The sequence below is a fragment of the Capricornis sumatraensis genome, chromosome 15, assembly GCF_032405125.1.
Source record: "Capricornis sumatraensis isolate serow.1 chromosome 15, serow.2, whole genome shotgun sequence".
In the NCBI taxonomy this organism is placed as follows: domain Eukaryota; kingdom Metazoa; phylum Chordata; class Mammalia; order Artiodactyla; family Bovidae; genus Capricornis; species Capricornis sumatraensis.
The window spans coordinates 80,975,329-81,119,507 of record NC_091083.1 but is presented as its reverse complement, the minus strand read 5'-3'; the positions used below and the strand labels follow the sequence as shown (position 1 = coordinate 81,119,507).

The 144,179-nt window shown below is 45.7% G+C and overlaps 1 protein-coding gene and 1 non-coding gene across 3 annotated transcripts; both read left to right on the top strand.

Annotated features, from left to right (window-relative positions):
- Nucleotides 1-45,757: 45,757 nt before the first annotated feature.
- On the top strand, nt 45,758-117,599 carry B4GALT5 (beta-1,4-galactosyltransferase 5). 2 transcript variants are annotated; one of them, XM_068987120.1, is made up of 9 exons: nt 45,758-45,872; nt 98,408-98,542; nt 108,059-108,172; nt 109,135-109,259; nt 110,351-110,467; nt 111,090-111,277; nt 112,214-112,336; nt 115,961-116,062; nt 116,954-117,599. In XM_068987120.1, exons 1-9 carry the CDS (start codon nt 45,758-45,760, stop codon nt 117,099-117,101), a joined length of 1,167 nt encoding a protein of 388 aa, XP_068843221.1. In that variant the 3' UTR covers nt 117,102-117,599. The 2 variants fall into 2 exon arrangements, with proteins under 2 accessions (XP_068843221.1, XP_068843222.1); XM_068987121.1 differs by lacking the exon at nt 98,408-98,542.
- Nucleotides 117,600-129,404: 11,805 nt separating this feature from the next.
- On the top strand, nt 129,405-129,511 carry LOC138091943 (U6 spliceosomal RNA). Its single transcript, XR_011145969.1, has one exon. It is a non-coding gene; the product is annotated as a U6 spliceosomal RNA (small nuclear RNA).
- Nucleotides 129,512-144,179: the final 14,668 nt, after the last annotated feature.

Sequence of the window (144,179 nt, the reverse complement as noted above, 5' to 3'; positions counted from 1 at the left end):
CTCAGTAAAAGATGAGGTGGCGTTAGTGGTAAAGAACCCCCCTGCCAATGCACGAAAGGTAAAAGACGCGGGTTCGATCCCTGAGATGGGAATATTCTCTGGAGGAGGACATGGCAACCCGCCCCAGTATTCTTGCCTGGAGAATCCCCATGCACAGAGGAGCCTGGCGGGCTACATAGCATCCAAGGAGTTAGACACAAGTGAAGCAACTTAGTACCTACTTAGAGTGTGATTCCCTCTTTCCAGCTGAGCAAAACTTGCCTGCACATCTGTGTACTATGCACCAAACTGTATCGTATGTATTAATGCTCCTTTGATTTAAATTCGGAATTCTTTCGCCTTGCGAAACCCTGGAAGACTCGCGACCTAATCTCTGGAGATCAGCTGACGTTAGGGAACACAGAGTGTTTCAGTGGGGTGACATGAACTGCTGATGAATGACACACTCCTTTGGATACAGAAACTGTGCTTGAAGCAGGAGAGTGTGAAAACCTCATGACTGGTGAGTGGGGTGGGGGTGGGGGTGTGGGGGAAGGGGCGGGGGAGGGCTGGATGCAATGGCAGTCCCCTGAAGGCATCCTGCCTTTCTCTCTGATCTCACCTCTCCCTCTCCTTCCTCCCACAGTGCCCATCAGTCAGAGGAGATCATTCACATTTTTCTGGAAGAAGCAACGCTCTCCAGACCTTCCTACACGCTGTCCCCTCTGCCAGAGAGCCCTTTCTGCTCCCTTCCTCCCTGCTACCTAGCGCAGTCCGGTTCATCCTTGAGTTTGCAAATTAGAGGTGAACTTCTCCAGGAAGCTTTCTGAAGTGGGGATCTTTTTCTTTTTTTTTTTTTTATAGCAAATTTTATGTTTACATATATTTTACCCCCAAAAATTTTAAAATAGGAGTATGATTGCTTTACAGTATTGTTAGTTTCTGCAGTATAATGAAGCTGTATAATATAACCATATGTATACATTTATCCCCTCCCTCTTGGACCTCCCATCACCCCTTACCATCCCACCTGCCCCTCTAGGTCATCACAGAGCACCCTGTGCTGGACAGCAGCTTCCCACTAGCTATCTATTTCACACGTGGTAGAGGATACATGTCAGTCCTCATTTTCCATTTCAGCCTACCCTCCTCTTCCCTTCCCGGGTCCACATGTTCGTCTCTATGTCTGGGTCTCTATTTCTGCTCTAGAGTCTAAATAGGCTAGAATCTACCATACACAGTGAAGTGAGTCAGAGAAAAGCAAACATCTTATATTAACATTATATATGTGGAATCTAAAAAAATGGTATGAATGAACCTTTTTCAGTGGGAATCTTTCATCTTGCCTATGCAACACTTATTTCCTCTGGGTCAGAAAACAGCATCTCAATTTCTCTTTGGGGAGCCATTGCCGCCCCGTCTCTTATGCATGGGGTTCAGATGTGAGACCCTGGCTCCATAGGTGAGCCTGGCCAATGAGCATATCCGATTCTCCTGGCCACAGTGATTGGCTCGGAGCTAATCGGGTGGGTGTATCATCCCAGTGAGGCCAATGAAACTCCTTCCCAGGAGTCTTGTTGGAAATGTTAGGAAAGACAACTGTTGGGGTTGCCAGTTACAAGAATTTAGCGAGCCTGGAGTTGCTGCTGGCTATCTCTGCCACTTACAGAAAGCCTCTCTGAGAGTAAATCCAAAGCAGAGGAAAGCAGAGCCGAAAAGAGAAGAGAGAGATGAAAGAAGAGACAGAGGTATATATTTTTTGACATCGTTTGAGTCCCTGGAGTCATGCCTCCAGGCAGTTTTGCAGCTTGATTTCTTATAAAATCCTCTCCCACTTTTATTTCACTAGTTTGGTGGGTATTCTTTCACTTACAACATAAATGCGTATGTCCGTGCTCAGTCACTTCAGTCATGTCTGACTCTTTGCGACCCCACGGACTGTAGCAGGCCAGGCTCCTCTGTTCATGAGTTTCTCCAGGCAAGGATACTGGAGTCAGTTGTTATGCCCTCCTCCAGGGATCTTTCTGACCCAGGGATTGAACTCATGTCCCCTTAGTCTCCTGCATTACAGACGGATTCTTTGCCCACTGAGCCACCTGGGAAGCCTTACAACACAGACACACCTGAATAATTCTCCCCAATTCCATATACACCCTTCAGCTGGGATACCCTTTCTGGGCTCTCACACAGCTCCGTGTCCTCCATTTTCTTTGCATTTATTAGATTGCATTCTAACGATCTCTTTGTTTGACTGTATCCCCCATGAGACTCAAAGAGACGCTGTGCCTGGTTTGCTGCTGGACTTGGAGCACCTAGCCAGGCCCAGCGCATGATAACACCTCAATAGATTCAATGTTCATTGCTTCTTAAAAAAAAAAAGAAAATCACAGACTGGGGATTTCACACAGTCACTTTACGCTAGAAGATGCTGGTCTCCGCACGCCGCACCCTACGAGCCAGTGGAACTAGACTAAGAACAAAAGAGAAAAAACGTGGCCTGTAACCGAGCCCTCAGTATCTTCTAAGTCTGTCTGTGTACAATTGGATGAGTCTGGGTATACGCAAACGGGGCTTCTCTTGCGGCTCGGCTGGTAAAGAATCTGCCTGCAATGTGGGAGACCTGGGTTCAGTCTCTGGGTTGGGAAGATCCCCTGGAGAAGGGAATGGCTACCCACTCCAGTAATCCGGCCTGGAGAATTCAGAGTTGGACATGACTGAGCGACTTTCACTGTCACTTTCACAGGCAAACAGTCGTGAAACCATCATGATGATCAATGTACTGCTGCAATTGCAGCCTGGGATGAAAAGGTAACACTCTAACACTAAAAAATGAGACAAAGGGAAACAGTCTTGAGAGCTTCCATCAAGATGATCGGATCTGCCCTCATCATTTCACGGAGGGGAAACCACGCCTTACAGAAGGCTCCACAGATGACTGAGCAGAGTCAGACAGCAAGCCACGCTAATGCCTTAGCTGAAGATCCCATGCCTGTTCCAGAGCCTTTTCAGGAAGTCCTTCACACCTGCTCACTTTTTCCTACCTCTGGTAGGTCTGGAAGAGTTCAGGGCACAGGACTCATCTCTACCCCCAGAAAGAAGGTTTATTGGACAAGTAAACACGATGGAATGGAATGCCTGCTGAGGACCTGGCCAACAATTTGACTTTCTGCTCCCTAGAAATTGATTTCTACTGAGCCATGACACTAGTCATCAGATGGGAATGACATTTCATCATCCTGGCCTTTGCTCTCCAGTAGCTCAGTCGTGTCCGACTCTTTGTGACCCCATGGACTGCAGCACACCAGGCCTTCCTGTCCTTCACCATCTCCTGGAGTTTGCTCAAACTCATGTCCGTTGAGTCGGTGATGCCATCCAACCATCTCATCCTCTGTCGCCCCCTTCTCCTCCTGCCCTCAGTCTTCCCCAGCATCAGGGTCTTTTCCAGTGAGTCAGCTCTTCACATCAGGTGGCCAAAGTGTTGGAGCTTCAGCTTCAACATCAGTCCTTCCAATGAATATCAGGGTTGATTGCTTTTAGGATGGACTGGTTGGATCTCCTTGCTGTTCAAGGGATTCTCAAGAGTCTTCTCCAAACCACATTTTGAAAGGTCACCAGAAACCCAGAGGTTAAAGTCTTTGGGACATAGTTCCCAGGCTAGACCATCCCGACATGTGAGTGTGGGAGAGGAATGCGTTATGGGGACCCAATGAACCAGTCCTGGAAGAGCACGACCTTGTATGTGAGAATGTGCAACCATGAACTCTGAGAACACTTCAGTCAAGGAAGATGTTGCGTGAAGGGCCGCCCAACGCCATCCACGTGACCCGGAGGGGACCGTCTGCAGAAGCTGCGAGGGGCTGCGTTGTTTGTAAACAGGAAGTGGGACCCCGTTTGTGTGTCTGTTCCTGAGGACAGAATGCAAATGAGTGGGCTTGGGTTTCCCTGGTGGCTCAGAAGTGGAGAATTTGCCTGCAGGTGCGGGAGACATGGGTTAGACCCCTGATCTGAGAGGATCTCGCGTGCTGCGGAGCAGCTGAGCCTGAGCACCCCAGCTACCGAGCCCGTGCTCTGAGCCCAGGAGCCGCAACTTCTGAAGCCACGTGCTGCAAATGCTGCAGCTGCGTGCCCTAGAGCCCGCGCTCCTCAACAAGAGAAGGCACGACCGCGAGAAGCGCATGGGCTGCAACTAGGGAAAAGCTCGTGCGGCAATGAGGACCCAACACAATCAGGAATGAATGAACAAATAGATGCATTTAAAAAAAATACCCGCCAAAAACAAATGGGCTTGAGAAGATCAGAAGGAAATACCAACCTGAGGGAGACTGTAGAACCTCTATCTCTCATTGTAGATTTTAAAAACATGACAGTTTTTTTTACCATTTTAGGAACTATTTGATTACGATCATTTTTGAAAGCAGAAGCCCAGTTCCCAGTTAGGGGATCAGGACCACTACGGCTAACATTACTTAATATGGTGCAGTCAAGAAGGGACAAAGCCAGGATGTTCATATTTATTGACTGTAATATGCTACTAAAAAAAAATCACAGACTAATTCATAGTAGCATATACACAGATACGCACAAAATGAATCTATAATTTTCTATAGGTCTCTATGGAAATGCACAGGTATCTTTGGAAAGATCCCACCCGTGCGTTAAGGTATAAGTTACCTCGCTCCATGATGGTCACAAGGAGAATGTACTGTGTATCACTTATTATCAAAAATGAAAAACGAAGCTTAACAAACAAAAGCAGCACATGTTCTTTGTAGTAACGATCGCAAACAATTCAAAAGCGTGTAGTTAAAAGTGCGAATTACCTTGCTCTTCCCAAGAAATATTTGTTGAATGGAGGAATAAATGTCTCAACCCAAAATAGTTTATGAACAAGTGATTAAATAAGAGAACAGTTTGGCCTAGAGAGATCTCCATTCAAGGTGACCTCCCCTCCCCCACCAGCCCCCAGGAGGCCAGCTGGCTTCCCTGAAAGTCTGGGCCTCGGGCCAAGGTTTTTCTTTCTTTCTAGACCAGGGCCCTGTCTGGGAGTCCTTTTCCCTCTGAGCCTCGTAGAATGACTCATGGGGATTTTTGTGGACAGAGTCCCGTGGTGACCAGAGCGTCACCTCCTGTTCTTCAAGCAGGTGGGTACTGAGTAGATGTCTCAGAAATGGCTGGTGAAGGACGGCGCTTCCTGAGTGCCTGTCCCCTAGCAATCAGCCTCCAGGGGACTGTCAATCCCTAGCTGTAACAGTACTTGAGGAGACACTGCCGGCCCAGGCAGTGAACCCAAGGTCCAGTCCTGCCAATTAACTTGCTGTGGGGTCTTTCCCATCCATAGAATGAGGGGCGGGTGTGGCAGATACTGGTGGTTGCCTGTCTAGTATCTGTCCTGTCCCTTTCTCCTTGCTTCCAAAACCTCAGTGGTGGGGGCTGGGGGGTGGGGGTGGGGAGTTGGATTGCCATGTGTTTAAGGGGATGATTGGACCTCTCTCCATTCCCAGTGTTTCTGTGTGCAAGTGAGTGTGCACACACACGTGTATCTTTGTGTACACACACAAATCTTATGTAGTCCAAGTGAATCATTTTATGTATTTATTGCAGTATAGCTGCTTTATAACGCTCTGTTAGTTTCCGCTGTAAGCAGAGTGAATCAGTCATACATATACATACATCCCCTCCTCTTGAACCTCGCTCCCATCCCATCCCCTGTATCACCCAGCTAGGTCATCACAGAGCACTAAGCTGAGCTTCTCGTGCTTCACAGAAGGCTCCTCCTAGCTATCTGACACACGGTAGTATATACACGTCAATCCTAATCTCCCAGTTTGTCCCACCCTCCCCTTCTCCCGTTGTGTTCACACGTCTGTTCTTTACTTCTGCAGCTGTATTCCTGCCCTGGAAATAAGTTCATCCATATCATTTTTCTAGATTCCACATATATGCGTTAATATACGATATCTGTTTTTCTCTTTCTGACTTACTTTACTCTGTATAAGAGACTCTAGGTCCATCCACATCTCTACAAATGACTGCACGTCTCATCTCCTTTTCATGGCTGAGTAATATTCCAGTGTGTGTGTGTGTGTGTGTGTGTGTGTGTGTGAATGTGTGTGTGTACCATATTTTCTTTATCCATTCATCTGTTGATGGACATTTAGATTGTTTTAGCAGTCCCACTACTGGGCATATACCCTGAGAAAAGCATAATTCAAAAGGACACACGTACCCCAGTGTTCATTGCAGCACCAAGAGAATCATTTTAACTCCATAATATCCCCTTGGTAGTAATGGGGTTAGGGTGTAATAACTCTTCTGTGTGGTTTTGGACAAGTCACTTAATCTCTTGGTGCCTCAGTCTGTTCTTTAAATTGGGAAGGGTCCTTCCATCCTAATGTTTGCTGTGGGCCTTAAAAGTAAGCCAGCTCAAGGGCTCAACATCCAGCAGGATTTAGAGTAACGGTTCTTAGACAAACCCTGTTGACTCAATCCCCTGTTTGAGGGTTTCTTTGTTCTTTTCACAAGAAACAGTGTGGCAATCAGTTTATTAACTCCATTTGCTAGTCCCACTTGGAATATGTATAAGTTATCATGTTATAAACACATTTTCTTCAATAAGCAAGTTCATCTCAAAATATTAGGGGTAGGTAGGAGGAGAAATGCTGTGGTTTTTCCAGTAGTCATGTATGCATGTGAGTTGGACTATAAAGAAAGTTGAGCACCAAAGAATTGATGTTTTTGAATTATGGTGTTGGAAAAGACTCTTGAGAGTCCCTTGGACAGCAAGGAGATCCAACCAGTCAATCCTAAAGGAAATCAATCCTGAATATTCATTGGAAGGACTGATGTTGAAGCTGAAACTCCAATACTTTGGCTACATGATCTGAAGAGCTGACTCATTGGAAAAGACCCTGATGCTGGGAAAGATTGAGGTCAGGAGGAGAAGGGGGTGACAGAGAATCAGATGGTTATATGGCATCACCACTTGATGAACATGAGTTTGGGTAAACTCCAGGAGTTGGTGATGGACAGGGAGGCCTGGTGTGCAGCAGTCCATGGGGTCACAAAGAGTTGGACACGACTGAGCAACTGAACCGAACTGAGGAGGAGAAAGACTCTTAAGGATGGAGGATGTGGGCTGTGAAATACGGAGATCTGCTGGGTGTCTGGAAATCGCCTGTGTCTGGAAAGCCAGCCTGTGGGAAATACAGAACGGCTGTTCCCTTCCCTATCAGTCCAGATGTGCTGGGGTCTGGGATGACGCTAGGGCCTCTGTTAACAAGAATTGAATCCGTTGAAGAATCTGGGGAACACCGATTCTAGAGATTCATTCTATTCTCTGATTTTACCCTTTACCATCAGGGGAAGGCATCCTACTTCCATAAGCCCTGGTTTTCTCATCTGTAAAATGGTAATGATATTACCAGCCTAAGTGGTTTGTAGAATGAGTTAACAGTGGCTCCCAAATGGATGTGACTTTGTCGCCCAGAGGCCATGTGGCTGTCTAGAGACATTTTTGGTTGTCATTCCTGAGGATGGGGTTGGTGAAAGGATGGTGCCACTGGTATCTAGTGGGCAGAGGCTAGGGATGGTGCTAACCATCTTACAGTGAGAGCACGGCCTCCACTGCAGAGACTTGTCTGGTCCCAAATGTCAACGGTGCTGAGGCTGAGAAGCTCCAGGGTACGTGTATTAACATGCCACAAGCTCTACAGACGGTGAAACCAAGGAGACTAGTTTTTTAATGGATGGATTGTAGTTTATTTTTAATGTGTATTTATTTATTTATTGGTCATGCCCCACAGCATGTGGGATCCTAGTTCCCTATCAGGAATTGAACCCACACCCCCTGCATTGGAATTCGAGACTTAACCACTGGATTGCCAGGGGAGTCTCCCGAGGAGACTTTTTAATTGTCTTAGAACAAGCAAGGCATCAACCCTGGTGGCTCAGAAGGTAAAGAAGCCACTTGGGTTCAATCCCTGGGTCGGGAAGATCTCCTGGAGAAGGGAATGGCAATCCATTCCAGTACTCTTGCCTGGAGAATCCCATGGATAGAGGAGCCTGGTGGGCTACAGTCCATGAGGTCACAAGAGTCTGACATGACTGAGCGACTAACACATATCAGCAAAGCTGCCCACAACATAAAGCCCGTCCCCAGTTCAGTGAAAAGCGAAAGTGAAAGTCGCTCAGTTGTGGCTGACTCTTTGCAACCCCATGGACTATACAGTCCATGGAATTCTCCAGGCCAGAATACTGGAGTGGGTAGCCTTTCCCTCCTCCAGGGGATCTTCCCAACCCAGGGACTGAACCCAGATCTCCCGAATTGCAGGTGGATTCTTTACCAGCTGAGTTATCAGGGAAGCCCTTCCCCAGTTTAGTAAAACAGAGTTAAGAGTGGGGTGTGGAGAAGGTCCAAGCGCTAGAGAGAGCTCTGTTATTCTGTGTAAAGGCTGGTGGGGAGATGGCAATGGTGCCAGCATCTCTGTGTGTGACCCACTGGGAGAAGCCTGCTGCCTGCCAGGGGTTGCCAAGGCCTTTACTCCTGGTTGTGTTGTGTGGCAAGCTTGAGGTTAATACATAGGTGGTATTACAGCTCAATGAAAGTGACTCTGTTTTCTGAAGTTGCTGGTTTACCCCTTAGTCATCATTCACCTAGACAGCACATTAAAAAGCAAAGATATCACTTTGCCGACAAAGGTCCGTACAGTCAAAGCCATGGTCCTCCCAGTAGTCACGTATGGATGTAAGAACTGGACCATAAAGAAGACTGAGCACCAAAGAACTGAGGCTTTCAAACTGTGGTGCTGGAGAAGACTGTTGAGAGCCCCTTGGACTGCAAGGAGATCAAACTAGTCAATCCTAAAGGAAATTAACCCTGAATATTCATTGGAAGGACTGATGCTGAAGCTGGAGCTCCAATACTTTGGCCACCTGATGCGAAGAGCTGACACATTGAAAAAGACCCTGATGCTGAGAAAGATTGAAGGCAGGAGGAGAAGGGGATGACAGAGGATAAGATGGTTGGATGGCATCACCGACTCAATGGACCTGAGTTTGAGCAGACTCTGGGGGATGGCAAAGAACAGGGAAACTTGGTGTGCTGCAGTCCATGGGGTCACAAAAAAGTTGGACATGACTTAGCAACTGAACAACAACATTGTTCACAATGTGAAGGATTCACCTCATGGCCCAAAATGTCTGCCTTAGCTCCAGCCATCATGTTTCCATTCCTGCTAGCAGTTAAAAAAAAAAAAAAAGGCTCACCGCCATCTATGAGGACATATTCTGAAAGTTACACACACTATCCTTACTTTCCTCTCATTGATCAGATCATGGTCACATGGTCACAGCTAGTTACTAAGGGAGTCTGGGAAATGTAGTCTGTATTCCAGTGTCCATATGCACAACTGAACCTGGGGTTTCTATTATTTTTAAAGAAGAAATAACATGAGTAATCAACTGCTTTTCATTTCTCCAACTCTAGGTTCACTGGGAAAGAATGAAAGGTATTTCCCCAACTCTTGACCCAGAAAGTAGCCAGGATTCTGTGATTGAAAGGTCTGGATATTTTTTAGCCCCTGGATGGAATTTACAGGCCATTCTTTCCCCAGGTCAGGGTCTCAGATTGTGGTGGGCAAAACCGCCTACACTGAGGGGCCTGGAGGAGCTTGTTCCAAACTGAAGTCTCAGGTCCCAGCCAAGGTGACCCACTCACAGTTGTGGGGAATCAGACCTTGGAATTCGCCTTTTGAACAAGTCTCTCCAAAGGCTGAGAAAGTTAGGATTCTTTTATTTTCAAATGACAGAAAACCATCTGATATTGGCTTATGGAAAAATGCAATTTATTGACTTAAGGACTGGCTTAAGTAATGGAAGAGTTCTGGCTTCAGGCCTGGCTGGATCATGAGCCCAGGTGAAGGTGCCGGATATAGCCTCTTGCCATCTCTCGGCTTTGCTCTTTGGTACACTGGCTCCCTTCTCAGTCACCACTTGACAAGATGGTAACCAGTAGCCTCATCTTGCCAGAAAAAGTCCAGTGGGAAAGGGGGTCATTTCCTGGAAACTCTACTGAAGTTCCAGCATTCACTCTGATTGCACTGATTTAGGTCATGGCCCATCTCAGAACTAATCCCTGTCACTCAAGGATGGCAGTGCTTTGATTGTCCAGGTCTGGTCACATGTCTGTGGGGATACAGACAGCCTCACCTGCTTTGCAGGGACTAGACATGGGGGAGGCGAGTTAACCAAAGAAATACTGGATGCTGTGAGCAAACAAGAGTTGAATGCTGGACAGGCAGGGCAATTGTTTTCTGTGTAGAATCACTGTCCTAGGTCCTGTATCTCCCCAACCTGCCCAGGGAGGGACTGTAGACTTCTCGGCACCCTCGTGGGTGGGTACAAGCTGCCCGTTGGTCCAGATCATGGAAGGAGAACTAAGGCACCCAGTCAGGAGGCCATCAGAGCATGAAGCAGGCTTTGTGGATCCCGTTATTCCACTTCTTCCTTGCCGACAGAACCTAATTTTTGCTGGGTCCAAGCCAGCCATGACTATTCTGTCTCCCGTTGTCTTAGTCTTGGCGTAAGCTTAGGACCCAGTCCTGCTAGTGAGGCAGGAGGGGAAGTCTGCTGAGGGCTTCTGGGAAGGATTTTCCTCCTTGTTAAAAGAAAGAGAAGCCCTGTCAATGCAGGAAACTCGGGTTCAATCCCTGGTCTGGGAAGATCCCACATGCCGAGGAGCTACTAGGCCCGTGTGCCACAGCTACTGAGACTGAGCTCTGGAGCCCAGGAGCTGCAACTACGGAGCCCACGTGCCCTAGAGACCATGCTCTGCAAGAAGGGAAGCCATCACAATGAGAAGCCTGGCACTGCAACCAGAGAGTGGCCCCTGCTCGCTGCAACTAAAGAAAAGTCTGAGCAGCAATGAAGACCCAACACAGTCAAAAATAAATAAATAGAACTAGTTTTAAAAAAAGAAAGAGAAGCTTTCTCCCCCAATCTCTTTTCTTTCACAGATGTCTTCTCATAGCTTTCAGATGTTGTTGTGACATTTGGAGCTGCAGCAGTCATTTTGAGATCATGAGGGAAAGATCAAGGGACTCCTCCAAAAGGTGACTCATTGTCCTAATACTGAGATGCTGAATTATCCAACCCTGAAACATCCTACTTGTTAGCTTATTGTTACCCAAGATAAAAAATATCTTATAATTTAAGGCCCTCTTAACAGAGTACATAGTATCTATAGCCCAAAGCACCCCAATAAATCTACCTCTGTGTTAAGTCACTTCAGTCATGTCCAGCTCTTTGCAACCCTGTGGACTGTAGTCCATCAGGCTCCTCTGTCCATGGGGTTCTCCAGGCAAGAATACTGGAGTGGGTTGTCATGCCTTCCTCCAGGGGATCTTCCCAACCCAGGCATATAGAACCTGGTTGTATTATCCTAAGCAAGTTATACTCCTCTTTGAGACTCAGCTTCCTCATATGTAACAAAAGAGGGTTGATTAGAACCCCCTCCTAGGATTCTACTATCATTTTTCATATGACACCAACCTTGTCAATTCTTTCCTTCTTTTCTTCTAACAGGGAAAAAAATGAATAAAAAGAATTAATAGTAGAAGTAAATAGTCGCTGACAATTTTGGAATCATTCATTCAATAAATATTTACTGTTCAGCCGTGTTGACCAGGACTCTCTCATTTGGAAGGAACTTTATTCATACTAGTCTGAACCACAAACAGAAAAAGTCCAGAGATAGGTTTAGCTTCAGGTAAAGTTGGGTGAAGATCCCCAGGTGATAACACGCGGAATCTATGCCTCTCGCTGTCTTCATCCTGCTTTCCTTTCTGTTGGCTTCATTTTCTGGGGGGGCCTTTCCACATTGTGGGGAGATGGTCGCCAGCAGCTCCAGATTTGCAAACAACCAGCTCAGTAACAGAAAAGGAAAGAGGGCTTCTACCTTCCAGTTCTAGCATAAATCCTGGTGCGGGCTCTCATTGGCCAGGATTGGGTCATGAGCTCATACCTGAACCAATTACTGCGGATAGAAAAGTAGAATTACCTGCATGGGGGCCTGGGTCATGACTCCACCCAAAAGCCAGAAGGTAGTGCCTGTCCTGGACTGTGTATCTATCGGGGGAACAGAGTCACTGTGAGTGACTATCCCATAGGATTAGAGATTAAGTATAGGACGTAAATCTTCTACAAGTGTGGGAGGAGTAGGAGGCCTAAAGGCTTAGAAGAGGACTCAGCGATTCAAATAGGAGTCATCAGTCAAATTGAGAGACCAGGGGAGTTCACTGAGAGATCTATGGGAAACAGTCGCCTCTGTGAGTCTGTAGCCGAGTCTGTAGCCGAGCCTGTAGCCAAGGGTCTGGCTATGGGCCCAGGCCTTTTGGTTAGCAGGGCCAGCAGTCAGGAAAAAGAGCTGGAAGCGTCATAGCGGAGAGCACGGACAAGTCCACCAGCCATAAAAATGACAGTTATAATCTAGTTTGAAAAGTGCTTTAACAGAGGAAAGCATAAGGTGCAATGGAGTCCTGAGGGCTTGCTGAATCCTCTCTAGAAATCAAGAAGGTCTTCCTGGAGGAGATAACATTTGAGCTGAGACCTGAAGAATGAAGAGAGGACCAGATAAAATGGGGCTGGGGCGAGGGGGGGGGGGGCGGGGAAGTAGAGGAATTAGTACATGCAAGAGCCTAGAGCCAAGATAAGATACAAGAGAGCTAAAAGTAACTTAATCTGGCTAGGACCGAAGTATGAAGTAAAAACGGTTAGGGGTCAGGCTTGAGGCCAGCAGGGGCCAGATTGCAAGTCCTTATAATGAGGAATTTAAACTCTGTCCTAAGAGCAAAGGTGAGTCATGGGAGATTTGTAGCAAGGGAAAGGTAAGTGTCATATTTCAGCGCTGGCAATTTGGAGACAGGAGAGTTTTCTAAATATCTCCTTTCTAGGAAAAGCCCAAATATTTCACTTGGAACTCAGCTCTTTACCTGCAAGGGTTTGCTAGCTGTGGTTTCCTTCCTTGCAATCTGGGCAGTGAGACATTGGGAAGGTGAGTGTTGGTAATGATACTTTCAACTTCAAGTTACAGCATGCCTGACTCATAGTGGCTTAAGTAAAGAAACAAATGTTACTATCTTTTATAACAAAACGTCCGGAGGTTGGCAGCTCCAAAGCTGTTGCAGTGGCTTGGTGGTGTTCTCAGGGACCCAGGCTCTTCTCATCTTTCTGCTCTGTCATCTCTAGCAGTTGGCTTTCATCCTCAGACCCATCGCCCGCAACAGCTGCTTCCAGCGCCCTGTGTCGTGTGATTGCCGGACACTGATCAAAACGGGAAGGAAGGGGCAGGGGCCAAAGACTCTCACCTCCCCAAATTCTGTGTTATTAATGAAGTTAACCCCCAGATTTCCCCTGACATTACACTGGCTAACAGTTGAATCGTGTGCCCATCCTGGACCAATCACTATTGAATGGGGAATGGGATTACTTAAGATGGATCATGATTTATCACCTGGGGCTGGAAAACCACCTATCTTTCAAAGATCAAGGGATTTCTGTCCCTTAGCTAAGCCCCAAATCAAGATTTCTGGGGAAGGAAAGATGTGGAAATGGAATGCAAATGCCTGTGAGGTAGCAAAGATAGGGCCAGATTGCAGGTCCTTCTAATGCGGGATTTGAACTCGGTCCTAAGAGCAAGGGTGAGTCATGGGAGGATTTGCATCTGCTCAGATCCTCTGTGGAGACCTCTGTGAAGCAGATGCGCAAGTGGAGTTAAGAAGGAAAGAGGTTGAGGGTGTTATTTTGTATTTTAAGTTAAAGGACACCCAGAGCCTCCTCTGAGGGGCTACGTTTCTTCGCATCATTGAGCCACAGAACGAGGGATCTGCTCCAGGAAGCCAGGAGGCAGTGAGATAGGAAAGGGGTAAGGCACGACCTTTAAAAGAATGACATAAGCTTTTCAATAACAAATATAAATGCTGCTACTGCTGCTAAGTCGCTTCAGTCTGTCTGACTCTGTGCGACCCCATAGATGGCAGCCTAACAGGCTCCTCCGTCCCTGGGATTCTCCAGGCAAGAACTCTGGAGTGGGTTGCTATTTCCTTCTCCAGTGAATGAAAGTGAAAAGTGAAAGTGAAGTGGCTCCGCCGTCGTGTCCGACTCTTAGTGACCCCGCAGACTGCAGCCCACCAGGCTCCTCCATCCATGGGAGTTTCCAGGCAAGAGTACTGGAGTGGGTTGCCATTGCCTTCTCCAAACAAACATAAATAGTATGTATAATATACACATATTTTAGAAAACTTATGGATTTTTGCCTAACTAAAAAATTCATCACATTTTGATTCCACTTGTTTGACTTAGTATGAATAGAATGTTATATTTCTAATTAAAAAATCGATATGCAATAAGCAACATAGATTTACTGTACAGCGCAGGGAACTATAGTCAATATCTTGTTATTACCTATAATGAGAAAATAATGTGAAAAATAATATATGTTTGTGTGTATAACTGAATCACCTTGCTATCCACCAGAAACATTTAAGTCAACCATACTTCAATAAAATATATAAAGAAAAAAATTTTTTAATAAGAGTAAGAAGGCAAGGGGTTTATAGTAAGTGGGAGGAGTGTTGTACTTATGAAAGATAGAATATGGGAGACAACAGAATTGATCAAGGGAGCTTCAGACTGCAATGCAGATCTGACAAAGTCTTCATCAACACCTTGAGGAGCTCCAGAGCAAAGACTGTTGATTAGAAAAGGCCCAGGTAGGACAGAAGTGGCCAGCCTGGGGACTCCCCTGGTGGCCCAGTGGTTAAGAATCCATTTTGCAATGCAGGGGATGCAGGTTCGATCCCTGGTGGGGAAACTAAGATCCCACACGTCACTGGGCAACTAAACCCAAGCACACCACAACTACGGAGCCCGCGTGTTGCAATGGAAGAGCCTACATGATGCGACTAAGACCCGAGGCAGCCAAATAGATAAATAAATAAATATTTTTTTAAAAAAGAGAGAGAGAGATGGCTAGCCCAAGTCCCCCACTGTACTCAATCATTGCCTGGGGGCTACTCAGGAAGAGACTGGTCTTGGCTTGAAGTTTAGATGGATCCCAAAGACACTGCAGCTGGAGGCTGTCCACTCACTGCTCTTCCTTGAAGCTGTGTCCCTCCAGGACTGCTCCAGGGCACCCGGGACCTGGTCTGGTTGTATCATAAGAAAGTCAACTTTGAGGTGAGAAATCTATTTTTGCCCAGATCGGCATCAGCCTTGACAGACGGAATCAGAACAATTGTGAGATTAAGCTCAATTCAGAAATTGAGTTTTTTAAGAAAAAAAATCTTTTCCCACACATAGACTATTTTCATTCTGGTGAAATTAGAATTAAACACATATGCACAAACTTTTTAAAAAATCAGTCATAATTCTTACACCATTGATGAGGATGAGATTAATAAGATAGCAACAGGTGACATTTACAAGGTGGTGATTATGTGCCAGGCAGTGTGATAACAATTCATATTCCTTACCTGTGTAATCCCAGCTATGCCACTTGAGTGTGTTACTTAGTGCCTCTATGCCTCAGTGAGAACATCTGCCTAATGGGTACATATGACAGTATCAACCTCACAGGGTTGTTCTGTGGATTCAATGACGTTAATTCATGTGAAGTGTTGGAATACGACCAGGCTCAATAAATGCTCAATAAATATTAGCTCTTCTTTTCACCACAAGTCCTCATTCTCTTAGCCACAATCCTGAAATTTTTTAAAAAAGCGATGAAAACCAACAGCTGCTTCCCAAAGTCTGGTTGGTGTCAAAGCTCATCTGAGAACAAACCCTCACATGATCTGAGGATATGTACAGGCTTGTTGAACCCGCTTGGTGTGAATATTCAGGTTCTATCAATAGGTTTGACTACTTTTCTGAAATGTAAAAATTTCCAAATTTTGAAACGCTGATCTCTGATAATGGTCTGTAGACTCGTGGTCTCGATCCCCATGACAAGTCTGTGAGGGTCAGCAGCCTCAGTTTATAGAGGAGGAACCTGAGGGTCAGAACAGCAATGTACATTGCCCCGCCCACCTGCCTAGGAAGTGAAAGAGTGAGGATCTGAACCCAGGCCAGCTGACTCCAGAGCTTCTGTTTGGGGAAATTTTTTTTTAAATAGAGAGTAGTTTACTTTACTGCAGGACTTTCCAGAAACTTTAACCTGCTAACATGCTCTGTAAGTCTCCAGGTGGGGCTTCTAGAAGAGGCGGCATTCCCCAAACTCATAGAATGTGGATGTCAAGGTCATTTTCGCATAGGGGATCTCCAGAATGCTAACACTGTGAACCAGGGAGTCCCCTCAGAAGAGATAAGAAACCTGTGCTGGCCAGGATCAGGAAGGGGCCAAATCACATGCACTCGGGCCAGCAGGGGAAGCCTTGGCAACTCCCACTCTATCACAAACTGACTGTGTTTGACCTTGACAAAAAAATTCCGTGTCCTGACTTGTACGACAGACGATGAAACCGTCTTGAGATTCCTCAGCCCACCAGAAGCATTTTGGTGGGGTGGATGGCGGGGGACTGGGCCATTCAGCATATGGGATCTTAGTTCCCGGACTAGGGATCAAACCCACGTCCACTGCAACCTGCATCAGAAGCGCACAGTCTTAGCCTCTGGACCGCCACAGAAGCCCTTTTTTCTTTTTTCACCAGCAGCATTTTGTACAGTCTTTAGAGTAGTTGACTCATTGGAAAAGACCCTGATGCTGGGAGGGATTGGGGGCAGGAGAAGGGGACGACAGATGGCTGGATGGCATCATCGACTCGATGGACATAAGTTTGGGTAAACTCCGGGAGTTGGTGATGGATAAGGAGGCCTGGCATGCTGCAATTCATGGGGTTGCGAAGAGTCGGACATGACTGAGCGACTGAACTGAACTGAACTGAAGAAGAGGAGGCAGGCTAACGCACTTGAAGTAGATATTCAAAAAGAACTTCAAAGGGTGCCACTGGTGCCCGGTTCCTGGAAACCCTCTGAAACATGGGGCAGGGCTGGCAGCGCTGCTCGGTGGCAGGAAGGCAGGCAGGAGACGTTCTGAACGCCCCTCAGGCTCTGCCATGTGGAGTCCCAGATCACCTTCCAGGCCTTCAATAGCTGAGTCTGTCAACGTCGCTTTTTTGGCTGTTCCACCATTTTCAGTAAGGACCGGGCTGGCCAGATTCAACTTATTTATTTCACTCCTTTAAAAGAAATGTAAAACTCAATTGTTCCCCTGGCTTTTGAATTTTTATTTTCCAGTTTTTGAAATGCTAAAAGCTGACCCCAGAGAAACAACATTCAAGCAGAATGAAAATATCCAGAAAAAGCAAGTCTTCCTTTCATCTTCTTCTCCCTGCCTGCCTCCTGGTCCCTTCCCCACAGTCATTCACGGTTACACTTATGGATCTCCTTCCAGGTAAACTTGAGACATATATCAGTTCAGTTTAGTCGCTCAGTCATGTCCGACTCTTTGCGACCCCATGAACCGCAGCACGCCAGGCCTCCCTGTTCATCACCAACTCCCGGAGTTCACTCAGACTCACGTCCATCGAGTCGGTGATGCCATCCAGCCATCTCATCCTCTGTCGTCCCCTTCTCCTCCTGCCCTCAATCCCTCCCAGCATCAGAGTCTTTTCCAATGAGTCAACTCTTCGCATGAGGTGGCCAAAGTACTGGAGTTTCAGCTTTAGCATCATTCCTTCCAAAGAAATCCCAGGGCTGATCTCCTTCAGAATGGACTGGTTGGATCTCCTTGCAGTCCAAGGGACTCTCAAGAGTCTTCTCCAACACCACAGTTCAAAAGCATCAGTTCTTCAGCACTCAGCCTTCTTCACAGTCCAACTCTCACATCCGTACATGACCACAGGAAAAACCATAGCCTTGACTAGACGGACCTTAGTCGGCAAAGTAATGTCTCTGCTTTTGAATATACTATCTAGGTTGGTCATAACTTTCCTTCCAAGGAGTAAGCGTCTTTTAATGTCATGGGTGCAGTCACCATCTGCAGTGATTTTGGAGCCCCCCAAAATAAAGTCTGGCACTGTTTCCACTGTTTCCCCATCTATTTCCCATGAAGTGATGGGACCGGATGCCATGATCTTCGTTTTCTGAATGTTGAGCTTTAAGCCAACTTTTTCACTCTTCTCTTTCACTTTCATCAAGAGGCTTTTTAGCTCCTCTTCACTTTCTGCCATAAGGGTGGTGTCATCTGCATATCTGAGGTTATTGATATTTCTCCCGGCAATCTGGATTCCAGCTTGCGTTTCTTCCAGTCCAGCGTTTCTCATGATGTACTCTGCATAGAAGGTAAATAAGCAGGGTGACAATATACAGCCTTGACGAACTCCTGTTCCTATTTGAAACCAGTCTGTTTTTCCATGTCCAGTTCTAACTGTTGCTTCCTGACCTGCATACAGGTTTCTCAAGAGGCAGGTTAGGTGGTCTGGGATTCCCATTTCTTTCAGAATTTTCCACAGTTGATTGTGATCCAAACAGTCAAAGGCTTTGGCATAGTCAATAAAGCAGAAATACACGTTTTTCTGGAACTCTCTTGCTTTTTCCATGATCCAGCAGATGTTGGCAATTTGATCTCTGGTTCCTCTGCCTTTTCTAAAACCAGCTTGAACATCAGGGAGTTCACGGTTCATGTATTGCTGAAGCGATATGTGATAAGACATATATAAGCATATATTATTGAACCTATTGAGATGCTTTGGGCTGCAAAACATGCAGCCTACAAGCATGCAGTTTACTTGGAAGACACGTGGACGTAGAACAGTTTTTAAGCTGGTTCTTTTAGGACTAGAATCCCCAACCTCCAGGTCCAGACCAGTACCTCCTTTCAGATCAGGCATTAGATTAGAAATAAAGCGCACAATAGATATAATGCTCTTGAATCCATTTCCGTCCTTCACCGATCCATGGAAAAATTGTCTTCCATGAAACTGGTCCCTGGTGCCAAAAATGGTGGGGACCACTGATTTAAGGGACCAATAATATATTGTCAAGAATTCAGGTTCTTTCCCTCTTTCTGCTCTGGCCTTGCAGTGTGACCTCTGGCCCTGTACTTTTGAGTCTAGATAGCGGATGAATCAGGAGTGTGGGCAATCGGAATATTCTAGAAGCCACTCCTATGCCAGGACAGCCAGCAGTACTTTCTCTCTGCAAGGAAGAGCTTTTGAACTCTGTGATCACATCCACTGGACCCTGACTGAATATGTCCCCAGTCCAGCTTCTAACTGCCCCTGCCCCCAAATGCCCATGTTCCCCAGTGCCAGCTGGTGCCAAGGCAGGGAGTGTGGAGGAGGTGGAGAGAGAGCCGTCTTGATGATTACAGTTAAAAGTCCTCACCTCGGGCTTCTCTGGTGGCTCCATGGTAAAGAACCCTCCTGCCACTGAAGCAGCAGGTGTAAATTGCTCATTTCGCTGCCTGCCTGAATCACGGGCGTCACTCCTGCCTCACCCACTCCCTCCCCCTACAGGGCCTTGGCACATACTGCTCCCTCTGCCCAGAATGCTTTGCCCTTTCCTCTTTGCCTAATTAATGGCTATCTGTCCTTCAGATCCTCCAACGTTTGACCGTAACTTTCATGAGGGCAGGATCGTTTTTGCCCTCCACTGTGATCCCGACACCCAGCACACACAAATCTGATATGCAATCAGCATTCATTAAATACGTGATCAGAGAGTGAGTGACTAAGGGAATAAGTGAGGTAAGCGGGCCGTTAATGCTAAACCATTCGACAAATGCTCTGTGAGTGAGGAAAATAAGTACCTAAGTCGCTGTATCACTGTGGGAATTAGATATGTCGTACGTTTAAAGTACCTCGAGTGATGCCTGGCTGCGGTGCTGAGTAAGGATTCCTCTTAGTGCTATTTTGTATTGTTGCCATGGTTATTATTTCCTGTAGGTGTTCTTGCAGCTTCCTGATGGGATTAAGCCCTCTTGGTCCTGCTCTGATTGGATGCTTCTCTGGGGACCCTGCAGAGCTCCACCCCGACAACTGGGTCCACTCGTCCATCCAAGCACTTTCATGCATTCCCCAGAGGCAAGGATTGGTCCCGTCCGGAGGGAACACATTCTTGGTGTCCTGCACTGCTTCTGGGTCTTGGCTTCAGAGTACCTCATCTGGATACAGAGTGTCATGAACACATTAAGTGGCACCTACCAGTCCCTGGTGACTTTTCTCTCTGAAACAGGGGTGGGCACCCCAGAAACCCGTGCTTACAACTGCACAACCCTGCCCTCAAGCCAGAATTGACTGGATAAAGGTGGGTACCTGATCTGATGAGCCAATCAGATCTTCTCTCCTGTGAATTTGGGATTATGACCTAGTGATTTTTGTGGGTAGTTCCTTAAAGAAAGAGGTCGTGCACTCAGGTGCTATGAGGCAGCCATATTTGGTCACAGGCTTAGAGAAGAAGAGGGGAGGAGGGAAGAGAAACAGGGGTGATGGAATCTGTGGGCAGGATGGCAGAGGAGCACAAAATACGCTGCCAAAATTCCTGGTGGTTTTTCAGATGTTAGTTCGAGAAATGGCTGAAGCCACTGCCCTTCCTATTCTCCTGTGTGATATAACACTGGTTTTCACATAAAGATAGCTGGGTGATTGAGTGGACACTTATCATCTGAGCTTTTGAGGTCTTGTTCATCCCTCTTCAAAAAATAGGACATTGATTTTCCCAGGGGAACTACCTCTGTTTTACTTTCTGCCCATGGTGTTCAGCAAAGCTGATTCTATCTTCACGTGGCTCTAAGCTGGCCAAATCACATTTTATCCCCTAAAGATAAGTAACTGGCTCAGAAATGAACATATAACGCAGCTGAGCCAATGAGACTCCGTTTTGGGACATTAGGCACAGTGAGAAGGCAGATTTGCTTGACCCTGCAGTTGGTGAGAGGGCTGGAGCCACTGGTACCAGGTTGGTCCCAGGAGGAGAGGCTCCCCTCTGAGATGGAGGGAATGTACCTGGGGCATCATTTTAGCCTTCGATCCAGCTGTGCCTGAAGCTGGTCTTTTCAATTAAGTGAACCAAATGACTTTTCTTTTTGCGTAACCCAATGTTTTGTTGGTTTCTTCTGTCACAAATGAAATGCTCCTCCTTTTCACTTAAGCTAGTGATGATTTGGAAGGACTGATGCTGAAGCTGAAGCTCCAATACTTTGGCCACCTGACGCGAAGAGCTGACTCATTTGAAAAGACCCTGATGCTGGGAAACATTGAAGGTGGGAGGAGAAGGGGATGACAGAGGATGAGATGGTTGGATGGCATCACTGACTCAATGGACATGAGTCTGAGTAAACTCCGGGAGTTGGTGATGGACCGGGAGGCCTGGTGTGCTGCAGTCCATGGGGTCGCAAAGAGTTGGACACAACTGAGCAACTGAACTGAAGTGAACAGTGATGATTAAAGATGTTGGGTTAGGATAAGAATTGAGTTTCTATTCTGATGACCATGCTTCCACTCCTTTCCCAAAGACTCTCCTTCTCCTCACTTTCTATTTTGAGAAACTGTCTGGGAAAAAGAGAGCTTGGAACTCTCCTTCATCAAATGATGACAATTTAAATTGTATCTCTGAGGAGGGGATTATAATCAGCCAGAAGTGAGGAGAGGATCAGTGACGGCAGGGTTGTACAGATGGGGAAACTGAGGCTCACACAGGTGAAGTGACTTGCCCCAAATTAACCACATAGTAGGTAGCCAATCTGGGATTTGAACCCTGATCTATATGACTTTGCAGCCTGGCCTTTAACCATCACCTGTCCTGCTCAGCAACAAGAACACGTCCATGCTCCACCACCTGCTAACATTATATACATGGAAAGGCTCCCAGTTGATGCTCTTTGACCTGCAAATCCCAGGTCAAAGGTTTATTTTAAGAACTGAAGGTGTGCTTCACAACACGGAAAGTTAGACCTGGAGATAACGTGAATGTCTCTGAAATGAGATTTGATCAATTATGATATCACAAATTGTGCTAGGAAAAGCGATATTTATATACATTACATGATGGTTGTTAAGATCACCGACTCTGGAATCAGACTTTCTTGAGCTCAAGTCCTGACTCTGCTTTTACTAACCGTAAATAGCATACGTGCATGCTCAATCGTGTCTGACTCTTTGCATCACCATGGGCTGGAGCCTGCCAAGTTCCTCTGTCCACTGGATTCCCCAGCCAAGAATACTGGAGTGGGTTGCTCTTTCCTTCTCCAGGGGATCTTCCTGACCCAGGGATCGAACCCTTGTTCCCTGTGTCTTCTGCATTGGTAGTTGAATTATTTTACCACTGAGCCACCTGGGAGGCCCCTTTCTAATCGTATACTCTTAAGTCAATTTACTTGACCGCTATGAGCTTCACTTTCCTCTTCTGTAAAATGGTTATAACAATGGTTCCCCACCCCAGAGCAGAGGGTGCCTAGAAATATCACTGGGTATAAGCAAATGTGGGCTCTGGAATTAGATTCTATGGAGAAGCTTCTAGCCTTGCTGTTTAATTTCTCTGCTTTCCCCATCTGTAAAATGGGCCTAAAAATAGGATTATAGTGATCAGTGAATACATGCATATAAGTACAGCGCTTTGGACAAGGCTTGGCACAGAGCAAGGACTTAATAAATGTTAGCTATGGACGGGGAAGGGTCCTGGTTCCTCCTCAAGGACATACTCACATGACAATCTGGTACGTATCTCTGAGTTCTTCTACACAAACTAAAGCCCCCATCTAAAGATGCAGAATGACAACTTCAGGCTGAGCGCAAGCCCTGGACCCCAGATTGGTTGGAACCAGAAAGCTGATGATTGAGATTCTTAGAACACCATCCTGTTACCTCACCACCAACCAATCAGAGGAACATCCTGCAGACCACCTCTCAAATTTTGCTTATAAACATTCTTCCCCCAAAACCACAGGGGAGTTCAGGCCTTTTGAGCATGGGCCACCTGTCTTCCTTGCACAGCTCTTGCAACAAACCTTTCTCAGCTCTGGAAAAAAAAATTTTTTTTTCTCAAATACTACTATTATTATACTTGCTAAAGTCTTATAGGGGCTTTCCAGGTGGCACCAGTGGTAAAGAACACGCTCACTAATGTAGGAGATATAAGAGAAAAGGGTTCGATTGCTGGGTCAGAATCCCATGGACAGAGAGCCTGGCAGGCTACAGTGCACAGGGTTGCAGAGAGTCGGACATGACTGAAACAACTTAGCATGCATGCGCGCACACAGTCTTACAGTCACCTGTATCGACTTTTTACATATTCTAAGTGTTCCCCTCGGTGTGATCATTGTTAATGTTCTGGAGCACTTACATGTGCCAGATACTGTGTTTAACTCTGTGCTGAGCCTGCTGCCTGTTTGCTTGTTTTCCTAGATGGGAGATTTATAGTTCGATTCTCCAGTGACATATTTATGGTTGAATATAAATTAAAAGCCTGCTTGCACACCAAAGCCGGGTCCTTTGGGAGGACATCACCTGTTTTTGTACACCTCTAGGGCTAAGATTTCCTTTTTTTTTTGAGCTAAGGTTTCTTTATACATTTTTTAATGGTTTACAAAACTCAAAAGCTGAAAGTTCCCTGGTGGCATAGTGGTTAGGATTCCAGGCTTTCACTGCTGTGACTCGGGGTTCAATCCCTGGTCGGGAAACTGAGATCCGACAAGCTGATGAGTGTGGTCAAAAAAAGTCAAAAGCCAAACAACATTTTGTGCCACATGAAAATGATATGAAATTCAAATTTCAGTATACAAAAATAAAGTTTTATTGGCACACAGCTGTATCTGTTTGTTTTCTTGCTGCCTATGGTTGCCTTAGCCTCCGATGGCAGAGTTGAGCAGTTATGGCAGAGACTGTGTGGCCCTCAGATATTTACCAAGTGATTTTTATCTAAAACGTTGGTGGACCTCAGTCGTATTTGGGTCTTATAACATTTTTATCTCCTTTGTAGCAATCCCATTTGAACCTGTTCTCCTGTTTTTATTTTCTTTCCAATAAGGAGAGGACTCAGAGGTTATGCCTGGCCCAGGGTCATTCCCCAGTTCATCCTGATACTCAGGTATCCTGGCTTCTGAGTTCAGGGGCTGCCCAACGTGCTAGAGTAGACCCTGATGCTGGGAAAGATGGAAGGTGGGAGGAGAAGGGGACGACAGAGGACGAGATGGTAGGATGGCATCACCGATTGAATGGTGAGTTTGAGCAAGCTCTGGGAGACGGTGAAGGACAGGGAAGCTGGGCGTGCTGCAGTCCATGGGGTCACAGAGAGTCAGACATGACTGAGTGACTGAACGACCACACTGGGCTAGAGCTCTGCTCCTTAGATGTGCCGGAGACTCGCCCTGGAAATCCCCCAGCCGCTGGCCCGGCAGATGGGTTTCAGCAAAGGCAGGACCAGCAGCGTCTGCTGGTCTAGAGAGTGCAGCGTCTCCTCAGATGGCCCCGCGGGGCGCCTCGCCAGGCCCTTTCTTCCTCTGGAGCCCGGCCTGGCTCACACAGGCTGCTCTGTGAGGCTGTGGGCAGGCGGCCTCTGTCTCCAGCAGTGTTCAGTTACCCCAGTGACATTCAATTGTTCCTGGGAGAGGAGGCCTGCGTTTGGCAGCTCCTAGACCTGGATTCCAGGAAACCTCTGCCTGACTCCTATTCTGTTTGTTTCCAATCAGCAAGTCGGCCTGTATCGCTTTCCGCCGGTTGCGTAAGTCTGCCTGCCGCGCTCGCCGCCTCTCTCTTGCTATCATCTTTATGTCATCCAGCTCACTGCTGGTCGGGGAGGAAGGCTTGGGACCTCTCAGGGAAGGGGGCAAGATGCGGGCGTGTCACCGGGAGCTCACTGCTGGGGACACACCCGCAGCCCAGATTACAGATCCGAACAGCCGCCTGGCCGAGCCCTTAAGTTTCCAGGGCTGCGTGTCTCACGCAGGCTCTCCGCTCTGAAAAGAGACCCCCGAGGCGGCAGTTCAGGCCTGCAGGTGCCTGGCCCACGCCTGTGTGTACACTGATGCATACCCTCCGCACAGCGGTTTGGCAGGAGCTTGGAAAACCGAAGTTGAACACACAACTCACCCAGGTTCAAATTCTGGCTGTGCCACTTATTGACCTGGTGCCTCTGGGCAAGCTGCTGAGCCTCTCTGTGCCTCAGTTTCTGTATCTGTACTATGGGGATAATAATAAAACCTCCCTTTTTAGATTGGAATAAGAATTGAATCATTTAACGCATGTACAGGGCTTAGCACAATGCCTTGTACATACTAAAGGCTCAATATGTGCAAGCGATTTTTACTATAATTACAGTGAAGTGAAGTCACTCAGTCGTGTCCGACTCTTTGCAACCCGTGGACTGTAGCCCACCAAGCTCCTCCGTCCATGGGATTCTCCAGGCAAGAATTCTGGAGTGGGTTGCCATTAACTATTATTATTTTAAAATGTTTTATTGGAGTATAGTTGCTTTACAATGCTGTGTTCATTTCTGCTGTACCACAAAGTGAAATCAGCCACATGTAAACATATTCCTCTCTTCTTTGGATTTCCTTCCCATTTAGGTTACCTGTGAGCAATGAGAGTCCTATGCTATACAGAAGGTTCTCATTAGTTACCTATTTTAAATAGCTATTATTATTGATATTCACCAGACAGCAAAGGTCACATTTGTGCCCAAGGTGATAGGAGCGATAGCATTTATTGAAGCACTATTTTTAATATTGGCAAATGGGAAGCCGTCTAAATATCTCTCAGTAGGGAATGACTAAACAAGTTATGGTAGACCCACACTGTGGATTTCTGAGCAGCAGTTCAAAAGAAAGGGGCAGATTTATACAGCCTGATGTGAAGAGACTTCCAAAATATAATCTTCAGTGACAAAAAGCAAGAAGCCAAAGGACACACAACCAGGAACATAGATGCAAAGCACAAATATGCAAGACAGTCTGTGAGTAACATAAATATGTAAATACACAGGGAAAACTGTCTGAGATAGCGCCGTCTGAGATGGTTGTCAGTAGCCACACGTAGCTATTTATATTTAAATATAAGTTCATTTTAAAAGTTTAATTAAAATTAAATAAACAATTCAGTGTCTCCATGGCACCAGCCACATACAGGTGCTTAGTAAGTCACCTGTGGCCAGTGGCTAATATGTTGGACACTGTGGACACAGACTAGCTCATCAGTGTAGAACGTTCTATTGGACGGTGCTGGTCTAGATGGGTGAAAAAGCCAAACTGATAATAGCGGTTGCCTTTTGAGGAGGAGGCAAGGGTCTCATTTGTTCTTCTGTTTATTTAGTTTGTTTTTTGACTGCGACACACCACGTGTGGGACCTCAGCTCCCTGACCAGGCATTGAACCTGCATCCGCTACACTGGAAGCAGGGAGTCTTAACTACAGGACCGACTGCCAGGGAACAGTGTTTATCGAGCACCGACTGTACCCGCACTACACCCAGACCACAGCTAGGAGTAGAACAGATCAAACTACTTGCCCTCTCGCTCTCCAGTGGGTGATATGTCAAGTGGAAACTGAGGCTTCGGTGAAAAATAGAGCAGGCGCCTGGATAAAGAATGTTGGCAGACGGCACGGGTTGTTAAGACACTTTTTACATTCACCTGAATTTTTTAAAAATGAGGAGACTGCCTTACTTGTGTAATTAAAAATTTATAAAAGGAAACCAAAGTACCTTAGCCCTGGAGAGAAGAAACCTGGGTACCTGCCCCAGTTCTGTCCCTAACCCTTTCACCGTGTGCCTAGTGGCTAAAGCTTTCTGGGCCCCCGTTTGTCTATCCTGATGTGCCTTAGATAAAACCTCCGAGGCCCCACCCCCAGCCCCTCCATCCTGTAGTTGATGTTTCCGCCAGTCTTTTCATCTGTCCAGGAAACCCATGGATCACTGGAGTCCTTTGGAAGTGTTAACACGTAAAGACTCTGCAGGAAACTGTTGCAAGAATCACAACAACCCAAGAAGGAAAAGGAGGAGGATAGGAAGGAGGGGGCGGAGGAGCAGGACTGGGGAGGTGGGGAGACCGCTTGCAGTCAGCAGAGGCTTGGACCTCCAGCAAACTTAGCCTGAGAGCTGCTTCAGCACACCCAGGTTAAATCCACACAGAGTTCTTGTTGGAGTCGTGCAGACAGACACTTCATAATCAAAGCTAATATCTACTGAGACTGACCATGCTGCAGGCAGGCTTTCCATGGATTAGCTCATTTCATTCTCACGATAGCTTTATTGAGGTCAGTGTAATTTATCAACCTCACTTTACAGATGAAAAAACTGAGGTTCCAACAAACTAAATAATACCCAATTGTTAGGCGGAGAGACTGGACTTTTCAACCCAGATGTGTTAACCACCATGTGTCAGCACCTGTGGCTTATAGTCAGCTAGAACACGAAGCAGAAGTGAAGGCTTTTGCTTTTTAAAAGCAGTCCGTGCATGTATCCTGGGCCCATAGACCAAGCAGAGGTTAATTCTGATTGAGGGTGTTGGGTCTTCTTGCTTCTGCCCTTGCCGGCCACTCCCCAGCAGCCAAAGGAATCCTCAGTCAGATGCTGACCCTCTGCACAAAGACTGTCCCGGCTGCCAGCTCACTCAGAGTAAAATGCTTTTCATGATCAGCAGGGCCTTCTGCGATGGCCCCCAGCCCACATTGCTTCTGGTAGCCGTCACTTGCTTCCCTCACTCCCCTCCAGCTACACAGGCTGCATCCTTGCTGTTCACACTGGCAGCTGGGTCCCTTCCCTGGGCTTCCTTGGGAGCTGTAACCTCCCAGGACTTCCCGGAGGAGGTGAGCTCTGAGCTGAGCCTGGCAGGGTGTGTGGGTGTATGTTAGCTTCAGAGAGTGGGAAAAGAGGGGAGGTTTTCAGAGAAAAGGGGGTGTGGTGGGGATGGAGAAAGAAAGAGAGAGAGAGAGAGGTTCATGCAAGAGACATAGAGAATACCGGTGAGGTCCACGTTCCTGAGAAAAGAAACTGAGTGGAAAGCGGTGAGGAGGACCGAGAGGCAGGCAGGGCCAGGCCATGCCGGATTTGTCAAAGAGTATTCAGATTCTCTCTCGAGGGTGCCTGGGAGTTATGGGAGAGTCTGAGCAGTGGAAGGACACATTCGAATTGGCTTTTCCACCACTCACTCAGTCCTTCCTGGGAGCTCTTTGCAGCTCAGGACTTACCATCTGGTGGGGTTCCAGGTGACTCTCTGTTCCCCCTCTGTCAGTAACTTTAACTATATATAGAGTTTAAAATTATGTCTTTTTCCCTCCTGAGGAATGCGTTTGGGTGCATATTAATTTTTATTTTGTTTTGTTTAAGTGCAGTTTTAGGTAAAGAACAGAATTGGAAGGGAGGTACAGAGTTACATAAACCCCCCCCACCCTACCCCCCGCCATTCGTAGGCTTGCACATTGTCAACATCACTGGCCAGAAAGGTGCATTTGTTTTTCTTTTTGATCAATGATGAACCTTCACGGCCACTTCATAATCACCCGAAGGCTACCTGAAGGTTTACCTTAGGCCTGTATGTTTGCTCTTATTGCAGATCCTATGGGTTGGGAGAAATGTACAATGACGTATGCATGCGTGCCAAGTCACTTCAGTCGTGACAGACTCTGTGCGACTCTAGGGACTGTAGCCCATCAGGCTCCTCTGACCAGGGGGATTCTCCAGGCAAGGATACTGGAGTGGGTTGCCATGTCCTCCTCCAGGGGATCTTCCTGACCCAGGGATGGAATCCGCGTCTCTTTCGTCTCCTGCCTTGCAGGCAGATTCATTCCTACTGAGTCATCGGGGAAACCCTCTTGTCTCCATAGCTTTGCCTTTTCCATAATGTCATATAGCTGACATCATACAGTATGTGGCCCTTTCAAATTCGTTCCTTTCACTGCGTAATGTGCATTTAAGGTTTCCACCCTTTGGCTCTTATGACCATTTATGTACAGGTTTTTGTGTGGACACATAGTTTCACATATTTTCTGAGTATACCTCAGAGTGAAACTTCTGGGTCGTGTGGTAACTCTATGTTGAACCAATTGAGGAACTACCAGATTGTTTTCTAATGTGGCTGTGCCATTTGCACTCCTACCAGGCTGTGTATGAGGGCTCTAACTGATAGCTTTTTATACTTTTTTTTTTCCAGTCACACAATTATATGATCATATACAGAGAAAGAGAAGAAAGGTGAGGATAGGGTGACCAGCGGGGGTCAGAGGGGAAGGCTGGTTGGTACCTGATCCTGCAGGGTCTATAGGCCTCAGGAAGGTGTTGAATTTTATTGTGACTTCAAGCGGTGGCTGCTGCTGCTAAGTCGCTTCAGTCGTGTCCAATTCTGTGCAACTCCAGAGATGGCAGCCCACCAGGCTCCCCCATCCCTGGGATTCTCCAGGCAAGAATAATGGTGTGGGTTGCCATTTCCTTCTCCAATGCATGAAAGTGAAAAGTTAAAGTGAAGTCACTCAGTGTCCGACTCCTAGCGACCCCATGGGCTGCAGCCCACCAGGCTCCTCCATCCATGGGATTTTCCAGGCAAGAGTACTGGAGTGGGGTGCCATTGCCTTCTCCGTCAAGGGGTGGCTATTGGAGGTTTTCAAGCAGGGAAAGAGCATGAACTGATTTGTATGTGTGTGTGTATGTGTGTGTTTTCATTATTTAGACATTTAATCCATTTTACCCATTTAATAAATGGGTAATGAATGATTTATATGGTCCCCCCCTCTGCAACAAGCTTTACTGTTTATTTTCATGCAAATACAAATATATAGTCTTGCTTTCCTACTGTGTTTATATACGGTAGATATCACCCTTATTTTTTCACATGACAATGTAGTTTAGAGATTTTTCCATATCAGTATATAGACAGCTTCATCATTTTCTTTTTTTTAGACCCTGCATCATATTCTGTTACTGCATGGATCACAGTTTATTTTAGGGTTTCCCAGGTGGTGCTAGTGGTAAAGAACCTGCCTGCCAATGCAGGAGACATAAGAACCCTGGGTTCAGTCCCTGGGTTGGGAGGATCCCCTGGAGGAGGGCATGGCAACCCACTCCAGTATTCTTGCCAGGAGAATCCCATGGACAGAGGACCCTGGTGGGCTACAGTCCATAGCGTCACAAACAGTCGGACACAACTGAAGCGACTTAGCAAGCATGCACACTCCTCTTAATAGATAATATTTTTTTGCCTTTATTTTGCTTTTGTGACTCATATTTTTTTAAAATAAATAATTCTATACAAATGTCATCTCACACATATGCAGGGTTATTTGTAGGACGAATTCCCAGAAATGAACTTGCTGGATCAAAATGTATATGCATTTACCATTTTGATAGATTTTGCCAAATTGCCCTTCAGAGAGGTTGAACCAGTTTATACCCCACCAGGAATTATGAAGGTTCCCGAGGCCTCAAACCCCTATCACTCAGTGCATTATCAAGCTTTTGGAACTTTGCCAGTGTGATAGATGGAACATGGTGGTTCCTGTAGTTCTAATTTGCACTACTTAGAAGGAGACAGGCTAAACAGCTTTCCAGATGTTTAACAGTCATTCGAATTCCCTTTTCTATGAACTGTTTACATCCTTTGTCCATTTTTCTTATCTGTCTCTATGAGCTCTTCTTACATGAGGGAGAGTAGTTCTTTGTGGGATGAGTTGCAAGAATTTTTTTCTGGCTTGTCATTTGTGTTTTGACTGCATCTGGTGGGGTTTTTTTTTTCTTTTTCTCTTTCTCTCTCCTTGCCATAAGTTTTTTTTTTTAATATAGTAAAATTTATCAATCTTTAAAAAAAAAATTTTTTTTTAGCCACACCGCACAGCATGCATGACCTTAGTTTCCCCAACCAAGAATTGAAACTGCACCCCCTGCAGTGGAACCCGGAGTCTCACCACTGGATGGCCAGGGAGGTCCTCAATCAATCTTTTCTTTTATGGCTTCTGGACATTGAATCATAGTTAGAAAGCCCTTTTCCATATATATATATATATATGTATATATAATATATATTAGTATTTATAGTTCCACTGTTTATATGTTTTAAATTCCTCCAAATGTTCTCCTGTATGTCTCATTTGCTGTTCTCTCTAGCAAAGCTTCATTCATTCATTTTAACTGTTGCATAGTATGTCATTATTGACCAATAAAACCACTTTTCCCCCTAGCTCCGCTAATAGCTAATTTAGGTTGCCAGTAATTTTTCATTATTATACTCCGTGCTACAATGAACACCTTTATATGTATCTCCTTACGCTTACTTGCCAGAATTTCTTTGGAGTGTGTATCTAGAAGCAGAACTTCTGTCAGTCTCTGGATGTAAAACGGTATCTGACTCTGGCTTTAGCTTGTATTTCACTGTGTTCTGTCTCTAGAGCAAGCATCTTTTCATGTTTACGGTCCCCTCGGATTACCTCTGCTTGCAGAAATGCTTTCCAAACCCTTTAGTCCTTTTTCATTGGGGTGATGGTCTTTTTTTTTTTTTTTTAACTTATCCATCTGTAAGAATTCTTTATAAATTCTGGATGTAATTTCTTTGTTAGATTGATTGTGAGTATTTTCTCTGGCTTGCCGCTCGTCTTTTTCCTTTGTGGGGTCCTTTGTCATAGAAGGATACTCAATTTTGATGTATTAATAGTACAATAGGCTAATCTTTTCCTTTATGCCTTTCATGCCTGGTTTAGGAACTCCCTTGCTCTCCAAGATCATAAAGATATTCTTTCATATGTTCTTTTAATCATTTTAGAGTTTGAGAGAAAAAAAATTCTTTTGAAATCTAAATGAAGCCCAAGGAGATGGAGGTGCTTTTATGTCCTCTGAAACTGGGCATGGGCTCAGAAAGTGGAGGGACTGCTCTCAGCTCTGACCATCCTGCAGCCTCTCACTCAGGGCAGTATTACACCTGCTGCCATACGGGCTGATTGACTACGGCCAGGCTCCAGGCTGTTTAGACCCCAGACTCAGATGATCTCTCACTGCCTTTGATCAAGATTCCTCATCCCTGCCTGTGACCATGGGGAGTAGCTGCAGCCACAGCGTCTCCCTCTGGCCCCCGTCGCTCTGCTCAGAGCACTGCTGCTGGTTCAGAGGATGCAATGGGGGAGAGGCAGACACAGCTGTTTTTCCTTTTTGAGACCGTGACAATTGTCTGATTGCTTCAGACACCTGCTGCAACATAATGCCGTTGGCTAATTGGCTTTCCCTGTTGCGGACATGGTGGCCTTTCCTCCAACCCCGGGGGTGATATTTGGAGCTGTGTCTGTCTCCTGGGAGTTGGGGTATTTTTGCATCTCAGCAGAGAATGAACTGAGCCCAGCTTTGGAATGTCAGCGCTCTGTTCAGGAGCTGGGCTGGCAGCGGGCAGCAAGTGGGTTGGACGTGAGAGTCCTCTGACCTTCCCACGGGAACTTTCCAGCGACTTTCCCATCTAGGGTCAGGTCATTTTAGGATTTTCCTGGGCCGCTGGCACTGTTACTTTGTAAGGCCCCATTCACATCCTGTTGCTGCTGCTGCTGCTAAGTCGCTTCAGTCGTGTCCGACTCTGTGTGACCCCATAGACGGCAGCCCACCAGGCTCCCCCGTCCCTGGGATTCTCCAGGCAAGAACACTGGAGTGGGTTGCCATTTCCTTCTCCAATGCATGAAAGTGAAAAGTGAAAGGGAAGTTGCTCAGTCGTGTCCGACTCTTCGTGACCCCATGGACTGCAGCCTACCAGGCTCCTCCGTCCATGGGATTTTCCAGGCAAGAGTACTGGAGTGGGGTGCCATCGCCTTCTCCGTCACATCCTGTTAAGCAGAACAAAATGCCTCCCCATGGCTCAGTAGATACAATCAGAGGCAACCATGAGAATTCAGAGGCCGATGACTAGTGGACCTAACATTATATGTATTTTTTTATGGTTATTTATTTCTAGCTGTGCTGGGTGTTTGTTGATGCGCTCAGGCTTGCTTTCCTCTAGTTGTGGTAAGCTGTGGCTCCTTTTTGTTGCAGTACGTGGACTTCTCACTGCCATGGTTTCTCTTGTGGAGCACAGGCTTTAGTACTTGGGGCAAACAGGCTTAGTTGCCCCAGGGCTTGTGGAATCTTCCTGAACCAGGGATCGAACCCGTGTCCCTTGCATTGCTAGGCGGATTCCTGTCCACTGTAGCAGCAGGGAAGTCCCTAATATTATATTTTGTAGATATTTTCATTAAATGTTAATTTCATTTTCTACTGTTTTCTTTTAATATTTTGGAGTCGGTATTGGCCTCAAACATCTTTATGCACCCTTGAAACACTTAGGGACTTTGGGCTTTGGCCTTTGGTGTTCTTTGATAAAACTGCCCATCCCCCAGCTTTCCTTCCTAAGATGAGATTTGCCAAGCCCACTGCCAAGCCCACAGAATCCCCAGACACTCACTGAGCACTCGCTTGTGTATTAAGTCACAAACTGCTTCCAAACCCTCCTGTGTGTAACATCAAGGGATATTTATAGAGATTCTTTGTCTTCTCAGCAGAATCAAGGAGCATTTGCTGGACTCCCTTCATCTGTGCAAAATTTGGAATGTGTTCTGAATCCCCTCCTACATATAAAATCAAGAGATATTTGCAGACTGCTCCCTCCTCTGTGTGAAATCAAGGAATATTTACCGAACACCCTCCTATCTGTAGCATCATTAACTGCACACAGTTTCCTGTGTTTGGTGCCATGCAATCTTTACAGAGCATCCCTGTTCTAGGTAGAATCTGGGAAATGAACACCTTTCTCCAAGTAGAATAATTAATTGGTTGCAGATCCCTCTCTGGGATAACCAACAGTTTGCAAAACACCTTGGAAAATCAAGGGAGAGTGACACTGTTCTTTTCTATTTATAGAATTATGTAATATTTGTAAGTCTCTTCCCAGGTATGAAATCATAAAATGTTTACAGAGCTCTTGCTGTGTATAGAATTTTAGGGTGTTTGATCAACTTTTCCTTCCTGTATATAGAATTATGGACTGTTTTTGAGGAACATTCCTATATATACAGAATCATGGAATGTTTGCAGAGCCCCTTTTTGTGGTTTGAATCTTGTACTGTTTGCAGAACACCTGCTTCTATAAAATCATTGGATGTTTGCAGAACCTCATTGCTTATCGTTATGGAATGTCTATAGACCTTACTCTGGAGAAGGCAATGGCACCCCACTCCAGTACTCTCGCCTGGAAAATCCCATGGATGGAGGAGCCTGGTAGGCTGCAGTCCATGGGGTCGCTAAGAGTCAGACATGACTGAGCAACTTCACTTTCATTCGTTGGAGAAGGAAATAGCAACCCACTCCAGTGTTCTTGCCTTGAGAATCCCAGGGACAGGGGAGCCTGGTGGGCTGCCGTCTATGGGGTTGCACAGAGTCAGACACGACTGAAGCGACTTAGCAGCAGCAGCAGCAGCATAGACCTTCCTCATCTGTATAAACTCAAGGAATGTTAGCTGAAACCCTGTCTCCTGTGTAGAGTCATGGAATGTTACCTAAGCACGCTCCTCAGTATAGAACTTGACCTATTTCCTCTCCATCCCCACTTACACCTTGGAGGGAGGAAAGAGATAAATGGCCAGGTCATGGTTGGGGGGGGGGGGTCTTGAAGGTCAAATGAAGATTATACTTTCTTCTATAAGCTAGAGAGAGCCACTAAAGTTTTTTTGATAAAAAGAGTGACATGATGAAAACTATGTTCCAGGAAGTTTAATATACTGAAGGAAATAAATGGGATAAACTTAAAGGTGGTAGCTTAAAAAACATTTTTCAAAGCAAAGTAAAAATTAAAGTACTGATGCATTTCTACTAAGTGTGATAATCTGTAGTAAACACTTTGATATATTAAAAACTCATCCTCTGTTGTAGGGGTTAGCAAACTACAACTCATGGGCCAAATCTGGCCCACTGCCTATCTTTGAAAATAAAGTTTTATTGGAACACAGCCACATACCTATGGCTGCATCCGTGCTACAACAGCAGAATTAGGTGGCTGTGATGGAGACTGAATGTGCTGCGAAACTAATAATATTTGTTACCTGGCCCTTTACAAAAGAAGTTTGCTTATCCATGCTTTACAGGGAAAAGAAATACCTTGAAACACTTTAAAAATGATTAAATGAAAGGGGTAATTGTTTGTTTTCTTACAGCAGAGTCAGTTGAGTTCATAAACAGTTTTATTCGTTTAACCGATAGTTGCTAAAAATCTACCATGTGCCAGGCCCAGTTTTAGGCACAAAGAATGCAAAGATGAAAAAGAGACATTTTCTTGTCCTCAAGGAAATGTATAATCTAGCCGTAACCATCACATAACTCATACAAAACCAGCTGCGAGACCTTGGGCAAGTTCCTTAATCCTTCTGGACTGAAGTTTCTTCTGTGAATGAGGGTGATAATATCTACCTCAAGGTGTTGTTGTAAGGATTAAGTAAGTTCCTGTTTTACACAGTGCTTAGAATAGCACCTGATACAGAGTAAGTGCTATTTAAGTACTTGTTTTATTATGTACACACACGTGCATATACACCCACATGCTCTTATGTGCATATAAAACAGTGTGATTGGTGCTCTCATAGAAGTGTCTGACTATTCTACAGGGGAGAATTTTATGTCAGGAGGTAGTTCAGGAAATAGAAACCACTCCAGTTATTTTAGTCAGAAACAGATTTTTTTAAAAATAGATATTTATTTGGCTGCACCGGGTCTTCCTCGCAGTATGTGGAATCTAGTTCCATGACCAAGGATTGAATCCGAGGCCCCTGCATTAGGAGCACAGAGTCTTAGCCACTGGACCACCAGCGAAGTCCCAAAAAAGGATCTGATACAGGATTTTGGTGCTTGCAAAAATGCCAGGAGGGCGGGAAGAGTGGTCAGGGTGACTTAATTTTAAGGTTCTTCCACCACACCGTGCTTCAGAAGTCACCAAACTGCTACTGCTCCTGCCATCACCACCCACCTCCTACTCCTTGCGCCCTCCAAACTGGGGACTAGGTGGTGGACTCCACTGCCCATACTCTTCCCATCTTCCAGGACTGGCTGGCCAGCTGTCACAGCCACCGGGAGAGGACCACTGCCTCCCTTTCACCCTTCAGATTTCACGCAAATACATCTAGTTGACAGAGCTTAATTTACCATTGACTTCCTTGCTGCAGGAGAGTCTGGTAAATGTCATTTTAAGCTTTTAAGCCTCTTGCAATAGAAGGAGAGGGAAATCGAGATCAAGAGCACCCATCTGAGTATCCAGACCCAGAATTCTGGGACATTTCATGACAGGGAAACAAATTTGAGCTGGGTCTCAAAGGATGAAGAGAGATGAGAATCCAAGGTTTCCAGGAAGCAGAAACAGCGTGCAGAGTCATGAAGGCATAAGAAAGCTTAGTAGAGTCCACAGCTACTGTTGCTGTCACTACTCAGCATTTATTCCACTGGAGCAACTGCACAGTTGGTCTGCCTTTGGCGAGTCACCCTTTTCCACTATCAGCCACATGGTTCATATGAAGCTCCTCTTGCTCCTTGGCTCTAGGGGTGGGCATGTGACCAGGTCCAGCCAATCAGCACCCTCCATCCCCTTAGTCACAGCGACTGATTCAGGGATGATCATGTGACTGAAAGCAGGCCAATTAGACTTGATCACAAATACTCTTTTTTGGGTGCAGATCCCTTAGCTGTGGGGACCACCTTCTCAGGGGCTGGTCAACAGATGAATCTGATGAAGCCAACCCAAAGGAAAGCAGAGCTAATATATGCAGAGAAATTGTGTGCTGATATTACCCTGAGCCCTTGGATTCAGCTATGCCTGAAGCCATGTAAACTTACCTCAGGCCATTATAGTCATGTAAGGCAATAAGTTCCTTTTTCCTTTAAGTCAGTTTGAGTTGAAAGTCCTACTTATACATTAGGTCAAGAGAGTAGATTACTAGTATCAGAGCCACTACACTAAAGATTTTACAGCAGCATTATTTATAGCAGCCTCCAGCTAAAAACTACCCAAATTCCTGATAACAGCTGATTGGATAAGAAACTGTAGAATACTATTCAGCTGTTAAAATGAATGACTTGCAACCTCACTCCTCAGTATGATTGAATCTCAAATATAATGCTGAACGAAAGAAGTCAGACATAAAAGAATATGCTCTATGATTCTACTTATACAAGTGAGAACCAGTGATGTCCTTTTTCTTAAGTGCTTGTTCAATGGGTATAGTCAGTTTTAAAAATTCAGTGAGCTATACATTTGTGATATGTGTACGTTTCTGTGTGTGTGTTATACTTCAATTAAGAACAAAACGGAAAAACCTCAGCAAGTAGAAAACTGAGGGGACAGGGTTGGGGGAGCAAATGGCAGGCCAGGACTAGGTGGATTCGTGACTGAAATTATGTCATCAGGACTCAGTTTCTCTTTGTTACTCTTCACATGCTGTCTTGATCCCTAGGTGCCACATGTTGACAAAATGGCTGCCATTGCTCCGGCCTCACAACCTTTCATATTTATGTCTAGCGTGGAGGGGAAAGTCAGCTCTCCAAAAGCACAAATTTAAATGTCTAGGAATTGAGTCTCATTGGCTCTGATGGGTCTACCCAACCCTGAACCAATTATTACTACCAGAGGAATACAATAGTCTGACTAACCAGGCTAGCTCACCTAACGAGTCAGAAATGGAGTCCAGAGTTCAGAGAACCCAACAGACTGAAAGCAAGAGGAGGAAATTGGAGCTGTTGCAGAAGTGAATGGATGTTAAGTAGCTAAAAAAAAAAGTTCAGTAAATACTGGTACTTATACTTCTCCTCCTCCTCCTCCGCTTTGTTCTCGTAGCATTTAGAAAAATGCCTGGCACCTACTTTGCTAGATGTAAATCACTTCTATCACTGGACACTAGGAAGCGACCCAGGCATGCCCTAGGCCAGGCCGTTCAGGGTAGGAAAAAAAGCATCAGAATGTAGAAAGGGGGGATGAATCAGTCTTTTGATGGCAAAAAGCGCTCTATAGAATCAATGCTACTGGAGGACTTCTGCTAACTTGCTATGCCAGCTCCTCCTGTCTTACTCTCTTTCTTCAGAGGGATTTCATGGCAGAGGGACAGAACCCTGGAACAATCTCATCATAGAAACTGTGGGTGAGGCAGGAAGTCATGAAATCCTTGTTCACTGCTGCAGAGAGTGTAAATTGGCACACCCGTTTCAGAGAACAATTTGGAAATAGTTCATCAGAAGAGGTGCATTCCTACTGCTCAGCAAGCTGCACTCACATGAATGTGCTCTGGAGAAAGTCTTGCCCTCGTGCGCAGGGCACACGCAGAACGGCACTGTTATAGGCCCTGTTGCCGCAGCAAACCACCCCAGACGTCACGGTGTAAACGAGGATGACATGACAGCTGGGGGCTAGACTGTCTGTCTGAAGGCTTGCTCTCTCCAGGATCTCACGACCGATGCTGCCTGGCAGTGGGGACCTCTACCAGGGCCTTGAGCAGGGCACCTGGACATGGCCTCTTTACATGGCTGGACTTCCTCAGTGTGGTAGCTAAAGGCTCCCAAGGTGGGTGTTTCAACCAACACGTCAGAAGCCGCATTTCCTCAGAAGTTATGAGCACTGTCATTTCCACTTCTTTTTCTTGGCTACAAGTAATTCACAGTCCCAGCCAGATTCAAAGGAAGGCAAATTAAAGAAAGTTCCAGAAGAACACGGGAGTGGGAAATATTGTTGGGGCTGCCTTTGTGAGTGACATTCTGCCAGAGATGCTCATTGCAGCTATGTTTATACTGGGCCACCATCCCTTATCCAAACCCCCTGGGGTCTAACGTGGTTTGCAATTTTGTAAGAATCTCAGAATTTTGAAAGGTAATATGGTATATACACTGAACATTTGCATTACATCCTTTGAGAGGACTGGGTCAACCTCTAAGTAAAAATCTAAATATTTCCTCATATAGGAACATAGGAATATTCATATTAAGTGCGATAAAGACTACAAATAGCTTTCTGTCTAGTAAGGTAAGTTTTGTCACTAGTTCAAGTCAGGTTGAGTTTTACTGCCAAATAAGTTATGAAGAAACATTTAAGTTTTAGAATTTTTAGATTTTGAATTGTGGCTTAGGATCTATGGACCAGTAATAGCAAAAAAAAAAAAAAAAAAGGAAACAACAAAATAAACATCATTAAGAAATGAATAAACTCCTGCCACATTTCATTGCAGCTGTATCTTATAAAAACATGTCGAGAGAAAGCAAATTGCACAAGCGTTTATTCGTGATCAGCTAGGATAAGCCAGGTTGCATGTGTGCACGCACAGTCACTCAGTTGTGTCCAATTCTCTGAGATCCTGTGGACTGTAGCCCACCAGGCTCCTCTGTTCATAGGATTTTCTAGGCAAGGATACTGGAGTGGGTTGCCATTTCCTCCTCCAGGGGATTGAACCTGACCCAGGGATTGAACCTGTGTCTCCTGAGGCTCTTGCATTAGCAGGCAGATTCTTTACCACTGAGTCATAAGTCTGATTATGTTGAAGTAAAGCGAATAGCCCCTGGGACTTCCCTAGTGGTCGGGTGGCTAAGACTCTGAGCTCCCAATGCAGGGGACCCGGGTTCAATCCCTCGTCAGAAAAATAGCTCCCACGTGGCGCAACTAAGAGTTCTGCATGCTGCAAGAAAGATCGGGGGTCCTGTGTGCCATAACCAAGACCCAGCGCAGCCAAATGAATAAATAAATAGGTATTAAATAAACAAAATCAAAGCAAACCCAAATAGCCCCTGTATCTCAGAGGCTTACAAGAAAGTCTTATTTCTTGCTCAGGTTATATGTTCATCCCCGCCCGGTGGGCTCGGGGGAGTTTTTCCCTCTCTTTGGGACTCAACCAGTAGCGCAGCTGGTCTGTGGAGCACTGTGGTGGAGGGGCGGGAGGACCCACTGGCTCTTAAAGCTGCTGGCAAGAAATGATGTCTGTTTCTTCTGCTCTGTGCCTCAGTTTCTTCTGGAAGGGCTGATGGACTACCTAGCTGGAGCTTACCAGGGGGAACCTCCCAGTCAGGGTTTCCTCAGCAGGGGTTTCTGGCACCACAAGTAATCGATGCCAAGACTCCTGGGGCCTGGAAAGCAGTTAGGACATGTCAGCGATCTTTATCTACTCACTGCCCCTGGGAGGGTGAACTCAGCTGTCACTGCTGTGTAATGTTATCACACCACTGGTGATTAGTATTTATGGATTAGGCAATGGTTTCCTCAGGGCAGGTGCCTGGAACAGGAGAGCTTGAGGTGTTGGGGAGGGCATGGTGCTATTTCTGGCTGGCTCAGACGGTAAAGCGTCTGCCTGCAATGTGGGAGACTCGGGTTCGATTCCTGGGTAGGGAAGATCCCCTGGAGGAGGAAATGGCAATCCACTCCAGCACTCTTGCCTGGAAAATTTCATGGATGGAGGAGCCTAATAGGCTACAGTCCATGGGGTCGCAAAGAGTCAGAGACTAGCATGTGAGGCCCAACTCACACTTTCCTGGAATTTCTCCAGGGACCCCCCCAGGCCCCACCGCCCTCCACCTTTCTTTAGGTCACTCCTTTCCTCCAAAACCTTCAAGGGCTCCCTATGGCCCACAGGAAAAAAAGTACAGGACTGTGAGAACAGGACAGTTCCCATTGACTGAGAGCCTGCAACACGCCAGACTCTTAACAGACACTCTCTCAAATCCTCACAGCAACCCCAGGAAGAAGGAGCTCAGATTCTCATTTTACAGACGTGGACGTGGAGGCTCTGAGAGGTACAATGACTTGCTAAGGTCATGCAGTCAGGGTCAAAAAGAGGCAGAACTGGTTGGTCACAAGATCTTTCTGACTCCGAGGCCTCTGCTGAGCTACAGGGTCAGGGCCCGTTTTCCTTGGAGGCACCAGCTGCTCCAGGCAGGCTGGCCTCCCCTCCCTGCCGCTTGAGCAAGTAGGTCTCAACTCCCTTTCAAAGGCCACCTAGAATCTCACAGGCCACCTCCCCAGACTGCTGTTGTGGGAGTCCCGCATCGTGCTGCAGTTACTCACTGTCCTGTCCACCGCCACCAGCTGCAGGCACCTCCTCTTAGTCACTTGCGCATTCGTCATGCCCAGATGCGCTCTTTGCACATCTGCTATTAATTCAGCACTCCTTCGACAATTATTGAGCACCTACCCATTGGAAAGTGAAATTGCTCAGTCGTGTCCGACTCTTTAGGACATGGACTGTAGCCTACCAGGTTCCTCCATCCATGGAATTTTCCAGGCAAGAATACTGGAGTGGGTTGCCATTTCCTTCTCCAGAGGATCTTTGCAACCCAGGGACTGAACCCGTGTCGCCCGGAATGCAAGCAGGTGCTTTTACCGTCTGAGCCACCAGGGAAGTGGCTCATCGGGTAAATCTGCCTGCAGGAGGCACAGGAGACAAAGGGTTCGATCCCTGGGTCGGGAAGATCCCATGGAGGAAGAAATGGCAATCCACTCCAGTATTCTTCCCTGGCACACCCCATGGACAGAGAAGCCTGGTGGGCTGTATAGTCCATGGGGTCCCAAAGAGTTGGACACGACTGAGTGCTGACGCACGCTGTGTGCCAGGCCCTGTGCTGGGTGCAAAGATTCAGCAGAGAATGAAACAAAATCGCTGACCTCATGGAGCTTATGTTCCAAGAAAAGGAGCAAATAAAGACATACATGTGGTGTCAAGGATGAAAAGTAACATGAAGAAAAAGAAACTGGGTAAGGAGATAAAGAGTTCTGGGTGTGAGAAGGAAAATATTTTAGAGGAAAATCTCTTGGAGGAGGTAACATGTGAGCGGAGACCAGAAAGCAGTGAGCTTGTTTGACACAGAGACTGGATAGTGAATGAATGAATGAATGCTTGAGTGAGTTGGAAACCTGACTTGGAGATGAAAGGTGTGGAAGAAAGATTTTACCATCTTTCCCCCCTCCTTCCATTTGCAAAAGTAACCAATCAATGCTCTGTTATTTCAGATGAATCTGAGTGGAGACTGGTCATCAGTATATAGTCCAGATGTGGGAGGGTCTCCCTATCTCTTTTCACGGGGAACAGGGGAATTCCTTGCCCACCTAGGCTAGGGTAGAGATAGATGGTAAGGGAATCCATCTGTGGAGGATACTTGTTCTGAGTCAGCTAGATCCCTGCCACCCACTTCCTAACTGGAGCCCATTTTGGATCTGACTCTTTGCAACCCCATGGATCATACACCGTCAGGCTCCTCTGTCCATGGGATTCTCCAGGCAAGAATACTGGCGTGGGTTGCCATTTCCTCCTCCAGGGGATCTTCCCGACCCAGGGATCTAATGTCTCCTGCATTGGCAGGCAGGTTCTTTACCACTAGCACCACTTGGGAAGCCCACAGAGGGGCCAGACCCTCTTTTTCCCTCTCCCAGCATGGTTAGAGGTACTCAAGTCCCTGAGATCTTCCCACCTAGCAGCACTCTGAGGAAGTCAGTCCTATGAGTGTCATTTACCAACGTGCAATGATGCAGGGACGGGTTCCAAAGGATTCATCCAAGGATGGTTATTGATTCCACTCACAAATGCAGGGGCACCTCTTCCCTCAACTTCCAGAACACCCAGCCTCCAACCTCTCTGACTCCTTGGCAGAGTCACAATTTCCTGCTCTGCCATTCAAGGTACACTTCCTCCAGGCTCGGCCCTAGACGTTCCCTTTTTTCCTCTGAACTAGCAGCCAATGTTGTATCAAGGTGTGGTTTTAATCTGGATTTTTCAGATGACAAATAAATGCAAGCATCTTTTCATGTGCTTATTGGCCATTTGCATATCTCCTAGCTTTTTCCTTCTTTCTTTCTCTTTGGCTGCACCGTGGGGCAAGTGCAATCTTAGTACCCAGAATGAATCCATGGCCCCTGCAGTGGAAGTGTGGAGTCTTAACCACTGGATCACCAGGGAAGTCCCAAAGATATTTTTTAAACCCAGGGGGAAATTTGGGAATTACTGTTGTTGTCCAGTTGCTAAGTCACGTCCACATCTTTGCAGCCCCACGGACTGCAGCACACCAGGCTTCCCTGTCCAAATTTGGGAATGGACTGGATATTACAGTTCACTGTAGTATAACTGATCATTTTCTTAGGTGTAATAATATTTTTGTGGTTATGTAGGAAAACGTACTTTTTCTTAGGATTTCCTGTGGAAGTACTGAAGCATGAAGTACCAATAAGGCAGCAACTAAAATAATTCAGAAAAAAAAACTACATGTGAATATAGATAAATCTGAAAAAATAGGGGGAGGGGCAATATAGGGATGAGGGAGTGGGACGAATAAACTATCGGATGTAAGACAGACTCAAAGGTATATTGTACAACATGGGGAACAAAGCCAATATTTTGTAATAACTGTAAATGGAAAGTAACATTTACAAATTGTATACAAATAAATTTGTTTTTAAATCTGGAAAAAGAACAGTCCAGGAGGAGAGTGTATAGTTGTTCCTTGTACTAATCTTTGAACTTTTCTGTGTGTTTGTAAACATTCATTAAAGACAGAGTTAGGAGGGAGGCAGCGTTGCGTGGTCCAAACAAAAAAATGGCAGGTCAGATTATTCCAGTTAGTTTGAGATTTCTGATCTAAGGCCTCACCTCTGTATCTCACTTACCCTGCAGTACATCCCTATAGGATGGGCATCCACTGGGCCCATTTCACAGGTACTGAATAGAGGCTCAAAGGGTGAAGTGACTTGCTCAAGGTCACACAGCCAGTTGAGACCAAGTTAAGATTTGAATTCACGTCTGTCCGAGTCAAAATGTTTGCTTTTCTTTTTTGTTGTTCAAGCCTCTTCTCTCTCATCCCATTTCTCAGGGGTATTGCTCAGCTGAGAACTAGTGTGCATGTATTATTCAAATTCTCACAACAATCTGATGCAGTCCTTATTGATAATATCCACCATTTTGCAGAGAGGCAGAGAGGTTAAGTGACTTGCCTAAGGTTGTGTTCAGCTAAGAATGCAGGAGACAGGAGTCAATGAACCAGGACAGTCTGACTCTAGAGCCCTCATTTAAAGAGCCAAAGAAACACTGTGAAAAGTATAAACCACTTTAGGAATACAAAGCAGGATAACTGTTGGTTTTCACAGAATCCCTGCAAAGTCCTTTCTTCCTCTGACTGCTCTGGCATTCCAAGGGGATACTTGGCTCCGCAGTTCAGCTAGCGGCCCACTGAGGCTGAGGCAGGTTCTCCTTTGCCCTGAGACTGATCGTAAAGTATTTCTTGAATATGGCCGCATACTATCCCACACAGGAGGATACCAATTTGTCTTCAGGATAGGAATTAGGGTCCAGATGGAATGCTGAGGCACTTAAAATCTACAATCTACTGGTCAAAGGTGGAGAAGGCAATGGCAACCCACTCCAGTACTCTTGCCTGGCAAATCCCATGGACGGAGGAGCCTGGTGGGCTGCAGTCCATGGGGTCGCTAGGGGTCGGACACGACTGAGCAACTTCACTTTCACTGGTCAAGGGTACCTTGAGGGATGGATCATTTTTAAAAGATTTTATTTATTTATTCATTTTTGGCTTATGCGGGCTTTCTCTAGTTGCGGCAAGAGGGGGCTTCTTACTGCTGTGGTTTTAGGGCGCGGGCTCAGCAGTTGTCGTGCACGGGCATAATTACCCCACAGCATGTGGAAACTTCCTGAACCAGGGATCAAACCTATGTCCCCTGCATTGGTAGGTGGATTCGTAACCACTGTCCCATCAGGGAAGTCTGAGTCATTTTTTATTTAATCCCTTACTGCAAGGCTTGGGTGGATTGCTTCTCCATCCAGGAGCCTCACTCTTCATTTGTACAATAGGAATAATAAGAGGACACATCTCAAGGTTGTTGGGGGTGAATTAATGAGGTAAGTAAAGGCCAGTGTCTCTCAAAGGCAAGTCTTCCCTTTGGTGACTGTTATCATTAAGCTCCTTAGGAGTCTTTGGGATGTGGAATCTGCCCAGAGCTACAACCTGTCCTTGGATTTTATCCATGCTGGTCTTGAGTCAACCCGGGGTCAGATCAAGCTTTTTTAACCTCAGGGCTTTGGCAACTGCTGTTCACCCTTTGATGTGACTCCTTAGGGAGGGCTTCCCTGACGTTAGTCCCCCTCAAACATATTCTCCTGTTTTATTGTGTTCACATCACTTATCAGTACCTGACATTATGAATTGATCTTTTTCTCCTCCCATTTGAGTGTTAGCTTCAAGAAGAGAGATTTTGCCTGTTTTATCCTATGTAGCATCCCGAGCGCCAAGACATGCTCACTCACCCGTCTGACTTGGCAATAAACGGTAAACCGAATGGATGATTGAATGAAAGTGTGTACTGAGCCCCCGTGCCTACAATCCCCACTCTCCTGTCGCAGTGGGTGACCAACGTCAGACATTGCAGACTGCCCTGGGCTCCCAGGTTGGGGGGGTCCGACGGGCACTTCAGCGACGCTCCCCAAAATCCAGGGCGGCGGCCGTTCCGGGGGGCCGCACAGCGTGGGGAGCGCGCGGTGAGCGCGCGCGCGGGTCTTTTGCGACGGTGCCCGGCGGCGCTGGCCCCGCCCCCGGCCCGCCCCCGCGGCCCGCCCCGCCCCGCCCCCGCCGCTGCGCTCTCCGCCGGGCCGCTCAGGCCCCCGCCCGCTTCATGTGGCCGGGCCCGCGGCGGCCGGCGGCTGGGAGGGCGCGGCGGCGGCAAGAGGTGGCCGGCGAGGCCGGGGAGGCGGAGGCCAAGGCCCGCGCGGCGGCGGCGGCGGCGGCGGCCCGGGAGGCGGCAGACGGGGAGCGGCGGGAGCAGGCCCGGCCCGGCGCCCGAGCGGCGGCCCGGCTGCAGCATGCGCGTCCGCCGGGGGCTGCTGCGGCTGCCGCGCCGCTCGCTGCTCGCCGCGCTCTTCTTCTTCTCGCTGTCGTCTTCGCTGCTCTACTTCGTCTATGTGGCGCCGGGTATAGGTAGGAGTGGGATCCGGGTCCCCGGGGTGGGGGGTGCCGTTCTGATCTCCGGGGGGGGGGGAACTCCGGGAACCCACCGCCCCGCCCCGGGGGACCCCGGCTTTCGGAGGACACCCGGTTGGGAGGCGACTCGGAGCCTGGCGCTTGGAAGACCACGGGGACTCCGGCCCGATCCTCGGGAGACCCCCCTCCCCCCGCCACACGCCGGGCCCTCGGGGGATCAGGACCTTCCCGCCCTCTGAACCCCGACGGGCTCCGGAGCCCCCACCCCCCCGTCAGCCTCCCGCCCACCCCCTGCCCTCCTTCAGCCCCATCTCCGGCGCTAACCCTACGGTGCCTTCGCGCGCGCGCGCACACACCGACACACACACACACACACACACACACACACCCTCTTCGTGCTGGGACGCCCCCTGTTCTGGCCCTGGCCTCCCCAGAACCCCCACTTCCCGCTGCTCGCCTCGAGAGCTCCCGCCCCGGGGTCTCCTCCAGCCCCGGTTCCCGGCATTCCGCGGACACCGAACCCCCCCGCAGCCCGCCCGCCCCTCCCCGCGGAGCCCCGGTGCTGGGGTCTCCCGGAGTCCCACCATCCCGGTTCCCATCCATCCTTCTCTCCGCTCGCCGGCGACTCTACCGTTTCCTGCTCGCTCCCCCTCCCTGCCCTTTCTTCCCTCCACTTTCCCTGGTTACATCCTCCTCCTGGTCCTCCGCCCCAACGCAGACATCCTCCTCCGAATGGCCAGATCGCTTTCCTCGCCGGGTGCCATCCCCCCGCTCCCCCCGAGTTCCACCCCCCCATTCAATCTGCAAGCCCCGGAGCGTCCCACGCCGCCACTCCATCCCCTCCCCTGCCCCGCCTACCCCCAAGGGCACACCCTTGTCATTCCCGCTCCCTGCCCTCCTGCCTATCTTTCCCCAGCCCTCACCACCCCTCTCTGGTCCTCAGCCAGTTTCTTCTCATCTGAAGTCTTGGGGGAAGGGGTGCTGTGTGGCCTCTTCCTTTCTTCCCTTCTTTCACTTCTGGCGTCTCCTGGCGTTAAGGGTAGAAGGGGACCTGTTCTGGGTCCGGGGCGGGGGTGGGCGGCCCCAGAGGAGGGGCTATGACGAGGGCCTCGGGGAGATGGTGCAGGTGGGAAGGAGGAGCGTGGAGAAAAGATGGAATGGATGCTGATTCTTCTCTCAAAGGCTTAGCCTTTAAAGGAAAGGCAGCTCTGGAGAAACTGAGCCCTGCCCAAGTAGAGGCTGTCTAAGACCACAGAGCAGATATCAGGGAGGAGAAGAAAGATACCAGAAGGAAGTAGCAGCGTGAGGGTTAAGGTCAGGGAACTTGGAGGTCAGACTTGGATTGTGGTCCCTGCCCAGTATGACCTTGAGCAAGTTACTTAGCCTCACCTTTTCTCTGTAAAATGGGGGTGTGCATTAGGATGAAAAAACCTCATAGGGTTTTAAAGCTGGAAGTAGATAAATACCCTTTTAAGATACCATTGTACTTGATGCTTGGAGAGTTTTAAAAGAAACAGCTATTGTATGTAGCTTTTGAGAAAGAAGAGAGTAGATGGAAGGTATGTATTTGCCTGACTTGGCATGAAAGGTGAGAAATGATCAGAAGATGCTGTTGGAGGTGGGGCAGTTTTGCTCTAAAGAGTGGATTATTTGGATGTTAGGAAAGGGTTGATGGTTTAACTAGAGAAAAACCCTTTAGGATTGAAGTAATGATTAGTGCCTTTTTGTTGACCTGTCAACACTGAACTAGCTGAAGAGAGAGATTTCCAGATACAGCAAAAGATTCTTTCCTGATTTTTTTTTTTTTTTGAAGAGCATATTTCATTTGGTTAATATTGATGATTTGAACTGCAAACTCGATCTCGAAAATAGAACAGGTAACATCAGGTTGCTGTGACAGTTAGTGTTTTAGGAGAATCATCTCCCTCTGGGAAGGAACTGTGGGTGGCCTGGTGAGGTAGGAATTTGGGCAGAATAAGAACAGGTGAGTAATTAGGGGAATTAATTGAGAAAAGAGTTCATTAGCATATTGGATATTAGTCTCTAATAAAAATGAGTGTAAAATGATGGATTTGAACCCAGAGGCAATCTTGGAGCCATAAGCCCTTTTGTGAAAGGAACAGGTTTTTTCCTGGTGTTGGTACGTATATCAACTATGTCTAAATGGAAAAATATATCCCACTGGGTTGGTAATCACCCTGTTGATTAGAGAGATTAGAAGCAAAGAGAGATTCTGAAACAAAATGGAACTTATCAACTTAATTAAAATTCTTCAGAGGTAGATTTTTAGGTCACTGGAACCCCAGTGTAAAGCAATGGGCTCTACCACACTTCAATTCCTACCTCACTGGTAACTGAAAAAGATGGAAATCACTGAAATAGTCACTAATTTCTCCTTAAGTATAAGTCTTCTAAAGGGCAGATCAACTTAGGATTCAACTTCTGTTAGTCGGAAAAGGGGAGTGGTGGGAAGGATGTGGAGTGGTTTTCGGATTCTCACATTGAGGAGTTTGGTAGTTTTCTTTATCTTGGCTTTCCTGTTAACTGACTTAATTTTTTAAAATCAGCTTTGGACAGAGTGGCAAATCTTTTCAAAAGGTTAAGGCAAACTAGAGAAAGAGAAGCTTTTTATATGCCTTGGGCTGTGAAGACTTTATTTGAGACAATTATTAAAATAGCTTAGAAAATAATATTAGATGATATTCATGTGAAATTTCCATTTTTGCAGGTCAAAACCAGTTGTATGTCGGCAGTTTGATATAGCTCAACCTAATACATTTTCAACTAATGACAATTCTGTGTTCTGGCATAACGGGAAGTATGAGACTTGTATTTCCTTCCAGGTTTAATTTTTTCCAGTCCTGCTTTTGGTTTGCTTTGTATACCCTGTGGCCACGTTGTGCTCAAGGGCTAAAGGGAAGTCCTTAATCCAAGAGTGTGTTACAGCTATACTTGGAAATAGGCAGACTTGAATTTGAGATGTGAGAAAAATCACATTAGTTATAAATATTTTAAAGTTGCTCACATGTAGTATAGCCCAGCTACAGTTTCAGCATAACTATTGTTGATATTTTTGAGATCTAACGCTGGCTCTCAATATCAGTGACCCATATAGTCTGAGAGTGAAGGGAAATTTTCCTGGGCTTGGGGGTCATCTGAAATGGGGGTTCCTGGTACCATTTGACTTAGAAAATTGGATGTGAGGAGGATCACTAAATAGGGCTATAATGTGTTTGTAACAAATACAGAGTGCTCTTAGCTACTTTGATATCCCCATGCTGATCCGGTTTAAGTAATTTAAAAATACGGCTTCGTTGGCCATTATGTTTTTGTTATTAAATCAAAAGTAGTGTTTTAACATCAGCAGCTTAAAAGTAGAAATGAAAAGGATGGGGCAGAAGTGTCCAGGAGGTGGGGGTTTTAAAAAAGGAAGAGGAAAGGAATGTGGTTAGGAAAGTGCATAGGTGCCTCTTCTCTGTAGCCCCCACCCCCTGCAGCCTGAGTGGTTACTGTTGATTTCATCACTTGTTTCACCTGCACTGTTGAAATATCCCTGTTCCTTTCAGAATTCTGGAGAGAACTTTGGACTTATTTATGATCTTTTAACTTAGAAAAAATCCGAGAGCTCAGAGTACCTCTGTTCCAGTCTGACCGGGTCTTTTAGAAGATAAGTGAACTATTTATGGATGTACATTTGAAGGGCTGATTTTTAAACTCTTAAGAAGTTTATGGTGCTGTCACATGGGAAGGTTGTTACAGCAGTTACTCACGTTTGCAAATCGTTTCAGTTACTGAATTTGAGACATGCCTGTGCATTGTTAGAGCAGTAGTTTATATACTGAGGACATTTTATTAAAGTTCCTCTGTTTAATTTTGCTTTTGATTATTGAGGAAAAGAAAGGAGGAGTGATTTTTCCCTTTGGGCCTGCTTAGTTCCAAGACAAGTTTGATGTATGGTTGGCTTTTGGAAGGCAGAAATCAGACATTTCAGTCCCACCTGATTTGACCAGATGACCTTGAGCAAGTTCCCTTGATTCTTTGATCTTATCCTTGGCCACAAAACAAAGCTGTTTGAAAAACAAGAACTGCGTCTTGGCCAAACTTCTAGTGAGTTTTTTTGTATAGAAAGTTGATAGTTCATGTGCATTCTATATGAGATTTGGACCTAAGATTCTAGGTAAGATACATGTTTTATATAATCAAATGCAACCTTTTCTAGTAACCCCAGGAAAATTTCAGATCCCCTCCTAAGTGTAGTATGAAAAGTGTTGTTCTTCCTCACATGCAAGTGGCCTCAAAATGCTTGGGTGTACTTAGTTCCTGAGCTTTTCTGGAGTGAAATAGGCACTGTGAATGTGGGTTATTTAGAGAATTAAAAGGCACCACCCTGTTAAAGGAACTGCTTCTCCCCACCGGCTGGCTCACTCAGATATTTCCTCTGAGTATTACATTGTATCAGTCTTCTTAGAAGGAAAGCACATTTGGAGAGCAGATTGAGGTTATAAAACTGAACAGCAGCACATTTGACCAGGATTTTAGTAATATTTTATGTCTTCCTGCAGAAGTTTGCTATGTTGGAAACAAAGTCTTAGGTTTGAAGTTGAAGTCTCTTGAACAGTGAAAATGTGCTGGTCCCAGACAGACTTGGGAAGCAGTGTTCAGACAGTATCAGTTGCCATTCCAGGGCCTCAATACTCCAACCAGTAGCTAATTCTGCTCCGACCCTGACATTTCCCCCAGTGAGCTTGACAGGCCGGTGGGAGCTGCCTATAATATGGCAGGAAGGAGGGTCTCCTTGTGTAGCCACGGCTCTTTAGAGCTCTCCAAGACTGGAACACCAAGGCCACAGAAGCTGAAGTGCTGCTTGCTGACTTACTTGCTTCCGTAAGAATCTGCCTGCAGTGTAGGAGACCTGGGTTTGATCCTTGGGTCGAGAAGGTTCCCTTGGAGAAAGGGGATGGCTACCCACTCCAGTATCATTGCCTGGAGAATCCCATGGACAGAGGAGCCTGGCAGGCTACAGTCTATGGGGTCGCAAAAGAGTTGGACACAACTGAGTGACTTAACACTAATTTTGCAGCTTTTATTTTTTTAAAGATTTTTCTGGTGTGGACCATTCTTAAAGTCTTTATTGAATTTGTTGCAACCTTGCTTCTGTTCTACCTTTTGGTTGTTTGGCCATGAGGCATGTGGGATCATCTTAGCTCCCTGACCAGCGATCAAACCCGCATCCCCGGTCAGCGGTCGAACCCGCATCCCCGGCATTGGAAGGCAAAGTTTTAATCATTGGACCACCACGGAAGTCCCAGCAGCTTTTTAGATCATGGAAGATATGTTGTGCACATCAGCTGCACAACAAAGCAAATAGAACTTCAGCAAGTGAGAAGTAGGCAGGCACTGTGATGCTGCAGAGGCCTGCCAGAGAATGAGAGAGAGAACTAGTGGTTAACATTGGTCAAGATGAAGGTTCAGTTCAGTTCAGTCACTCAGTCATGTCTGGCCCTTTGCGACCTCCTTGGACTGCAGCATGCCAGGCCCCCCTGTCCATCACCAGCTCCCGGAGTTGAAGGCTAATCAGAAGCAGAAGGTTAAACAGAAGCAAGCAGATTGGGTGTTGGCTTCAAAGACGTTCAAGGAGATAAAAAGAGGCAGGCCTGTGTACACTGTCAGTGAAAGAGCAGTAATTCTTTCAGCTCTGTTCAGTTCAGTCGCTCAGTCATGTCCGACTCTTTGTGACCCCAGGGACTGCAGCACACCAGGCCTCCCGGTCCATCACCAACTCCTGGAGTTTACTCACACTCATGTCCATTGAAGTCAGTGATGCCATCCAACCATCTCATCCTCTGTCGTCCCCTTCTCCTGCCTGCAGTCTTTCCCAGCATTGGGGTCTTCTCAGATGAGTCAGTTCTTCGCATCAGATGGCCGAAGTATTGGAGTTTCAGCTTCAACATCAGTCCTTCCAATGAATATTCAGGGCTGATTTCCTTTAGGATGGACTGGTTTGAGTTATTCTTTAGCTTCTAGATTTTTGACTGCTTTTTAAGCCCAGATTGAGTCATTAACTTGTCCAAAGTTGAGAATTACAAAATATCCCTGAGGCACATAACATTCGATTGAAAAGATAAGGTTAATCATGAGAAACACCTAGAGAAAATTGAAGATAGTATGTAATGTAATCAATTGATGCTTCCCTTGTAGCTCAGTCAGTAAAGAAACTGCCTACAATGCAGAGAGCCAGGTTTGATTCCCAGGTTGGGAAGATTCCCTGGAGAAGAAAATGGCAACCCACTCCAGTATTCTTGCCTGGAGAATCTCATGGAGAGAGGAGCCTGGCAGGCTACAGTCCATGGGGTTGCAAGAATTGGACATGACTTAGCAAGTGAACCACCACAACCAGCTAATCACCTTCTAAATTCTGTGATACTAGCTGTTGGTGAGGTCGAGGTTCAGATATAGGCATTCATTCGCTGATTGAATAAGCAGTGTTTTTTGATCGCTGCCCCCCTTGTCAGATATTCTTGGGTATTGGGCAGCCTAGAAATGAGTGAGGAGGAACAGTTCTGCCATCCTGGTGCTTTCATTCTGGTGGGACGTTTTTCCCCTTTGTGGTGCTTTTATTCTGTTGGGGAGACAGCCAATATGCAAGATATTTTTGGATAGTGGTAGGAGTAACTGAGGGTCTATTTTAGACTGAGTGGTTAGGGAAAGCTTCATTAAAGAGGTGATATTTGACTTGAAGGGTAGAACTGGCCACTCTCAGGTCTGAAGATTAGGGTGGTGCCTTCACGCATATGTGAAGGCCCTGAGGCAGAACCCCTAGTGAAGGCTGACTGCATTTTTATAATGACGGGAAGTGGTAGGAAGTGAGCTTAGAAAGACGGTAGGGGTCAGGCCGCCTAGGACCCTCTAGGCCGAGGTAAGGGCCATAGGATGAAGGTGAACTAGAGGCTCAGACAGCAAAGAATCTGCCTCCGATGAAGGAGACCTGGGTTTGATCCCTGGGTTGGGAAGATCCCCTGGAGAAGGGCATGGCTACCCGCTCCAGTATTCTGGCCTGGAGAATTCCGTGGACAGAGGAGCCTGGCGGGTACAGCCCATGGGGGTCACAAAGAGTCGGACTCGACTAACACTGGAGTTAACTGTTGGACATCAATCAGACCTGGATTTGAGTCAACTCTGACGGAGCGGGCAAACGATTTTCAGTTTTCCCATCTGCCCGATGGAGTATACCATCTTCCTCAGGGTTGCTGTGAGAATTGAGTGGAATATGCACGGAAGGGGGTTTGGCACAACAGTGGATAGGCTCAGAATTGTTATATTTTGTTATAACCATAGGAGATGTCCTACCATAGGAGATGTCCTCTTGGCCTAATGCTAGTGCTAAACTCAGAGGAGGGTGGGGCGCCAGTCCGACTTGACCAATAACTAGATGGAAGCCTTTATTTCAGTTTTCCCATCTATAAACTGAAGCAGTGAACTCAAGTACAGATGCCCGGGTCCCTCTTAGACCCGAAGTTCCATAGTTCTGAGCAAGTGTGAGTTGAACCTTTTAGGGGAAGGAATAATGAGTTCTGTCAAGTAAAGATACCCCATTTATTAATTAAAAAGTTCAGACCACTCATTCACTTGGTTTCCCACCTTTAGTGAAATTCTGTGAAGTGTCAGTGTGTAACCGTCAGACATGGTTGTAAGTGTGTAACCATCATGAGGACATCTGCCCTGAAAATAAGACTTAGAAATGTCTGCACCAAAGTCTGTCTTTGAAAGCATTGTGACAAAGAATGGTCAAAGGGAAAAAACCCTAAAGAATTCTATGGAAATACCTTTGGGATGTTACAGCTTTTTTTTTTTAAATCTTCTTTCTTTCCCCCCTTTTTGTCCCCTGGGTAATCCTTTTAAGTTTTAATCTGCTAAATCAGTTTTTTTCCCCTCTAGCTTCACACTTTTGCTTTTAAACATGAAATGGAGCCCTGGATTCATTAGTTTCTGCTCCATCTTCAGTCCTCTAGGTAATTGGATGTTAAATGAAAAATGAATATTACATTTTGACCCAGTAATTCTTCTTAATATTGTGGCTTATAGCGAAGAGCATTCATACCTCCTACTGATCCCAAGCCTGGGAATCACACTGAATAATTTAAAGTGGTGTCTCTTCTCAGATTCCACCCCTTCCCACCCCTTTTGTTAGTTTGAGTGAGTAATTATTAGACTATAAGTAGTGTTCCGCCTCCTTCCCAGGTGACAGAGATACCCAGGTACTTAGCCATGACTAGAAGGAAAGCTGGTCATTGTTCTGAAGTACCTTAGTTACCATCATCAATTATGAACAGTTCTCTGAGGCGATTAGTAGCGCGATTATAATGATGAAAAATGTCGTGGAGTGTCACGTACAGGGACGTCTAGATTGTAGGACAGTTCAGTGTCGTGCTTTAAAACTTCACCTAGAAGTGTGCTAGTGAGCACAGCAGCACAGCAGTTTATTATTTTTATTAAAGAGCTGTAAAACATTTAAATATCCATGGAGAAGGAATTTTTTTCACCCCAAGTGGTCCTAAAAGTATGATTAATAGACACTTAAACTTTTTGCTTAATTTTCAGGTGTTGAACAACTGTATACTTGGAAAGATGGAAAAACAGTATTTTTTTTTTTTTTTAACTCATGGAACTGCTAGTTGCCCCATTGTGAGGAGGTGTGCTTTTTAAGCACTAAGCTTAAATTATACTCACGATTGTGATGTTTAACAGTATTTTCTGATTGGTAGACTATTGGCTTTTAAAGGCCAGAAAATAGGATTTTCTTAAATGTTGTGTTGTGGTCTTGTTTGTGTAGTTTAAAACAAATAATCCTTTATTCTCTTGCAGAAAAATGGAAAAAAAAAAACCAATTGCCAATTTAGGAAAGTTAAACCAGGTGGGCCAGAGGTGATGGTAGACTGACCTCAGGAATCTCGTCGTACCTATTGTAAATCTTTGTATTTAAAATAAACCCATTTAATCATTTAACTTTTAAAGAGAAACTCATTCTGTCCATATCTTCATAATCTATGGAGTCACGATAGGGAGGTTCTCTGGGTTGTCCTGTCCTTGTGCTTAGCACACTAGATGCACTTAAATATTAATTGAAATGAATGGAGAAACTGTTGTGTGGTCAAACTAGCCTCTTTGTTTTTGGATTGTGTTTAACCTGGGGAAAGAGTCGCTTCTTCAGTTAATCCTTATTTTGAGTTTTAACGGGGTTGAGGGGAGGGAGTTTGAGAAGAGACACCAATTTAAATTATTCAGTGATTTTGTGATTTTGGTATTCACTTTGCCCGAAACAACTCTGTCCTTTTTTTTTCCCCTTGCTATTTCTCTGTGGTAAAATATTTCTGACATGAAATTTGCCGTGTATTTTGGTAATTTAGATGTGCAATTCAGTGGCATTAATTGCATGCACAATGTTAAGCAACCAGGACCACTATTTCCAAAAATTTCTGTTGCCCCAAACAGAAATTTGCTTCCCATTAAGCAATAACTCCTCGTCCACTGGCCCAGCCCCCAGCTGCTAATCTGCGGTGACTGTGACTGCCCCAGGTGCCTCGTGTGAGCGGAGTCACCCGATGTCTGTCCCTTAGAGTCTTCCCTGCTCACTTGGCAGAATGTTTGCCGGGTTCACTCCTAGAAGAGCATGTGTCAGAACTGTGTTCTTTTTGTGTGTGAATACTATTCCATCATGTGTATCACCCCGTTTTGTTTTCTCATCTGTTGACAAGCACCTGAGTTGCTTCCACCTTCTGGCTGTTGTAAATAGCACTGCTGCAGGTGTTGGCACACACGGATCTGTTCGAGTCCCTGCTTTCAATTCTTGGAGTATTTACCTGGGAGTGGAATGGCTGGGTCCTATGGTAATTCTAGGGCTTCCCAGGTGGCTCGGTGGTAAAGAATCTGCCTGCCAAGCAAGAGATGTGGGTTTGACCCCTGGGTCAGGAAGATCCCCTGGAGAGTTAGAAATGGCAACTCACTCCAGTATCCTTCCCTGGAAAATTCCATGGACAGAGGAGCCTGGCGGGTTACATTGCATGGTCCCAAAAGAGTTGGACATGACGTAGCGACTAAACAGTAACAGTACAAGGGTAATTCTGTTTCATTCTTTGCGGAGCTGCCGGACTTTCCCCAGTGCCTTTTCTCCAGCCTTGCAGCCAACACTTGCTTTCTGAGTGTGTATTTTTTTAAGTGTAAGACATCCCCATAGGTGTGAAATGGTAGCTCGAGTGAATAATGAGGTCGAGCATCTTTGCATGTGTTTATTGGCTATTTGTATATCTTGTTTAGTGAAAGGTCTGTTCAGGTTCCCTTACCCTTTTTTGTTTATTTATTTATTTGTTTATTTTTCCTTTTACCCTTTTTTTTTCTTTTACCCTCCTTACATTGGATTGTCTATTAAGAGCTCTTTATATTGTTAAAATAGTTAACCATTACAGATACATGATTTGCAAGTATTTTCTCCCATCCTGTGTGTTGTCTTTGTACTCTATTGATAGGTGTCATTTAATATGCAAAAGCTTTTAACTTTGATGAGATTCAGTTTATTTATATTTTTCCTTTTTACTTTAACAAATATACTGCTTGGTCAGTTTTATGACTTAACTTTTGCTCCCTACATTGTACCCATTTCTTTTTTATTTATTTATTTTTTGCTCAGGAAAGGTTTCCATAGGCAGCCTGTCAGTAACTTACGGAAACCTTTCACAAGCAATTGAGCTGATTTTTGAGAAAGCAGGAGGCAAGGTTTTTTGGTTTATCTGTCTCTTACTTTCTTTTCCCCCTCTTGTTTAAGTTTGATCTTCGTTTCTTGATTTCTGATTCTTGGTCTTTAAAATGATGACTCTCTTGGCCAAAGCTGACACGCTCTGCAGATTCCGTTTGATATTTCAAGTATTTGAAGAGTCCTATGACTCTTCTGATAAAGGGGGGGAATCTAAATCTTTCTGATGTTTGCTGATTATTTTGCTCAGTAGGACTGAAATGTCACTTGCATCTAAGTATTTTCTATTTCGAATCGCAGTTCTCCAAAAATCCATGTAAGACAGGGCCAGATGTTAGAACACCAAATTTTTGGTGTTGGGGACAGTACAGTTTAGTGGTTAAACATAGGATTTAGAAGAGAAATTTAGAAAGTATTATAGATTGATAAGCATAGTCCATGAAACACTGGGCTCACTCTTTCTTCCATACAGAAATGAAAGCGTATGTTGATTTTGATGACACTGAAAAGTAAATATCACTTGGCATTTTGTTGGCCTCGGATCTGGATTAACCAGCACTTTTCATGCTTTGCTGTTTAATACGTAGTGATGCTTAGAGCCATGGTAATGCATGGCTTTGAGTTTGATGTTAAGTGTGATTTTTTTTTTTTTCCTTCTGATTGTTTGAATACCAATAATTCTTTATTCAGGAGAGCACTGTTTCCCCAGTCCCTGGCACAGGCACAGGATGGCAGGTGGTGATGACGAACGACCTGCCGGGAGGGTGGCCTGGCTGACTAGGAGGTGTATGATAGGAACACGTGATTTCTTTCTTTCCGGTTTCCTTTATAATATTATCAGAAAATGAAGAGAATGTTAAAGAATGAGGAAACAGAAGAGTCTAACATGTAAAACCTGCTGGACTTCTGCAACAGTGACATAGTAAAATTTGGCACTTCGATTTTTTTTTTTTCCTGATATCAGCTGAGTTTCCAGTATACTGATCCAAATGTGAGTGTTAATGATAGTGACTTAAAACAGGTGGGTTCTTGGGAAATTTTTGTGTTTTGGAGCCTGTAATAAAAGAAGAAATTTACAAACTTGACTTTGTGTTCGTTTGATTTGGCTGTTTTCTTAAAGCTAACTTAATCTCTGTGTTAACTCCTTACTGTGTGCTAGGTCTGGGGGAACAGTGATGAATAATCTGAACACCATAGCTCTGTTACTTTTAAGTCTTCAACAAGGGAGCATGGCTTCATTTTAGTAAAAGCTTTTCAGAATTTTGAGTGATTTTTATATTCCCAGAGGACGTGTTTAATTGAGGGTCAGTTGATGTTAACATTCCTTAATTGCCAATAGTGGATATATTTTATTGTAGATATTTAAGGCAGCAAAATTTTTAAAGAAATTCATGAAGAAAGACACATTACATTTCTTAACACCCTCCCCGCCACCACCCACCCCCGCCCGGGCCCATTGGTTGTACCTGTTTTTGGTGGTGTTTATATTTGTTATTCTTTAGTGACTAAGTCACACCAGACTCTTTCGTGACCCCATGGACTGTAGCCCCGCCAGGCTCCTCTGTTCATAAGATTTACCAGGCAAGAATCCTGGAATGGGTTGCCATTTCTTACTCCAGGGGATCTTCCTGACCCAGGGATCAAGACCGCATCTCCTGCATTGCAGGTAGATTCTTTCTCCCTGAGCCCCCCGGGGGTGTTTATATTTAAACATGGAATGTTTCTGATGTTTATCTCCTGAACAGAGTCGTGGCGATGGTGGGGAGCAGTGACTGAAGTTTCTTAATAATGAAGTTTCTTAGATGCTCTCGACCAGCAGAGGGAGGATGTGTTTATATGCTGAGGCCTCTTCCTTTCCACCTGGAAGTATCAGTTTTAGAACAGAAGTCTGGTACTTTCTTGGTGCCATAGAGAGAAAGTTCTCAGAGAGCATTTGTCAGATAAGGATCAGTCTGCCTTCTACCCTTCAGTGGCTTTCAGGGCTTTCAGGATAAAGTTCAGTCTCCCTATGGTAGCTTAGAAAAATTTTTGTGGTCTGGCCTCTACCTTCCTCTTCAGTTTCATTTATGCCTCTTCTCTTCCTCCAGCCCCATGGACTTCCTGCCTGGTTTCCAGCATAGACTAGGCTCTTTGCTTAAGCGTTTCTCTGGCTGACGGCAAGTACTCCTCCTGCCTGTCCTTGGATCTGTAATTCAGTGTCAGATGCGTGGGCCTCATTTTTCTTGTTCACTGTTGTATCCCTGCCTAGAACGTTGGTTTGGCACACCGTAGTGTTAGTTGCTCAGTCGTGACCGATCCTCTGCAACCCCATGAACTGTAACCCGTCCATCGAGTTCTCCAAGCAAGAATACTGGAGTGGGTTGCTATGCCCTCCTCCAGGGGATCTTCCCGACCCAGGGATCGAACCTGGGTCTCTTAACATTGCAGGCAGATTCCTTACCGTCTGAGCCATCAAGGAAATAGGTTCTCAATAAATACTATTTGTTAAATTGATAAAGTAAGGTGGAGGTGGACAGATCTGAGGTCCTGAAAAGTACAATTAGCTGATTCTCTGCTCATTTGGGCATGTTGTGCTATTAAGACTTCAAGGTGAAGAATTAAAAAGGATCAAATGAAAACACAATGAATTAGTAAAGATATTAATTGTAATAGAAAGTATGATTCCTAGCTCAGTTGCAGATTAATTTGCCCAGTTCAGTCAGATGTTTGATTTTGATCTGGGGGGTGTGGCTGGGTGCTGGTTTGTGGGCAGATGACAAGTAGGGGTTCTAAAGTTTTACCTATTTGAGATTCAATATGGATTTTAACCCTTTGAGGTACTTTGTATCTTACATAGTATGTGTAGGATAATGCTTCGAACTTGAAAATCACAAATGAATGTATTAATGGTTTGTCTTGTTCCTTAACTTGAAATCTAGATGAAAAAATGATAAACAGGGAATTCCCTGGTAGTTCAGTGGTAAAGACTCAGCACTTTAACTGCTGTGGGCCTGGGTTCAGTCCCTGGTTGGGGAACCAAGATCCTGCAAATCACATGGCATGGCCAAAAAAATGAAGATAAAATAAAAATCGATAAATAGGAAAACACTCAGTCCTGATTTAGGAAGAAGTAGATACAGTTTCTTGTATATTGCTAGGAGCATTGTTTCTAATTTTGAATTAGAAAAATATTTAGGTTAGTGGTTTTGGTGTTTTCAAACTTTGAAAAGTTTGTTCACAAACTTTTCAAATTTGTGATCAAAGCTATACTTTTTGTCTTGAGTATGTGCATCAGTATTTAATTTGAGAGGTAGTTTTTGCCTAGGCAATGAGAAATTGTTTTATATTTTACTTCTTTCGAGTAGCGATAAGGAAGAAACACTTTCTGAAATTGGAAGTCCATATGGTTGGTATGAAAAGTAAGTCTGTTACTCCTAAGCAGCTAGTCTTGCTGATGGGTGGAAGGTGGAAATAACCTTGCCTCTGTTGCTAAGGTTATTTTTGAGCTGACTTGTGTTAGGCTGGCACTCATCATTTGCTTTGTCTGCAAGGGACAACTGGAATCCCAGAGAGAGAGAAAGAGAGTGTGTGAATGTGAGTGGGAGGAAGTGAAACATTTGGTTTTGGTATTGGCTTGATTTTTCTGTTTCGTTGTTGACTTGGCATGCCTGGCTTTTTCATTCTACTTTTAAGTATCCAGAAATCTTCAGGTCTGTGTGAATTAGAAGGTTTGGATTTAATTGAATTTCATTTGGCACTGTGGGAAATTAACTTTAGGTAAGAGTTACTTTTTGGGTTGGCTTAATGGGAAATAGATGGGGAAACAGTGGAAACAGTGTCAGACTTTATTTTTTGGGGCTCCAAAATCACTGCAGATGGTGAGTGCAGCCATGAAATTAAAAGACACTTACTCCTTGGAAGGAAAGTTGTGACCAACCTGTGTGTGTGTGAAGTCACTCAGTCGTGTCTGACTCTTTGAGACCCCGTGGACTGTAGCCCACCAGGCTCCTCTGTCCATAGGATTCTCCAGGCAAGAATACTGGAGTGGGTTGCCGTTTGCTTCTCCAGGGGATCTTCCCAACCCAGGGATCGAACCCAGGTCTCCTGCATTGCAGGCAGACGCTTTATCCTCTGAGCCACCAGGGACGCCTATGACCAACCTAGATAGCATATTGAAAAGCAGAGATACTACCTTGCCAACAAAGGTCTGTCTAGTCAAGGCTATGGTTTTTCCAGTGGTCGTGTATGGATGTGAGAGTTGGACTGTGAAGAAAGCTGAGCACCAAAGAACTGATGCTTTTGAACTGTTGTGTTGGAGAAGACTCTTGAGAGTCCGTTGGACTGCAAGGAGATCCAACCAGTCTATCCTAAAGGAGATCAGTCCTGGGTGTTCATTGGAAGGACTGATGCTGAAGCTGAAACTCCAATACTTTGGCCACCTCATGCGAAGAGTTGACTCATTGGAAAAGACCCTGATGCTGGGAGGGATTGAGGGCAGGAGGAGAAGGGGACGACAGAGGATGAGATGGCTGGATGGCATTACTGACTCGATGGACGTGAGTTTGAGTGAACTCCGGGAGATGGTGATGGACAGGGAGGCCTGGCGTGCTGCATTTCATGGGGTCGCAAAGAGTCAGACACGACTGAGTGACTGAACTGAGATTGACCAAAGCCGGGTGCCAACCTTGCAAAGGAACGAATGGCAAAAATACTACTTTTAGGACTTGTGTTGGCACAGGTTTTGTGATTTGTGTTTAGTAACATTCCCCGGTAACCACACACGAACACCACCACTGATTTAATTGTATTATTAGTTATATTAATTTATTAGTTCTATCATTAAAAGAGTAAAACAGTCAGCATAGGTGAAGCCATAGTTTTGGGTTCTATTGTTTGTGTGAAAAACTGCCTCTTCATTGTGAATTTTGAACAAACTCACCAGTAGATTATTTTAGTAAGCTTGTGTCATCGGAAGCATTCCAGAATGAATCATGTTTTTTAGGATCTAACAAATGTTACCACCCTTGTTTTGTTGAGCAATACTTTTGAGTTATTTAATCAACTTTAAGGAGAGTGAAAAAGTTGGCTTAAAGCTCAACATTCAGAAAACGAAGATCATGGCATCCGGTCCCATCACTTCATGGGAAATAGATGGGGAAACAGTGGAAACAGTGTCAGACTTTGTTTTTTTGGGCTCCAAAATCACTGCAGATGGTGACTGCAGCCATGAAATTAAAAGACGCTTACTCCTTGGAAGAAAAGTTATGACCAACCTAGATAGCATATTCAAAAGCAGAGACGTTACTTTGCTGACTAAGGTCCGTCTAGTCAAGGCTATGGTTTCTCCTGTGGTCATGTATGGATGTGAGAGTTGGACTGTGAAGAAGGCTGAGTGCCGAAGAATTGATGCTTTTGATCTGTGGTGTTGGAGAAGACTCTTGAGAGTCCCTTGGACTGCAAGGAGATCCAACCAGTCCATTCTGAAGGAGATCAGCCCTGGGATTTCTTTGGAAGGAATGATGCTAAAGCTGAAACTCCAGTACTTTGGCCACCTTATGTGAAGAGTTGACTCATTGGAAAGGACTCTGATGCTGGGAGGGATTGAGGGCAGGAGGAGAAGGGGACGACAGAGGATGAGATGGCTGGATGGCATCACGGACTCGATGGACGTGAGTCTGAGGGAACTCCGGAAGTTGGTGATGGACAGGGAGGCCTGGCGTGCTGCAATTCATGGGGTTGCAAAGAGTTGGACCCGACTGAGCGACTGAACTGAACTGAACTGAAGGATGATAAAGGAGTTTACCGTAGTTTATTCATAATCATCTTTTCATCCCAAGTGTTTTCATTTCATTGTTTCCTTTCCTTTATATACACAAACAGATATTTAAAGTTTTTATACCTTAGGAGTTACTAGGCTGAGAGAATTGATGTTATAAGGGTGGCGGCAGTTAAATGAATGCTTTGAGTGTTTGTGTTGGAATAATCTTGTACCATCTCTTTGCTGTAATCTTTTCCTGGTTAGTTCTGTTTCTCTCATTTTAACTAAACATAGCGTCTTTATATAAGATTATTTCTAGCAGATGACTCTTGAAAGCTCTGAAGAAAACATGTGGAAAACTTGATGGGAAGTTCTCGCCCTTGTGACATCACATCAGTTTAGTCTCATTCCTAGACACTATTAATAAAGTTAAAATAGAAAGACCTCAAATTTCATTACATGTTTTAATGTGGCTAATTTAATGGAAAAGTGTAATATTTGATATATCTCCTCCTTTGATTGGGTTCTACAAAACAGAAATAAAATCTTTCTTAAAAACCTATTAACGGACTTCCCTGGTGGTCCAATGGCTAAGACTCTGCACTCTTCATTAATGAAGGGGGCCTTGGTTCAATCCCTGGTCGGGGAGCTAGATCCCACATGCTACAACGAGGCCCAGTGCAGCCAACTAAATAAATAAGTAGAAGATACATAGAAAAACCCTACTTGTACTTGGTTATTTTTCTCCAGTCTGATGTTTTTTCCTCCAGTTTGTCAAGAGTGACCAAACTTTCTTTCTCCACCCTCTTTTTTTCCCCATTCCTATATGTACAGAAGGGGAACACCGTTAATGTCATGCAATTTATTCTTTTTGGTAAAGATGATTATATGAAATGCAGTTAGTTCCTAAAAATCACTATGCTGTACAAAACTGTTGAATAAAAACCATAGAGCTTGTGGGCAAGATGGGGTTAGGCACAGAACACTTAAAAACTAAGTTAGTTGGTATTAACAAAAAATACTGGACCTCATGAAACCAGCACAGGTTTACACATGTTGAGTGGTTAAGAAACAGCAAAAAATAGGGCACTTTGTTTTGAAAAAGACCTGAAATTTGCTGGTGGAAGTGGGCAATCCAAAGAATTGCAACTCCAGAGTTCCTGTGAAGTGTGCTGAAAGAGTACTGGGTGTTGTAACATCCACTGTGTATGGGATGCTCGCTCAAGATGAACTGAGATCGCTGGCAGATGTTAGACGTAGGTGTGTGTCTGTTCAGTCAGTTGTAGTTTTCTGGGTATCGCTCATGGACGAAATTGGATATAAGCAACACAAAATTCCAGTTATCTTCAGGTTGTTCCCAAATATGTCACGTGTGTTGGAACAAATGTGTACTTTGAAAATAAGTCTGATAGCGGAACTGACTGTAAGACAAAATAACGACGGAATTTGAATAAATATGTGAAATAAAAAAAGTTTTTATTTTTTATTGAAGTACAGTTGATTTGCAACGTTGTGCTAATCTCTGTTGCACAGCAGAGTGACTCAACTATACACATACAGACATTCTTTAAAAATATGGTTTTAAAAACGTTTTGAAATCTCAAGCTTCCAAAAGAGTTGCATGTGTAGTATAGTGACTTTTTCTTGAACCATCTGGTGACATTATGTCCCCTCACTCCCAAATATCAGAGTGTGTTTTTCAACAAAGAAGGATATTCCAGCCAAGGACAGTCCACCCATTAACATTAACACTGATACTCTAACTCTGTGGCCATCGAATCCCTGACCCCCGTTCAGGCTCTGCCAGTTGCCCCAGGAATGTCCCTTATGTCACAGGGGTGCAGTTCAGAACCGCCCACTGTGTTCCCCGTGACGTTCCCTTAGTCTCCTTCAGGAAACTCTGGAAGAGTTCCTCATGACCTTGACACTTCTGAGGATGACAAGCCAGCTCTTTTGTAGCCTGTCTCTTACTTTGTCTGATGTTTCCTTGTGGTTAGATCCAGGTTCTGCATCTTTGGCGGTAAAATCGCAGAAGTGGTGTGAACGTCCTCGTGATGCGTGTCGGAGGGCACAGGGCTGTGATTTGCACCATCGCCAAGGATGTTTGCTCTGATCCCTTGACTGAGGAGGTTTCTGAGGAGGGTTTCCGCCATAAAGAGACTCTCTTCCCTGCTGTATTCAGTATTCAGTGTGTATTTTGTGGGAAGGTCCTTAATAAATGTAAAGGAAAAGAAAGGAAAAAAAACTACATAAATATTGTTCTTCATCAGACTTCTCCATGTATTTATTTATATAAAGCCATGCTTTTTTAATGAAAAATGTGTTATCAGCATGGATGTGTGGCTTTAATCTGTTTACTCTTATTTGTATTCATGCTCAATTGTCCTGATCAGGCCAGCGGGGCTCCCTTGCCCTGGTGTCGGTCCTTCTGTCTCTCTCATTCTCGAGCACTTCCTTACTTTCTGGAATAACAAGTTGTTCTAGGCACACTTTGCGCTTTCTTTATCCCAGACCTGGAATCAGCTATTTATCTAAAACATGATTCTTTTTAATGGAGAATGGGTTCTTAGAAGCCAAGATCCTGGTTCTGGATGCACTCATTGCTATTGGAGTGTTGTGACTTCTAGTTTTTCTTATCAATGCATAGAGCTCTGGAATATATATAGGTATACACACACTGTTACACACCCACACACTACATCTGTATTTATTTCTGTGTGTGTGTGTGTGTGTGTAAAATGGTGAGTTCACAGCAGTATCCACAATTTTTTTTAAATTTATTTTTTAAATTTAAATTTTTACTTTATTTTACTTTACAATACTGTATTGGTTTTGCCATACATTGACATGAATCCACCACGGGTGTACATGCCTTCCCAAACATGAACCCCCCTCCCATTATCCACAATTTAAACCTAACATCTCAGGGTTCATTTTAGTTTTGTTTTTTTTTTTTTTTCCTTTCCATATTTGTAACTCCTTTCTCTAACAGTGAGAGTCCTAACTCCCGTTTTCCTTGCTGTTATTAAAATTTACTTATTTGATTAATCCCCTATATGTAACCCTATATTCCGCTGTGTGCAGTCCCTGTTTGGACATGTTTCTCACCCTGAACATAGTTCACTCTCTCTTGGCTGGGCTGTCTTCCCTCATCATCCCACTAGGGTTCTCTACAAGCCTGCCCCAGGCTACTCCCTCCAGCCCTGCTTGGACTCTGGAACCCCACCCTGGCGTCCCCTCTCCTCTGTTGGATGCTTTCTCACCCTTCCTGGCCCTGACACTCCATTCAGAGCAGTGTCCGCATCCTGCTTGGCTCAGACATCCCTCTGTGTCTCCCTGACCGTCCCCGGTGCAGGCATCTACCTAGCTCTGTGTGGTGGCGGTGCTCAGTCGTGGCTGACTCAGTGTGACCCCGTGGACTGCAGCCCACCATGGACTTTGCCAGGCAGGAATCCTGGAGTGCGGTGCCATTTCCTTCTCCAGGGGTCTCCTGACCCAGGGATCGGAACCTGCATCTCCTGCATTGGCAGGCGGATTCTTTACTTGTGGTGCCACCTGGGAAGTCCCACTTCGCTTGGCCCCATCTAATGGCTTCCTTTAGGACTGAAATTTTTTTTTTTTTTTTAATTTTTTAGAAGGAAAGGGAAAGGAGATGGCACTGTATAAAACTTCTTGATAAGTAAATTCACATTTTTTGGGAAAAAATTATTTGTCTTGACCATGTCACCTGAGTTTTGCATACTGAAAATAGTGTCACTATACCTGTCTGGATTTCTTTTTAGACTACTCTTGATTCCTTCCTATAGACTCCACATATGTAGCTAGCTAGAGGCTGACGAAGTGACACTTAGCCCATGTAATTTTGATGACTCTTCTTTCCCTCTTGAGGGTGTCTTCTGACTGAGGGGCCGGGGTGTTGGAGAAACCCTATTTTGCAGAAGCGACTGTCTCTGTAGTTTGTGTTTCTGGCTCGCGTTCCCCCAGCTCAGCAGTCCGTCTTTCTCTGTCTCCCAGCCACAGTGGCAGCAGGTGCCACTTACTTGGTGAGCCTTTCTAAAAGCATTCCGCATTTAGTGTCCTCTTAATTGGCACTCTAACTCCATGAGACATAGATGTTTTAGAGATGAGGAGACCAAGGCTTGGAGAGGTTAAATAATCTGTTCAAGGTCATAGAACTTGTTTTGAGGCCAAGCCTGCTTGTTCTTTAGAGCTGATGCTCTTGGATAATCCTGCGCTGCCAGCGGACATGAATTTGAGCAAACTCCTGGAGATAGTGGAGGACAGAGGAGCCTAGCGCGCTGCTGCCTGTGGGGGTCCCAGAGTCAGACACACACAGCAGCAGCGACGCTGCCCCTTAGAGGAGGAAGGTGAATTTGATTAAACTGAGTTTTCCAGCCATCGTTTTCCATTCCTTTTGATTTAGGAGGAGGAAGTATAAACTCTTTATAGTTCGAAGAAGAGAGATAGATGTCATTAGCTGTGTGGAAATACTGACACTTAAATGATGACTGTATTACTGGAATAGGCCCACAGAAGTGGTAGGTGTGAAGCCTAGATAAGCCCTCTTTTTTTTTTTTTTTGATCTGGGCACAATTCATCTCTTTGTACTTAGAAAGGGTACTTTGAAGGAGGAGGATCAAAACTTTTCGAACTTCTTTGGAAACTAATGTGAAAATTAAGGTCTTCAAAGTATACTTAAGCTGTCTGTTGCTTTTTAAGGAAGAACGGCTTAGACTTCTTACTTATCAGGCCATCTCTGTGTTGTCATTTCTTGGCGAATGGAATGATGTGACTAAGTGACAGGTTGACAGTGGGTTTCTGTCATGTGGTTTTGAGTTATTTTCCAGGTACAGAGATTATTTTGTGCCTTTGTCCCCATTACGCTAGCTCTCCCTTGTGACTGGTGTTAAGTATGAGGAACACGTCAGGAATTGGGGAACTTCCCCCCGGGCTTCCCTGGTGGCTCAGATCGTAAAGAATCCGCCTGCCATGTGGGAGGCCTGGGATCGATCCCTGGGTGGGGAAGATCCCCTGGAGGAGGGCATGGCCATCCACTCCAGTGTTCTTGCCTGGAGAATCCCCTGGCGGGCTGCAGTCCGTGGCGTTGCAAAGAGTCAGACACGACTGAGCAACTCAGCACAGCACAGCACCCCAGGCTCCTCCTCCTGCTCAGAGTTGTTCTTTCCGCAAAGCTGCAGGCCTGCCCTGGGGGTCAGATTGGCACCGTAACCTCTTTTACACTGCTGTCTAACGGCAGAGCACAAACACAGTCAAGGCAGTCAGGCTTTTGGAAGACCGTGAGGAAAGGAAGCTTGTTTCTTGATAATGTCTAACCACAAGACTAGTAAGGATGTTTATACTTAGAATTCCTAGAGCCCTGGCATCGGAGGTGCAGAATTCGCTGTCTCCCCCTTTCGCTCTACTTCTCTCTCCCACCTCCCTCTCTCTCCCCATCGGCCAGTCAGTCATCTTTCTCACAGGCCTTTAGAAACACGAGTCATACCGTTCTGCCTGCCGATGTGCTCTGTTTAGGAGGAGGAGAATCTGCCTGCCCCCGGGAGATATAAACCCGCAATGAGTTCTGGAGTCACACCTTCTAAGCTCTTGTCCCGCCTCTGCAGTCTGCTGGTTTTGTGACTTCAGGCAAGTTTATTGAACCATTCTGTACCTCCTGCAGTTTCCTCGCGGGATAATGTCAGTTTCCTACCTCATAGTGAAGCGCTTAGCAAGGTCCTCGGTGATGGTGAACATACCCAATAAATGTTAACCAGCTACGATGATGGATAGTCTGCCTGTTGGGAGATTGTAATCTTGGATGTGTTTTCTGGACTAAGTCACAGACACAGGGTCACAACGTGAAAAAGTGGGAGAGGATGATCAGGGTTACTGCAGCAGCCTCTGTGTTGTACAGATGGGGGAATGGAATCTGAGAGACGTTACAGGGTTGACTCAGTGTCCCTGCGATAAAAAGACTAGAGCTGATTCTCAGTCTGGTAATTCCAGGGGCTTTTCATCAGTTTTATCAGGGAGTCTCACAAACATGGCATTGAATGATGGTGATACGATGATACCAGGATTTTTTTTTTCCTTTTTCTTTTTTTGGTGGGGGATGAGGCAGAGAGAGGTTTGTGTATAAATAGAAAAAGCACACTCAACATACCTATTGTTTTTTATAATGCAGACTAAGTTTAAAAAAAAAAAAACTTGGCAGGTGGGACTGCACCAAAGATAGAAAGCATGATTGCAGGGGGACACAGGTTTAGAACAGTTGAATCGCTGTTGCCCTTACAGACATGGGGTAGGTTGGATGTCATACTGGTTTGCTGCTGGGAGAACCAGGCTGTATGCAGGTGAGCAAAAAGATAAAACAGATTCAAAGGGCATTGTACGTCTGTAACCAGGGTGAGATGGGGGATTGTTACAGGTCAGTTGCTGCTATAGTTTTTGCTTGTTTTATTTTTTTAAGTATGTATTTATTTTGGATTGTAAAACTAATACATTCACTGTTTAAATCTGGAAGATACAGCAAAGCACAAAGAAAATAAAGACAGCCTAAAATCTCAACCCAAAGATAAATTGCTGTTAACATTTTGTGCTATTCTTTCTCTCTCTCTTTTTTTTCTTGGTATGTGTGTAATATTTTTAAAACATATTTGACCTCCCACGATAATGTACAGTTTGATATACTAACTTAAAGTGGTAAAACAACCTAGAAGCAAAGTGGCTGTCGGGTTGTAGTCCTGTAAGGAAGTCTGGACTTCACCATCTGGCGTAGAACACTCTTTGTTGGGTGCTGCATATGGTAGCGACGTCTGAAGTGGCCTGTTTGTATTGCTCCTTCACCTTTATCAGAATGACTCATATTTCCTTGCCTCTTGGAAGGCTCAGAAATGAAAAGGATAATTCATCCTCAAGGAAGTTTTGCCTGGTTCAACAAGTACCATTTGATCACTTAGTTGCTCAGCTCTTATCTACTATCTGTCTAATAATATTCTAGGACCAGAGTACAGGCATAATCTGTTAATTTATGTTAAATTAACTGGTTGCCAGATACTGCCAGGTAACTCCAGTCCACAGCAGAGAGAGCAATCATTCTTGCCACAAGAAATTCATTTTGGTCATATGCGGAAAGGAAAGCCAAATATTCATGGAATGTACATTATAGATAAAATGGAAGTCTGATGGTAAGGATTCTTCCCTAGAATATTTTGTGCTTCCCTGGATTCATAAAAGTAGATTTTTAGAAAACAAGAACAGTTGTTAAATAATGGCTACGTACGTCGGACTTAGCAATCAGTGTGTCTTCTTTGGAGGTAAATATGATCACATAGAGAAATACCGGCAGTAAATTGGCTATTATTAATATCACACTTTAGTTTATTGGAATTGAAAGATATCACTTTCTTTCCTACTTGTGTAGATACATTTAACTTCAGGAATGTGCTTCCATTTAATATCGTATAATTAAAATATTCATCCTTTTAATTTTTTTGTCCTTAAAACATTCCTTTTCTAAGATTGACTCTTTACACTAGAAGCTTTTGAAGATGTTTAAGATGCAGTTCTGAGAAATAGTGGGTTAAAAGTAGCACTCGTTCTGGGAGTGGGGAGTGACCATGTGGACTGACTAGGAGGGTCTCAGGGAAACTGGAAGGGTGATGGTTGTGTTTCATATCTTAATAGGGATTTGGGTTACACAGGTATGTGCATCTGTGAGAACTCAACAAGTGACGTGTGCTCATTTTATGGAATATTTATGTCAATATTGATCTCGTATTAATGATACGTATGCTGCAGTATTTAGAGGGCAGTATACTGATCTGTGTAATTTCCTTGGAAATGCATGAAAAAATAAGATGAATTGATGAATAGGTAGATGGATGTATTTGTGATGAAAAAGTTAAGAGTAAGGGAGGGCGGGGAAAGATGAACTGAGCATTTGAAATTAGCAGATGCAAGCTATAATACGGAGAATGGAAACAGCAAGAACTATCTTCAATACCCTGTAATAAACCATAATGGAAAGGAATATATATATTTATGTATGTATATATAACTGAATTACTTTGTTGTACACCAGAAACTAATATAACATTGTAAATCAATTATATACTTCAAAAGAAAAAAAAAGTAGAATCAAGATGGTATCTGGGTGTTCACTGTAGAGTTCAACTTTGCTGTATGTTTGAAATTTTTTGTAGTAAATATTGGTTGAAAATGTTATAAATTAGTATTTTTAAGGTTCTAGTTACCATAGGGCAGAAATGGAGCCATTTGAATCTGACCACTGACTTGATCATTTTAATTTTGAGACTGAGAGAGAGCAAGTGAAGAATTGTTAAATTCTCTGTCTTCACTACATGAAAGCGCTCACAGTCTTTCTCATTGAGTCCAAGGATTATTTTTCTGATTATTGTACTCTCCTGGAAATGGCCAAGTAACATAAACCCTGTATAATTGTCAAAGGTAGCACCAGTGTTCATTTCTGCATGCAATATCCAGGGGTTTCATAAACACTGCTTTGCTAAGGCACTTTCTAAGGCTAGTGCTCAGTTCAAGCCTGTATTTTTCTAGTCTCTTCCCCTACTCTGCAAGCTTCAGTCTGGATGTTTTCAGTTGTCATGACTTCTAGTTCATTAATTCTCCTTTTCTTTCCGCTCTGTCTGTGCTGGGAGGGATTGGGGGCAGGAGGAGAAGGGGACGACAGAGGATGAGATGGCTGGATGGCATCACGGACTCAATGGACGTGAGTTTGAGTGAACTCCGGGAGTTGGTGATGGACAGGGAGGCCTGGAGTGCTGCAATTCATGGGGTTGCAAAGAGTCGGACACGACTGAGCGACTGAACTGAACTGAATCCAATATTAAACTCACATAGTAAATTCTTAATTTCTTAATTTTTGAATTTTTATACTTAAAAAAAAAATAGATTCCAATTTTTGGTGAAACTCTTTTCTCCCCCTCTTTTTTCTTACCTTTTCTCTCTTTTCTCAAATGTACTTATTTTGAAAACTCATGAGTGATGACTCCAATACCTGTACCCCCTGTGTATTTTTTTTTTCCTTTTTTCTGGTTCTTTTGATATTCAGTCATCTGGTGTCCTGTCTCTTGGCATGCCTGGTAATTTCGATTGAAAACTGGTTGTTGTCTGTAAAAAATTGTAGTTGGCCTTACATGATTTATCCTTGACTAGAGAAGGCTCCGGAGAAGGCAATGGCACCCCACTCCAGTACTCTTGCCTGGAAAATCCCATGGATGGAGGAGCCTGGTAAGCTGCAGTCCATGTGGTCGCTAAGAGTCAGACATGACTGAACGACTTCACTTTCACTTTTCACTTTCATGCATTGGAGAAGGAAATGGCAACCCACTCCAGTGTTCTTGCCTGGAGAATCCCAGGGACGGGGGAGCCTGGTGGGCTGCCGTCTATAGGATTGCACAGAGTTGGACACGACTGAAGTAACTTAGCAGCAGCAGCAGAGAAGGCTCACTTCATTTGCTAGGCAAAGCGGATGGGAGCTGATCCCATTATCCTGCCGGTCCGGAGCTGACCACAGCCAGGGTGGGGTTTACTTCTGCTCACCTGCTCTTAGGTCGTAGCCCTCCAGGAGTTCCAGCTGAGAATCTGGGCTGTATACCAGGGCCCATCCACTGCGATGTGCCCTGAACTTTGATCTTTGAATCCTCAGCACAGGGTATGGATAAAAACCCAGGTGTGCTCTTCGGAGGCTTTCTACTCTGTTAGCCTCCAGACCTGTGCACCTTTGGGATTCTACTGTGCAAATCTCTTAAAGGGAAAACTGGTGCAGTCCTTTTCACTGGGATCCTGGCCCCTTAAGACTCGATTCTTTAGATCTGAGATAACAGCCAGGAGCTCTGCTGATTCCTCTGCCTTTTCGTGGTGTCTTCGGTCCTTTGCCCAGACTGTCTGCCTCCTTTTTCAGCCTTGTTCTTGGTACCCAGAATTGGCAAATACCCTGAAGAACAAACCAACTGCAGTGTGTTGGCTCACACTGCCAAGGGATTCTCCCCTTTCCAGGATTTTGTCTCCTTGAATCCTGGCTACCTCAGGAACTCTGTGAAGTTTTCAACTTTTTTTCTTTTTACCCTTCTAGCTGTTCTCCGAGGAATCCCTGGTCTGAAGTAGCTACTTAGTAATAGTTGGAAGCAGACACTGGTTTATATAAAGCTTGCTCAAGTGTTTTTTCTTTATTTTGTAGAAAAGATGGTATTAGTCTTTGCTCCATTTAAGGAAGACATGTCCATTTCAAAGGGAATTCAAAAGAAATATGACCTGTTGATTAATCTAAAAGTGAATATATAAGTAAGTTATCATCACTAGTGTGCTTTTTGTCTAATAGTGTTAATGGTTAATTTAAAAGTGTTTTATTTCAGTTGCTAAGTCATGTCTGGCTCTTTGTGACCCCATGGACTGGAGCACGCCAGCCCCTTCTGTCCTCTTCCCAGAGTTTGCTCAGATTCATGTCCATTGAGTCAGTGATGCTCTTTAACCATCTCATCCTCTGCTGCCGACTTCTCCCTTTGCCCTCAGTCTTTCCCAGCAGCAGGGTGTTTTCCATGAGTCAGCTCTTACTAGGTGGCCAAAGTACTGGAGCTTCAGTATCAGACCTTCCAATGAATATTCAGGTTGATTTCCTTTAGGATTGACCAGTTTGATCTCCTTGCAGTCCAAGGGACTCTCAAGAGTCTAATCCAGCACCACAATTCAAAAGCGTCAATTCTTTGGTGCTCAGTCTTCTTTAGGATCCAACTCTCACATCTCTACATGACTGCTGGAAAAACCATAGCTTTGACTATAAAAAAAGAAAATAAGTGTTTTATAACACTTATAAGTGTTAGTCTTAGGCACAGACAAGTTAAATGGTTTATCTAAGGCAGAGTTTCTCAATACCTGCACCAGTGACATACTGGGTTGGGTAATTCTTCGTTGCTGGGGGCTATTCTGTGCAGTGTGGAATGCATAGCAGCATCTCTGGCCTTTTACTTAGTAAGATCCCCTAGCAGCCACCTCCCCCAGCTGTGACAACCCAGAAGGTCTCCAGATACTGCCAGGTGTCCCCTGGGGAGCAAAGTCACTCCTGGTTGAGAGCCATTGGTCTAAGAGGAGGGCTGAGTTGTCCTAATTTGATATTTTGCCAGAGAAGTGGAATTGAATTTTGATTTACTGGAGTTATTGTCTTTTACCATTGAACTGCTTTCCAGCTGCATTCTTGCCTAATCATTCAGTGGTAGACCCTGGGGCCCTTAAATGGTTATAAGAAGAAATAGATTCAAGAGGGAAGGGGGTATAAGTATACTTAACAGCTGGTTTAGATCCTGGTATGGCAGAAACCAGCACAACGTTGTAAAGCAATTATCCTCCAATTAAAAATAAATATAAAAAATAAGAACATCCACCTAAAAAAGAAAAAGAATATATAGATTTTATCACCCTTGGCTTGCCTGTTGTGAATTGGGAGCATAGGTCACTCTTGAAGACAGACCCTTGCCTTGGAGGTGTGAGGGTAAGGGGTCCAGCCTGTGTGTGGCTTCTCCTTGGGCGTCTGCAGAACAGTAAGTACTGTGGCCGTCTGTTTTCACTGTGATCTCACACGTGGCCAGTCTAAGCGGACAGGAGCAAATTAACACAGAGAAGTCTGCTCAGAACGTAAACAAGCTCTTTGGAATCTAAGGGACAAAGGGCACAAAGAGATCAGAATTAGGGCTGAAACTAAGGGTTAAAAGTAACAAGACAGCTTAGAAGAAAAGTGAGCTGGAGTGGACTTTCTGACACTGGCAAAAATGACTTAAGCTTTTTGCTACTTCTTTCTCTTACTCTGCAGACACTTTCCTGTTTTCCAGTTCATTCTGCCTTGAGGCTCTTATTAATAATGCATGGCTATTTTTCTGGTACTCCCTGCCCATCGAGCCTCTTAGGTGCTGAGTCAGAGAAGATTGTTACAGCAGCAGCTCAGCGCCTCGGAGAGAAGTCCCGAGGCAGTGCTCAAAGGCTGCCCTCTTTCCTGCAAGCATATCCTGTAGCAGCTCTCACCTTAATTACTCTAAACCTCCTGTTCAGAGGTTGCTCTTTTCTTTCTCTTAAAGGCTTTCAAAACTATCCAGAAATGTCTGTGACAGAAGGTTTTTGAGAGCTCTTAAAGAAGTGGGTCTGAAAAAGGAAAAAAAAGTAGTGCTGAATGTGAATGTGAACTGCATTTGATTCCTGGGACAGTACTGTCCTTTATTTCAGTACTTTTCTAGCTGTTGCCCGGATATGTCGATCCTGAGTTCCCTAATATCTGTTTTGTACTATTTAAAATGATATTTTCACCTTACCTTTTTGATAGGCAGCTGCTAGGGGTCAGACAGACGTAAAAGAACGGGACAAGTAATTAATTGCCCGGGGAGCACCCGGGTGCAGGCTTGGAGCCAACATTTTCCTCCCTGCCCTTTGCCAGCCCACGGCCTTCTGGATGGCCACTCAGAGCCTGACCTTTGAGAGCCCAGCCACTGCTGTGCCTGCGGTTGTCAAAGGCAGATCTGTCTGGGCCACAGTTTTATTTCTGGTCAGTTAGGAAGTAGCTGTGTTGGGATGGGCTCTGCGAACAGAGAAATTGTGGACGCCGCGGGGTTTGTGGTGCAGGTGGAGGGGAGAGCGAGCGCACACCTGCTGCCGCTCCTGGCGCAGGTGGTCACGTGGGGAAGGGGTGGTGAGGTCTTGGACATGCCCTGCAGCCTCTTTCTCTAGTCAGCCTTTAAACCACGACACATCTGAACAGACACATCTGAACAAACTCGTTAAATCAGTTTATTGACCCGCTGCAGTGCGTTTAAGTGCTGATTTTCCCAGAATGATCATCCTCTTTGTTACCTCGGGTTTTAAAGGTAGCTTAGAAGTTATTTACCTCTCTTCACAATCAGAAATAACAATATGGATAAAAAGAATACTCGAGTGGAAACTCACAAATATCATCACAGTTTTTTTCCTGAAAGATTATCCTAAGACAAAAGGCTTACGAAAGTAACAATTGGGACTCATACGGAAGGCCCACTCCGTTCTAATCGCTAACTTTGGAGTCTGAGATTTATTCTTTCCATCCTTCAGCAGGCCTGTGAGATGCTCAGTCTTGAGCTGCAGACCACACGGCCGAGCGGGGTCCAAACTCAGCCATTGGTCTTAGCTGAATGGAAGGCTGATCCTACCCCATTTCGCTTCCTCTCCGTTCACAGAGAAAGGGGATAGCGTTATTTGAACAAGTGGCTCTTCAGTGTGTCATTTAAGTCTACACGGAAGCCTTGATTGCTTTCTGTTACAGCACTGATAATATTGCACAGCACATCATTAATTTGCACGCTCACGTTCTTGGTGTTGTATGTGGCCTCCAACAGTTCAGGGACCAATTTTTTTTTTTAATTAAAAGAAATTATAAGCTGGCGTATGAGTGCTAAGCATACCCAGGGTCCTGCTCTTCGAGCTTTGTGGGTGTTACTCCTCTTCCTCACCTGATGAGGTAGGTGTTATTTCCTTCATTTTACAAGCGAGGAAATTGAGGTACAGAGAGTCTAGGTAACTTGACCATGGTTCTTTTTTTTTAAAATGGTTAATTTTATTTTTGGCTGTGCGGGGTCTTTGCTGCAGTGCTCCGGGCTCTTGTTGCAGTGTGCGGACTTCTCTTGTCAGGGGTCACGGGCTCCAGGGTTCTCCGGCTTCAGTGCCTGTGGCTCACGGGCTGAGTTGCCCACAGCATGTGGCATCTTCCTGGACCAGGGATCGAACCTGTGTCCTCTGCACTGGCAGGCAGATTCTTAACCACTGGACCACCAAGGAAGTCCTTGATTAAAATCAGCACTCAAGCCCAGGTTGTCTTATTCTGGAGGCCAAGCTCTTAAATGCTAAGATCTAGTCCCCTTTTAATGTATTTGGATCCCCATTGCTTTGTAGCAGAAGCTTAAATATTGATGAGTGGTTAGATTAAAAAGTTAATGAATATAAAAGCAACTCCTTGGAGGCTGGGCACAAAGAAATTCTGATTTTAGAACGTATTTTCCTTTTTCAGGTAGATGAGAGGGTATAAATGCTGGTAAGGACTGGACAGGCCCTGGTGAGGATTAGAGTCAATTTAGAAGATGTATTTTGTTGAAAGGGGAGATAGCCAATAGGCTACGCAGCACTGAAATTGCAAGAGAATCTAGAAATCTGGATTGAATAAGAGTAATAGCAAATATTTAAATAAATCTAGTGCTTATTATGTTCTGGGCTTTATTCTTAGTATGTGACAAATGTTAACTCATTTAATCCTAAATGAGATAGGAGTATTGTTAACATCATTTTATAGATGAAGAAACTGAGGCACAGAATAGTTTTGTGTTTTTTTTTGCTCAAGGTCATTTAGCTGACTGGGAATTATCCCTAGGTAGTTCTCTTCCGAAATTGTTACTTTTAACCACTAAACTGTCTGGCAGTTAAATCACCTTTGAAAGTGAAAGGAAAACCAGAAGACATCTGATCAGCCAGACAACACGTCTGTGTGTAGATAATTTGCAGCTTCTCATCTGAACCTTAGCTTTTTGTGAGATGAAAACAATTTATTTCTAAGATAACTGCTTTCCTTAATCATTCTTAGTTGGCAGTTTTTATCTGTTGTATACAAACTTACTTCTAAGTCATTCCACGTATGCTGCTGCTGCTAAGTCACTTCAGTCGTGTCCGACTCTGTGCGACCCCATAGATGGCAGCCCACCAGGCTCCCCTGTCCCTGGGATTCTCCAGGCAAGAACACTGGAGTGGGTTGCCATTTCCTTCCCCAATGCATGAAAGTGAAAAGTGAAAGTGAAGTCTCTCAGTCGTGTCCGACTCTTAGCGACCCCATGGACTGCAGCCTACCAGGCTCCTCCGTCCATGGGATTTTCCAGGCAAGAGTGCTGGAGTGGGGTGCCATTGCCTTCTCCGTTTCACGTATGCTAGTATTGTTAAATATCAAAACTGTTCGTTAAACCCTCTACCTGTAGGGCTGGTTTGCTACTTGATAAATTCAAAACCTAGAGTTCTTACAGATTTCAGGTTTCCTTGGTATATTTGATAGTGGGGGAAAAAAGTTACCATCTTTCTAACATTTTTAACTTTACTTGCAGGATGCATTTTTCTTCTTTAAAATATTGCTTTTAAAAACTAGAGCTGCCAATTTTGTTAGCACAGGGTTGGTTGATTTTTGTTAGGTTTTTGTTTTGGGCAAACATCATTTCTTTAATCTACTTCTTTAAAACAGGATTTTTCTTCCTCTCGTTCTGGTCATTTCAGCTAAAAGGGTGATAATGAAAAGCAATGTTAATGGGCTATTGGAATAGAATAACCAGAAATGTATAAGTTAAGATGTTGATTTTTGAAGTTTAAAAATTGTTTAATAGGATATGAATAAATTGGAGATTTACAGCTTAAAACAGGTTTTGAATTGTGCACACATATGGTATTTATTACTTAATTGAAACTCTAGGCTGGTGTTTTGATTATTTTAATTGAGAAATTTAGCTTTGGACGTATTTGTCTCTATTTGAAATGTGTTAGAAGCCAATATTGTGTTTCAGATTCTTTTAAAGTATGGATCCTAATTTCCCCCATCTCTTTTGTTAATTATTTGATTTTTACCCCCAACGATTAGAACAGAAATCTTGAATTTGGCCATAGGCTAACAAACTGTACCACACCTACTCTTTGAACCATATTTAACAAAATCTTTATTGGGTTGCTACGGTATGCCAGGCTGTTGTAGACATTGGGATAATGAGCAAAACATAACAACAACAAAAAATCTCTGCCCTCATGGAGCTGATGTTCTAATGTGTAGCGGTCAAATCAGACAAAAAGAGAAAATCATGAGTCATATTAGATGATTAGTGATATGGAGAAAGATAACTGGTGGGGGGAAGGCGTGGATATATGGGGGTTTTTTGAGGCTGGGGGAGGATTGCCATTTGAAATGAAGTTTGGTTCAGGCAGGTCCTGCCTGAGTTGGATGAGTAAGCCACGTGGTTGTCTGCCGCAGAGCAGCCCCACCAGAGAGCCACATGGGCAGGGCTTCAAGGGGCCAGCTTGCCTGGTACCCTTGAAACAGCAAGGAAGCCGCCGTGGCTGGTGCAGATCAAGTGAGGCAGAGAGTGAAAAGAGATGCTGGCAGAAGGGTGAGGATGAGATGCAGATCTTTGCCAGCCGGGATGGGCTGGCTGACTCAGTGAAGGGCCAGGTGTGCGAGTTTTAGGCCTGTGGCCCCTGTGGCAGCCACTCCGCTCTGCCTTGCAGCTTGTAGCACTGAAGCAGCCACAGACATTAGAGAAACCAGCTGGCCATGTGCCAGTAATACTTGGTTTATAGAAACAGGCAGTGGCCCCCAACATTTGCTGACTCCTGGTTTAGAGCCTTGGAGACCATTGTCTGGAGTTTGACTTCTTCTGTCAGTGAAATGAGAATTCACTGGAGGGTTTTGAACAGAGAGGAGTGAGATCATTTGACTTCTGTTTCGAAAGGATGCTGCTGCCTGCCTTGACACCCCTGCCTGCGAAGGGGTGAGGAGGGTGAAAGGGTAGAGTTACCGTTAACCAGGAGAGGAGGGCCACAGTGGAGCAGGTTCGTGGGCGGGAAAGGCCGTGCTTTGGCTTTGGACCAGTTGAGTTTGGACATCCAGGTGGAGACGTGGACGGTGTTCAGGGAGCGGTCCGGGCTGAACTTACATGTGGTATGTGAGGTCCTGAGGCTGGATAAGCAAAGCAGCGTGATAACAGCAGTTAGCTTTGTCTGCACTGTTTTGACAGTTTGGGAGTTTTGACTCTTTCAGCTCTTAAATGGATTTTATTTTAATATTGTTTAAAAAAATATTTTTATTGAGGTGTAGTTGATTTACAGTATCTTATAGGTTTCAGGTGTATAGCACAGTGATTCAGTTATATATATGTGTGTGTGTGTGTGTATGTATACTTTTTCAGATTCTTTTCGCTTATAGGTGGTTATATAATATTGAGTATGTTTCCCTGTGGTATACAGTAGGGAGAGTCCTTCATTGGTTACCTTAAATGAATTTTAGAGAAAGCTTCTGCCCTTTTGGTTCTGTTTATTATTTATCACCTATAATTTAATTGTTATAATTCTGTTTTTTCACGTACGGCTTTGAAAAAATTGTGGTGATATAAGCAAAGTTAAAATTTACTGTTGTAACCTCCTGAAGTATAAAATCCAGCGGCATTCAGTGCCTTCACAGAATTGTGCAGACACCACCGCTGTCCGTATCCAGAACCTCTTCATCATCCCAGAGACTGCACTCTTTAAGCAATTCCCCAGCTCCCCTTTGTGCAGGCCCTCAGTCATCACACTTCCACTCTGTTCCCATGAGTTTGTCTGTTCCAGGTACCGCATGTAAGCAGAATCATATGACGTTTGTGCTTTTGTCTCTGACTTAGCGCGGTGTTTTCCAGGTTTATCCTGTCATAGCACGTGCCAGTGCTGTTATTACTTTTTGAAACTTCTTGGAATAATTAATACAGACTTCCTGTACTGAATCTTATTTCTAAGAGGAGTTCTTAGCTACACAGCAGTCTCGAAAACCCATCCGTATCACCCAGGGTCCCTGTGTGGGGAACTTGAGGAGTTGGTGAGGGGCTTGCAGCCTCTCTGTGCTAGAGGAAGAACAGTGGCGACGGTGCGTAGCTGGGCGGTTTACTCTCTGGACGTGATGGGTTTTCTGATATTGTATGGCATGTTTAATCACAGGATAAGCTTGTTTCATTTGGAATAGATAGAAAACCTGAAAAAGTGGCAATGTAAAGGAAATGGTCAAGATTCCTTCTGGAAGAGGGTGGAGAGGTATTTGAGGGAGTGGAATTCTGCAACTGGCTCATCTGACAAATTGCTGAGCTTGGGGGCAAGTCCTGTAAGCCTGCCCCTCCTGCCAAAGCAGTTTCAGTGTTACTTGCCCTGTCTCCCAAGTTACCTCTTCACTGTTGGCTTGATGGCAGCAGTGTTTATGGCACTGTGTGCGTTGAGGAAGAATCTGGCTGTCCTTTGGGCCTAGGGGCTAAGTCCACTGCGAGCTCAGCCGACACGTGAACAAGGTGATATTTGTTTAATGAGCATTAGGTCTCACTCGGAGAAGGCAATGGCACCCCACTCCAGTGCTCTTGCCTGGAAAATCCCATGGGCAGAGGAGCCTGGTAGGCTGCAGTCCATGGGGTTGCTAAGAGCCGGACATGACTGAGCGACTTCACTTTCACTTTTCACTTTCATGCATTGGAGAAGGAAATGGCAACCCACTCCAGTGTTCTTGCCTGGAGAATCCCAGGGACAGGGGAGCCTGGTGGACTGCCGTCTATGGGGTGGTACAAAGTCGGACACGACTGAAGTGACTTAGCAGCAGCAGCAGCAGCAGCAGCAGGTCTCACTGGTAAGGCTCGGTGATGTTCCTGCCTGCAGTGGCAGAGAACGACCGATAGAAGAGATCAATGAAGGATAGAATGAAAATGAATGTTCACCTTGACTTCAGAACTGGCAATTCCAGAAAAGCCTTAAGAACAGATTAGTTAAAAAAAAAATTGAAGAACAAAATTGGAGACGAGGTCTTTTTCAAGACGCAGTCCCAGTTTAGTGGCTCTTTCAGGTCATTTCCCATAATTCATCCCAGCAGTGCTGAAAACAGTCAGCTATGATGAGAGGTGAAAAGGATGATCAAAGTATCCATTGTTCTTTCCTTTTGAATCGTAGTTGGCTTTGGGTCTTGGCCCTAGGTTAAAAAAAATTTTTTTTCTTCTTTTATCAAGTGGGCAAAGGATGAAATTATTGTATCTGGCAGGTTGGGGGGTACTTTGCTTGGGGCTCCAGGAACCCAAGAACTTTTCATTTTTACCCCTATTGGCAGTAACAGCAGTAACAGTGTGTGTTGAAGAATATATGGAGGCCAAGGGTCTCCACCGTCTTAGTAGCATGATGAATGGGAACTTTTAAGCCAGGTCAGAGCAGTGATGGACTCCCAGGTTGCTTTTCTATAAAATGGAAATAATAATACTTACTTGATCAGAATGAAATGAAGCCCTCTGATCCCTTCAGTTTCTTCTTGATCAAGGCTTGTGCGAGGAGGAATTTGGGAGGAGCATGTCCTTCTTACCCTGTTGGGTCTGTGTCACTTCACCCTTCCAAAGACCTGGGGAGCTCCTGGATGGCTTCCAGGGCTCAGCGATGGTGTGTTTTAGCAGCCTTACGTTGGGAAGCATTTTTCAGGACCTTGTGGCCAGCTGATTATTAGTCTTGCCCTTCAGAGGCATGCCCGCCGGTACCAAAGAGTGCATCCATTAAGGACGCCCCACTGGCGTCTAGCTGATGGCTACACTGGGAACGCATGTGCCTCCTTTGAACAGTATTCGAAGAAACTCAGAGAGGGCCTAAACTCTTTTTCAGCCAAATTATAATCCACCTGTCCTGGGCTCTAATTAATGCTGTGACATGCCTTCCTTCCTGTCTGAGTTCCAGGTTCTGCTTTTCTCTCTTGCTTCCCCTGGGCTGTCTCTGGGAAATTAGTAACCAAGTTGACCTTCATCTTCTAATTTAGCCCAGGAGCCCTCGGCTGTATCTGATTGGCATCTGGGCAGGGGTAAGAGCTAGGCTCTCTTCCAGGGCCGTCTGATTCTCTACTGTGCCGTTTTTGGCTCTGAAGAAATAAAATTTGTTTATTCTGAGTCCTAGGGTGGAAACTGTCTTTAGAGCATGTGTTCACATTTGTTTTAAAAGATATTTCACCTGTCATCAAATCCGTATGTAATTTTGGAGAGTGTGACTTATTTTGTATCGTGTTCTGGTTATATTTTATTTTTTGTGCTTAATAAATGATAAAAGGCTGCATAATAAAAAAAAAAAAACAGCAGTTTCAACTCTTTCCCTCAGTAGACAGTTCCACTTCAGAAATCAGACAAGGATCAAGTAAAATTTAAAAAGCTTGACTTCTGCATAATCACCAAGGGTTTGCACCTAGCAGTTAGGATTAGAGATTTGTGTGTTTACGGTCTAAACGGTGTGAAATGGGATTTAAAAAAAAGTAGAAATGAGAGTGCACTTTAGTTAGTGTTGAAGTTCCTGGTGGATTGAAGATTTGTGTTGTCGGAAACACTGCTTTGGGGAAGAGTGGAGTTGCGGTGCTGGGGGGTAGGGAGGGGTGGAAGGACCTCGAGAACCTTTTACCAGGAGGGGCTACCGTGTGACCTCAGGGCCAGACTTTGGGGAGGGAGACTACTCGAAGAGTTCTTATACCCAGGACGAACTTGTGCTGGAGCTGAGTGTGGATCATCTTCGCACGATAGGTGGTGTGGTTGTGGTCATCTTTGAAGCCTGTGGTTCTCTTTCTAGCCCACGCTCCCCGACTGACTCCAGAAAGTTGTAGCGTTTTCTGGCTGTTACTCTTCAAGGTGCCTCTGAAAAGATTGCGTAAATGCCCCTGGGAAGAAAGACATCATCAAAACTGTAGCATCTTTAAAAAAAAAAAAAAGGCACACACACACCGCGTAGGCTGCTCTTAGAAGGGCCCGGCCCCAGAATTAGAGCCATGACGCCTTTGTGTTGTAGAGAAACATGGAAGTATTATAATTCTCTGCTTTCCTGGATGACTTTCCCTCCTTACTCACCAGGAAGCAGCAGGTGCTAGTCATCTTAGAGAATGAATGCCATCGTGATTGCTTTAAAGGGTGAAGACTATTGTTACTTGGCTTTTTTGTCTCTCCTTCCTTTGAAATGGGGCCAGGACAGGCTGGTCACAGCCTTGTGTCCCTTGCACCTGCCTTCCCTCCAGCCGGCTTCCTACTAGTTTTACGTGTGGCAGCCCTAGCGCTAGTACAGAGGGCCTTCACTGACATCACAGCCCCGCCGCAGCCTCCAAGGGCGCACGGTGTGCTCAGGAGAGCAGCGGGGTTTCTTAAAGGAGGAGGAGATCAGTTAGCAGGTACAGTCAACACTGGGTCTTGAAGGGACTCATTCATCCTTCTCTCTCTCTTTTTTTCTTTTTTGATGGCAGGCGAAGGTGATAAAGTTGGTACAATCTCCAGTCAATAGCTTAACTTCATCTCTGCTTTTATTACCACTCCCAGCATAAATTGTTTAACGCAAAGGCAGGCATAATCTCATAAAATTACTTAGCGCTAGTATCCTGCTGTGAGCATCATTTTCTCATGTTGTGCTCTAACCACAAATTAGCACAAGACACTTTAAGAAACTCTTCGGTGGATCCACTTAGAGAGGTTATATGGGTAGAAGGTGACAGTTGGAACTCCTTGATTTTTTTTTTTTTTTCCTTTTGGGTGAGTTTTTCTTTTATTCTTATGTAATTCATTGCTCTACTAGAATAGTGTTGTTGTTTTTTTAACCCACTTCTTACCTGATAATATTTCAATCCCTTAAAAATTTGCCAGTGACCCCATCTGTAGACTTGACTCATTTTATGAGCAGGGATCCAGAAAGTGCCAGACTTTGTCTGGAGAGCTAGAGTCAGGGTAGGGGGAGGCGAGGCAGTAATAAAACTTCAGCCAAAAGATCCAGGGCCTATGATTGAGTTCAAGAACTAGTTTCAGGGTGGCCTCAGAGTACAGCAACCCTACTCTTAAGATGAAGTCACTCGCTCACCCCTTTAATGATCTGCCCGATTGCTGAAGTCAAGTCTGGAGCTGAAAAGTTTGCTCCTTTTAACAGGGATCTAATTATAAAAAGCACAGATGGCCACTGATGGTTTACAAATGTTGGGCATTTGCTGATTTTAAAAATAACTGTGAGAAGGGAAAACCAAGGTGAGAAGAGAGACAGAAAACCAAGTGTACATGTTAGGCTTTGGATTGTCAGACAGCAAAAGACAAAAAACCAAAACACAGGCAGTACTGAGTTTGCTCAGTTAGTTCTCTCTCTCGGTTCAGGTTTTCCTCCCAGTACACTGAACCCCTAGTGCATTCACTGGAATAGTTTTTGGTCAGAGGCACCTACTACCAAATCCACAGGGTCATAAGCATCTCTGAAGGCCTGGAGAGCCTGCGTAGTTGGGCGTGGTGGGAAATGGTAATTGGCCTCTGCTAGGATTCCTATCCCTTGATAAACTTACTCCCTCTGGCAGTCTTGTTAATACTTACAGTGCTAAATCTATTACAGAGGACAATTTAATTTAATTTAATTTTCGTGACATTTCAGTCCTATATGGTTGCCAGCAGAGCTGCGGTTGTCTGTCAGTCGCTAAGTCGTGTCTGACCCTTTGCAACCCCAGAGACTGTAACACGCCAGACTCCTCTGTCCTCCACTACCTCCCGGAGTTTGCCCAGATTCATGTCCACAGAGTCGGTGATGCTATCTAACCATCTCACCCTCTGACGCCCCCTTCTCCTTTTGCCTTCAATCTTTGCCAGTATCAGAGTCTTTTCCAATGAGACGGCTCTTTGCATCAGGTGGCCAGAGTATTGCAGCTTCAGCTTCAACATCAGTCCTTCCAGTGAATATTCAGGTTTGATTTCCTTTAGGATGGACTGGTTTGACCTCCATGCAGTCCAAGGGACTCTCAAGAATCTTCTCTGGCACTGCAATTCGAAAGCATCAATTCTTTGGCGCTCAGCCTTCTTTGTGATCCAACTCTCACAGCAGAGAGTCAGTGTCTTAAGGTCTTTGGAGAAAACTGAAGTTTTTTGGTTGTGGGGTGTGCAGACCTAGGGATTGGCCTAAAGAATAAGTCCAATCTCAGAAATTAGTCATTTTTCATTTGGTGAACCTACAAATGTAACTGAAGAGAGCCACAAACAAGGCACCCTCAGGAATGCTTGAAGGGAGAGGGAGGCACAGCTGGGTTTGGTCTTCCCTGGAGTCTTTTCTCCTCCCCTCCCTATTCACCCCAAACACATGCTTGTTTTCAGTGAAGGTCCAGGCAGTGGAAGCAGCCCTGTCTGAGATCCTGGAGGACTGCTGATGTCCCTTGTGGCTGGAATTGGGGCGTGGCAAGATCTGAAATTGCAGCGACAGGGGGCAGGTTTTATGAACACTGAGTCACCTAAGCATAAGGAATTTAGAACTTGACCTTGAAGGCTGTGGAAAGCCATTCGGAGATTAAGTGAGGGAGCAACAGAAAGATTTATGTATAATTTCTCTTCGGTCCTCCTGAGATAAAGAATAAGTGCAATTTTGGGTTCCAAAAACAAAGAATTGGGGAGTGAGGGGCATAGAATAGCCACTGAATGCTCTAAGTTTGTATGTGACCATTACCAAGGTATTTATCCCTGTATTATAATTTATGACATGTTTAGAGAATTCTTAGTGCAGTATTACTATAACTTAGATTTAGTTGGCATTTTAGGTACATCCAAAATCAGACTTTGCCCCCAAATTTTTATTATGAAAAAATTCAAGCATGCAGGAAAGTTAAAAGAATAACACAGTGAACACATGACCTTCCATCTAGAGTCTACAGTTTTTACCACTTTGCTTTTATTTAACTCTGGCTTTCTTTTTCCTCTGAAAAAGAATTGGACTTCCCTGGTGGATCAGACAGTAAAGCGTCTGTCTGCAATGCGGGAGACCCGGGTTCCATCCCTGGGTCGGGAAGATCCGCTGGAGAAGGAAATGGCAATCCACTCCAGTACTATTGCCTGGAAAACCCTATGGACAGGGGAGCCTGGTAGGCTACAGTCCATGGGGTCGCAAAGAGTCAGACACGACTGAGCGACTTCACTTTCCTTTCTTTTTCCTCTGAACCATGTAAAATTAAACTGTAAATAGACATCAAGATATTTAAATACCTCAGCAGACATCTCTTTAAAAAATAAGGATATTCTCCTATATAACCGCAGTACTATCACTGCAACTAACACAATTAACAATACTTTCATAATATCTTCTAGTGTCTAACCCATATCCAAACTGCCCCAGTGGCGCTGAAAGTGTTATTTATAGCTGCCCTCCCCCCGGTCACGTATTTTCATATTTGATTATGTCTTTTTCGTCTCAGTCCCCTCCTCAACCTCCAGTACATTTTTGAAGAGTCTAGGTCAATTGTTTTGTAGAATATCCTACAATCTGGAATTGCCTGGTGTCCATTTGATGTGTTCCTTAATCCTTTGTATTTTTTATAAACCGGAAGATCTGAACTCTTGATTAGCTGTAGGTTAAAAGTTTTTGGCAGGAGTACTCTTGAAGGTAATGTTACCTTGTTTTAATGTTAGCAATGCCCAGTTTGATCTCTTGGTCAAGAATGCCCATCTGCTCTCCCCATTGTAAACGTGCATTTTTGCCCTTAGCCATCAAGTGATCTGCGGGAAGCGTGTGTAATGTTCCAGGGTAGTCTTACGAGTTTTGACCACAGTTTACACTCGATAGCATTCCCTCACAGAGTGGGTTGGCTCTCCTGTTTCTGTGGACTTGGTGGGCCTTGCACTGCTGTAGCACATGAGCATCACTTAGCTGGAGAAAGAAGAGTTAACATCTGCTCATCCTGGGTCAAGCGAAAGACACAGCCGTTGTTACAGATGACAGAAAATGAGTGCTCAGAAGACCCCTTTCTAGCACTACAGTTTGACGTTTGCTAAAGACAGACCATCTGGTCTGGAGGAAGGGCGTCATACCCACAGGGTCTTAAGGAAAGACCTTATTCTGCTGAATGTTTATGCCTCCGAGTCAAGGCATTTCCAGGTGCTTTCTTTGGTAATTTTTGACCTTTATAGAAACTAAGGCTCTCATTCCCTGTATTTGACACCGGGGGTGCTCATTTCAGCTAGAACGTTGCCTTCTGGAAACACTTAAATTCCCAAAGAGCAGATAACCCTATTAGTCTGCTACAATCTTCTAGGCTAAAAATAATATGATTATCATATATTATCCCCATGGGACATGGAGAATAATCTCCTTTCCAAAAGAGGATCAGGAAGGGGACCGAAGGGCTGTGTGCGGGAAAATACTTCGGGGTCGTGGGCTTGATGGAGAGAACTTGCTCAGTCAAGTTATGATTGGAAGCCCCAGAAGTTTTAGGATGATAATAAATCATTTGGAGGTAGGCGAAAGTAGAATAATGGTTTCGTACTGGAGAAGGCAATGGCAACCCACTCCAGTACTCTTGCCTGGAAAATCCCATGGATACAGGAGCCTGGTAGCCTGCAGTCCATGAGGTCGCAAAGAGTCTGACATGACTGAGCGACGTCACTTTGACTTTTCACTTTCATGCATTGGAGAAGGAAATGGCAACCCACTCCGGTGTTCCTGCCTGGAGAATCCCAGGGACGGCGGAGCCTGGTGGACTGCCGTCTCTGGGGTCGGACAGAGTTGGACATGACTGAAGCAACTTAGCAGCAGCAGCAGCAACTGGGAACGTTATTTGGGTCTGGAGCAGTAAAAAGGCAGGGATCCTTAATAAGGCAAAAGCTTGGTTCTGTTTTTGTGCGCCTCCCCCCATATAAATGTATGATGATTGTTTACAGAAATGAAAGAAAAAGACCATGTCCCAAGGCAGCATTCACTCCTAGAGGCTGTTCCTAGACATTAAATAGGTGCTGTGTGAAAAAGGCATTCTCAGTAATTCTGGAAACTTCATAATTTTGGATCAATTTGAACAGATTTGGTTACTGCAAGAATTTCTACCTTTATTCTGTTTATAACGTTTCATAGCTTTTTCTTTCAAGGTTGTACAAGATTCTACCAGGTATATGTATCTGTTCTTTAGTTGTTGCTTTTGAGTTTTTGAGTTTTCCAAGTTTTTGTTTTTAGGAATAACAGAATTAAAACCTTTGTGTGTAGAATGTCCTCGTATTTCAGATAATTGCCTTAAAATCGCTAGATCAGAGAATATGAGTATTTTTATGGCTTTTTGTTGAACTTGCAAATAGTTTTCCCAAAGGGTTATACTAATTTACACTTACACCAGCAACGTTTGTCAGGTATTACTTTCACTATGTCATCTCCTGGCTTAGAGAATCTTCCTTGTATGGTTGCAGAAAAACCAGCCTGCTTCTAACTTGAGAAAACAAGGCACCTCCCCCAAATGGCCATAATAGCAAGCAGTGTGCTGAGCTGTAATTCATTAATTTAATAAACAGATAAGTGTCTCCTATTTATCAGACATTGTAGATGGAAAAAAAGTAAGACAGTCTGTACTGGTAAGGAATTTATAGCCTGCTGGAAGAGATAAGCTCACATTTATAGGGATCATGGTAAGAGTTTATATATATCAGTTGGGAAAGAGTCAAGACCACCCAAGACTAATCTTGGGGGTGGGATGGTACCAGGAAAAGCCACGAAAAGCACCATTAAAGCTTCTTCGCATGAACAGGTGTCACCCAAGCGCGTTCGTACAGAGGCCAGGCGTCAGCAGCCGCAGGAGGTGCTCTGCTCTCTGGCCGGTGGAACTGAGGCCAGAGAGCCTTATTCAGGCCCAGGAGGTGGGCAGAGGCAGGCTTCCACCTGTGACACGTCTACTCTGCGCATTTACCCCCAGGGCACGGCCGCGGTCCGTACAGGCAACCCAGTGCCAACGGCCCCAGAAAGGTCATTTTTGATCGTCTCTGAGACAAAACTGGACATCCTTGTTTGCTCAGCCTCTCCTGCGCATGTGTACTTCTGGAGGTTGTTAACTGACCACGCTGTTGAGAATTTGGGGGGAGAGACTTCCCTGGTGGTCCAGTGATTAAGAATCCTCTGGGAAACATCCCCCGTGCTTCAGGCAGCTAAGTGTGCGTGTGTCACAACTACTGAGCCTGTGCGCCAGAGCCCGTGGACTGCAGCCAGGGAAGCTGTGGCAGTGAGAAGTCTGTGCCCCACAGCTAGAGTAGCTACACTAGTAGGGTAGCTATTCTAGTAGCCGGTTGCCACAACTAGAGAAAACTCTCGAAGCAACAAAGACCCAGCACAGCCATAACATAAATAAATAATTTTTTCTTTTTAAGAACTTAAAATGTAGGAAAGAAAAATTGGGGGTGGGAAGCTGAGGTTAAGCGACCACCATAGGCTATTCAGCTAGCTAATATCTCTCAGGCAGCACTTTCATTTCTAATCTCATGTACAGTTTAATAATTTAACAGATAATAGACTAACAGGTCAGTGGAAATGTTTACAGGGAATTTAAAAGCTGTTAATTTTTACCACTTGGACTTTTTTTTTTTTTAATAGCTGGGGATAATAATTAGAGAGGGTGGAAAACAAAACCTGTGTTTGATCTGGTGGTTTGTCTGCCTCGAGTGGGAAGGACCGAGAAAGCAAAAAATTCGTCAAATGAAATTTTTCTCGTCAACTAACTGTTGGGATTCCTTACAGTTAATGTCTCTCGTTGCCAGCCCCTCGTTTTCTTTAAATACTTTATGTGTGAAAATTGTCACACAGTTGTTCCAGAACATTAAAATAGACGTGCCAAAGGGTGTAAATTTATTGTCAAAAAAAAAAATTCCTTGTGTCTTAAAAAAAACAGCTTTCTTTTCCTTCTTCAGTGTGTGCCACCGTACCCACAATTTTGGATCTTCATCTCTGCATGTATAGTATGACTACCCAGCATTTTAAATAGATCTGAAATGCAAAAATTTGGGATTCATTCTTGAGCCTCAAACTGGTAACAATTTTAATAAATAGGGGATGTACCATGCCGTAGTCAATGGCATCACCACTGAAGTGGAATATTGGATGCGAGTCACTTATAAGAGTTTGACATAAAGATTCAGACGGAAAGAATCAGCAAAGTGTGATGACAGCAGGGGTTCCTGGGCATCTAGAACCTGGGAGACAGTGGAACCTATTTGCTAAAAACCTGGACTCTGGAGACAAAGACCTGTTGGGAAGTCTTGGCTCCAGATTGTCAAGTTACTCATCCATACCTCAGTCCCTTCATCTATAAAATGAGAGTAATAACCTGTTTCTCGGTTTACTGTGAGGATGAAATGAGATAAGGCATGAGGTGCTAAGAAAGGCACTGGCGCACAGAGACTCAGACATGAATTGCCTTTCACAGGAATCCATCCCTTTAGAGCAGAATAAGTTGGCTCATTCTTTACAGAACGCCTCGTGTGGAGCCGTGAACGCTGACCATCTGATCTGGGAGGAGGGGGGGCGGTGAGCGATCAGTTTATTTTTCAGGTTCTGGTATATCTCAGAAAATCTTGGTCCAAAAAGGCTGTGCGAGTTTTGCAGCTGTTCTAGCATGACAGCAACCGAACTTCAGCATTCCTGTGACATACTCAGCCCTTGTCTCCCCTTGACTTTTATTGGGTCTTTCATAGATGGGGGCAGGGAGAGGGAGTGAGCCGCCTCCCTGTTCTCTTCTGTTCACTCCTTTTCTGCTCTGTTCCCTTCATATTCTCTCCCTCTCCCCATCCTGGGGTACAACCCTTGGTTCATAGATCTGTTCCGTTGTTTTCCTGGCATGTACTTGACCCTGTATCACACATTGGGTGGGCTGTAGGAGGTGTTCAGAAGAAAGATGCCAGACGTGAGCCAATCCCCAGAAAGCACCTAGTGTGATGGGCTCACCCTGAACACCAGACCCACTTTTGCGCCCCGCCCGCCACCAGCTCTCCCCAGCTGCGTATCAGGAGTTGTTGTTCAGTCTTGTCTGACTCTGTGAGCCTGTGGACTGCAGCATGCCAGGCTCCTGTGTCCTTCACTATCTCCTGCTCAGATTCATGTCCATTGACTCAGTGATGCTCTCTAACCATCTCATCCTCTGCTCTCTGCTGTCCACTTTTCCTTTTGCCCTCAGTCTTTCCCAGCAGCAGGGTCTTTCCCAATGAGTCAGCTCTGCACATCAGGTGGCCAAAGTATTGGAGCTTCAGCATCGGTCCTTCCAGTGAATATTCAGGGTTGATTTCCTGTAAGATTGACTGGTTTGATCTCCTTGCAGTCCAAGGGGCTCTCAAGAGTCTTCTCCAGCACCACGGTTCGAAAGCATAAATTCTTTGGCACTCAGCCTTCTTTATGGTCCAACTCTCACATCCGTACATGAGTATTGGAAAAATCATAGCTTTGACTAGATTGCTGACCTTTGTCGACAGAGTGATGTGTCTGCTTTTAATACGCTGTCTAAGTTTGTCATAGAGTTCATTCTAAGGAGCAAGCGTCTTTTAATTTTGTGGCTGCAGTCACCGTCTTCGGTGATTTTGGAGCCCAAGAGAATAAAATCTGTCCCGGCTTCTACTTTTTTCCTGTTTTCCATGAAGTGATGGGACCGGTATCAGTAGTACTGGCTTTATATCCTGACGTCTTCCCTCCATCTGCCCGCTCCAAGATTTGGCAGACAGAGGATTCCTCCTGCTGCTTCATCTAGAGTGAAAATATATTTTTGGTGAGATTTGGCACCCAACTTGTAGTAACCAAATGGGACTCTGCGTACGGCGCCTTATTTATTTCTATCCAAAGCGGTTCCTCCTGTTAAGGAGCTGAGTTCTGTCTGCTGAAAAGCTCAGTCTTTCATCCAGAGCCGTGAGTTTGAGCAGGGAGTGTGTATTCGCTTGTTTTGACTGATTCCTATAGTTGGCCCACCTGAAATCTGATCCTGGACTATTTCTTCAATGCCAGGCCCCTAAGTACATCGCATAAAGCCCTTTGTGACCCGCTCCGCTCTGCTTTCCTACCCCTTCCCACCCCTGCCTACCCCAGCCTCCTGTTTTTGCCATACATACCCTTCATTCCTGCCATACCCGACTGCTTTTAGTTGCTCAGATGTCTCTTTCTCCCTGTGTGCCCCTGCGTTTGTGCCCTTCCCTTCCCTGTTTCAGCGTTCTTATTTCTAGACCATTTCCTAGGGGTCCCCCCTCCTTGGGAGTACTTTCTGGCACCCCGCCGCCCTCGCGGTATGAGTGACAGCTCCTCACCTGGGCCCCTTACAGTCAGCACTGGCTGCAGTGTCCTGGTCTGGCTGTCACTCAAGACGCGCACGGACTGCGTCTTATTCATAATTGCCATTCTTCTCACATAGTAGGGCAGCTCCTGGCACATGGCAGGTGTGCAACATTTTCCTGGATTGCCTTTCACCTGTTTCTTCCTATAAAAATATGTATGTGCCTAAAATCCCACCGTATTTCTGTATCAGCATAATACATACATGCATGTGCACACACCTGCACACACATATGTGCACGCTGTTGCTCTTTGCTTTTTTCCAGGTAACAGTATATCCTAGAAATCAGTTCATAGACTTTCCTCAATCTTTTTTTTTTTTTTTTTGGTAAATTTATCAAAGTATAGCATACATATTAAATTGTGCACAAATAAATGAACAGCTTGATGACTTTTTCCAAAAGAAGTATACCTGTGAAACCAGTGTCCAGGTCAGGAAATAAAAGGTGACCAGAAGCCCCCTCCCAAACCACCCCCCACACACACACCCCTGCCCTACGGATACCTCTTCCAGGCTTCTGACACTACAGATTAGTCATGCCTCTTTCAGGCCTGTGTACATAGAATTCATGTGTTGCGCGAGAGACGCATCTGTGTGGTTGCATATAGTTGTAGTTGACCTCTTCTAGTGGCTGTGTTGGAGAAGGCAGTGGCACCCCACTCCAGTACTCTTGCCTGGAAAATCCCATGGATGTAGGAGCCTGGTGGGCTGCAGTCCATGGGGTCGCTAGGAGTCGAACACGACTGATTGACTTCCCTTTCACTTTTCACTTTCATGCATTGGAGAAGGAAATGGCAACCCACTCCAGTGTTCTTGCCTGGAGAATCCCAGGGACGGGGGAGCCTGGTGGGCTGCTGTCTCTGGGGTCGCACAGAGTCGGACACGACTGAACCAACTTAGCAGCAGCAGCAGCAGCAGTGGCTGTGTCGTATTCCAATAGGCTACACATTTTTAATCTGTTCTATTATAGGTGAACTTCTGGGTTCTTTTCCAGTTTGGAGTGTTTTGACTGGCTCCTCTTTCTTTGGTATTAGCCTCACAGTACTCCATCCATGTGAAGGTACAGTAATTCAAGCAGTCTACTTTGGGTGGACATTTAGTTTTTTTCTGATGTCTTCTTATTACAAATAATGTGGCACAAGGTTTTGAATACACCTGTGCAGTATGTTAAGGAACATTACAAAACCAAGCCACTTAGTGGGGACCAAGCGTAAGTGAAAGTCTCAGTTGTGTCTGACTCTTTGCTATACTGTCCTTGAAATTCTGAGGCCAGATTACTGGAGTGGGTAGCCGTTCCCTTCTCCAGGGGATCTTCCCAACCCAGGGATCGAACCCAGGTCTTCCACATGGCAGGCAGATTCTTTACCAGCTGAGCCACCAGGAAAGCCTAAGAATACTGGAGTGGGTAGCCTATCCCTTCCCCAGGGGCTCTTCCTGACCCAGGAATTGAACCGGGGTCTCCTGCATTGCAGGCAGATTCTTTACCAGCTGAGCTACCAGGAGTGAGAGTACCAGAGAACATTTTTAGGGAAAATGTTATCTGTTTGGCAGCTCTGCTCGGTTGGTACAAAGGAATTGCTGAACTTTTCGTGAACAGGTTCATGTAATGAAGCTGGTTAACTCAAAACATTTTGAGTTCCTCTCATAGTGGAGTAGGGAGCTAATCACAAGAGAAGAGCTTGAAATCCCATATCCATGCACAGCTGAGTTCAGAAGGCTACACTGTTCGTTGTCCCAACTTAAGATATTCATGTATTCAAGTACTTACTGTGCGTCCTCTGTGTTCCAGACACACTGTTCCAGCCACCAGCGGTATAGATCCTGCCCTCACCGAGCTCACATTCTAGAGGGAGATAACACAACAGATTAAGAAAAGGTGTCATATGTTAAATAAAAGAATAAAGCCGGAAAGGACTGGGGGGTGTACACACACATGTGTTGGGTGTTGGCGTTAAGACAGATTTTAAAGGGTAGTCAAGAAAGGGATGGCTTTCTTAATTCTGTTTACTTTACCCAGCCAGATGTAACAAACATTAACGATACACATTTAGGTTAAAATTATGAGCTCTTTAAGTGTATAGACTCCAGTATATAGACTCCTCTAATTGTGTCAATTCCTCTTGGGTTCATTGTGTCAATTTATTTTGCTTTTAAGCTGAAATGTCAGATTTCCTTATCTAGTGAGGAATTTTTTATGAGTCAGAGTCATTTATTAACCTGTGTGGTCAAGTGAAAACGGTGTTCCCCGACTCCTAAGGATGTGGAGGCCGCCTGGAATTCTGACGGAGGGAGGAGAGGATGCCTTTCCGTTAGGGTGCCCACTGCTCTGCCCCTGGAAGCTCTCCAGTTAAAGCCGTGGCCCAAGGCTGCCTCCATGGGCACCTGGATGGAAATTTCCGATTATGTAAACTTGAAAGGGGCTTATTTCTCTCAGCTGAGTTAGGATCACAGGCGATACCTCAATCTAGAAGCCGGGGCAGGACAGTAATTACCATTTCTCATGAAAGTGTAAAAAAGTTACAAGTAAGCCTGAATTTGTAGTAAATGTTATTTTAGCATGTATCACAGGGCAAGGGAGCCGCCCTGGGCAATGGTGGATTAGGTAATTCAGCATCTCTGTCATAGGATTTCTTTGGCCCTGAGCTGTTGGGTATTTGCATCTCCAAGAGGGGGCTCAAGTTGTTGACAGCGCTTTGGTAACAGATGGCTCTGGGCCCATCAAACTGCACCTGGCCCACTGTCGGTGTGGGCCACACTCTTTGTCAAGTGTGGACTCCTGGGCTGAAATCCCGAGCAACCTAGGACAGTGAGTGAAGTCATGGTGATTTCCAGGAAGAGGGAGTAGGGTGGTTAACGGAGGAAGCGGGGCTGTTTAGCTTGAGGTTGCAGGTTAGGTGGGGTGAGTGTGAGCATGGTTGACAATGTCTGTTTTCCGATATCTGAAGGGTAGGAAAGGAACTTGACTCTTCTGTCGGGCCAGGATGAGAACCAGCGCTTAAAAGCGGCTGGAAAACATTTTGGACCCAACCCAAGGTAGAGTTTTTTCTGAAGACGGCTCTACTGTACAGACTGCATTCTTGGAAGGCACAGTTTTTGGATGGTGGTGACTGAGGAGGTATTGAAAAGTGTTCTTTAAAATCCCATCCAACCCTGAGTCTATGAATCTGTGATTATTTTCTTTGGCAAAAATTTGCTTCCTCAGGCTTTTTTTTTTTTTTTTTCCAGCCTTTTGCTAATTCCTGTGGAGAGTTTACAAAAAGCATTAATAATATGTGGTTTGTGTAATTTGTTAATTGAATGACAAGATGAACACATGAGACAGTTGTTAGCAAACTAAGGCAAAATATAAACAAAAGGCACATTTTTGAATACCACAGAAATCCTAGAAGGGGAAGACTGGAGAAGTAGCTACACTGGGGTTTGAAGGATTAATGAGATTTGCACGGCAGCAGGGAGAGCAGAAGCATTGTGGATGAGCAGAAGCCCAGGCAGAGATGCAGAAGGCTTTTGAGGAGGAGCTGTGTGTATATATCTGTAATTAGGAAAGATCCGCCCGGCAGCTTTGTGTAGGAGATAAAGACTTGAGCGCCATCTTCTTAAGAGCAATGGGTTTAAGTCATGTGGGTGTGAAATCTCTGAAGGACAGGTGGCTAGAACATGGATGAGCAAGTTCTTAAGGTTAGCGGTTAGAGCATAGTTAGACCTGGTTCAGATCTATCCCTCAGTGACCTTGGAGAAGCAAGGTGGAGAAACCGAAGCCTAGAAGTCAACCCTGAGTCGGATAGTATTACTTGCCTCTTAGGTTATGAGGATTAAGTGAGATAAAGAACTAAGTGCTCAATATGTATTACTCACTATTACTGATTATGTAGCTGAAGTTCCCTACCTAGAGCGGTGATTCTGGAAACGTGCTCCTCTGCCCAGCCACGTGGGTGTCACCTGTGAGCTTGTTACAAGTGCAAGTTCATGGGCGCCAATCAGACTTAGGGAATTAGTGTCTGGGGGTGGGTGGGAGGTGTAGGAATGGGCTCTCCAGGCGATAGGCAGGGAAAGGTTTGAGAACAGCCCTAGGGGAATCGTATGGAACTAAGATAGGGAGGGAGTTGTTGTTTTTCCCCCCTCATTTATTTATTTTTAATTGAAGAATAATTACGATATTGTTTTCTACCATACATCAACATGGATCAATCATAGGTCGAGAGTTTTTTAAAGAGGGGCTAACAATGGTATCCTTTACAGTGGAGAGGATAAAAAGCTCAGAGAAGATGAAATTTGGGGGAAAAGAGGTAGTGTGTATTTTTTGCAGTGTCTGACAGCTTTACACATAGTGTGTTTATATTATTGAAGACAGCTGGTTTAATAGTATGTTGGCGATGGAAGGAAGATTTGGTGTAATATGTATAATATACATAATATATAGCCCAAGTGATGAAAAACTATATATATATATATATACTGGAGAACCACATGAGAAATACGATACTGGATGAAGTTCAAATCTTAGGTTTAACTGCCTGCCTACTGTGGCCAGGCAAGCTGCTCTCTGTCGTAAATAGAAAGCGAGGTGCTGGCTCTTGTTTTCTGAGGCTTCATAGCATTATACTTTCTTTAAGGATTTGAAGCTGTTCCTCTCCCCCACCCCCCGCCCCCTTCCTGGAAACTTTTTTATGCTACCAGAGTTAACACTGTGTCTGATCTCTCTGGCCACGCCAAGAGTTAAGCATGCCCTTGTCTTCCGGTCACTGCCAGGCCCTTATTTCTGAACATTGACTTCTCTTGTTAATTATTTGACGGCTCTGGGTTTACCTTAGAGAAGATCTGAAAGCTTTTATGTCCCCGAGTAATGTGGGCCACCTGGGGGTTTTCCACATTAAGCGTTGTGCCAGTTGACTTGTCCCTGTCCCACCTCCCGTCGCCAGCACAAGCACCAACCACGGTAGCTGGAAATAAATTGACTTCGAAGCTTCATCCACTTAATCCTTATTTACTGCCCATTATGTGCAGGACACTGTGATAATAATGAGACAGTGTCCACAAAACACATCTTGCTGAAGAGCCAGGACCGCCCGAGGCCGTGTGGACTGAGTCTGGAGGAGAGGCCGGGGCTGTCTGCTGCGTTCCTGCCTGGAGCCTGGTTGGAGGTCAGCCAAGTGTTCAGACGAGCCCTCGCACATGCCAGAGTCCAGACTTAGAAACATGCTGTCGCCTCAGACAGCCCCTCTCACAGTGACTGGTGAGGGAAATGTGAGTGAATTAGAATGGCTGGTGAAGAAGCTATGTTTATAAACCTTACCGTTTCTTTCAAAAACATAGCATTTGAGATTGCAGACGGAATACAGGAATTATACTAGAGATGGGCTAATTTCATGCTGTAGAGACTTCAGGAAAAACCGAGGGGAGATCGCTTTCCAAAGATGACGGTGATTGGGCAGTTAATCTGCTGAGTATATTTTTTTGTTTGTTTTGCTTTGTTTTTATTGAGCTATAACTTGCATGTAACATTATTTTAGTTTCAGGTGCACAACATAATGGTTGGATGTTTCTATGTATCATGAAGGGAATCTGTTTTAATTGACAACCTGGATCAAGCCACTTGCTCCTTTTCCATCGCTGTGAACTTTGGGGCTGAGGCAGATGGATACTGAGGACTGCTAGCATTCTTTCATTATCTTCTTTCTCTCCAAATAGTGAAAAAAAAAAAAACATAGCTGGAGCCTTCATCACTGCTTTTAAAAGATAGCCAGTACCAGACCTACATCTAAGTGATTCCAGAAGGCAGGGCAGTTGGTGGCTTCCTTTCTCTGAGGATAACCAGTGAGTCTGAAAATGTGAATTTAAAAAGACCAGAGATCTTTTTCAAAATGTTGTAATTGATCCAAAAGGTCTTTCTGATCATATCAGGGCTAGAATACTGCTTGGGTATTTGAAGATCAGGTAGAATATATGTAATTTTTTAAAGCTGTCGAATATGGATAGATATTCCCCTAAGTCCTACTAGCTACCCAAGGAAGATCAGTGCCCTGAAAACTTAAAACCCAGTATGGAAAAGAGAAGTTATAGCCTTGTAGAACCTGAGCGTCTAAAGACGTTTCAGAAAGAAAAGGGGGAAAAGGAAAGAAACTCAGAGTAATGTGTTTTTTTGGTGTGTTTTCTGTTTCTGACTGCTTCTGAATTAACCTCTTGTCCGTCCCCTTCTGTTTCCGCAGTGAACACCTACCTCTTCATGATGCAGGCCCAAGGCATCCTCATCCGGGACAACATGCGGACCATCGGTGCGCAGGTTTACGAGCAGGTGGTACGGAGCGCCTACGCCAGGAGGAACAGCAGTGTGAATGACTCAGGTGCATTTCAGTAAAGAGGGGGTCTGCTCAGAGTGTCTCCTCCCAGAAGAGGGAGATGTGCTTCGAATCATTCTCTTTGATGGAAAAAATGTGCCTTGTGGAGGAGGGGAAGGTTTGACTGAGTCTAAGGTTATCATCAAAAGAAGCTCTTGCCAAAGGAGTCCTTGTTTGTTCTGTGGACAGTATGTTAAGGGTGACCGGTTGACTCCACTTTCACTTCATGAAGAGTATCTTTCAAGAGGCCCCTTTTTGTGTAGTTGCCCTAAGTAGGCAGATTAAGCATGTATCTTTAGGACACCAGAAAGGCAGGAGCACCAGAAATATTTAGAAAATAATTTGATTTCAAAAAATACATCCATACAGCCTGTGAGGAAAAATAGGTTGGTTGGGCTTGACCTGCACTTATTTTATGGGTTAGCGTTGCAGGGTTCGTTGGTTGGACTTGACCTGCACGTGTTTTATGGGTTAGCAGTGTGGGGTTCGTTGGTTGGACTTGACCTGCACGTGTTTTACGGGTTAGCATTGCGGGGTTCATTGGTTGGACTTGACCTGCACTTATATTACGGGTCAACATTGTGGGGTTTGTTGGTTGAACTTGACCTGCACTTGTTTTATGGGTTAGTGTTGCGGGGTTCGTTGGTTTTGTTTTTGCGTTCCATGTGGTGGCGGTGTGCCCATGGTGCTTTCAGAGCTAATCTGGTCCTGACGGCCACACAGGAAGAATTGCACCATCTCGTCCCTTCCTTCAGATGCTCCTCGAGCTTGGCCAGCCCAGTAGGCCCGGTTCACCTTGTTGTGTCTAAATGCTTTAGTTGAAACTTAACAAACTTCCATTTCATAAACATTAGGCAGTCTGGGACAGTTTCCACAAATTATAAAAACGACTTCAGGAAGAGAAATTGAATGGATCACCTAGTTTGCCTTCCTCGGTTAGGTGTGATTTTCAGTGGTTGAATGCCAGTTGCGTGCCTGTGTTTGGTGGTCAGACTCATTTAGCTTTGAAGAAGGCTTTTCAGATTATTCAGCTTAGCAGCAGTGACAGACCCCAGACTGAACATTGCCGCTTCAGTTTTTGGAACTTGGACCTGTAGCTTTTATTATGTTCTAAGCGCTAATTATGTAACGAGAGAAAAAAGAACACCAAGGTTAGATGGCTTGCCTAACATTATATTGTTAGAACTTGAACCTGAATTGTGGGTTTGACTTTAGCTATTTTTTGCAAAAGACTATACATAGCAAGTTCTTTTTGAGAGAAAGCTGTCTTTTTTTATGTCTGTCTTTAACTCTTCCAAAAATTGAACAGAGGAAGTATTTCCAGATGGTTAAATGGGTCTGTCGTGAAGCATCTCCGATCTCCAGGCAGGCATGGTTTTTATTTAGAAAACGGATTTTGAAATTTCAGTTTACTTCAAATTCATGATTTACCTCTTATTTCTTTAACTGAGGACTAATGTGCTTTCCCTGTGGCTTCTTACTGATCTCACTCAAGCCTAGAATTATAAAACACATGCATTTTTTAAAACACTTTGCTCCAGCTCAACCCTTTGTTCCTCTCTAGTAAGTTCTAAGATTATCCGGAACTCACTGCAGAATGTGAAGTTGCTTTGCAAATGTTGCAAATGAGAATTCTGTGGTGTTGGGATCTCAAGAGGAAGCACTGCCTCTGAGAGGGAAGTTCAATCCTGAGAAGAATTGACCATGTCCTACTGTATCAGTCGGCCCTGCTGGCTGGTTCAGCAGTAACCAAGCACCACAGATTAGCAAACTGATAAGCTTCAATACTTCCTTTCTTCTTGCGTGCATGCTAAGTCGCTTCAGAGATGTCCGACTCTTTGCAACCCCATGGACTCTAGCCCACCAAGCTCCTCTGTCCATGGGGATTCTCCAGGCAAGGATACTGGAGTGGGTTGCTATGCCCTCCTCCAGGGGGGTCTTCCCAACCCAGGGATCCAACCTGTGGTTCTTAGGTCTCCTACATTGGCAGGTGGGTTCTTTACCACTAACCACCACCTGGGAAGCCCTCCTTTCTTCTTAAAAGTTTGCAAAGAGCAGGCTGTCAACTCTTCAGAACTTTCCAGCCACGTTGTGGCCTCACAGGACACATGGCCTGAAGCCTGCCCTATGCCTAGAAGAGGAGTCACTGTAGCTCCTGAAGCCAAGGGCAAAGGTGGGCACAGTCCACCATCTGTGGCACTCAGTGTGAAAAGGGTCCCACATGCGTCGCCTCGCTTGACTCGCGTATGGCTCCCTTGGAGAGGCAGGATTTTGCTTCCATTTTTCCCATGTGCACATAATCTTGGGGGTGTTGGTGTGGTTTAGTCCCGTGACTTCCCCTAAATCCCGCCCCAAACCTGCTTCTGGTTGTGTGATAACTCTTTTGACTGAAGGATGAAGCCGTTCAGAGCTCTTTCCCCCTGTGTCACTCTGGATAATGAAGCGTGTATGGTATCCTGACCTTTACCCCGTCCGAGTATTCAGGCCTCTCCAAGGGCAGAGCATGCTGGGGCTTCTCGCTGGGCCATTGATGAGCTGGTCTGTTTTCTCTCAAAGTCAGAGGGCGTGGAGCAGGTCTCTGTCCCCCCACCACTGCCGGTCTTACAACACAAGCTCTGTTAATTCCCTGAGGGCTCGTCATCCTAGAAGCTGAGCAGAGAGTGAGTTAGCCTCTTGGAAGGCTTATCCAGGGACTCATTATTATTTGAATTTGCATGTGTTTATCTTCAAATTATCATCCACTAAAATAATTCTTTCCGGCATCACTTGAGTCAGACTGGTTAATCATCCATTTTGAGTTTAACGTGTCTCTTTTCCTCGTAAATTGTAAGTCTTTGTTGTTGGGACCTGATTATGATGGGGTTCACACTTTGTTTGCATTATCTCATGGCCTCCTCATGAGAGCTCAGGAGGATAACTGCCGTGTCCCCATTTTAGGGGCAAAGGGGTCAGAGCACACGAGTTCTAGGACTCCGTGCCGTGGTGGGGTTGGGACTTGCTGACCTCTGAACCCCAGCAGCGCCCTCCTTGCCTGTGTTGTCTTTGTACCCCCGGTGCCTGGTACCCTGCCTCATACACAGGAGGCACAGAGTAAATGATTTTTGAGTGCACGAGTGGATAGATTTAACAAGGAAACCCACCTTTAAGTGTTGTGGCCTAGATCCGAGATTACCATCTTGATTGGCTTCTGTGTTAATTGGCACATCCTTGTTGACTAAATGTTGAATAGGAAACATCATTTCATTGGAGCTTATCTAGTAAAAATGAACTCTTTTTAAAAATTCATTTCAAAGTCATTTTCTGCCTAACACAGTCAGAGAGAGCGTTTGGGACCTAAAGCTGCTGAGGTAGCCAGATAACCATCACTGCTGACCTGGCCACTCTCGCCAGGAGCTTGGTGAGAGTGGCCTGGCTGAGATAGTTCGTGAACTGTGTTGACCCACCCTGAAAAAAGTGCTGTTGAACACATCTATGTTCAGAGGTCTTCAGGAGGCCAAGTGTGGCTGAAAAGCTTAGTGTCTCGTTGAAGTAATGCCAGCTTTCTTCACCCTTGAAAGCAAACAAGGCTGCTGCCTAAAAAGAATGTACCTTAAGAGATCAGGACCATGACCTGGAAATAGCCTGAAATAAGGGCTTCCCTGGTGGCTCAGTGGGTAAAGAACCTGCCTGCAATGCAGGAGACCCGGATTCAATCCCTGGGTCGGGAAGATCCCCTAGAGGTGGGAGTGGCCACTGCCCCAGTATTCTTGCCTGGAGAATTCCACAGACAGAGGAGCCTGGTGGGCTAGAGTCCATGGGGTCGCAAAAAGTCGGGCACGACTAAAACGACTGCGTATGCACACAATGATGTGCAGAGCCTTCTTGTCACCGAAAGCCGCTGGTATGTGAGATTGCGAGTCCAGCACGGTTTGCTCTGAGTGGTTGAGAGAGATGCTCAAGAGACTGTTGGCATCAGGAGAGAGTTCTCTGGGTTCATCCAGGTCAGCCACTTTAGTCATGTGTTTGAGGGGAGTGGTGGGGTGGCCTGGCATTTCTCATTCTTAAATACAAATTTCCAGGCACCATTCTACCCAGAGAGACAGTTCTTCTCTCCGTATACATGTGCACATACACACCAACCTCCCCACACTGATGACCTGAGTCCCCTTCTGGTCACGTACTCAGAAAAACGTTCTCTTGCCCACATCCTTCAAAACAGGTCTGTTGTTGTAGACAGATAAAGTCATTGCCAGGATGTTTTGTACTGTATTCAAGGAGGTGGATACTCTTAACCTCTTTCTCTCTGGTTTTGGGTGGTCAGTCCGTAGTCGTAATGTCTCCTGTCCCAGCAGGTAGTCATCCTTAAGTGGGCTAAATCCTGAAGAATGCAGATTCTTTGTATATTACGAGTACTTGTTAAGATGTCCTGATGACATCTTTCTAGTGTGTGTGTATGTGTATTTTTCCCCCACTTTTTTCAAACAGAGAGGCAGGTGCTTGGCCTTTTCACAAATGGGGAGAGAAAGCAGTGATTCCTCCTGGATCTGTTGGTCAGCACTGTGAGGTCCCCACTCAGCTGGATTTGGCAGTTTGAGGGAAAAAGCAGAAGTTTAGCACCTCCACTTATTGCGGTAGCAACATAAACCTGAGTGCAGATTGGACTTCCCTGGGGGCTTTACAAAATACTGACGTCTGCACCTCACGCCCCGGAGAAGGCAATGGCACCCTACTCCAGTACTCTTGCCTGGAAAATCCCATGGACGGAGGAGCCTGGTAGGCTGCAGTCCATGGGGTCGCAAAGAGTCCGACACGACTGAGCGACTTCCCTTTCACTTTTCACTTTCATGCATTGGAGAAGGAAATGGCAACCCACTCCAGTGTTCTTGCCTGGAGAATCCCAGGGACGGGGGAATCTGGTGGGCTGCCGTCCATGGGGTTGCACAGAGTCGGACATGACTGAAGCGACTTAGCAGCAGCAGCACCTCATGCCCAGAGGTTCTTATTTAATAAGTCTAGGGTATAACCTGGGCACAAGGATATTTAGAAAGCTTCCTAGATGATTCGAATATTCAGCCAGGACTGCCGAACCACTGATGTAAAGCAGAGTTGACCAAGTAGGCTATTTGAATCTACAGGTAGGAAGCATGTCCTCTGTTAAAAATGTAAAAACAGTTGCCTTCTTTGCTGCCTATCTCCCTTGCTGGAAGAACATGTTCTGGTTCAATATGGTTTAGATTTAAATTAAAAAGTAAAATCATGGCTATAGAATTCAGCAGGCTGGCTTTTTCTGTCAACGATTCCCTCATTCAGTTGGGTTGTACTTTAGAAGACCAAGAAATTGGTGTTTGGAACCCCTGAGGAGAGTAGGCAATATAGTCCGCCCGTTTCCAGGTGGCTGGAGGAAGAGAACCAGGGCCCCACAATAACCAGGCGCAGTTTTTACCATGGCGCGCGTGCGTGCGTGCATGCTAAATTGCTTCAGTCGTGTCTGATTCTTTGCCATGTCACGAGCAATTAATTTTCTCTGCCTCTCCCACTTTAAAAGGCTTCTACTGCTAGTGGGAAGCTAGATTTTGTTTAAATTTTTACATAAAGAATTGAAAATTAGAATTGATGGAATTAGGATTTGGTGGGGTGGGGGTTCTCCAAGGCGTGGGGCAAGGTTATGGACTTTGACTTAGGACTTGTATACTTGAGGTTTTCTTTTTTTAACAATGACATTATTAATTTAGTAGCCGGAAGAAGAAAAAAAAGTGGTCTTTTGTTTCCTGCTTGCTGCTGATGAAACAGGAGGGAAGTGGGCAGGGGACAGCCTTTAAAAGAATGACGTAGCTGTTGAATATGACATAAACTGGTTAGAACCGGCTAGATCCAAGATGGTGGATGAGTCGACTTCTACTAGACTTTGAGCCTCAGTGCAGTTCATTGTAACACATCCGCAAGCGGAATGACAGACCATAGGTACCACGACAGTTCTGAGGCTGACCATAAAAGGTCAAAAAGTGGGTGGTGACCCAGTTCCTGACAATCTCCACCCCTTCCCGAAAATAGTTGCAATAATCCTCCCACTCATCAGCCCATGAAATACCAAGCCCATAAAAACTACCCACCACATATTTGGGGGCCTGTCATCTTCTAAGATGGGACTTGCCTGGTGGCTCAGTGGTAAAGAATGTAGAAGGCGCAAGTTCCGTCCCTGGGTTGGGAAGATCTCCTGGAGAAGGAAATAGCAACACACTCCAGTATTCTTGCCTGGGAAACGCTATGAACAGAGGGGCCTGGTGGGCGACAGTCCACGGGGTCACAAAATTGTCAGACACACTGAGCAACTAAACAATAATGACAAATGTCAAGATCATCAACCCATAGTTTAATCAGGCCTCAGACTTGCACCAGGCACGTATCCTCGTAGGAGTTCTGTATAGGGTGCCTTGCTTTCTTTGTCTGTAAAAAGGTAAGAGATTGGAGGACCCCCTTCATACCTCCCTCTAGAAAAAAGGCATTTGCAATAAAGTTAAAACATCACTGAAATAACAGTAGATATTGTGTGTATGTGTGTGTTTTTAGTGCTGTAAACCCTTCAAAATAAGAAGCACGAGAAAGGAGACCACCTCAAAAAATTATAAAAGTTGGAAAGCAGATGGACCAGTGATAATGGACTTAACAGACCCAAGAAAACTCACTGCTAATGTGCGACAAGGAAAGCCAACCACCTCATAGTTGATACCCCAGAATTGCTCAGAAGCTCAGAAGTTAGAATATCAGCTATTTCTGGGGATAAAAATAAAGGTGGCAACTAAGATAAAGATGGGTTGAAAGCTGTTTAAAAAGCAGTCCAATATTCTATCCCCTAACCTGGCAAAGTACTGGAGACTCAATAACCTCCAGCTAGAGATCATAAAACAGAGGGCCTTTCAGCTGGGGCACCTGGCTTTTTTCAGGGTGCCCCCAGCTTTTCCTCCTCCTGTTTCAGGATGCTTGTAACAAAGACTGTACCATTCTGGCAGGAGATTAGAATGACTTCTCTGGGGAACCTGACCGGACCAAGAAGAAAGACCCAAAGATACTGACCCTGGAGGTTTCCCATCCAAACCTCTGACCAGAACACCCTCCAATGAAGAACCTCCATTCAAACACTTCCAGTTAGCTGATTCCGAGCCCCACTCTTAAATGTTAGCAGATGGCCAAGCATCACTGTGCCGGCAATCAAAACAAGTAACAGATTGGAAGAAACGGTATGCTGGGAGGAGAAAACTTAACCATCACACATGTTCTTGAGGGTCAGAGGACAAGGATTGTAAACGTGGAACAAGATATTGAAAAAGATGAACATTCGGAAAATTAAAGGGACACTTGGAAATTAAAAAAAAGCAGGAAATGATAAAGTACTGGATAAAATTGAGGAAATCTCTCTGAAGGTAGAGCAGAAAAATGGCAGGATAGAAAGTCAGGTAGAGAAGATGAGAAAATTATAGGGCCAGGAGGCCCAACATCCAGAAAGAGAGCCCAGAATACAGAAGGCAGGAAATTATCACCACAGTGATACCTCTGAAAAATTCTTGAACAGGACTTGAATCCCCAGACTTCAGAGGCCACTACATTGCCAACACAGTGGGGCAAGCACACCAATATCAAATTTCCTGAACAAAGAGAAAGTTCTTCACACTTCCAGAAAGAAATTACTGTCACCTTTTACAAAGAACAGGAATTGGAATGACTGGACTTACAGGCCCACAGGACTCTAGAAGGAAGTGGAACAGCACCTTTACAATTCCAAAGGAAAATTTATCTCCAGCCTAGAATTCTATAAAACCCATGTATCAACTGAGGAAGAATAAAAAATAATCAGATATCCAGGGTTTCAAAATCACTTCCGTTTCCCCCCTTTTAGGAAGCCACTGGAAGAATGTGCTTTACCAAGTGAAAACAAAGAAGTTGAAGTTAGGAAAACTGAGGTTCGACACTCTAGGGAGATGAACGGACTCCCCTGGCCACTGATGAAGGGAGATCCCAGAGTAGCCCGAGTGGGTCAGGAAGACCCGTCCACATTGGAGTGGGTTGGGAGGCGCTGGACCTTAGCAAGAGGAAGACCTGATGCCTGTGTCTTGAGGGGAAGTGAAGTGGCGAAGGGCAAGACATCCACTTGTCATCATTCCACGTAAAACGAAGCAAACAGGAAAACAAGACAATTAATCCAGGGGGGGCAGAAAACTTGGCAGGAAAGGAAATGTAATCATCCTTTCCACATTTCTCAGCAACAGAGAATGTTTATTGAATCATCATAATAAAAATACTGAAGATTGTCCTAACCACAATTAGCATGTCTCACTGTAGGGATACTGGAGGATGGGAAGGGTATGTGTGTGGTGGGGGCAGGGGAGGAAGGGTACGAAATCTCCATCCCCCATAGTGAGAAGTTAACAGACCTAAAAACGAAGCATCGAGATCAACTGTATACCATAAAAAAGAACAAAACTGTGCCATTTGTAGAGATGTGGATAGACCTAGAGACTGTCGTACAAAGTGAAGTCAGGCAGAAGTATCGTACATTATGAACACATACGTGGAATCTAGAAAAGAATGGTTCTGATGATCTTATTTGCAAAGCAGAAATAGAGGCACAGACATAGAGAATAAATAAATATAAATATATATATATATCAAGAGGGGTGTGGGGTGAATTAGGAGATTCGGGATTGACATATATATATATACTACTGATACTCTGTATAAAATGGATAACTAATAAGAACCTACTTTATAGCACAGGGAACGCTACTCAGTGCTCTGTGGTGAACTAAATGGGAAGGAAATCCAAAAAAAAGAGGGGATAATGTAAATGGATACCTGGTTGACTTTGCTGTACAGCAGAAACTAACACAACATTGTAAAGCAAGTATACCACAATAATGAAAAAAAAGACACCCCCCCAAAAAAGAAAAGACTGGCTGTATAGGCAGATAGAGATAAATACTAAGGTATGCATGTATGTACATGTTAGTTGCTCAGTTGTGTCCGACTTTTTGCAACCCCATGGACTGTAGCCCACCAGGCTCCCCTGTCCATACGATCCTCCAGGCAAGAATACTAGAGTGAGTAGCCATTCTCTTCTCCGGGGAATCTTCCAACCCAGGGATCAAACCCAAGTCTCTTGCATTGCAGGCAGATTCGTTACCATCTGAGCCACCAGGGAAGCCCAAAATACTAAGGTAGTTGATTAACAGAAGTGAGAGCATTTCCTTTCAGAAAGACATGGGAGGGAATGCTGGTTTCTCTTTTTTAGTTATGTTGCAGGGTTGTTTGACTGTGAACTGACTGCATATAAAACTATAATAACAGTGAGAATAGAAACACTGGTGAAATAGTATCATCTGATTAACATTTCTATTGATGTATTCAAATTTCAGCTGAAGGGCTAAGTCAGCATCCTGCCTCACCGAAAGATAATGACTTAGAAAAATCCTTGTTTGGTGGGCATCTGAGAATTGCAGAGATGAAGACTTGTACCAATCGGAGCTGCCTTTCCTTTTCTTCCCTCTCTAGATTATCCTCTCGACTTGAACCACAGCGAATCCTTCCTACAGACCACGACTTTTCTTCCTGAAGACTTCACCTACTTTGCAAACCATACCTGTCCCGAAAGGCTCCCTTCCATGAGTGAGTAGAGTGCTTGCTTATCTTCCTCTGCTTTTAAAACCGATGTCCTTCTATTTGATTAAAATAAGAGGGAGAGTGTTCTTGATCTCTCGATATGTCTACTTACAGAGAGATTGCAAGCTCCTCCTGGCCCTTGGAAATAGGAACTATGAAGGTTGCACGTGTCCTGGCTCCTCGGCAGCCCTTCTGCAGGGTTGCCTCTGCTCTGGTGCCATTTCCCACCACATTTCTCACTCTTTGCTTTACATGTTCCACTTCCTTCGTAACTTGAGGTCTGTTGAGATATCCTTGAGAACGTGTAGGCAACCAGCCTTGTCTTTTACTGTAAATCTCACACTGATTGTATAACTCATTTAATATGAGGGAAGTTATTTTCTTAACAAAGTGCTGGTTAAGACAAATTCTTGCATCTTTTCTTTCTCTTCCTTTTTCCGCTTCCCCTTCCCGTCCCCTTCCCTTCTTAGAATCTCGTGTGTAATCTAGAGCAATGACAGTGTACTCTTACACCTTTCCTGTGCTTTGGGGCTTCTTGGACTGGCTTCTTCCTGACTTGAGTTCGAGATGATGCATGTTCTGAGTTTGGCCATGACCAGTCAGGGTCACTGATCAGTGAATCAGGACAGCGTGTCTGCACTCGGCTCAGGAGCACACAGAGATGCTACCAAGCTCAGCTGCTTTTCTCCTTCCTCTTTGAGAAGTTCAGCTGCTTTTGTACTTTTGTACATTTCTTTCTACATCTTTGGTGGAAGCAGAACTCCCAAGTCTTTATTTCTTGGTTTGCTGCTTTACCCAGAAATAGGGATGAACTGAAACCCAATGGGTTGGGAAGCAGACGTAGGGACTCCCTATCCTTGTTAAAAAACACAACCCACTGAAAAAGCACTGATCTACGCCAGAGATTACAACCCTGAACGTAGGAATTTCGTGGCCTCTTACTATTTTTTTCTCCCATCTCTGTTCAGAGGGCCCGATAGACATAAACATGAGTGAGATTGGAATGGATGCCATCCATGAACTCTTCTCTAAAGACCCAACCATCAAGCTGGGCGGTCACTGGAAGCCGTCGGATTGTGTGCCTCGATGGAAGGTAGGGTGGGGTCAGACCCCAGGTGCTGGGAAGCCTACCTGGACTTGCTGTCATGTCGATCACCCTGGATTCCACTCTGACACTTTGTAATTTGCACCCTACTTACCACTTACTGCAAAGGATTTGCATCTGATGGGAACATAGTGGAGGAGTGGGTTTCCCTGAGGACTCTGCTGTAGCCGCAGACATACGCATTGTTCTGGTCACTGAACCAGGACCCTTTTTCTTCCTTCCAGGAATATTGGTTAAGCAGTGGGGGAGGGGGGGTGGTTGGTCTCTCCTGATAGATTTGCAGAAGCCATCTTCACAAATTCAGTGCTTTGTGCTTTATTTGGCATTATTGCCAAGAATCTGGTGGATTAAAAAGAACTATCTAGCCTGTGAGAATTGTTTAGTTTTTTTTCTGCATGACTGTAATCAGGAGACATCAGTAGTGTGGCTCAAGCTTGACAGTGACTTAAGTCAATTCTTTCAACAAGTATTTAGTAAACTGCTTATTCCCTGCCAGCCCTGTGAGATGCTATAGTACAGCAGCGACCAAGCAGATCTGGAACAAAGCAGTGTTTCCGCTCCATCACTGGGATATAAAATCAACTTAATGACCAGCGTTAAATATATATATATAGATGTTTTTTCATGTCAGTTAAAATTATTCATTTAGTATATGTTGATAACATGGGGCTTCCCAGGTGGCTCAGATGGTAAAGAATCTACTTGCAATGTGGGACAACCCCTGGGTCGGGAAGATCCCCTGGAGAAGGGAATGGCTACCCACTCCAGTATTCTTGCCTGGAGAATATACAAGACATAGAACAAGGCTTTGCTCTCATATAAAGGAGTGTTAAGACATCTCACCTGCCCTCCTAATCTCTTAGTCTAGTGTGCTTGGGACAAGCACACCCACATTGTTCTAAAACAAGCTGCGCTAGAATAAAGAAACAGGAGATACTATTGACATAAGGGGTGACTGCAGAGAAGTGGAGGGTAAGGCAACTCCCTGGAGGCCCCCAAGCGAGCTGGGCTCCAGTGCTGTGGGAGCAGTTGAGGGGACTCGCTGACCGGGTGGCCTCTGTCGCTATGACCCGCTGCAGGTGGCCATCCTTGTCCCCTTCCGGAACCGCCACGAGCACCTCCCGGTCCTGCTCCGACACCTCATTCCCATGCTCCAGCACCAGCGCCTGCAGTTTGCGTTTTATGTGGTGGAGCAAGTGAGTGGCCTGCCCTTCTCTCTTCTTTCTCTTCCAAGACTACTACTGAGAGAGTGTCAAGCTGATCCATCCTTGGGGTTAAGAGCCCATAAGATCGAAAACTCACGATTGAGTGGCTCTGTGTGGGGCAGGGAGCAGAGGGTGTCCTGCGCTCCTCCGTGGAGATGCTCAGTACTAGCAGGTCTGAGTGCTGCCTGGAGCTTCGTTTACCCTTGAACAAAGGCCTCTTGTGGGCTGGTTTTGCTGGAACTGCTTTGGGTATTGTCTTTACATTTCAGACCCAGGAAGTTCCCGGGAGATAAGGGGCTGCAGGGAGAAATGGCTGTGTTGTTCTTCCTTCCGTGTAGTGGGTTGGGTACCCTTCTAAATGCCATTACACAGCTGACTCTCTGCCTTCAAAAGGCCTTGGGAGAGAGAGGCTTAGGTTTATCCTTATTACCCTTTTTTATTCCTGAGGAAGTTGAGGCCAGAGGTCAAGTGATGGTGAGTCAGTGATGAACCAGGCAGGACCCACCACCCTTCCGGCCCAGTGATCTCTCAGTAAGCTCTCTTTTAGGCAGGGCTGAGGCAGCAAAGATTCTTCTTCAAGAGTCCTTTAAAAATAAAGTTCTGCTTCTTTTAGGTTGGCACCCAACCCTTTAATCGAGCGATGCTTTTTAATGTGGGTTTTCAAGAAGCAATGAAGGACCTGGACTGGGACTGCCTCATTTTTCATGACGTGGATCACATACCAGAAAGTGATCGTAACTATTATGGATGTGGACAGATGCCAAGGCACTTTGCGACTAAACTGGATAAGTATATGTATCTGTGAGTATTATTTCCTTTTAATTAAAGAGGTTAAATTTAGAAGGATGATAAAAGGTGCAAGGATGACCAAATCAAATTAGCTCCAATGTGAATCGCAATCTACTGATGAATGGATAAACGAAATGTAGTATATCCATCCATATGATGGAATGCTATTTGGCAATAAGAAGAAATGAAGTACTGATCTATGTGACAGCCTGGATGAACCTAGAAAACGTTATGCTCAGTGAAAGACAACTAGCTACGAAAGACCGAGTATTATATGATTCAGTTTGTATAAAATGTCCAGAATAGGCAAATCTGTAGAGACAGAAGGAAGAACAGTGGTTGTATAGGGTTGAGGAGAGTAGGGAGAAATGAGTGACTGACTGCTGATGCTGGGTACAAGGCTCCTAGGGTCGGGGAGGGGCGGTGATGAAATTGATTAACACTGATTGTGGCCATGGTTGCAAATCTCCATGAATATATATTTTAAAAAAGCCATTGAATTTTACACCTTAAATAAGTAAATTAGGGACTTCTCTGGTGGTCCAGTGGCTAAGACTCCATGCTCCCAATGTGGGGGACCAAGGTTTGATCCCTGGTCAGGAGACTAGATCCCACATACTTCAACAAAGATCAAAGACCCCACCTGCTACACTCAGACCAAACCAATCAATCAATAAATGTTAAAAAAAAATAATAAATGGGTAAGTTATATGGTATGTCAGTTCTGTCTCAATAAACCTGTGATTAAAAAAAAAAAATCAGTTAGAAAAGAAATTTACCTGGGTTGATGCATTTGGCCCGAGGAAACCATTTCAGGTGGTTCGGGGCAGTAGCACAGAGTATTGTTTTACTTAAGACTTAGTTCTCCCATGAGATGGCCTGTTCTACGGGGGAAAAAGAGAACACCCTTTCATGCACAGATAATTGATGCCATACATCTCCTTTTAGGCTTCCTTATACTGAGTTCTTTGGCGGAGTGAGCGGCTTAACGGTGGAACAGTTTCGGAAGATCAATGGCTTTCCTAATGCGTTCTGGGGGTGGGGTGGAGAAGATGACGACCTGTGGAACAGGTATTGCCCTTCTGATGTCTTCTAGAAATGCTCCCTTAGGCTCTCCAGACTAGCACTGTCTAGTAGGAATATGACGCATTCAGTTCAGTTCAGTCGCTCAGTCGTGTCCAACTCTTTGAGACCCCATGAATCTCAGCACATCAGGCCTCCCTGTCCATCACCAACTCCCGGAGTTCACTCAAACTCAGTCCATCAAGTCGGTGATGCCATCCAGCCATCTCATCCTCTGTCGTCCCCTTCTCCTCCTGCCCCCAATCCCTCCCAGCATCAGAGTTTTTTCCAATGAGTCAACTCTTCACATGAGGTGGCCAAAGTACTGGAGTTTCAGTTTTAGCATCATTCTTTCCAAAGAACACCCAGGGCTGATGTCGTTTAGAATGGACTGGTTGGATCTCCTTGCAGTCCAAGGGACTCTCAAGAATCTTCTCCAGCACAACAGTTCAAAAGCATCAATTCTTCGACGCTTAGCTTTCTTAACAGTCCAACTCTCGCATCCATACATGACCACTGGAAAAACCATAGCCTTGACTAGACAGACCTTTGTTGGCAAAGTAATGTCTCTGCTTTTGAATATGCTGTCTAGGTTGGTCATAACTTTTCTTCCAAGGAGTGTCTTTTAATTTCATGGCTGCAGTCACCATCTGCAGTGATTTTGGAGCCTCAAAAAATAGTGTCTGACACTGTTTCCACTGTTTCCCCATCTATTTCCCATGAAGTGATGGGACCAGATGCCATGATCTTCGTTTTCTGATTGTTGAGCTTTAAGCCAACTTTTTCACTCTCCTCTTTTACTTTCATCAAGAGGCTTTTTAGTTCCTCTTCACTTTCTGCCATAAGGGTGGTGTTATCTGCATATCTGAGGTGATTGATATTTCTCCCGGCAATCTTGATTCCAGCTTGTGCTTCTTCCAGCCCAGTGTTTCTCATGATGTACTCTGCATAGAAGTTAAATAAGCAGGGTGACAATATACAGCCTTGATGTATTGCTTTTCCTGTTTGGAACCAGTCTGTTGTTCCATGTCCAGTTCTAACTGTTGCTTCCTGACCTGCATCTAGGTTTCTCAAGAGGCAGGTCAGGTGGTCTGGTATTCCCATGTATTTAATTTTCAATGTTCTAGTAGCTCCATTTAGAAAGATTTAAAAAAGGAAAAAGGTGAAATTAATTTATTATATTAATAAAAATATTTTAACAATTATACTTACCGCAGTATATCCAAAACAATACCATTTCAACATGCAGTCCTATAAAATTTATTTTAATATAAAATATTGAGATATTCTACATTCATTTTTTTTTCTTACTAAATCTTAGAAATCTGGTGTGTACTTTACATGCATAGCCCACTGCACTGAAACCTTCCCAAACCAGAGGTCAGATATGAGTTATATTTACACAGATTTATCCTTCCCATCAGGTAAGGCTCATATTTTAAGTCTGTAGGAACAATCTCATGTGTGAGTAGTGTCAAATAGTATTTTTGTACAGTAAGTAAATAATAGGGGCTTCCCTAGTGGCTCAGCAATAAAGAATCCACCTGCCAGTGCAGGAGATGCCGGTGCAATCCATGGGTTGGGAAGATCCCCTGGAGAAGGAAAAGGCAACCCACTCCAGTGTTCTCGCCTGGGAAATCCCATAAACAGAGGAGCTTGACGGGCTACAGTCCATGGGGTCACAAAGAGTTGGACACAGCTGAGCCACTAAACAGCAGCCCAGCAACTATGCCATTTTTACATAAGGGATTTGGGCATCCTCAGATTTTAGTAACTGCAGGGAGGGTGCTGGAACCAGTCCCCCCACGTGGAGACTGAGGAACGACTATATATCACAATGAGAGTATAATTTGGATTCAGAGGAGGCTGGTAAAAATTCAGATAATACAGAAGTGTATAAACAAAAGGGGCTTCCCTGGTGGCTCAGCGGTAAAGAATCCACCTGCAATGCAGGAGTTGTAGGAAATGCAGGTTTGATCCCTGGGTCGAGAAGATCCCCTGGAGGAGGGCATGGCCACCCACTCCATGAACAGGAGCTTGGCAGGCTACAGTCCATAGGGTCGCCAAGAATTGGACACAACTGAAGTGACTTAGCATGCACGCACGCATATAAACCAAAGAGTGTAAGTCCTAATCCCCATTGTTATCCTGTTTCCTTCCCAGGAAGTAGCCATTTGAACAAGCAGTTTCTTTATAGTTCTTTCTATTCATACATAAACAACCTAGACACATCCCTTCTCCCCTTCCAATCATGTCAATACAGAGAGCCATTTCATTATTATTACAATTACATGGTATTTCCTTGTGTAGACAGATAGCAATTTATTTTTAATCCTCTCCTAAACAGTGTTGTTTAATTTTGAGCATCTTTTGTTCACATGAGCAAATATTTCTGAGGTTAATTTCCTGGTTGCAGAACTGCAGAGTCAAGAAGTAAATGCACTTTTAAAATTTTGATAGTTATTGTCTGATTTTCCTCCAGAAAAAATTGCAGAAGTATTGTGACCAACAGTACATAAGCGTACAAATTTTCTTACCGCACCACCTGCTTTTGGATATAAACGACCATTGAAATCTGTGCCCCATTTCAGCACAGCAGCTCTTGGACAATTCTTTCTCAGTCTGATGGGTAAAAATGACATCTCATCCTTTTAATTTGGGTTTCTTAGGAACCTGATGAGGATGAGCACCTTTTCCGTACTGGTTTGACTGGTTTCTGAATCTAGTTGGGCTCCCTTAGGACATCTGTTCTGCTGGCTCATCTTTTTTTTTTCCCCAGCTCAGCAAGGAGTCCCTCAGGCCAGGAATGTGTGACTGGTTTTCCCCAGCACCCCCACACAATTCCAGGCACACAGTAGGCATTTCGTACATATTGATCAAATGAGAGGGAGAACACATCTTCACCCTGTCAGCCCTCCATATCCGTGGGTTCTGAATTTGAGGATTCAGCCAGCTATGGATTGGGGGGGTAGGGGTGCAGAATTCCAAAAAGTTCCAAAAATCAAAACTTGGATTTGCTCCCCGCAAGCAACTATTTACATAGCATTGAGGCTAGAGATGATTTAAGGTCTGCTGGAGGATTTGTGGGGGTTTTATGCAGATACTATGCCATTTTGGGCTTCCCAGGTGGCTCAGAGGGTAAAGAATCCACCTGCCAATGCAGGAGACATGAGAGACACAGGTTCCATCCCTGGGTCAGGAAGATCCCCTGGAGAAGGAAATGGCAACCCACTCCAGTACTCTTGCCTGGAAAATTCTGTGGACAGAGGAGCCTGGTGGGTTACAGTCCATGGAGTCACAAACGAGTCAGACACGGCTTAGCAACTAAACAACAAACAAGCTGACTGAGAGGGGGCACGTGTGCACCTGTCTGCAGGGGGACCCACATGGTTGTACCTGTCACTGAGACCCCATGTCAAACCTAGGGAATTTTTAATTTCTTTTTTTTTCCCAAAACTTTTCATATTGTAGACTTCTTTTCTAAAACCATGAACTTATCCAGAGGGAAAGTGACTTGAATATATAGATGCAAAAGAAGCACTGTTGTTCAACTTGGCGTTCCTCAGCCTTGGGATAGGTTTGGTCTCACCTGTCAGACTTGATCATTTTACCCATCTTCTTTGTCTTGGACAGAGTCCAGAATGCAGGCTATTCTGTGAGTCGGCCAGAAGGTGACACAGGGAAGTACAAGTCCATTCCTCATCACCATCGAGGAGAGGTCCAGTTTCTTGGAAGGTTGGTGCAGTTTTTTTAATTCCTCATTCAAAAGTCCTATATTTCCAGGGTCCTCAAGCATTGCAGTCCCTGGGCTTGCTCCTCACCCCTTCCAAGGTCTTGTTCAGACAGCTGTTTGAGAGTTCCTGTTTATCAGTCACTTAAGTGTGAGGCAGGTGTTTGGGGGCAAAATGATACTATTGGTGAAAAATGTGATTATAAGATCTTTTCAGGAAATCACTCCTCCTCCTCCTTAAGCTTTGTAGTTGTCTGCGCTGTAGCCTTCAGGGAGCTGGAGAAAAACCCTTTCGGGTCAAAGTCTGCGTAAACTCACGCTCGTGACAGAGTTTGGCACCCTCTCTGCGAGCTCGGTTCTGGATGGGTGTCCCTGAGCCTCTGTGTGGCTGCAGCTGCTTTATCACCCTGTACCAACCTTCAATGAAACAAACTCCAGGTCAGGCTGAGCAGAGGCGAGTGGATGGCGTGCCTCTCCAGGTCCTTGGGAGTGGCTCTTTCTGTCTTTCGTTAATTGTTGGGAGGACTGCCCTCAACGACAGTCGACCCGACTGCATGAACTGTTTTCCTGGGGAGTAAGAGGGCACTGAATACAGATGGAACTTTCTCGTCCCCCCATTTAACATCTTACCTCCGCTTCCCCACTCAGGGATCTCGGGCGAGCCAGTTAGGATTGTGAACCTCGGTTTCCTCCTCTGCCGAGGGGCAGGCGCGTTAAATGAAGTCCAACGGCTCGCGTGAAATAGGCGGTGTTTCCAGTTCTGATAATGGCGCGCAGCCTGGAGGAGCCTAACGGCTGATGCCCCGCCCTGCGGGGCCGGGCAGGAGCGTGGTCTCCCCGGGTTGTGCTGCTCGGGCCCCTCGCTCAGAGCCGCCCCCTGTGCCCCTGCTTCACAGGTACGCTCTGCTGAGGAAGTCCAAGGAGCGGCAAGCGGTGGACGGCCTCAACAACTTGAACTACTTCGCGAACGTCACGTACGACGCCTTGTATAAAAACATTACCGTCAACTTGACACCCGAGCTGGCTCAGGTGACTGAGTACTGAGCAGAGGGGGGAAGAGTCGTTGGCTTCCCCCACCGCCCCCAGGACAGCAGCCCAGGACGCGTCTCGGGGGGGGCGCTCCCCAGGGGAAGAGAACAGGAAACCCAGCGCCTCCTGAAGGATCACAGGGTTCAAGGAAAACAAAATGTGAACAGAGCACACGCACAAAAACGCCTTCCCCGTCCGGACCCGCCGGGGTGGAGGGAGGCGGCCGGGAACTGACCTGCCCTTTTCACAAGACCGACGTCTGTCCTGCTGCCCTCCTCCCCGGCCTCCCGCCCCGTCGTCGCCCCGTCTCAGCCACGGGCCTCCGGAACCGGAACCAGAACCGGAACCGGAAGCGCCCCGGAGCCTCTCCCCCCGCGAGAACGGCCTGGGCAGCTTCTTGGCCTCCAGAGCAGAGAGGCAGACCCGCCGCAGGGCAGCTGTGTTTTAGGAAGAGCAAAAGGAAACTCCACACAACCATCCTTCTACATCTCTGGTGTCCCCTCTCTTTCTCTCTTTTTTCTAAATTACCTGCTTTGGGTGGGGATTGAGGGTGGAAGGGGAGGGCTTGGGGAAGAGAAATAGACATGCAACAATCACTTCTTGAAGAAGTATAATTGTAAATAAGCCATGCAAAATGCTTTTTTTTTTTTTTTAATTTAATTTTCTAGCCGGCTCCAACTCAAACCAAGGGTTTATACATCAGATCCTGTATTGGTTTGGCAGACGCAGGAACTCGGCTAAAAGGGAACGACAACATCTCCCCGGTTGCTGTCACTGTGGAAGGGAGTGGATATAGAGCGTGTCATGGCAGAACGAAACAGTCCAGTCATTATTGCCAGTGGCCAACTTCTGCCTCACCTCCCATCCCCTTTTCCAAAAGCGTTGCTCTTGACTTTGGGTTTGGTTTTCTCTTCCCTGTTGGGCAGTCCTTCCCAGTCCCAGCCTTGTGCTGAACAGGAAGCTGTGGATAGTGCTGTCCTGCCTGAAGCAAACCCTTCAGGTGGGCCCACTGCACACTGCTGGCTCTCTCACCTTGGTGTCTCATCCTTTCCTCAGCATCAGGAGAGAGTGGGGTGTTGGTTTTTCCTACTTTCTGATTCTCTCTCTTTCTTTGGCTTGCTCTTGTGGACCGTGGCCACAGTTTCTGAAATCTGTGCCTAAATTACCAACCAACTTCAATGATTCCGCTGAATATTCCCCTTTTTGGTTCCTGGAAAGTTTCTTTTTTTTTCAGTCAACATTATTAACTAGTATTGGGTTGACCAAAAAGCTGACTTGGGTCATTCTGTACCATGGTACGGGAAAACCCAAATGAACTTCTTGGCCAGCCCAGTATATAGAATCATGAGCAACTGAATGATGTGGAACTTAGCCAGGGAGCAGGTGACACTTGTGTGCTGCGGGTCAACTGGGATCCAGGCTAGACCAAATCAAAGCTTTGGGATTAGATTAACAAAGCTGCTGGACAGACAGACACAGGAGCCCACGTGCTCCTTTTACTCCCCCGTGTGCTTTTTTGAAGTCAGATTCTAAATTGCATTTGAATTTGTGCCTCTCTGGTTTCCCCTGAGCCAAATCCCTCACCTAATAGTCCCCTTTGGCTCCTGCAGAATTCTGAGAAATACCAGGTTTCCCTCATCCTTTTCCATAAAACATATTTATGTATCCATACTAAAGAGTACTTTCTGAGGAGTACTTCATAGTTTGTTTGTTTTTTTTTTTTTAATTGCCTTGTTTGCCTTCAGTTTCCTTAATTTTCATGGTTTACATGGATGTGTGTGTAGGGGCTATATTTGTGTATATACACATGGGTTGGGGTTTTTGCATGTGTGGGTTCCATGGACGTATGATCCCCACAAGCTGTGGGAGTGATTGGCCAGGCCTTGTTTTTTTTAATGTGTGTTCTTGTTCTTTCGAAGAAGAGAATGCTATTTAGAAAAGAAATCGCATTGCAAAGCTCTTACCAGCTCATATGAGAGAGCAGATTCCTGCCCTTGAGCACGCTGGTAAGTTGTTATAATGTTTTAAAAGAGTTTTGAGCATTTCATGCTTTAAAAGACCTTCACAGGGAACACGACACACGAAGTTCTTTTGGTTTTCCTTTGACGTAAGGTGCATAAAGCAATAAAAATTTCTTTCCCCCTTCCTCCATGCGCCCCCAGGCCTCTGTGCTGGCCTGGCCTCTTCTTTCTCTGAGAGCTGTGAGCTGCTTTCAGTGTGACAAAATTACGATGTCCTTTGGAAGAATTTGCCAGGGCAGACTGGTCATTGGTCAGGGATGGCCCATGTTTGAAGCCTTTCATTAGCGTATTTGCCATAAGAACAAATGCTGGCAGAAAGCTAACAACACCTGATTTGATGAAGAAAATGCTGGCTTGAGGACAAAAGGAAAAGTCTTTCCAGGGCTGGAAGTTGGGTGACTTAAATCATCTTGCAATCATGTGTGAGTTTGTTTTATCTGTGTGAAATCTCTTACTGTGCACTGTTAATCATTTATCCACTAAACTGAGTGGGGAAATGTAAAAGCAAAAAAAAAACAAAAACCACAGCCAGCCCCGTGTGCTGTTGATAGCGTGAAATTATCATGTTAAACAACAAGAACCAAATGTGACCTTGCGCATATTTTGGCAGCTGAAATTCCTTAAGGCTATCTAATGGTTGACCCCTTAAATCAGCCTTGTCTTTTGATTGCAGTGTGCAAGGAAAAGTTTTCTTTCACGCTGATTTTTTTTTGGGGGGAGGGAACGTCCACAAAGCTATTCATTTTGACAATACAGGGCCTCCCCTAAGAGCTGCCCCGCCACAAACACCTATAGCCGAACGCCAGCCACGCGGACTGATGGTATCCACTCACCAATGACGATGACATTGAACTAGCTTATTTCCATCACTACGATTTTTTGAGCTTGCTCTTATGTTTTAAGAGGTGCCAGGGGTACATTTTTGCACTGAAATCTAAAGATGTTTTAAAAAACACTTTTCACAAAAATATAGTCCTTTGTCATTACATTATTTACTCATGTGTTTGTACATTTTTGTATGTTAATTTATGAATGATTTTTTCAGTAAAAAATACATATTCAAGAACCAAACCTTGGTGATCGTCTCTTTTTGTCCAGGACAGTTTGACTTCTTAGAGTCTTGGCTTCTGCTTTAGCCGGGCTGACCTCAGGGTGGTCCTGAGAGAAATACTGCCAACCCAAGCCCTGCAGTCAGGCCAGTTGAGTGAAAAACAATGCTGATGTAACCAAAGCATCGAACCCCCTGTGCTATGGGGCATCCGCCCACACTTGGGTCTTCATTCAAGAGCTGGCCCAGGAAGGGGATTCCCTGGTTAGGATTTCATGTTTCCACTGAAGGGGCCACAGGTCCAATCCCTGGTTGCAGAGCTAATATCCTGCGTGCCAAGTGACCACAACAGCAAAAGATTTAAAAAGGGGCTTCCCTGGAGGCCTAAGCTTCCCTGGTGGCTCAGATGGTAAAGAATTGCCTGCAGTGCGGAAGAGCTGGGTTTGATCCCTGGGTCGGGAAGATCTCTTGGAGAAAGGAATGGCAACCCACTCCGGTATTCTTGCCTGCAGAATCCCACAGACAGAGGAGTCCATGGGTTCGCAGAGAGTCGGACACAACTGAGCAACTTAACGCTTTTATTTTCCCTGGTGATCTAGTGGTTGACTCCACACTTCCACTGCATGGGTCACAGGTTTGATCCCTGGTCAGGGAACTAATAGCCCATGTACCCAGAGGTGTGGCCAAAAAAAAAGGAATTGGCTCAGGTAATGCCCATCAAGTCAAATCAGACACCTAGACGAGGGATAGGGGAGGGTCGATGGAGTTTGCCTCCAGAAGGTCCTCGGGCCAGTCTAGAGTTTGCCATCTGCCTGTGTCTACTTGGAGGTTGTAATCATAGCTTCTTTTTGTTGAAAGTTTACTGCTGACTAATATTCTGTGGAAAGTTCTGTGTCCAGGTCCTAAGGATATAACGGTTAGCAAAATATAGGTCAGCGGCCTCGTAAAGCTTACCTGTCCATTTCTCCTCCTGCACTCCTGATGGAAGGTAGGATTTAAATGACAACCACACGAAGTGCCATAGGGAGGTAACTACAGACCGTGAGTGCATGGTCGGGAAGGCATCCCTGAGGTGCAATGGGTGAGCTGAGGCGAGGTGAACAGGGTACCCCGGTGAGGAGCGGGCAGAGCAAAGGGCACAGTGGGCAGTGTTGGGCTGGGGCGGTGGACGGGGCCAGACTGCAGTGCAGGCCCTGTGAGCCAAGGTGAAACATTTGGGTTTGATCTTTACAGCAGTGGGTTCAAGCATTTCCAGTAAGCAAGGCTATGTGATATAAAGTGAAAAAACTAGTGACAGTGTTAGACACTCAGTCATGTCAGACTCTTTGCGACCTCATGGACTGTAACCTGCCAGGGTCCTCTGTTCATGAGATGTCCCAGGCCAAGAATACTGGCCTGTGTAGACATTTCCTTCTCCAGGGGATCTACCCCACCCAGGGATCGAACCCGCACCTCCTGCATGGCAGGCGAATTTTTTACCGTCTGATCCACCAGGGAAGCTGATGTGATGTAAGTAGAGGGTAATTTGAACAGATGGCTGGCAGCAGGGAGAATGGTGTATGATAGAGGAACAAAGGAGACGTAAGGGGCCCAAACAGGAGAATGCCGTCCTGGTGGGGGCCGGATGTGTGGGATGGAAGGATGCTGACGTCATCCAGGACCCAGGCACACGTTGCTGTTGGGGTGGAGGAACCCACTACTGGCTTCCCCACTTGTATGGATGGCAGGGCCATTTTCATGAGACAAGGGCACTGGAATTGGACCAGTTTCATGACGAAGATCACGAGATCAATCATGAGTGTGTTGACTTCAGGGAGTTTTGAGAAAACCAAAACAGCTAACAGGCTGTTCTACATTTGCTGGTTTGGGTGGCTCAAAGGAATGGTCAGGACCACAGATGGATCTGTGGGTCTCTGGACTAGGAGATAAGTGAAGATCCTGGCAGACTACCATCCATGCGGCTGTGAAGAGTCGATCACTACTGAGCATGCATGCAAGGGTTGGGTGAGATTGCTTAGCGAAGGAGTAGAGCAGGATGGACAGAGGAGAATAGTGTGGCCTTGACCCAGGCCTCTAAGATCCCCATTAGTAACAGTTGGGAAGAAGAGATTGAATGAGCAAGGCAGACAGGAAGAGTGGTAGGAGTGGCTAGGACAGGAAGGTCAAGGGAGATGTTCAAGGCAGTGGTCAACAGCATTGCATGAAGCAAAGAAGTGAAGCAAGATGAGGCGTGAAGATGAATGATTATCAGTGGGGAGGATGCTGGTCCAGGCCAGAGCCAGTTTGCTGAATCAAGTCTGCGAGGGATGCCACCCTGGAGAAGACCAAGAAAGGAGGAGATGGAGTAGCAGAAAATGCAGGCATTTCTTGAATTTCATGTATGGGGGTGAAAAAAGAAGGCTAGGGGCTGAAGGAAGTATGTGAGGCTCAGGGCAGGTTTTGATTTTCCAAGAGAAACTTGAGTGTGTCTTTGAACCCTAGGGAGATGCCCACCTAAGAAAGGTAGCTGAATATACATGAGACAGAGAATAATTCAGCAGGAATGCTCCTGAACTAGTAACGGGTGAGTGAGACCAAAGCAAAAGCCCAAACCAGGAGGAATTAGAAGTCCTTCCAAGCCATCTCCCGTAAGCAAACACCCTGTGAAGACCTCTGTTGCTGTCAACAAGGATCCAGGATCCCGTCCAGTAAGTCACCAGAATCGGAATTCGGCTGAATTGATCTCTGGTTCTACCACTTCCTCCCCACTGAAAGTTTTTTTGATTTAGGGGAAGTCCAGTTGTAAAAATAGTAGTTCCCATTTATTGAGCGCTGCTTCTGTGCCAGGGTCTGTGCTAATGAAGTGCCTTTTGCCCTCTCAGTCTTCAGACCTCCAAGGTGAACTCTGCCCTTCTTTAGAACACGTTTCTCAATCTTGCCTCTAGACCCTGACCTTGGGGCCAGATAATTCTTTGTGCAAGATGGAGCAGGGAAGGAGGGTTGGTGTCCTCTCTGCTGTGTAGAAAACGCAGCTGCACTGTGGCCTCTACCGTTCAGAGGCTGGTACCATGGCATGCCCTGCTCCCAGTTGTGACAACCGAAAATGTCACCAGACATTTCGAGGCGACGACAGGGAGAGCAAAATCTCCCAGCTGGGAACCTCTGCTCTAGAGTTGAGGAACGGAAGCCACTAAAGCCACTGCTTGCCTGAGGTCACAAAACTAGCCAATGGAGCCCCCAGCATTTCAACCCCATGTGGTTTTTACCCCAAAAGGTAATTGTTGCTCTGAACTCCCAGGCTATTTCTGATGCAACTTCTTATTTTAGTTCTTGCCTAGATACTCTTACTAGCTTTTATTCACAAACACGCCTCACAGATATTTTTATTGTAAAAGTAATGCCTGAACACATGTTTGCTGAACAAGTTTTAGAAACTCCCTTTAGGTTAGCAGTTTAGCTCATGTCTGTATGCGCCTATATACCTATGTGCAAGTATAGGGAGATAAAGACAGGTATGTTTTTAAAGAAATATAAATTGTAATTACTTCGGGCTTTCTATCTTTCTATTTCCTGGAGATCCTCTATAATGAAGAGCTTTCACACAGGCTTCCCTGGTGGCGCAGACGGTAAAGCGTCTGCCTGCAATGCGGGAGACCGGGGTTCGATTCCTGGGTTGGGAAGATCCCCTGGAGAGGGAAATGGCAATCCACTCCAGCACTCTTGGCTGGAAAATCCCATGGACGGAGGAGCCTGATAGGCTACAGTCCATGGGGTCGCAAAGAGTCAGACACGACTGAGCGACTTCACTTTCTTTTTACTTTCGCACATAAAGTTCAAAAACCACCTCCTCCAGGAAGCGGTGCATGGGCACCCAGTCTGCAATGCCTTGGGGCTCATTCACCTTTCTTTTGCTTCTCAAGATTTCTTACTTTGAATCCTACTGTATGTTTGTTCACTGACTGTCGACCCCACTCCAGTGTAATCCCCATGAAGGTAGAGACTGTCGTTCCCTGCTCTAGCCCAGGCCTGGCACATAGTAGGTGCTCAATGAATACCTGTTGAAGGAATGAATGAACAAATCCGTATTATCTCTTTGAATGGTTGCATATGGTAACCTATCACATGGATGGATGTGATTTATTTAGCTCTTCTGCTCCTGATGGACGTGGCGGCTGTGTCGTTTTCCACAGTCACATTATATACCGCAGTGAACAGCCACATGTAAATTCGGGTGCACCTATGTAAGCAGGTCAGCTTGAGAGTCCAAAAAGTGAAATTGCTAGGTGAAGGATTTGCATATTTTAGATGTTGATGGAACACACCAAATTGTCCTACAAAAAGGCAGCTTGGGGACTCCCCTGGTGGTCCAAGTGGCCAAGACTCCAAGCTCTCAATGCAGGGGGCCCGGGTTCGATCCCTGGACGGGGAACTAGATCCTGCATGCCACAACTAGAGATCCTGCGTGCCACAATGAGATTGAAGATCCCACATGTCGTAACTAAGACCTGACGTAGCCAAATAAATACATATATTCTTAAAGGCATTTTGGATTAACCCTTCTACCATCTATGCATGACCATGCCCTTTGTATCTTGGTGTGTGTGTGCTAAGTTGCTTCAGTCGTGTCTGACTCTTTGCAACCCCATGGGCTGTTGCCCACCAGGCTCCTCTGTCCGTGGGATTCTCCAGGCCAGAACACTGGAGTGGGTTGCCATGCCCTCCTCCGGTATCTTCCCAACCCAGAGATCCAACTTGTGTCTCTTACCTCTCCTGCATTGGTGGGTGTTTTCTTTACCACTAGCACCACCTGGGAAGACCGTTATCCCATGGAATTGATTTTGTTTGTGAGATGAGATAGGGGGAAGGGCCAGATTTTTTTTTTTTCTGAATGGACTGTTAATTGTCCCCATAACATTTGTTATAATATGTAATTTCCTCATTTTTTGAAATATATCTCAGACATTAAATTCGTTAGCAAGATTCTTGCATTCCACCAAGCTCTTTGTCTCATTCTGCTTTACATGGTTTATATTTATCCCTACAATATATTTTAATGAGACAAGTGCTTCTCATCTTCCATACGCTCCTCTAAACTTTTAGATGTAAGCTTTCCTAGAAGTGGAATATACATACAGAGAAGTCCATAAATATATGTGAATAACTCTTTGAATTGTTAGAGTGAACATATGCTTATTACCTCATCATTGTTAATTACTAAAAATTTCTTGGCTATTTTTCAGTATATTTTTATTTTGTATTGGGGTATAGCCAACTAACAAACAATGTTGTCACAGTTTCAGGTTAACAGCAAAGGGACTCAGCCATACATGAATCCATCCTCCCCAAGTCCTCCTCCCACCCAGGCTGCCGTGTAACACTGAGCGGAATTCCTTGTGCTGTAGAATAGGTCTTTGTTGGTCCTCCGTCTTAAATATAACAGTGTATACATGTCCATCCCAAACTCCCTAACTATCCTTTCCCCCTATCCTTCTGCCTGGCAAAATCGCAAGTTTGTTTTCTAAGTCTGTTAGTCTCTGTACTGTAAGTAAGCTCATTTGTATCATGTCTTTTTAGATTCCATATATTAGGGATGTCATGTGACCCTTCTCCTCCTCGGTCTGACTTACTTCACTCAATGTGACCCTCTCTAGGTCCCTTCATGTTGCTGCAAATGGCGTGATTTCTTTCTTTTTTATGGCCGAATAATATTCCAGTGTGTGTGTGAGCCACGTCTTCTTGACCCATTCCTCTGCTGATGGACATTGAGGCTGCTTCCCTGTCTTGGCTACTGTAAACACTGCTGCAGTGAACATTGGGGTGCATATATCCTTTCAGATCATGTTTTTCGCTAGATACATGCCCAGGAGTGGGATTACAGGGTCATATGCTGGGTCTGTTTTTAGTTTTTTAAGGAGCCTCCATACTTGCATTTTCTTAATTCAGTGAAATTTAGATTCATTTTGTCAAATTCTATTAAAAAATTATTGTAGGATTACGAAACTGACCTGACATGACATTGAAGTATTAATTTGGGAAGACTTAGTATCTTTACAATATTAAATCTAATCTCCAGAATTACTAAACCCTTCTGCTCGGAGGAAACACGAACTATTTGCTCTAGCTGTGACCAAGTCTGTGTTTTTATTAGTCGGTGGATTCACAACCAAAATACTGTGGAAAAAAAGAAAAGTCCCTAGGACTTCCCTGGTGGTCCACTTGCTGAGACTTTGAGTTTCCAATGCAGGGGGCCCAGGTTTGGTCCCTGGTTGGGAAATTAGAGCCCACGTGCCACAACTAAGACCAAGTGTGGCCAAATAAATAAATAAAAATATTTTTTTAAAAATAAAAATTCCTAAATGATAGGAAAGCAAATCTGATGGCATCTTTCCATTTGTTGTATTATTTTGTATTTCATTCCATTACAATTACTCTTTAAAAATGTCCACGATCGTGTCACCAACTAGAAATCCCAGCTCCAAGTTACTTCTCTTGTAGGTGAGTTGGTCTTAAGAAGCAGGCTTTACTAATCATAAGAGTGCCTTAGATTTATATATTCGCTTTATAGTGAAGCTGCTGTGATGAAGGAGGCTCTGTGGGCTGACCACCTATCACTTATCACTCATGTGCTTATGTGATAAGCACTGTGCTAAGTAACTCATATACGTCTTTGCACTTACTCTTCAAAATGACCTCATATGGAAAGTATTGTCCTCTGCTTTTGCAAAAGAGAAAACAGAATCATAGGCATGTGATGTCACTTAGGGCCCTACTGAGTGGGATTCAGTGCTGAGCATGTCAGGCTCTTTCTACATCCAGCTTATCTCACCTAGTTCTTTCTCTGTCAAATTGAGATGGTTCATTTTTTTGTTGTTCATTCAGCAAACATTTGAGTACCTACACAATACCTTAGATCCTGCTGTATACAAGTTCTGGACTGAGTACAGTGTGAAAAACAGAATCCTTATTCTCCAGTACAGTTGGGAAGAAAGACAAACACAAACAGAACCTACTTCATAGTTCAGTTCAGTTCAGTTGCTCAGTCGTTGTCTGACTCTTTGTGACCCCATGGTGTATATAGGTATCAATATATCATGTCAGGGAGTGATAGGGTGCAGCTAAGATTTCAGTTCTAAACTGTTTTGCCTCCAGTAAGTGTTAACAGGGATGTGGAGAAACCTGCAACCCTTGGGCATTGGTGGGAATGTAAAATGGAGCAAATGGTATGGACAACAGTCTTTCTTTGAAAAATTAAAAATAGATTCCCATATAATCCAGCAATTCCACTTCTGGGTATACATATCCGAAAGAATTGACAGTCTCAGAGAAAGGGTTGTACACCCATGTTCATAGCAGCTTTGTTCACAATAGCCAAAAGATGGAAGCAACCCATGTCCATCAACAGAGGAATGGATTAGTAAAATGTGGTACGTATAATGGAATATTATTCAGCCTTGAAAAGAAAGGAAATTCTGATACATGCTACAAAATGGATGAATCTTGAGGATGTTATGCTAAGTGAAATAAGCCAGTCATGTCACAGACTTTGAGAATGAGCTTATGGTTGCTAGGGGAGAAGAGGAGTGGGAAGGGATGGTTAAGGGGTTTGGGATGGCATGTACACACTGCTGTATTTAACATGGATAACCAACAAGGACCTGCTGTATAGCATATGGAACTCTGTTCATTGTTATGTGGCCCCCTGGATTGGAAGGCGAGTTTGGGGGAGAATGGATTCATGTGTATGTATGGCTGAGTCCCTTCACTGTTCACCTGAAACCATCACAACACTGTTTGTTAACTGGCTACACGCCAGTACAAAATAAAAAGTTGAAAAAAAAAAAAAAGAAGCCAGTCACGAAAAGACAAATAGTCCATTTATATGAGCTTCCTGGAGCAGACAAAATCAGAGACCAGGGGCAGATCCCAGAGACTGAGGGGATGGGAAAATGAGATTTTGCTGTTCAGTAATAGCAGACTTTCATTTTCACAAGATGAAAAGTTCTGGACATGGTGGCCCAACACTATGGAGATACTCAACAGTACTGAACTGTTCATGGGAAAATGGTTAGCATGGTAATTTGTACATTATGTATATTTTACCACAATTAAAAAAAATTTTTTTTTCAATGATTATCAAATTCTGCTTCTCGTTAACCCCATCCCATGGGAACTGTGACTATCGCCACTCCAAGTCATGGTAGCCCTTAACATAGTAGGTCCTTGTTAAATATTTATTGAATCAACTTGTAAATTAAAAAAGAAAGACCGCTTGGGCTCTGTTCTGTTTTTGATCATCTGTTCAGATGACAGACATAAACGTTTGTCAGACATCGAACGACAGACACAGACATGCCATGGCCCCCATCGCTCTAAACCTCTGGTTAGCTCTCCCCAGCCGCCGGCCAGGACCAGAGGGTGGGCGGTTCCACTGTGACCGGCCGGCCTCCCTGCGGTGAGCCCTTTCTCCGCTATCAGGCTCGCTTGTCCGTGTCTCTGTTACCTGTCACTCTGCACTGTCACTTCCTCTTCCTTTGCGTAGACAGAGCCCAGTGTGTCTGTCTGTCCTTGTTGACTTCCTGCCACGGGATTGCTATTGTTACCAGGTGAAAAACCGGCCAGCGCACATTGTTGGCTTCATTTTTCCTGGACTCCTTTTGTATTCTGTGATCCTTCTTCATCATTCATGTTTACCCTACTTTAAGAGTTGGCAAACTCTGGCCAGCTGGCCAGCCTCCGCTTTTTATAAATAAAGTTTTATTGGCACATAGTCATGCCCATTGGTTACAAAGACAGAACTGAGTGGTTGAATTGCGACAGGGACTACGAATGGCAAAGTCTAAAATATTTACTATCTAACCCTTTACAGGAAACATTTTGCCAGTCTCACGCCTAATTAATTCAGTTAAAAAAATTACATTTAGTAGGTGAGTCTGGCATGTTTTCGGCATCAATAACCTCAGATATGCAGATGACACCACCCTTATGGCAGAAAGCAAAGAAGAACTAAAGAGCCTCTTGATGAAAGTGAAAGAGGAAAGTGAAAAAGTAGGCGTAAAGCTCAACATTCAGAAAACTGGCATCCGAGGCATGGCATCCGGTCCCATCACTTCATGGTAAAGAGGTGAGGAAACAGTGGAAACAGTGGCTGACTTTATTTTGGGGGCTCCAAAATCACTGCAGATGGTGACTGCAGCCGTGAAATTAAAAGACGCTTCCTCTTTGGCAGGAAAGTTATGACCAACCTAGACAGCATATTAAAAAGCAGAGACAGTGCTCGCTTCGGCAGCACATATACTAAAATTGGAACGATACAGAGAAGATTAGCATGGCCCCTGCGCAAGGATGACACGCAAATTCGTGAAGCGTTTCATATTTTTTTGAATCGCCACTCTATGTCTGACGCAGGATACAGCATGCTTGGGGTTGGTGCATGGGGATGACCCACTGAGATGTTATGGGGAGGGAGGTGGGAGGGGGGTTCATGTTTGGGAACACATGTAAGAATTAAAGATTTTAAAATTTAAAAAAAAAAAAAAGAAAAGAACGATATCTAGATAGTGAGAAGAGGTAAGGTAAAAAAATAAATAAAACAGAAAGTGAAAAAAAAAAAGAAAAAAAAAAGCAGAGACATTACTTTGCCAACAAAGGTCTGTCTAGTCAAGGCTATGGTTTTTCCAGTAGCCATGTATGGATGTGAGAGTTGGACTATAAAGAAAGCTGAGCGCCGAAGAATTGTTACTTTTGAACTGCGGTGTTGGAGAAGACTCTTGAGAGTCCCTTGGACTGCAAGGAGATCCAACCAGTCCATCCTAAAGGAGATCAGTCCTGAGTATTCATTGGAAGGACTGATGTTGAAGCTGAAACTCCAATACTTAAGCCACCTGATGCGAAGAGCTGACTCATTTGAAAAGACCCTGATGCTGGGAAAGATTGAAGGCAAGAGGAGAAGGGGACGACAGAGGATGAGATAGCTGGATGGCATCACCGATTCAATGGACATGAGTTTGGGTGGACTCCGGGAGTTGGTGATGGACAGGGAGGCTTGGCGTGCTGTGGTTCATGGGGTTGCAAGGAGTCGGACATGACTGAGCAACTGAACTGAACTGAACGAAGACCCATACCCCTGGCAGCGAAGCTTGTTGGGACTGACGGGCTTGCTGGCCTTCTTCTGGTCTTTGCAGACCTCTCGGGCCCTTTCAAATCTCTTGGTATGCAGGCAAGATGAGAGCAGAGCTGTGATGGAGGAGAAGCAGCTCTGTGAAGCTGCCTTGGCTCAGCAAACTTGCTATGTTATGCTGCGAGTTTATCTGGAGTGGCTTTGAGGGTGTTGAAGTTACAGGGAAGAGACAAGGCACTTCTCACAGCCTTTGACGCTCTCACTGACCATGATAACACCCCGGGCCTGAAGCGACAGATGCCAACGCTTCCTCCTAACCTGGCCCCAGGACCCCACGCTACAGTAGGGACAAGCTGTTTCTTTAATGACCATGATGGCTGAGTAATGATTCATATTCACTATCACCTGTGAATTAGTCTCTCGAGGAAAGACTGTTCTGGGTAATTTATGCTGCTTGTGAAATGAATTCTGCTCCTCATTCTGGCAGAACAGTTCCCTAGGAGGTTATGAGCTGTGCAGCTCGAGACAGCACAGCTCTGCGTCCTTCTCTCCTTCGCCATTGCAGCCCCTGCTTTGTGGGGAGGCAGGGCCAGGGTGGGTTGGGGAGGAAGAGGGGAGAAAGAGACTTAAATCTGCTGCTCTTCATTCTAGAAAGAAGGGTGAGGAGAGCGGCTCTATACCTGGATCCCACTTCTACAGAACTCCGCAGCCGGGGAACTTCTCTGAGACTCCATTTCCTTAGCAGGTTCATAGACAGATAGATAGAAGTAGGGCTTCCCAGGTGGTGCTAGCGGTAAAGAACCTGCCTGCCAATGCAGGGGACGCCAATGCAGGGGACACAAGGGACGTGGGTTTGATCCCTGGGTCTGGAAGATCCCTCGGAGGAGGAAATGGCACCCCACTCCCATGCTCTTGCCTGGGGAATCCCATGGACAGAGGAGCCTGGCGGGCTATGACCCGTAGAGTCACAAAGGAGACACAACTGAAGTGACTTAGTGCATGTGCGTGCACGCATGCACACACACACACACACGTGTGTGTGTGTGCTAGGTCTTAGTTGCAGCATGTGGGATCTAGTTCCCTAAGCAGGGATCAAACTCAGGCCCCCTGCATGGGGAGCAGGGAGTCTTGGCCACTGGACCCCCAGGAAAGTGCCCATATTTTTGTAAGAAGGACAAGTTGAAAAGTCAAGAAGTCTGGATAGCTGGATAGGCCTCTCTCTCTCAGTCAACAAATATTTGAAAACAATCTACTGTCACACCCTTCCCGGGATGGCAAGGAGACCTGAGAGTCTTGCCCTCCAGAAGTTCACAGTGTAGAGAGGGAAGAAAGACAAGAAACCGGTGAACAGATGGATGCGTCTAGTGATGCGATGTAAAGAAAAATAACACAACTGGGACAGTCGGCTGCTCCGAACAGAGTGTTCAGGGATGACACCTGAAATTCAGAGCATGCTCCCAGCAGAGGGAGGGACAATCCTTCAAAACTAACATTCTCAATGTCAGCGTTAAATGCATTCCAATTCCGATCTCCTTTAGGATGGACTGGTTGGATCTCCTTGCAGCCCAAGGGACTCTCAAGAGTCTTCTCCAACACCACAGTTCAAAAGCATCAATTCTTTGGCGCTCAGCTTCCTTTATAGTCCAACTCTCACATCCATACATGGCTACTGGAAAAACCATAGCCTTGACTAGATGGACCTTTGTTGGCAAAATAACGTCTCTGCTTTTTAATATGCTGTCTAGGTTGGGTTGGTCATAACTTTTCTTCCAAGGAGTAAGCATCTTTTAATATCATGGCTGCAGTCACCATCTGCTGTGATTTTGGAGCCCCCAAAAGTAAAGTCAGCTACTGTTTGCACTGTTTCCCCATCTATTTGCCATGAAGTGATGGGACCAGATGCCATGATCTTAGTTTTCTGAATGTTGAGCTTTACGCCTACTTTTTCACTTTCCTCTTTCACTTTCATCAAGAGGCTCTTTAGTTCTTTGCTTTTTGTCATAAGGGTGGTGTCATCTGGATATATGTGGTTATTGATATTTCTCCTGGCAATCTTGATTCTAGCTTGTGCCTCATCCAGCCCAGCGTTTCTCATGATGTACTCTGCATAGAAGTTAAATAAGCAGGGTGACAATATACAGCCTTGACGTACTCCTCTTCTTATTTGGAACCAGTCTGTTGTTCCATGTCCAATTTTAACTGTTGCTTCCTGACCTGCATACATACATACAGGGCTATGGGTCTTCGTGGTTTGGGTCAAAATCATGTGAGAGTGTGTTTTTACTAATCTGATGCTGCACAGCTCTTAGAATTGAAGGATCTGATCACTATCATTCAAATCAGCCCTTCCTGAGAGACACTGCAGGCTGATTGCTGGTAGGTTTCAAATTTTCTCTGTTATCACAGAGCCGTACCTTGACAAACACTTCTGAAACCCCGACCAGGACCTGAAACAGTGAAACTCCTCCTGTATTCTAAATTTGGAAAGGTGCAATTCTCAGTCTGAAGCCTCTAGGTCCTGAGCCCTCTCACTTGCTGGCTTCTGAGTCACGCTCACTCAGTCGCTACTGGTTGCATTTCTTCATCAAACATCTCTGATGCGGCTGACCAGGGGCTAAATGCCAATAGACCAAGATGAAGACTCCCGAGAGCCCAGTTGGCTTGTGGCTGGGTCAAGGAGGCAGACAGCCAGCCGGTCCACTTCCTAATGGGCCAATATGAATGATTTCTGGGTATGCAGTGAGCACCAAGTCTGGGACCAGTTCAGAAACCCTTGAAAGTCACAAAGAAGAGTTTGCTGTCTTTTCTATAGATGGTGGGAAGCCAAGGAAGATTCTTGAGTGGGAGAGTGGCAGGGTTGTGACTTCCCTGGTGGCTCAGACAGTAAAAACATCTGCTTACAATGCAGGAGACCCCGCAATGGCTTCGATCCCTGGTTCAGGAAGATCCCCTGGAGAAGGAAATGGTAACCCACTCCAGTACTCTTGCCTAGAAAATCCCATGGACGGAGGAGCCTGGTGGGCTACAGACCATGGGTTCACAGAGTCAGAAACGACTGAGCGACTTCACTTTCTCTCACTTTCACTTTCTAGGCTTATTTGTCTCGCTACATATGAATTCATCCATCCCTCCATCCAGGCAACAGATGTTTACTGAGCATCTACTCTGTGCTACACACGGCTCTGGGCACCCGGCTTCCATCTACAGCAGCAAACAAGGCAGATGAATCCCTGCCTTCACGGAACCAGCTTTCTGGGGAGGAAGGATGAGTGGACAATTAACAAGTGAGCAAATCAACGACTGAGTTCTGGATCTGCTAAGAGCTGGGAAGGAAATGACAGGGAGGTGGGGTTGAGAATGAGGACACCTGGTGGGGCTGTTTCGATTGGATGGTCAGGAAAGAGACCCCTGGGAAAGTGGTGATTCCCCTGGGGTTTAAGAGAAAGGCAGCTAATGACAAGACCCGCGGAAAGAGAGTTGCAGGAAGAGGAAAGAGGAAGTGCAAAGGCTCTGAGGCAGCAGAGAATTTGGCTTGTTGGAAAAGGTAGAAGGAAGCCAGAGCAGCTGAAGGGGAGGGGAGGAGACAAGGGCGGGGCCTTGCCGCCACCGTGAGAGCTGGGACGATCGCCAAAGGCCAGCCAGGAGCCATTGGAAGGTACACGTCTGGATTTACATTTCTGAAAGTTCCCTCTTTGGGGGGGTGGGGGGTTCCCTGGTGGCCCAGTGGTTAGGACTCTGCAGTTTCACTGCTGAGGGCCCAGGTTCATTCCCTGGTTAGGGAACTAACATCCCACAAGCTGTGCAGCATGGCCAAATTTTTTTTTTTTTTTTTTAATACAAGTTCCTCTGGCTTACTATGGGGAACAGAGCGGCCAGCAGAGAGACCAGCAAGGAGGCTGCAGGTGAGGGTGGTCGTGGCTTGGAGCAAGGCGGTGGCAGTGGAGGTGGACAGAAGAGGACGATTCAGGACCCCTTTGGGAGGTGGTGGTGGTGAGGGGCGGAGAGGGACCCAGAGCGACGTCTGAGCCATCCGGGGGGGTGCTTGAGGAGCAGAGACAGCAGGTTGGGGGTGGGGGTGGCAGAGGAATAGTGTTTGGAGAGAGGCACGATGTCTTTTTAGGATATTTAAGGCTGGCAATTAGATATGCAAGTCCAGAGCCTGGGAGGCATCAGGGTGCAGACGGAAATGTGAGATTCATCACGAGTGTTTACTGAAGGCTGCGGAATGGGTGAGGTCACCCAGGCAGGGGGCGGAGCTCCGCTGGCAGGGGATCCGGGAGCATGGATGCCATGCTCAGACTTGGCAACAAGGGTCGTGACGTCAAGGGCCATTTTGGGGCCACGGAGGCTGGAAGCCTGGCTGGGGGACAACAAGGAGGGGGTGGGGACGTGGGCAGGGAGTGTGGTGCTCCTCAGGTGTGGGGGATGGGGATGAGGGAGGGGGCGCTTGCGGGAAGATGCTGGGGTCGAGGGAAGACACTTTATGCTTTTTAATGCAAGAGGTCCTGGGAGGAGGGGAAACCGAGGCTGCATCTCCCCCATGGCCTAGTGGGGGTGATTTTATCCCTATTTCACAGAAGACGCCGAAGCACAGAGGGGTTTGGTAACTTGTTTAAGGATACACCGCCAATGCAGAGGACTTGAACCCAGCAGACTGACCCAGATGCTTTCTTCTGCCATATCAGCCATTCAGCCGGTCCTTTCTGGAAACCCTTCCCGTTATCGGGGGACATCCTTTACCCTTCCCACTTGCCCTCCTGAGCTGCCCTCTGAACCCACCTCTGTAACCACAGCCCCCATCCTGGGGACTCCACAGTCAGTCGTCCTGTGTGCTGCTTTCATTCTCCCGGTGCTGCAGGTGGGGAAACTGAGGCAAGGAGCAGGGTGGTCACACCTGCCCCCGGCTGGAAAGCCGGAGATCTGGGTCAAACCCAGGCTGTCTGATCTGGAAAACCATGCTCCCCTACTGGTCTTCATACTTAGTCCTACCGTGACTGGCCTCCTGCTGTTGACACCTGGGCCTCGAGCGCCTCCCTGTAAGGTCAGTCCTGTTTTCACCCTGTTTTATTCATCTGTCTGTTTGCACCGGGTCATAGCGGCGGCATTCAAACTCTTAGTTGCGGCATGCGAGATCTAGTTCCCTGACCAGGGATGGAACCCAAGCCCCCTGCATTAAGAGCTCGGAGTCTTAGCCACTGGACCAGCAGGGAAGTCCTGGTGGTTTCACCCCATGTTAGAGGTGAGGGAACTGAAGCTCGGAGAGTGGGATGATGTGGCCAAGGTCACTCAGCTGGGGGCGGGGTGCAGGGGCTGGACTTACAATGCGGCCATGGGACCTCAAACCCTTCACATGACTGCCCCATGTGTCCAGGTGACTGGGCTGCACGCGTTTCTCTCCCCAACCCGGGGAAACTTGACTCTCCTGGGAAGCTCCCGACTTTCAAATGTTGCCAGCCAGTGCTTCCTGGGAGCTGACAAGAGGGAGCCGCCCTCTTGGGTTGCCCCAGGTCTTTCCCATCTGGCCACGAATGAGCCTTTGTGTGGCAGGTTTAGCCCAGCCCCTGTCTACACGACACAGATTCCTGATGACTCAAGGGCTCCTAGCCAGCAGCTGTGCCTGGCCCAGGAGCCCACCCCCCAAATGAGCAGACAGGCCTGCTCGAAGTCAGGCACTTGGGCCTGAGCAGCGCCCCAGGGGTCTTTGCAAATGCTTTTGCCTCTGTCAGGAACCAGCTCCTTCTCATCCTTCAAGTCACAACTCAAAGCCACCATTCCAAAGAGAGGCCCTTCCTGACCATCTGACTCACCAGAACATGCGCTCTAAGAGGGCAGGGATTCACTATGCAAAGAAATTAACATTTCGATTAAATCTTTTCTGCTAGTGATACATGGGGTAAAAATATTCAGGCAATTGGGTAGAGAGTGTCTGGAACAGGGAGTCTCTGAGGTGGTGATAGCTGAGCAGAGACTGGAAGGAATGGAGCAGCCCTGCCAATATCTTGGGGGAAACAGCAAGTGCAAGGGTTCTGAGGCAGGGATATGCAGATAAGTGGGAGGAGCTTCGAGGAAGCCAGTGTGTCCCGCGCAGAGTGGCTAAGCGAAGGGCAGGGCTAGATTTTTCCCTCTAGGGGATGACCTGGCAATGTCTGAAGACAATTTTGGTGGTCACACAAGGGAGTTAATATTCCCTTGTGGCTCAGCTGGTAAAGAATCCGCCTGCAATGTAGGAGACCTGGATTCGATCCCTGGGTAGGGAAGATCCCCTGGAGAAGGGAAAGGCTACCCACTCCACTATTCTAGCCTGGAGAATTCCATGGACCGTATAGTCCATGGGGTCGCAAAGAGTCGGACACAACTTTCACTTTCACTAGGGAGTGAGGGTATGCGGCTGACGAGTGAGCGGAGGCCAGAGATGCCTCAATGCTCCGGACACCTCTGATCACAGAGGCCTTGTCCAGACGTGGCTAGCTGAGAGAGGCTGGCCTGAGCGGGGAGGGCGGAGCCGACTGTGTCCGCCGAGGGCAGCCTCGGGTCTGCCTGCTGTGCGCTGGTGCCACCTGGTGGTCTCATGACACACTGCATCAGCTTCCGGAGGCGCTGAGTCTCCCTGCCACAGTGACACCAATAACATCCGTGCAATGCTTGCCGGTGACTCGCAGTGTGCCAGGTCAATGCAGGATATTTTATTCCGATGAGCTCAGACTCCACAGCCCCACTCCCTGAGCCTGCCCCAGAAGCTCAGGGAGTCGGTCATCCCCAGCCCCTCTCCTGCTCAGAACATGGCTCCCACTTCTCATTCACAGAAAAAACCAAAGTCCCTAGATGGTTCCAAAGGCCCAAGTCAAAATACACTGCAGCCTGCTTTCCCCTCCTTCTCACTCTTATTTTTTTATATACAATGAGAATCACCAAGTGGCTTATTTATCTTGCCCATCTCCTCTAGGTGAACAGCTCCCTGGGGGCAGGAGCTGTCTGTTCACTGGTCTCTCTCTGGCACTCAGCCCCAGGCCTGGTACACAGTAGGTGTGCAACAAACATTTGTTGAATGAATGGACGGGGATGGATCTGCCCAATCTTTCCCGCCTGGCACTTGGAACTTTGTGGGTTTTAATCCCACCTCCATCACCAAGGCTGTGTGACCTTGATCAGGCTCATTAACCTCTCTGGGCCTCAGCTTCCTAAGAATAAAAACAGTACCCTCCTCACTGCATTCTGAAAGCATGAGGTACATTCCTCCACAAGGGTTTACAACAGTGTGGCAATAAGGGGGCAGTCCTGTACCTCAGACCCCATTCCTGGCCTTCATCCCCCTCCCCTGTCCACCCCAAAGGGAACGGCCCCGAGTCTCAGTCTCCTAAGAGTCTTCTGCGCAGTAGGTGCTCCTTAAATCCCTTGTTGAGAGGACACTGACGATTGAGGAGGGCCTCCTGTTTGCCATGTACTGTTAGACAAGCTCTCCTGCCCTGGTTTATGGGTGAAGAAACTGAGGCTTCCACAGTGGCAGAAGCAGGACCTGTCCCTCAAAGCTGGCGAGGTGACTTCCTTCCATCCAGCTCTGAGGGTGCAGTGTTAGTTGCTCAGTTGTGTCCGACTCTTTGCAACCCCATGGAGTGTAGCCCGCCAGGCTCCTCTGTCCGTGGGATTCTCCAGGCAGGAATCCTGAAGTGGGTAGCCATTCCCTTCTCCAGGGGATCTTCCCAACCCAGGGATTGAACCTGGGTGCCCCAATGGCACCCCACTCCAGTACTGTTGCCTGGAAAATCCCATGGATGGAGGAGCCTGGTGGGCTGCAGTTCATGGGGTCACTAGTAGTTGGACACAACTGAGCGACTTCACTTTCACTTTTCACTTTCATGCACAGGAGAAGGAAATGGCAGCCCACTGCAGTGTTCTTGCCTGACGAGTCCCAGGGACGGGGGAGCCTGGTGGGCTGCCGTCTCTGGGGTCGCATAGAGTTGGACACGACTGAAGCGACTTAGCAGCAGCAGCAGCCGCCCCGGATTGCAGGCAGATTCTTTACTATTCCGCCACCTGGGTGAAGTCAGGGACCTTTGGGGCCAGAGGAAAGGAGTGTCATTCTGAGGAGTAACCAGCAGGGGGCAGCAGACATCTGGCTTCCTTTGCAACTCCCAGCATCTCTGGGTCTGCACCGTCCTGAGATGGAGCCCTCCTTATATTTCATACCCTAAGCACCTCACTAGCCTCGCCCTAGTCCCAGCCCTAATCTGAGAGGTCCCTTCTACCGAGAGATACCTTTCTCCTGCCCTGCACTGAGCAGTGTGCTCAGAACTTCCCACACACATTAACCCTCGCGGCAGTCAGAATGAGGTGGCTATGGTTATCGCCCCATTATTCAGAAGCAGTAACTGAGGCCAGAGAGCTGAGGCCGTTGGCCAGAGGCAGTGCTGTTCCACAATGTGTATTCGGTGCATGGAGGCAGATCGTGCACCTTTGGATCATAAGCCGTGACGGTGTGTATCAGATATTTGCATGGTCTCCTTTGGGGAAGGGGTGAGGGCTTCTGCTGAGGAAAGGGAGGCCGATGTTATGCCCAAGAGAGAATTATTTGTTTACAGCGTTCATGGATCCTCCATATGAGAAAATGGAGGATTGAGGAGCTAGCTAGGATGGGCCTGAGAGAGGAAGCTTGGCCTGGCCTCAGGGGATGCTCCAGGGAGGGCAGGAAGTCTGCCTGATTTTCCCAGGAGGAGCAAAGGTACCCGCCTGGAAGCAGCAGGATATTTCAGACTGAAGGAACCGTGTACACAAAAGCCTGGAGTGGCTCAAGGAGCCTCAACAGCCAAGTCTGGCTGAAAGAGCATCAAGAAGGTGGGGTGTGGGGAGTCAGGAACAGGTGGAGAGATGTTAGGGTGCAATTCACTGAGGCCGAGAGGCAGGCATGGACCCAGGACACGCAGGGTGCTGTGGGGTCCCAGAAGGCACCTCCCACTTCCTGCAGGAACCTCAAAGGACTGCCAGTGGCCCCCTTTGACAGATGGGGAAGCTGAGGCTCAGAGGTGATGAGGAGCTGGGAGCAGCAAGGGAGCTCGTCCCTGAAGTGCTCAGAGCAGCTGATTGAAGAGGATCCTTGTGAAGAAAACTCCTGCCTCTCTGGGACTCGACGCCCCACGTGACCTAGAACAGCCCACAGGCGTCAAGTCTCCTGGAGGCTCAGCCCCAGCCCCAGAGCCTTCTCCACTGTTCATCCAACCTGCCCCTCCCCTGGCCCTGCAGCCAGAGTCCACGCATCCAGGGTGGGATGGGCGATCCAGGGGACAGGGCCCAACTGTCCTTCTCGCTGTCTGCACCTTCCGAGCAGAGTCCCCCAAGGAGGGTATACAGCTGGCACTCAGCCAGACCTCCAGAGCCTGGCTGGCAGGAGCTCAGCATCCAGTTTGGTCTCGTTTTGTTGTTTTTAATAGAAAAATGTTCCCTGCACCACCAACTCTTTCCTGGGCAGGGTTTGGAAACCATCTCCAGATGGGGAATAATTTTAGGGGAGAGGAACGGCTAAAATTACGGACCAGTTTGCTGCCAGCTCCCACTGGGGCAAGCCAGCCTTGGCCCTGGAACTTTCCGGAGGTGGGGTGGCCGGGTCTGAGTTGCGGAGAGAAGGGAGGGTGGATAGCTGAGCCTGGGTGAGCTGCAGTCTGGTCACGGGGGCACCCCAGGGAACCTTCCCGACTACTGCGTTCTGAGGCTGCCCACCCATGCCAGGCTCCTCACCCGTCCTTATTCCTCACGAACATCCCCAGTCAAGCGTCTGCACTTGACTGCCATTTTGCAGGAAACGCCAAGGCTAGAGGGTGTTGTGTTGCCATCAGCTCCAGGGAAACAGACAGCCCAGGCTCTGCCACAGATAAACCACAGGGAAAAGAAGCGAATGGCAGGGGAAGCAGACATCGAAAGACTGAACAGATATCAGTTTTGTTGTTTTGGCCTCGCTGGCTTGTGGCATCGTAGTTTCCCCCCGCAGGGATCGAACCAGAGCCCTCAGCTGTGAAAGTACAGACTCCTAACCACTGGACCACCAGGGAATTCCTCATCAAAAAAATTTTTTTAATGGGCAAGACAAAATATAGTCTAGGGATACATACAGAAGTGATGAAACTGTAAAGAAACACAAACGTTGACTCTAGAAGTCAGGGTCCTTCTGGAAAGAGGGAGGGGCTGTCCCTGAGTGGGACAGGGTCCTGTGGGGGCTTCTGGGGTAACTGCCCAAGTTCTGCTCTTCCCCAGGAGATGGTCACAGGGAAGTCCAGCTGCCTTATCAGAATCACGAAGGTATGTGTTTGCACTGTGTGCTTTTCCACATCTGTGTTTTATTAAAAAAAAAAAAAAGATTGAAGGGAAAGACTGAAGGCAGGAGGAGAAGGGGACAACAGAGGATGAGGTGGTTGGACGGCGTCACCGACTCAGTGGACATGGGTTTGGCTGGACTCCGGGAGCTGATGATGGACCAGGAGGACTGGGGTGCTGCAGTCCATGGGGTCGCACAGAGTCAGACACGACTGAGCGACTGAACTGAAAAAAAAAAAAATTTTTTTTAAAATGGAAATGTCCCCATGCAGATCAAGGAAAGGAGGCTTGGCGGAGTGGAGTGGCTTTCCCAGGGGTGAGTAGAGACCTGAGATCGGAACCCAGCCTGTAATCCCAGAGTCTGTGCCGGGGCCTGGGGGTGAGAGAGACGCGCTCCCACCTCCCAGCACTGGGAGGCTGATCAGTGGGGCTGGTCAGGAGTCTCTCCCACCAGGACACCCAGAGATTCTGGATAAAACATGGCACGACTAGGCTGGCAGAATTGAAGGGAAATACCTCTCCAGGGGCTACTGGCTGGGGGTGGTCTAGTAGCTAAGTCGAGCCTGACCCTTGAGACCCCATGGACTGTAGCCCGCCAGGCTCCTCTGTCCATGGGATTTCCTAGGCAAGAATACTGGAGTGGGTAGCCATTTCCTTCTCCAGTGTATAATTCCCTGTGGTACACAGACCTTGTTCATTTCATCTCTTTTTATCTGAGAGATTCTGTTCTTAATCTTGATAGTTTTTGAGGAGTACAGGCCAGTTGTTGAAATATTTATCATCATTAACATTTATTAATGTGTGGATCACAATAAACTGTGGAAAATTCTGAGAGAGATGGGAATACCAGACGGCCTGGCCTGCCTCTTGAGAAATCTGTATGCAGGTCAGGAAGCAACACTTAGAACTGGACATGGAACAACAGACTGGTTCCAAATAGGAAAAGGAGTACGTCAAGGCTGTATATTGTCACCCTGCTCATTTAACTTCTATGCAGAGTACATCATGAGAAACACTGGACTGGAAGAAACACAAGCTGGAATCAAGATTGCTGGGAGAAATATCAATAACCTCAGATATGCAGATGACACCACCCTTATGGCAGAAAGTGAAGAGGAACTGAAAAGCCTCTTGATGAAAGTGAAAGAGAAGAGTGAAAAAGTTGACTTAAAGTTCAACATTCAGAAAACGAAGATCATGGCATCTAGTCCCATCACTTCATGGCAAATAGATGGGGAAACAGTGGAAACAGTGTCAGACTTTATTTTTTTGGGCTCCAAAATGACTGCAGATGGTGACTGCAGCCATGAAATTAAAAGACGCTTACTCCTTGGAAGAAAAGTTATCACCAACCTAGATAGCATATTCAAAAGCAGAGACATTACTTTGCTGACTAAGATCCATCTATTCAAGGCTATGGTTTTTCCAGTAGTCATGAATGGATGTGAGAGTTGGACTGTGAAGAAGGCTGAGCGCCAAAGAATTGATGCATTTGAACTGTGGTGTTGGAGAAGACTCTTGAGAGTCCCTTGGACTGCAAGGAGATCCAACCAGTCCATTTTAAACGACATCAGCCCTGGGATTTCTTTGGAAGGAATGATGCTAAAGCTGAAACTCCAGTACTTTGGCCACCTCATGAAAAGAGTTGACTCATTGGAAAAGACTCTGATGCTGGGAGGGATTGGGGGCAGGAGGAGAAGGGGACGACAGAGGATAAGATTGCTGGCTGGCATCACTGACTCGATGGACATGAGTCTGAGTGAACTCCGGGAGTTGGTGATGGACAGGGAGGCCTGGCGTGCTGTGATTCATGGGGTCACAAAGATTCGGACACGACTGAGCGACTGAACTGAACTGAACATTTATTAGTGATGTTCAGTTTGATCAGCTGATGGCTGGTGAGGGTGCTGAGGGTGGAGGCAGGGAGGCTGAGGAGGAGACTTATGGCGGTTGTCCGTGCAGTGGTGGCAGGGACTGAGGAAGGTTAGATTTGGGACTCTGGGGGGAAGGGACCTCCTTTGGGCTCAGGGGTGCATCCTGCCTGCCCGCCTGCATCTCCCATAAGCTGTGACTTGGGCAAGTTACTCTTCTGTGACTTAGTTTTCTCATCTGTGAAATGGGGATGATGGCACCTCTCTAGAGGCGGTTATTAACACATCTAAAGCACGTGGCTTCTCATAAGTGCTGGGAAGTGTTGGCTGCTGTTACTCATTATTAGAATCTTATCATCTCCCTCCAGACTTCCCATCTGTGAATCCAGCCTCCAGAACTCCGTGTAAACCTGGAGTTGAACTCTTGAAACTGAGTTTCTCATCCATGAAACTTGCTCTGACCCTGAAGTTCCCAGCCCCTAAAATCCAGGACTCCTAGAGCCCTGTGACCCCATCACTGAGTTTCTGACCCTGACTCCAGTCTCCCCTGTCCTGACAGAGACCGGCGCATTGGTGTCCCCTGGACGTGGGATCACGGCATGTTTTCCCTTCTGTCCTTACCCACCTGCACACTTGTCCCTGATACGTGTCTTCAGCCACCGGCCACTTTGCTGTCTACACGGCCTGTCCAGGTCACCATCTTTCCTCACCTTTATTACTACAAACACTTCCTTGCCCATATCTTGAGTTAAAAAGAAAGTGGTTGTATGTTTAACTTCAAGTCATGGTGCCTCTCATACAAGTTCAAACAATACAGAAACATGTCAACATTTAAGCCGTCATTCATTTGCCACGTCGTGTCTGACTCTTTGTGACCCCATGGACTGCAGCTCGCTAGGCTTCCCTGTCCTTCACCGTCTCCCAGTGTTCGCTCAAATTCATGTCCATCGAGTCAGTGATGCCATCCAACCATCTCATCCTCTGTCATCCCCTTCTCCTCCTGCCTTTAATCTTTCCCGGCATCAGGGTCTTTCCTAATGAGTTGGCTCTTCGCATCAGGTGGCCAAAGTATTGGAGATTCGGTCTCAGCATCAGTCTCTCCAATGAATATTCAGGACTGATTTCCTCTAGGATCGACTGGTTTGATATCCTTGCAGTCCAGGGGACTTTCAAGGGTCTTCTCCAACACCACAATTTAAGATCATATATTAAATATGAGAAGTCATTAACGGTAGTGATGTGTGTGTGTGTGCGAGGTGGGGAGGTACATCCATATATTTTCCTATAATTCCATTTTCCCACTTAATTTCCGGAGCCCAAATAGGGGTCACGAGACATGAGCCGTTCCTCCTGTACTGGAATCTTGATCAGGCCACCACTTTTTCCTCTTGTGTGAATGTGTATCATCTTTTCTGATTCCTTGCGTAAGCGATATCATATGTTCATCGTTGTCTTAAATCCCGCGTAAACGTGCCTCACCCAGTGTGACCATCTTCAGGTGCGTCCTTGCCACGGCGAGCTGCATTATCTCATTCTTTTTTTGGCTTAGTAGTATTCCATTGCATATATGCGCTGCACCTCCTTTATCCACTCATCCGCTGATGGACATTAAGGTTGTCTCCATGTCCTGGCTATTATAGTAAACTTCTGTTTTAACCAGGGCTTCCCTGATAACTCAGCTGGCAAAGAATCTGCCTGCAATGCAGGAGACCTGGGTTCCATCCCTGGGTTGGGAAGATCCTCTGGAGAAGGCAACAG

Coding starts and splice junctions, on each gene's coding strand:
- B4GALT5 (XM_068987120.1), top strand. CDS start 45,758: ATGCGCGTCCGCCGGGGGCTGCTGCGGCTGCCGCGCCGCTCGCTGCTC. Junction 112,337..115,960: donor GATGACGACCTGTGGAACAG/GTATTGCCCTTC, acceptor TGTCTTGGACAG/AGTCCAGAATGCAGGCTATT. Junction 116,063..116,953: donor GAGGTCCAGTTTCTTGGAAG/GTTGGTGCAGTT, acceptor CCTGCTTCACAG/GTACGCTCTGCTGAGGAAGT.